The sequence below is a fragment of the Peromyscus californicus genome, unplaced genomic scaffold (assembly GCF_007827085.1).
Source record: "Peromyscus californicus insignis strain IS unplaced genomic scaffold, ASM782708v3 Scaffold_4__1_contigs__length_199733344, whole genome shotgun sequence".
NCBI lineage: Eukaryota > Metazoa > Chordata > Mammalia > Rodentia > Cricetidae > Peromyscus > Peromyscus californicus.
The window spans coordinates 54875276-55013174 of record NW_026294562.1 but is presented as its reverse complement, the minus strand read 5'-3'; the positions used below and the strand labels follow the sequence as shown (position 1 = coordinate 55013174).

The following is a 137899-nucleotide window of genomic DNA, read 5'->3' as shown; positions in this document are numbered from 1 at the left end:
GCAGAGCCAGGCGGATCTCTGTGAGTTCGAGGCCAGCCTGGACTACCAAGTGAGTTCCAGGAAAGGCGCAAAGCTACACAGAGAAACCCTGTCTCGAAAAACCAAAAAAAAAAAAAATAAAATAAATAAAAAAATTAAAAAATTAAAAATTTTAAAAAAGAACCAGTTAGGAACAAGCCTAAACTAGGGGCTTAGGCTTTTGAACTTTCATAATTAATAATAAATCTCCCTGTCATATTTTTGTGAGGTGGTAGCCCAAAGAAAAAAATCTGTCTACATATGGCACCCAACGTGGGACTCAAATATCCAAACATAGAGCCTGAGAAAGCTAAGAAAAGTTCTGGACAAAGGAGCCAGATGTAGCTTCCTAGTCCTGCAGTCTCTAAGGTGGGCTGGTGCTCAGCAGCACACAGAGGTGCAGCTACTGGCTGCTGCCTGCAGTCTGGAACCAGCTGCCAGAGCTATGGGCCAGTGCCATGCGCTAAGCTGAGCCACGCGGTGGCTAACATGGCAGCTTAAGATTTGTCTCACATGGTCAGAGAACGATGTAGGTGCACAGCAAAGCCAGGTCCAGACACAGAAAACCTCTGAAAAGGTACAGTATGTACCTTTAAAAATGTGCTTAGGGCCGGGCGGTGGTGGCGCACGCCTTTAATCCCAGCACTCGGGAGGCAGAGCCAGGCGGATCTCTGTGAGTTCGAGGCCAGCCTGGGCTACAAAGTGAGTCCCAGGAAAGGCGCAAAGCTACACAGAGAAACCCTGTCTCGAAAAACCAAAAAAAAAAAAAAAATGTGCTTAGATGCTAAAGAAAAAAAAAGAAACTGGGTATAGATAATCATAAAAAAAATAGTTTAAAAATAATAGTGAGGGTTGGGGATTTAGCTCAGTGGTAGATTGCTTGCCTAGCAAGTGCAAGGCCCTGGGTTCGATCCTCAGCTCCAAAAAAAATAATAATAGTGAAGTTTTTAAAGCGAGAATAAAGTAATATAACAAAAAGCCATGTAAAGATGGGAAATACATAGGGAGTTTGGATCCTGTATGGTGCTTTGTTAACTTTGAATTTTTAAGGGCTAATATACAAAAACAATAGCTGCTGAGAAACATTGAGTTATGGAAACTGCTAAATTAAACCAACCCATATATTTTAAAAATGTCTTAACTTCAAAATGGAAATAAAAAAATACGTTGCATTGGGGGAGATGTTATGCCTTTGTTTCCAGAGGAAACAAAAAGTTATTGTTCTCTTCAAAATTAATGAAGATCAGATTTGATTCAGGGAAGACTCCCTGAGGATCTTGGCTACAGACATGAAGAAAAAAACCAAGAAAGACTACAGGACAGGTGACGTATATGCTGATCCCTCTACTATGGAACAGCTCTGAGACTGGATGAGACATGATAAATCGTGTTGGCTACAGAATCCTCGTGACTTGTTATTACATGCCATCCTTTCATATGGCATGGATTGAGGTTTGGTTATACAGTCAAAACAAACATAAAGTTAACAGATGCCTTTTACCTGCTCAAACATAGAACAAAAAATTATCTTTAAGTGACTTGTGCACACCACACATTCTATACTTGTGTTAATGCAGATATATACATTACCTTTAAAAGTTTATGTGTTTTCAGAACAAAAGAACCAGACACCAATAAAGACAAGTAGCCCAGGCGATCCAGCCTCTCAGAGTGCCTCTGTTGCAGTTTCCTCAAAATTCTGCGTTCAGAACAACTTCAAAGTTACTAGCTGAGATGATCCAACCTCACAGACTATCCAGCCAGGACTTCAGATAAGCTCTACAATTTCCCATCACACAGAGACTAAACACAAAATATATACAGCTAGCTTTCCCAGGACTTGACCATTATCCCAATTTTCTTAGGGTCCCTCAAAGATGCCATCACTCCCAGACAACAGGAAGCAGTTTAAAGTATACGACACCCACATTCCCAAGATATGGGATGGGTGGTGTTTGGTCATTCAATAGATTATAGATTTTTATCATCATTTAGGGGGTTGGTTACAAGTTGTTATTGACCATGGTCAGGAAAAAAGCTGAACAGAGGAGATTATATTCAGGAATCTCTTTCTGAAGGGAAAAAGGGGAATATAGTATAAAAATTATGGGATAAAAGGGTGGATTGTTGAGTCTACTTTTGAACTAAAAAACAACTACTAGTCTCAAATAATTTACATTGGTATGGATTTTTATATATTGATACAAATTTAAGGTTATTTTTGTTGTACTGTATATATGTTTCTATTCTTGTTCAAGGTATTGCACCTATGCAGCTCATTTAACAATATAATGTAAATTTCTAGTCTTTGAAAGCTATTTAGGATAATAAAGAAATGCAGGTTAGTAGTTAATCATCTATAACAATCAAACTTATAGCCATGTTAGGTATGTTTTCAAGGTCATACAGAAATATATTTTAGATAAATCCTCTTCAAATACTTCAGAGACCTACAGAATATGGCATTCAAGATGTTTTAATAACATAAGGCTTTTCATGACAGTGCTCCTGGCAGCACCAATTTACTTCAGAAGGGATGATGGGCATCGAAGAACCTCCATATAGAGTTTTCTTTTATTGTGGCAAAGTTAGCCATTTGGGCAAAGCTCTGCCCTTGCCTCAACTACTGATAGAATGCCGTCCAAACTGGACAAACAGGACACAAAAGAAGGTGACTGCTGAACTTTGCCAAGACAAGGTAGGACAGTCCTTCAAATTTCCTGCTTCACAGAAAAGTCTGTCAGATATTTTAGACCTGTAGGCTGAAGATGGATGCCCCAACATTGCAAAGGAACCTTGGGATGACTGTCCAGGCAGCCAGCTCTTTCTGTCATTACTATAGTTTTGGAAGTTGCTTGCTCTATACTTCCTATTTAATCAGGTAATATTATATCCTTCTTGGATCTCTCATGGGGTTGAAGTTTAGATAGTAATAGTTACAGTTTTCTGTAGTTTTGATAGAAAGTAAGCCGGGTGGTGGTGACACACATCTTTAGAATCCCAGCACTCGGGAGGCAGAGCCAAGCGGATCTCTGTGAGTTCAAGGCCAGCCTGGACTACCAAGTGAGTTCCAGGAAAGGCGCAAAGCTACACAGAGAAACCCTGTCTCAAGAAAAAAAAAAGTAAATCAGGGGGCTGGAGAGATGGCTCAGTGGTTAAAAGCACTGGCTGTTCTTCCAGAGGCCCTGAGTTCAATGCCCAGCAACCACATGGTGGCTCACAACCATCTATAATGAGATCTGGTGTCCTCTTCTAGTGTGCAGACATACATGCAGATGGAACACTGTATACATAATAAATAAATCTTTTTTAAAAATCTAAAAAAAAAAAGAAAGAAAGTAAATCAGATACAAAACTTTGGACTCACTAAGATAGAATAGGTAATGGAATATTTTCTCTGAATTTGCCAACTACTAATGGACTGGACATTGTGAATGCATTTCTTACTTGATAATTTGTTCTTATTGTATATAGTTTTACTGTGTTAGAGTTAAAACCTTCTGTTTTTATTTAGACAAAAATGGGGAAATGTTGTGGTATATTTGTATACTGTGAAGATGTATGTGCTGTGATTGGTGTAATAAAAAGCTGAATGGGGGCTGGAGAGATGGCTCATAGGTTAAGAGCACAGGCTGCTCTTCCAGAGGTCCTGAGTTCAATTCCCAGCACCCACATGGTGGCTCACAACCATCTGTAATGAGATCTGATAACCTCTTCTGGCATGCAGGAATACATGCAGGCAGAGAACACTGTATGCATAATAAATAAATAAATCTTTAAAAAAAATAATAATTAAATAAATAAAGCTGACTGGCCAATAGCTAGGCAGGAGAGATAGGTGGGACTTCCAGGCAGAGAGAGAACCTGGGGAGAAGAAGACAGAGTCCCCAGCCGGATGTTGAGGAAGCAGGATGGGCAGTACAGAGTAAAAGTAACCAAGCCACGTCCGGTGGTGGCGGTGGCGGCGGCGGCGGCGGCGGCGGCGGCGGCGGCGGCGGCGGCGGCGGCGGCGGCGGCGGCGGCAGCGGCGCACGCCTTTAATCCCAGCACTCGGGAGGCAGAGGCAGGCGGATCTCTGTGAGTTCCAGGCCAGCCTGGTCTCCAAAGAGCAAAGCTACACAGAGAAACCCTGTCTCGAAAAAACAAAAAACAAAAAACAAAAAGTAACCAAGCCACATAAAAGAACATAGATGAAAAGATACGGGTTAATTTAAGTTATAAGAACTAGTTAGGAACCAGCCTAAGCTAAGGCCCAGCTTTCATAATAGTAAGTCTCCCTATCATTTTTTGTGAGCTGGTTGCTCAAAAGAAAATCTGTCTACGGATTTCAGTTACATTTCACTGCAGTTACTCAGTTATCTGCAGTGAAAGCCTCATGCAGGGAAAGCCCCTGCCTCCATCTTTTCTCCTCAGGAGTCACCCTCAGCAACAGCACCAGAAATGAGCAGAGGCACCATTTTCTTCTTCCAAAGCGGCCCCTCCAACAGTTTCATGCGCAGTGATGTCCAGCTCCTCCTTGCCCACCGCTCCCTCCTCCACTCCACCTCTCTCCTGGCAGGACTGCCCTGCAGAGACAAGCTGTGGGCTCAGCCCAGTGTGCCCTCAATTCCATTCCTTTCAGATTGTGTTGGATTTGATAAGCAATGTACTTTTGCCTGAAAACAATGTCAAAACATCATATATTAGCAGCAAATTCATCCTGTGTTTCTTGGTTTAAAAAAGACACATAATGTGTCAAACCATTTTTGCAACCTGTTTCCTAAGTTCAAACCCATTCTTTTCTTTCCTTTTAAATGTTTCTATTTGGCAGTCTTGGTGATAAAGGCCTTTAATCCCAGCACTGTGGAGGTAGAGGCAGGTAGATCTCTATGAACCTGAGGTCAGCCTGAGGTCAGCCTGGGCTACATAGTGAAACTCTGTTTCAAAAAAAGAAAAATAAAAATTATGCTTGGTTTTCTCCCTCTCTCCCCTCCCCCTCCTTCTCCCCCGCACCCCCTCACCCATCACCCCATCCCCACCTTTGGCTTGTTCTGTGTGGAAGAGGCCAGTGCTGGCAGCCGCTTGGACACCATACGCCCTCTGGTGGACTTCAGTGGTAATGACCACAATTGGCTGCACAGGACTTCTGTTCTTGGCTCCCCAAGGCTGCGGCGTTCCTCCAGTCTGTACTCCAAACCCAACTTCAGGGAACCCGGCTGTTGGGAGGAGGCCCTGAACCCCTGACTCTCATATTCACCCGGGTTGAACGCCCACATGTTCTGCTGAGCCTTCATCTACTTCAGACGGTCCTTGTCCACTTCCTGCTTGGTAAGGACGAAGAAGGATACCACAGGGGAAGCCGATGGCCCAGGCTAGTCCCACAGCCTTCACCGGGTTCATGACCCTCTTTCTGGGATGTACTCCATATCAATGGACAGGGGCTCAGGCTCCTGCTTGCACTGGGGTGAGCGGCTCTTCTGTGCTCTGGTTCTGTTCTGGGAAGTTTTGTCAGCCATGGCTCCTAAGATCCCCTGAGGGAGGATGTGGGCAATGTTTGATCCCTTGGCCCATCAGTGCCATAGCAGCTACCACCACTGCGGAGTTTGATTTGCTCATTTGTATGTTACCTGTATGGATGTGTTGCCTGCATGTATGTCTGTGCACCATGTGCACACAGTGCTAGCCCAAAGAGGGTATCAGATCCCCAGTTATGAATTCTTAGGAGCTGACTTGTGGATCTGAACCTGGGTCCTCTGCAAGAGCAACAAGTGCTGTTAACCAATGAGCTATTTCTCCCCCTCCCCTCAAAAATACATTCTACCATCAGGCCTGCGGGACCCTGATTCCTAGCTGGCCTTGGTGTTCTGGTTTGCTTTCTACTACTGCGATAAACACCAGGACCAAAAGCAAACTGGGGAAGAAAAGTTATTTGCACTTCCAGGTCACAGTCCATCGTGGAGGAACTCAGGCAGGAACCTGGAGGCAGGAGCTGGAGCAGAGATGGAGGGTGCTGACCGGCTTGCTCTCAATGGCTTGCTCACTTGGGTTTTAATGCAATGCATATTTTTTATATAAGGCACAACCTCCCACATCAATCATTAATCAACGAAATGGCCTCGCAGAGTCGCCTAGAAGCCAATCTGATGGAGGCATTGTCTCCTTTGAAGTTTACTCTTCACCGATGACCATAGCATGTGTCAAATTGGCAAAAACAAACAACTAACCAGCACAGTAAGCTAGATAGTGAGCTCTACCAGCCTCCCCCTCAAAACAAACAAACAAATAAATCCATTCTAAGCCAGGCATAGGCACCTGCTGCAATCCCAGCTACTGAGGAAGCTGAGCTGAGGTCCAAGGCTCCCTTGAGCCCAAGAATTTCAGACCAGTCTGAGCAACATAGTGATACCAAGTATCAAATAAATAGGACAGGGCTTAGGGGAGGGGGCTCAGCTGATACAGGGCTTGTCTTGCAAACTCAAGGACCTGAGTTAGATATCCAGAGTCTACACACGTGCAATCTCAATGGTGGGGAAGCAGAGAGGCAGATCTTTGTGCCTCCCTAGCCAGCCAGCCAAGCATACTTGGTGAACTCCAGACCAGTCCAGGCCTATCTCAGAAATTAAGATTTTTTTTTAATGATTTATTTGCTTTTATGTGCATTGGTGTTTTGCCTGCATGTATGTCTGTGTGAGGTGTCAGATCTTGGAGTTACAGACAGTTGTGAGGTGCCATGTGGGTGCTGGGCATTGAACCCGATCCTTTGGAAGAGCAGCCAGTGCTCTTAACCTCTGAGCTATCTCTCTAGCCCCAAGATTATTTTTAAAGCAGGTTTTTCTGTGTAGCCCTGGCTCACCTGGAACTAACTATGTAGAACAGATTGATCTCAAATTCATAGAGATCTGTGTGCATCTACTCCTAAATGCTGGGATTAAAGGAGTACACTGTCAATCGTGGGCCATATATAGGATCTTGGTGGAGTTTAAAGTTACTCTCTTATCACTGAGTGGTTCCCAAGGGACAGTGACAGCACTACAACCCCAAATGTGAAAGTCTAGCCCGTAGACACAGGAAGACAGGCCCTTTACTGTAAACAGTCTTGAGAGTCTCGGGCATGGCTGTGGGAAGCAATGAGGCCCTATCCAGGTCACAGCTGCGGCGGTTTGACTAGAAGGCCCCGACAGGCTCATATGATTGAATGCTTGATCTCTAGTTGGTGAACTGTTTGGGAAAGATTAGAAGATGTGACCTTATTGGAGAAGGTGTGTCACTGGGGCTGGGCCTTGAGGTGTCAAAATCTCATGCTGGGTACCACCATGTCTTTCTCTCTGCCTGCTGCCTTTGGAACAAGCTGTAACTCTCAACTTCTTTGCCAACACCACGCCTGCCTCCTGCCACACTCCCCACTACGATCATAAAGGGTTAAACCTTTGTAAGTGAGTCCCCAATCAAATCTTTTCTTCTATAAGTTGCCTTGGTCACGGTGTCCCTTCACAGCAATCGCGAAGTGACCAAGACAAATACGTTCAGGCTTGAGTTATTGATATTTTAACAAAGTTTTTTGGGTTTTGTTTTGTTTGCTTTGGTTTTGGTTTTTTGAGACAGGGTTTCCCTGTGTATCCTTGGCTGTCTTGGAACTCTCTGTAGCCCAAGCTGGCTTCAAATTCAGAGATTCACCTGCCTCTGCCTCCTTGTGCTGGAACTAAAGGGAAGCGTCACCATAAAGTATCTTATATGAAAGGATATTAACTCTGCCAGCAGCCTTACAGCAAATGAATTTTTTTGTTGTTGAGACAGGGTCTCACTATTGTAGCTCAGGTTGGCCTTGAACTCAGAGATCTGCCTGTGTTGCCTTCCAAATGCTGGGATTAAAGGCATGAGCCACCAAATGTTTTATTTGTAGTCAAATTGACAGTAACAGCTGAATGAATTAAAAAAAATATGGACTAGGGGTTGTAGAAATGACTCAGTAGTTAAGAACTTTTCCTGAGGACCTGGGTGATTTCCAGCACCCACAAGAGAGGTTACAACAAGCTATAACTCATTGGTTCCAGGGAGCCAATGTCCTCTTCTAGCCTCCTTTGGAGCCAGGCACGAATGTGATACACAAACATTCATACGCATAAAAGTAATTTTTAAAATGTGGGATATCTATATACTAGAACGCTATTTGTCTTAGTCACTGTTCTACTGCTTTGAAGAACACCATGACGGAGGCAGCTTATAAAAGAAAGCATTTAACTGGGGGTTTGCTTACAGTTTCAGAGGGCGAGTCCATAACCATCATGGTGGGAAGTATGGTGGCACACAGGCAGGCATGGTGCTGGAGCAGTAGCTGAGAGCTCACATCTTATCTATAAGCTAGAGGCAAAGAAAGAACAAGATTCCTGGCATGAGCTTTGGAAACCTCCAAGCCCACCCCCAGTGATATACCTCCTCCAACAAGGCCACACCTCTTAATCCTTCTCAAATAGTTCCATTAACTTAGGGCCCAACATTCGAATATAATAGCCTATGGGAGTCATTCTCATTCAAACCACATTACTAAGGAATAAAAAGATAGGCTGCAGCTAGGCATGGCACACACCTTTAATTCCAGCACAGAAGAGGCTGAGGCAGGCAGGTCTCTGTGTTTGAGGCCAGCCTAGTCCAATAATGAGATTCTGTGTTTAAAAAGTAGGAAGGGGTTGGGGCTGGAGAGCACTGGTTGCTCTTCCAGAGGATCTGGGTTTGATTCCCAGCATCCACATGGTGGCTCACAACCATCTAATTTCAGTTCTAGGGGATCCAAGCCCCTTCTTCTGACGTCCACAGGTACTGCATGTGTTGCATATACATAAATACAGGCAAGACACTCATACATGTAAAATAAAAATAAACCTTTGTTAAAATTTATTTGTCTGAGACAAGGTTTTTTGTGTTTTTTTTTTTTTTGTGTTTTTTTTTTTTGGTTTTTCGAGACAGGGTTTCTCTGTGTAGCTTTGCGCCTTTCCTGGATCTCGCGCTGTAGACCAGGCTGGCCTAGAACTCACAGAGATCCGCCTGCCTCTGCCTCCCGAGTGCTGGGATTAAAGGCGTGCGCCACCACCACCCGGCGAGACAAGGTTTTAATATGTAAACTCTAGCTGCTCTAGAACTCACTCTGCAGACAAGGGCACTCACAGAGATCCACCTGCCTCTGCCTCCTGAGTGAAGTACTGGGATTAAAGGCATGTGCCACCACATCCAGCTAAAAATAAATCTTTTTAAAATTTTTAGCTGGTCATAGAGATATAGGCTGGCAAGATTTGCTGAAGAGGCAAAGGCAAGAGGAAGAATCTCTGTGAGTTCAAGCCCAGCCTAGTCTACACAGCAAATTCCAGGACAGCCAGAATTTCATAGAGACCCTACAAAAAAAATTATAAAAATTAAAAAAAAAGGCCGGGCAGTGGTGGCGCACGCCTTTAATCCCAGCACTCAGGAGGTAGAGGCAGGCGGATCTCTGTGAGTTCGAGGCCAGCCTGGGCTACCAAGTGAGTCCCAGCAAAGGCGCAAAACTACACAGAGAAGCCCTGTCTCGAAACCCCCCCGAAAAAAAGAAAAACCAAAATAAACAAATAGATGACTGATAGATAGATAGATAGATAGATAGATAGATAGATAGATAGATAGATAGATAGATAGATAGATAGATAGGTAGGTAGGTAGGTAGGTAGGTAGGTAGGTAGGTAGGTAGATAGATAGATAGATAGATAGATAGATAGATAGATAGATAGATAGATAAATTAACCTAACAGTTCAAGGACATTGCATGCAATCCCATGTTTGTACACTAGGTGGCAGCAAAATTCAGTCACTTCTGAATTGCCCAGCTACCCTGGTCTCTCACCCAGTGCTGAGAAAGCACTGTATCCATTTAAAGAGTAGCATTGTAGAGGTTGGGCAATTCTCAAGTTTGTCAACTGATCAAAGGCAGGAGAAAAGACCCGAGTTTCAGAGCCAGAAATCCAGGCAGCCAGGCATACTGGTGCACCTGTGTAATCCCACTCAGGAGACTGAGTCATGACTTCAAATTGACCACCCTGGGCCACATAGGTAGAATCCCCCTGTGATACTATGACCCTACCTAAAGAATAAAAATCACAGCACATCTTCCCAGATCCCTCCCCTAAACCCTTCCTCTCCTAACTTCATGCCTTAGCAGAGGGATGCTGTACTGCTGGGCCTGTACCAACCAGCTTTTAGGCCTGTGGCTGGGGATAGACATCAAAAATCTGGTTGGGGAAATGGTGTTTCAGGATGATGAAACCTGAGTACCCTTTGTACAATTGGAGCATGTGGACAGCACACCTGGGTACAGAACAGTGCTTCATCCCTGGAACACTAGCAGGCACTCCACAAGTTGAGGCCCAAGGATCCAAGTTCAGTCACCATGGGAGGCTAGTGAAACCTTACGTGAAGCCTCTGGACCCCAACTTGACCTTTGGGGAAACTTCCAGGCCTGCTTTCTGTTCCTTTTGCTCCCAATCCTGGCCCCAATCAGGAAGAGTGAGCTCCATGTCTAGCCCCCTCCCTGGCTCTTATCACTTGCTCTCCAATGTCGTCTTTGTGCCTCAGCAAAGCCTTCAGCTCTGGAAACATTTCTCCATGAGACAGACCTATGGTCTAATCCAGAATGGGTCCTTACTGGGGCTCGTGGTAGGGTCTAGTTCAGCCTTACAACTACCAGGGGAGCTGCTATGCTGCGTCAAGCACGAGCTGGCTTGGTCAGCCACCTGATCGGGCTACTTCCCCAGCTGTGAAGCGGCCCTGCACTGGAGGAACACTGTGGAGTACTGGAGGAACGCTGGAGTACTGGGAGACTGACAAGGACTGCCTTGCAGAGACCCAGTTAGAGCGCACACCAGTTTTGCTAACCTGAGGACTTGGTCAGTTTGATCAGCTGAGGCCCTTCCAATTGTGCTAGGTACAGCCTGCCACCACAGGTTCCCAGCTGTGTGCAGGACCTTTATCCATCCAGGATATTTTGTCTGAGCAGGAGGACTTATGGACGGACAGCCTAGACGCAGCCCCATCCTTACAGCAGCCAGAACTAGTAATCTGCCAGAGGAAAAACATGCAGTCCTCCCAGCTTGAGAAACCAGAGCTGTTGCTGTTGAGTTCTCAGGAGGAATGGGAAGTCTTCTCCCCACAGCCTTCAATGGCAAAGAGCGCACACGTTCCCATCTTGGGCCATGGCCTTAGGACTAGTGTGATCTGAAACCTCCGGAGCACTGTGTGCACATCCCCACACACGGTGTCACATGCACCCAAGTTCCCGTTCTTCCCCCTGGGAACGCCACTGGGACTTATTAGATCATTTACACACCCTACAGTTCCTTGACCTACTTGAAAACGACTGTCATCCACAGTACTACTTCACATACACAGGAGCAGAGTAGAGCACCTTTAGCATCTATCTTTGCCAGTGCACTCATGGGCAATCCAGGATGGTTCTTCTCTCAGGGAGTAAGGCCTGAACAGCAAGCAAGGGCAGCTCAGGGATCCATGGCCAAGAGTGACTCCATCCATAAGGGAGGGGCCACACAGGACCTAGGCCTGTCCTATACTATAGCTAGTAATCTGTATGAAAGAACCATGCTGTGGCCATCATTGAGCAGCGACTTTTAATCCTAGCACTAGGGCTGGAGAGATGGCTCAGAGGTTAAGAGCACTGACTGCTCTTCCAGAGGTCCTGAGTTCAATTCCCAGCAACCACATGGTGGCTCACAGCCATCTGTAACGAGATCTGGTGCCTTCTTCTGGCCTGCAGTCATACATGCTGTATACGTAATAAATAAATAAATAAATAAATAATCTTTAATCCTAGCACTAAGGAGGCAGAAGTAGGCAGAGGAGTTTGAGGCCAGCCCAGGGATACACTTTTTTGGGGTTTTTTTTTTTGTTTTTTTTTGAGACAGGGTTTCTCTGTGTAGCTTTGGTGCCTGTCCTGGATCTCACTCTGTAGACCAGGCTAGCCTTGAACTCACAGAGATCTGCCTGGCTCTGCCTCCTGAGTGCTGGGATTAAAGGCGTGTACCACCGCCACCCATAAACCATATCTTGATGCCACCCCAAACAAAAAAACCCACCAAGCCCTAGGGAAGTGGAGGCAGGATTGTAATTCAGTATAACCTGGGAAGCCGAGTGAGGCAGATCAAAAATTGGGAGTCCAGCAGGCTTAGAATAAGCCCATCTCTTATACAGTCAAAGAACCACACCAATGAAGGTTTTCAGTTTTTATTTTGTAAAATGAAAAGTATCCAATAATGGAGCTATGTCAACACTAGATGAATTAGACATAACCTGAAAAAGACAAAGCAGCTAGCAGTTACTGAGAAGTTCAACACTGAGGCTGGGCAGAGATCCACAATGTGTCTGCTCCCATCTCCTGAGCCTTCACCCCACCCCCAAGGAAATGCCAAGGCCTTATAATATTGAGAATCAAGCAAAGACACCGCAGGGATTTGAACCCCATCCTGGAAACCAGGAGTGCCAACCACCGGCATCTTTTGCTTTTTTTTTTTTTTAAGCTAGGGAAAGGCCAAAAAGCAAAACCTGAGAAAACAAGAATTTGTTTTCTCAGGAAAAGAAAAACCTTTATAGCCCTACTGAAGAATCTCCTTCCGCTAAGATGCTAGCTTGGTCAAGTCTGTAATGTCCACCTGAAAAAGTCTTAGCAGAGAATTTTGGCAATCCCACCCAGCAGCTTCCTAACCAAAGCTTGCCTTGCTCAGCTGACTTCTGTATTCCCACCCAGCAGTCAAATTATCAAACATTACTATTCCCCTGACAGGTTTAAGTTTGTTTAGTCACTGAATAGGTGCTATATACTTAAAAACATCTTAGCTACTTAGCTGTAGTTTTAATGTTCTGTTAATTTACAGGCAGGACAAAAATGGCCTTTTCTAGTGCAACCCACCGGACCTTGGCACCGTGGTTACCTTGAAACCGATTACGCATCATGCCCTCAAGGATCCAGCTACTGGCTGCATCAAGGTGAGGGGTGAAGGGTCTGTGATTAAGCCAAAGGCACAGGGTGGCGATGTGGCAGAGAAGTCACTTGTGGGGAGACCTTGTAACAGGCTTCTGGAAAAGCTAGGGAAAACTGGTTGCCCACTTTCCCCCTTTCCCTCCCCTTCAAGCACAATGAGGTATGGGCTGCTGCTAACAGCTGCTATAAAAACAGCTTTTTTTTTTGACATTAAAACAAGCCCAGGGACACTCCAGTATTCTCTTTCGATGCTTCACTCCAAGCAGGGTGTTGAGGCAGTCCTCATTGCTAACCAAAACCAGACCATTACACCACTTTGACCTTGGTATAATAATGCTTGGTTGTCTCTTGCCACAGGAAGGTTCGCTCCGCTGTCCTACATTAAGCCTTTGGTGCCTTTAGTGAGGGGTACCTGAAAAATCTTAAGAAAAGGCTTAGCGCCCACCTCACCCCTCCACCCCAAGGCGAACAACATACCACTTGTTCATCACATGCTAACTGCTCCAGCATGAAGCTGAAGAGGATCCAACACTAATTCGTTTACCAGTCACTAATCTTAAACAAGAAAAGGCTTGTTCACCTGGTGTCCTCATCTTGTCCACTGTTGAGTTCAATTGGAAGCTCCTCTACAGTCTGAAGAGCACATCTGAAAGAACTAGTGCTTCCCAATCCCCAGAGAAAGCAATGCTTGGTTCACTTATTGATTTAAAGTAAAGGGCTATTGTTTTCCTTACTGGGTCTGGCTTCTCTGGCCCCTCGAAAACTTGTCTGCTGTTCTCAATGTTCCTGCATGTAAGAATTAAGACCAAGGGAGGGGAGAGAGACACCCACACAGACAACGCACTAAAGACCACTGAACTGTTAAAACATTTCCACTTGCCAGTTAAAATTTCTTCAAGAATGTTGCTTGTCTGAATTTATTTCTTGTCAAGATTTTAGGTTGAATCTGGAAAAGACTAAAGGCTTCAGTGCCCCCATCCCCCCTCACCAAAAATGAACAAAAACATTTACCTAAAGCAGCACGCAAAAGAACTTGGCTTCAATCACAAACACGTGTTACTTAAAGCTGCAGAGCCATTTCCTCAACACTCAGCCTGTATCACTCATGGTTTTCCTCCACAATCACTACTCCAAACATTTGGGAAAACACAACTTTTAACCATATCCAGTCGGTCACAATGCATTCTAATAGCAGCAGATTCGAACAGTACTGCATATTACTTGCCAAAGAACAGACAAGACCTGAAGTCAAGACACCTGCATTCTCTGTGTAGTCTGTAAAAAAAAAGCTAAAACAAGTAAGCCCCCCCCCTCCCTTCCCTCCGGATTCCATGGAAAAACTCACTGCAAGGTCCCACACACTCACTAGCAGAACAGAAGACAGAGCCAAGCACTCATATGCAAGTCAAAATCCTGAGCAGCTTCATGAAGGATGAAATGAAGCCTCTGCAAAGGAAAAATTTTAAAAAACCCACATGCCCACCCCAACTCCTGGCTCAAGTGAGGTGAGAAAAGGCTAACAGTGGATGAGATGGTTGTAAGCATTTAAACTTAACATGCAAATTTGGAAATGTGGAAAAGTTACCTTACCCTAGATGTTTAGCCATTGTCAAATAGACCCCTGACTTTCTGGAAACAAAATATGTAGTTACCTTTTACTCTGACCATTACCTCCCACCTGTCTAAGGCACTTATTCCTTATTTAGAGGGCCTCTATGTCACGCCTGGAATTATTAAATGCTCATTCATCACTGTATGGAGAATAAAATTTGTCTTTCCTGCCTTAAAGTAAAATTCGGTCTTCTGCTCAAGTCCTGATCTTGTCCGTTTAAGTGTTCGAAGACAAAATTTCTGAAAGATTAGAAAAGAACATCCCCCCCAAGATTGCCCAACACTAACTACAGACAAACAATACTTTATTTAAATAAGGAGACAGCTTTCTAAATACATACATTCTCTAGTCAAGTATTTTATTAATTTGTATAATTTAATGGTTTAAGCACAAGTACATTTAGCACATTTAAATTTTAGCAAGATGAACATATCTGACTTCAGCACATAATGCTACATCCCTTTCATAGGCTCTTCAGAGAATCAAGTGAAAGATTCCTTAGTTTTGTAAGCAATGTGATTTAAGCAGTCACTAATCAAGTATACAAGGCTTTTGTGATGAAATTATTTAGGATGCAAAAGCCTTTTACCGACTATCCCATCATGGAAGCCCATTGGCACAAGGCCTAGAATTTCTAAAAGGCTGGATGGGAAAACTGCTCACTATCCTGAAATCCCCGAAGGAAGGGGTCAGGCAAGGACAAATATTCACTACCTCCACAGCTCTTACAAAAATAAGCACTTATCCCTAACATGCAATACTGCAGATTCAAGTTAAACTTATCTGTTTTAACAGCAGTCTGCTGTTTCCTGCTCCGAGATGAAATGAAGCAACTCTTCTGATTATGAAGAGAAACCTGTCTGAGGCAAAGGAAAGATTGGCACACTGCACAGCCTCCTCTCAATCCACTTGATCCCACTCATATCAATAATTTCAGCTTCTTTTTACTCCAGGATTAATGTAGCATTTTCATTTCATTTCATTTCATTTTTTTATTCTGCTTTTGTAAAAGCAGTTTTTTGAGATGGACATTTGATCTTCATTGTTTTTCATCAATTCTTTACTTGATAAGCCATTATTTTTTTAAACATGGTAGATTCCATAACTTTATACTGGTTGTTTTCATTTGCTTAATTTTTTGCATATGGAGACATGGTTTTCATCAGCAGTAAGAATCTCGGGCTCATGCTCATTCCCCAATGGAGATATGACATTATCTTTTCTGCCTTTACTTATCATTCACCAACGAGCTGTTCCCTCTGCAGCTAGGTCACCATACTGCCAGGCTGGTTATGATTCAGATGATGTTATCTGAAAAAAGTCTACAGAAAAAAAAAGGTTTCCCTCCCCATCAACAGAAGCCCACCCTCTAAGACATTCAGGCTGAACTATCACATTCTTAAATTACAAAGTACAAATAAATACAAAGTATACAATGCACACATACAAAAGAGGCATACCTTCACATCTTGTCACAAAGGAAAAGCATTTCTCCTACACTAGGAAAAAGACTTGCTTATACACACTGAGATGGAATCTCTTACTTGATAATATAAAAAGCTATCACCAGGAGAATTCCCTGCAGGGTCATTAAGCCACTTCCTCTGCTCTGAAGCTCCTACAGTAGTTATTAAGATACATTAAGTCACCTGGAAAAAATTTCAAGAGAACCACACACTACAATCTATATCCAATAACTTTAAAAAATAAAATGAATCCCAACACTGTAGTTTTCATATCACTCCAGTGGACCAGACCAACCCCCAAGCCCTACACACGTTTCAGAAAACAACTGTTTTGGTTTACTCTCCTTGCCCAAATTACTGGTAGGTATTCCCAGAGCAATCTTCCTCAGCTGCCCAACTCAAAAAGAACAAAAAAAGAAACAAAAACTGGAAGATTGGGAGTTACTTGCCAACTTGAAAGCTGAGATTTCCTCAGTTTTTCCATCCTAAGTATTTAAGTTCTCTGGTATGATTATCTGAAATCATAAACTAAACAATTACCTAACCCCCCACCACCACCCAAACACAACAGGCCACAGTCAACTAAGTTTTGCCCCTCCCCTTTAATTGAAACATTGTAAGTCATGGTGCTTGAAAACTTAACTTCAACATCTGGCCTAGTCAAGTTCCTGAGGGTCTCCTGAGGTGACTGAACCAAAGCTGCACTGTGCTGTACTTCAGCCGCAACTGGGAAAACTCTTCCAAGGATAAAGGGCAGCTCCAGTCCCTGAAGGTGATGCCAACAGCACAGCAGCACACGCCTTCTCTAACCCAGCGTGCCAACAGAACTAGCATCTGTGGAAAATCTTAGAAAAAAACATCTCCCCCACCCGATCCTCCCTGTTAAGACCATTCCCAAATATTTCAAGTAAAAATGCAGTTTAAAAGATGAGGAATTTTACAAGTCTCATTAAGGGAGGGGGGAAAAGAATAAACTACCAGCCATTTCTCCAATGGACAGCTCCTCCAGACTCAAAGTGAAAGCTATTATCCATCCTCTAATTCCTAGAAACTGTAAACCTGTTGAGTTCAGATTATCCTGATACTGGATTTTCTTTTCTGGTTCCCTTGAGTCATCTGCCTTTAGGATTCTAGAAAGACCTAAGGGGAAAAGAACTCAAAACACATTTTGCCCCCATCCCCACAGAAACACTTTGCCCAGTTACCTCCCAACTACATAGTAGGAGACTTGCAGGAGACTGCAGTAGGTCATCTGTTCACAAAAACTAAAACTTCTCACAAACTGGTGGGATTGTGTTGGCTCTACCATTCATTTTCCCTCCAATCGGTTAAGACAACTTGCCATCTACCATTCTTCTGGGCCTTTGGCAGTCTGCCCTCAAAAGCTTCAGACAAGATGAGAGAAGACATAAGCCTGAAAAAGAAAAACCTACGACACCCGGAACCGGCCTACAGCCCCAAAGAAATCCCTTTACACAGAAGCTTACAACTCCCCCATTACCATTAAGGCAAAATAAACAAGTTACCATCCTCAAGTTACAGAAAAACACCGCGTTGCCGACCTCACGGAATTTTACCGCACCACATGCTCTCCCTGCAGCCTTTCTTGCACTTTGGCATGCTGGTCTAGGAGCCGCTATCTATCCTCTCCACAATGCCTGCTCGCCTCCTCTGCGCAGTTGCCAAGCCGCCAGCTAGCTTCTCATCACCAACTCCACTGGCTCCACCTTCCTGGAATCCTTTCCTAGCTTCACCACAGCGTTAGGGCTCCTTCTTCCTAGCTTCCTCCACCGAACCGCACTGTTTCCTGGACTATCTTCACCAAACTGGCCTCGGGACTCCTGTCTTCCTAGGTTCACTGAATCCACTTCTGTGCAGACCTGGGTCAGCTGCCAACGCTAAGTCCTTAGGATTTTTAAAAGCACCTCAAGCTCAGAGTCCAACACAAAATGCTGATAATCTTGAAACTGTTAGCAAAAGTCCTTTGTTTTTCAAACAAAATTACGCTAAAGTTAAGGCTTTTAAAATTCTTCTAACTCTTCAAACACATTCTGCCTTAACTTTTCAATTCCTTCAGTCCTAGTAGGTTTGATTTCTAGCTTCACTCTGGTACAGTGGCCGTCTACATCACTCAAACTGCTCCGTCAGAAATTTGAATTTATGAAATTAAAAATAACTTCCTTATTCTTGAGAATTTACATTTTAGCCAACCTTTCGGTCAATCTTATCTTCTTTGCCTATCTTGAATGCTTGAATCCAAAGTTGTCTTAACTTGCTTTTCTATCTTGCTTCTTCTAGTTTTCTTCTAAGTTTGACATTTTCCTAGGTTTTTCTTCTGCTTCCTACCATTACGTTTAAATACCTTTCTGTCTTCTAAGATGCTTCGTCTTCTATTTTCCTATCTTCTCTTTCCTGTACTTCTGTCTTCGTTTTCCACTTCAATTCCTAATCTTCTTTCTCCAATACTAAGCTACCAATTCCAATTATACTTCCGTTTCCACCTCAAATGCCTTGGAACATGAATATGCTTCAAATGACGCAATCTTTCCTGCGCCATCAACCGAAGGTCTTTCATAACCGCCTTCGACTTAACCTATTTTTCAATCTTTTTAAGCTTTACCTCATTTTAAAACTATTATCTACGATTTTACTGTTTTTAAATGGCATTTGGATTGTTTTAAGCAACCTTCGTTTTAGTCTACAAGGCTGACCTTCAAATTAAATGCTTTTAAAGGCTCTGTATTCCCTCCCTTTACAATCTTTTAAACTACTCCATAAAACCTTCGTTCTCAGCCTCCACCATATCTTATAAATATTTTTCTTCTCTTTTCCTGTTTTAAACTCCTTAAATAAGGCTTCATATTTCCTCTTAAAAAGCTTTTTATGCTAGAAGTTACTTTAAGAATTTAACGCTAAGCGTCATCTCCACAAGCTGTTCTATTTAACAATTTAAGTTTAGAGTTCTAATTTTTTTAATCTCAATCTTTTTAAGTAGAAACTTATCTGCGATTTCCTCAAGCTGCGCCTCGCCCTCACCGGCCTCCTGCGCCCTCGCTGCCTGAATGCCTGACGCAGGGCCGGGAGGACCCGTATTTATTGGGCAAGGACAGCTCGCACAACCGGAACCTCGTAACCTTCCACCACCTTGGTGAAGGAAGAAAAATAGTTCCTCTGGAAAGTTAAAAATAGAGCCTGACTTCCAAGTTTCTAGATTTTTCTCAAGTGTATTAAGTCCTTGCTAATGCAGGGAAATATTTAAGACGTACCAGGAAGTGCAAATAAGTTTGAAATTTTAGGTCACAAGATGAAAACCATACTTAGACTGTGGAATAAATAATAGCTCATAAAAAATGGGAGCCCTGAAGTTTTTCCAGCCCTGAAGTTTCTTCAGACAGATACTAGAACACCTTTTGTGCTTTTCTGAGAGTGTTACTGTGGTCACTGCTCTTTTCAGTGTTAAATGGGCTTGCTGGCCGCTTTCATTTTCTTTTTGTAACAGGGTGTGAGCGGCCGCCATTTCAGGAATGACAAAATGGAGGCTTCTCCCCAAACTGACTCGGGGCTTGCGAGTCGGCTGAGAAGACCCCGTTTGCCCGGTACTGGTTTTCACTCGGGACCCCGAGGGCACCACCTTGAGGCCCGGTCCGCGGCCCCAGCGGCCGCCCACGCGAGCCTGCTTACAGGGGCGCTGGGGCGCTTGCACACGTCAGCCATTTTAGGCTTCCAGCTCCTTCCACGTTGTTAGCAAAGCCCAACAAACGGCCGCAGACGCGAGGCTGAGTCGAGCACGCCGGGGGCCCGGCTCGTGAAGACACGGAGCCCTTGGGGGCCGCCGAGCACACCCCGGCGGAGGCCCGTCCGTGCCCCACCCGCCCGCCGGCGCCAGGGGGTGCACGGCCTTGGGGGTTTTGTTTTTTTGGTTTGTAATTGCGACTGAAGGGGAGGGCGGCTCTACGGTTGCGGCTGTCCCCGTATCCGGAGGACCGCGGAGAAACGGCGGCCCGTTTGCAGAGGACCCCGCCGGCGGGGGAGGGAAGGCGAGCGCGCCCCGGGGACAAAGGCCGGGGGAGGGGCGCGGAGCGAGCTCGGCGCCGCGCAGGGATACGCAGGGCGTGAGCCGCCCCCGCCCTTTGTGAGGCGCCGAGTCGCGGGCGGGCGGGCGGGCGCGGCTGGTTCTAACCGGTTCCAGCCGGTCCCGGCGAAGGCTGGTTGCCGCAGCGTCTCTCTGCGCAGGCGCGTCTCTCCCCGCCCCCCCGCGCCTGGGCCTAGCTCGGGGAGGACCGGCGTGGGGGCAGGGCGGCTGCGGGGTCTGTGCGGCCCGCTTCCTGCTCGCCCCTAGTGCCCGGGGGACGCCCTGGCTTTGGTTGGCCCCTGTGCCGCCCGTTCGTTAGAAGTCATCACGCTGCCCCCCGTGTGTTTGTAGGGACATCCCCTGAATGCTTGTACTTTAGACTCCAGGAGTTTCCAAGGGAAGCGAGTCTCGGGCTGACCCAGTAGGTTGCAGGCCGCCTGGGCTGGTAGAAAAATGGAGTCCTGTGAAACTGAGCGCTCCGGGGCACGAAGAAGTGCAGAGTTGGACCCCGGACGGGCTGGTTTCCCCCTCTCTCTCTCCAGATCTGTCCCCTAGGACCCGCGCACGGGCTGGTTTCCCCCTCTCTCTCCCCAGATCTGTCCTCTAGGACCCGCGCACGGGCTGGTTTCCCCATCTCTCTCCAGATCTGTCCCCTAGGACCCGCGCACGGGCTGGTTTCCCCATCTCTCCCCAGATCTGTGCTCTAGGACCCGCACACGGGCTGGTTTCCCCATCTCACCCCAGATCTGTCCCCTAGGACCCGCGCACGGGCTGGTTTCCCCATCTCTCCCCAGATCTGTGCTCTAGGACCCGCGCACGGGCTGGTTTCCCCATCTCACCCCAGATCTGTGCTCTAGGACCCGCGCACGGGCTGGTTTCCCCATCTCTCCCCAGATCTGTGCTCTAGGACCCGCGCACGGGCTGGTTTCCCCATCTCTCTCCCCAGATCTGTGCTCTAGGACCCGCGCACGGCCTGGTTTCCCCATCTCTCCCCAGATCTGTGCTCTAGGACCCGCGCACGGGCTGGTTTCCCCATCTCTCTCCCCAGATCTGTGCTCTAGGACCTCTGAATAGGCAGGTGTGGGCCGTAGCTTCACGGGCTGAGATGGCCACGGAAGCTGAAGGAGTGAGCCGCTCTAGATGGGGCGAGGGCGGCGGTCAGCACAGCCGGGCTCTGGCCACCCTCCAGGCCCTTTACCTCCCATCCCAAAGCCATGGCCGGTTTATGCTTTTTGTTTGTTGTTTGTTTTGTTGAGACAAGGTTGCTCTGTAGCCTTGGCTGTCCTGGAACTGCCTGCCTCTACCTCGGAAGTGCTGGGATTAAAGATAGGGGCCACCACGCCTGCCTGGCTTCTTCAAGCAGCGGTCACCTGACCCTCGGGAAACTGCCCTGGTTTCCTTTCTCTGTCTTCTAGAGAGACCTAAAGAATGGAATGTTACTGAGATGAACATTTGATGGATGCTCTCGGGACTGGAAATTTTTAAGTAGAAATTTAGTTCTGAGAGGACGAACACTTGAGTCACCTGAATTTACAGGCGGTGATTTGAGAGTCTAGGGAATTTGTGATTCGTCTAAAATTAGGCAAAGTTAAGTAGCAGAAGGTGTTCTTCATCGCTCATTTTCAACTCGCTCCCCCTTCCTCCCCCGACCTTCTGTTTCTGTCAGCAGCTGCTGGTTTTCTTGGGCTGCCAGGAGGGCCTAAAACATGCTCTGGAGCCCAGGAAAATGTTTAAAACTCCAGTGCGGTATTTCTGCAGGTTCGAGGCCAGCTTGGTCTTCATAGAGACCAGGTCAGCCAGGACAACGTTGAAGACTGTACATTTAAAAACAAAACAAAAGACTGTACAGTGTGGTGTGTTTTGAGACGGCCCAAGCTGGCCTGACACTCACTCTGTAGCCCTAGATGGCCTCAGAACTCAAAGATCTGTCAGCATCTGCTTCCTGAGTGCTAGGATTAAAGGCGTGACTCACCTGTGGCAAAAACTAGAGGTGTTGTTGTTTTTTGAATCACTGCAGATAGGACCCTGGGCCTCAGGTAAACTAGACCTTCACAGAACTCTCCCTGAGCTCCTAAAGAGCTTGTTCATAAACCCATCGTTTCCAGTCCTTCACAGAGTGCTGTTAGAAAGGTTGTGTAGCACTGGGTTAACTCCCTGGGTTTGGAGAGAGAGATGAAGGTAACAGAGCCTCTCAGGAAATGGGGCTGAAAGACACGGATTGGCAGAGAGAAAATTCAATGCTCAGTCCGTGAGAATACTCCTAGAGAACATTCTAGACAGTGACCGCCTTTCCTACTGCTAGGGCCCAGATGTCTGCTGTCTTCCCCATCCTAGGTTCTGCTTCGAAAACAGACTCTGGTAGTTTCCACTTGGATTCTTGCCTTTTTTTTTTAAGTGGATCTTTTCTGGAATTTTCTTTTTTCAATATTGAGGATTGAACCCAGGACCTCAAGCTTGCTAGGTAGACATTCCATCGATGAGCTCCATGCCTAACCCTCTTTTACTTTTTATTTTTTTATACGGGGTCTCACTGTGTCGCCCTAGTTGGCCCAAAGGCCAGCACCAATCAGAAGGAGAACAGGACCATTTCAGCCCGTCATCTGCTGCCCCTCAAGGCCCAAAATAGAAGCCCCGAGTTCTTGTTTCTGGCAAGTGTATCACTGATGAGCATCCCTGTGACCTTGGACAAGAATCCAATAGCTTCTGAGTGGTAATTTCCTAATGTGTAAAAAGAGAAGGTGAGAGAGTCGATGGATGATGCTGATTCTGTAAAATGTAGTAAACAAAGGGGTGGGCAGAGAGCATGGAAGATTTTAGCTCTCCTGGCTGTGGCCTGAGTTGTCATGACCCTGAAAATCCCTGGAGCAGCACAAATTCGGAACCAGGATATGGCCTGCTGTGGGGAAGGTGCCACCCACAACCCAGACAGAAGCCCCTTGGAGGTGACAAAGGCCATCAGCCCTGGTCAAGAGAGTGGCTGCTGGGGTCTTTTAGTTTAACCCCAGGGGTCCAGAGACCAGGCTGGGCAAGGCCACCTGCATTCCTCGCAGGCCTGTGGAACTACAGGCAGTCCTGTGGTTTTGATCTGCAAGGCAAGGGGGCAGGGGGCGGCACTTGCCCAAGGAAACTACTTGTTTTCTGAAGACTGAATTTACAGTTCCCATCACCCACCCAGCTGCCCGCCTTCCCAGAACTGATTTTTGGAAAGGGCTTCAGAACACTGTGAGCCTCTAAATCTGCTGCACAAACTTGGGCTCCTCCCACTGCAGGAAAAAACCCACGGAGATGATGAAGAAGCAGAGCTTTGTCATGAGGGAGAGAGCGTTGTTTCCTAGGGAGCTTTGGACAGCTAATGTGTACCCTGGAGAGAAGGTAAAAACCAGTCGTTGAGGCCCAGACATACCCACCTCCCAGAGAACCCAGGTCCAGCAGAACAAGTTACAGGAACTAAAGTGGCTGTGTCACTGTGGGTCCCCAAGATGAGGTGGGGAAACAGAGGCCTGGCGCTCTGTCCCAAAACCAAAGTCACCAGGGCAGGAGAGGAAAAAAAGGGCAGTTGATCCTGTGAACACAAGGAACTGTCTTCTACATTTACCTCCTGCGGCGTTTTAGGAAGGGGGCCGACAGGGAATGGGGGGTGGGGAGCAGGTGGAAGGTCCTGTGGCTAAGCCTGAGCCTCCCTTTGATCCTAGCCCCCCACATGGAGAGAGAAGAGAACAGACTCTTCTTGCAGGATGCCGGGCCTCTGACCTCCCAACACACACAATAAACATGTTAAAAAGCCAGTTTTTCAAATTTAGGAAAGGTTTTGAATTAAATAGAACCCTCCCTGGGGATGAGAAAGCCAATTGTGCCCCGCCCCCCTCGCCCTGAGAGCCTCCGCTGCTGCTGCTGCCGCCGCCGCCGCTGCATTGCAGATCTTTCCAGAAGGCCTGCTGGCGATGGTGACTGACCGAGCCAGATGGAATTCTCCAGAGCTATGGCTCTGGCCCTGCAAGGCCCTACTGGCTCTGTGCCAACATTTCTGGTTCCTAGGTGTCTCCCTCTAGTCTCCCCTCCTTTGGGGCCAGTTGGTCTTGGATGGAGGAGTGACTAGCCTTCTCTCCCCCAGCTGAAGGCTGCCTGGCTCCTCTTGACATTTACCCAGCGTGTTCTGTCCCTAAGACATGGGAGTCCTATGTGAGTGCTTCCAGCCCTCACGGCAACCCTGTGAAAGAGAGGGTGCTGGTACCCCTTAGGCCAGGACCCTGAGGCCCAGAGCCATCTCTTTGTGGCAGCAAGACCTAGCACATAGTAGGGGCTCCGTATGCACCGAGGAATGGCTACATGAATAAGCTCTGGGGGACCGGGGGGGGGGGGGGGGGTTAGGCAGGTGTATGTAGTTGGTAGAACACTTGCCTAGTATGTAGGAAACCCCAGCACCACATAAGTGGGCATGGTGGCCCAGGCCTATAATCCCAGCTCTTGGAAGGTGAAATGGAGAGGTTCAGTGTCATCCTCCCCTACTTATGAGGTTCAAGGTCAGCCTGAGCTAAAGGTTCTGTCTCAAAACAAAGTAAACTGGAATGGTAGCTCTTTTGAGATTTACGACATACAACAAGGGCTTTTTCTTTCTTTCTTTTTTTTTTTTTTTTTTTTTTTTTTTTTTCAAGACAGGGTTTCTCTGTGTAGTTTTGAAGCCTGTCCTGGATCTCACTCTGTAGACCAGGCTGGCCTCGAACTCACAGAGATCCGCCTGACTCTGCCTCCTGAGTGCTGGGATTAAAGGCCTGTTTCACCGCTGCCCAGCTCAGGGCTTTTTCTATACATCTCTAACTTCCAGCCATTGCAGAAGCTGAGGCAGAAGGGTCCCATGAGCCCAGGAATTCGAGACCAGTCTGCATGAGCCCAGGAATTCGAGACCAGTCTGGACAACATAGTGAACTCCCACCTCAGCAATAATAACACCAACATATAAATAAACAAAACACAGACACACCCGGAACAGTAGCTGAAAGAGTGCACGTTCCAGACGGGTGCTGTGCTCGTAACCCCATGCTGGTCTGTGGGGGGGGGGGGGGGGGTCCCTGTCCTGAAGTGTCTCACAGTAATGGAAAGTAAGCTCAGTCATAGTGTGTGTACCTATGGAGGGTCTTCAAAGTTCATTGCTATTGCTGAGTTTGGGGGGTGGGTGGGTGTTCGGGAGAGCAACCCACTCCACAGGAAGCAGCAGGGCAGAAAATGGATACTCCAGCAGGACACGCTGAAATGGTACTGAGCTGCCCAGTGTCTGAAGCTAAGAACTCTCCCCTCCTCTGAGGACTTCTGGGAGGCCTGTGAGCTACAGAGGCTGGGTGCTGGGGAGGGTGAAGCTCCGGGTCAGCTTTCATTCTCCAGAGCTGGCTCAGCCCTTGTTGTCCTTCCACTGGCTATGAGTCACCGTGGGAGGCATGTGGCCAGCTGTCACCTGTGCTGGGGCCTCTGTGGCTGCTCAGTGGACCTTCTGGAATGGCCTAAAGTGATAGCAAGGCTTCTGATGTGGTAACTCCCACATTCTTATGTCCCTGATGTGTTCAGTCACCTGCTTGAGATCTCTGGAGGATGTTTATGTTGGTCCAGACTGCCCAGCACCGGCGTGACTGACGCTCATTAAACACTGCACACTCACATGCTTGTGTGAACACACACCCCCCTCTTCCTTTTTCATATAACCACATCCCATGCCACAGAAGCAAGTCTGTGGAGGGAAGCTTCTGGGATCTTTGCCAGATGTGTTTCACAACATTGCCAGGTAAAAAATCAGTCTGGACTACATGATGGAGCATCTCCTGGATGAATGTTGATGTGGAGTGGGTCTGTGATGCTCACAACATCTTCCTGCTCCTGCGGAAGCAAGCAGGGGCCCAGTGACTCAAGTCTGAAGATTTCCTGCATTGCAGCAGAATTCCATAAGGAAGTTTGACATTTTTCTCCCTGTCTTGAAATTCTTTAATTCTAATCCATGCCTTCATTTACAATGGATATATCTGCCGCTCAAAAAGTCACATTTTCAGCTGGACAGTGGTGGCACGCACCTCAATTCCAGTGCTCGGGAGGCAGAGCCAGGTGGATCTCTGCAAGTTCGAGGCCAGCCTGGTCTACAGAATGAGATCCAGGACAGCCACCAAAACTACACAGAGAAACCCTGTCTTGGAAAAAAAAAAGTCACATTTTCAAGGCCAGCTAGATGACTCAGCAGGTAAGGGCACTGCCCACTGGCCCAATGACCCTAGTTCAGCTCCTCATATCACCGTGTGCAAGGAGAGAATTGGTCCCTACAAGTTTTCAGGTGACCTCCTCATGGGCTATGTCTCAAAAACAAAGTAAGCAGGACTCACCAGGGGTCAGTGGGGGCCTTGGTGGAAAGTGACCTGAACAGAACAAGTGAGCAGAGGCCCCATACCCTCACAATCAGCAAGACTGGTTTGGTGAGGTGGGGGAGGGGGGCGTCCAGGTGTTGAGGTCAAGAAGAGAAGGGACTAGGGCCTGGAGCGCTGGAGTGAGGGCTTAAGGCACCTACACAGAGAGTGTGGACGCTGTCACCTACACAGAAGGATGACATTTCTCTGGGAAGGCCCTGGCTTTTGGACAGCACTGGAATCCAAGGCCAGAAAACACTGAGGCCTGGACTGAGGAGGGCGTAGGTTATGGGACAGGGAGAAAATAGGACATGGAAGCTGCCTGTGTCCTCATGCTGGCCCCACCCAGACTCAACAAGACACATCTGCTTGGAATGTCCCCCCATCTCCCAGCTTCAACTGGAAAAGTCATTCTTGTCACATGCCCAACATCACTCCTCAGAAATGACCCTTGACTAGCACCTCCAGGCATCCCTCAGCACCACCCACATGACTGGGTCTCTGGGATGATCACATGTTTGTAACATGGCTTCCGTGTTCCCCTAAGGGTCAAAGGTGACGTCTTGGTTTGCTTTTTTACTGTGGAGAGGAAGTTGTGCTGGGAAGACTCAGGTTCCTGTACAGACATAAAAGAAAGGGAAGTCTGTGCTAATGGAGACCTTAGCTCTCCCTGTGGACTAGGGGTAGGGACCCCGCCCCCCACAGTCATGTCATGGACTCTGCTTGGAGACTCAGCTGCGTTGCCCTGAGGCCAGAGCTCATTCCAGCCTAGACTTCTGGCTGCTGTGGTCAGGTAGCTCCTGACAGCAAGGCCAGAGCAGCTGTGTCTTCCCCCAGAAGTCACTCTTCCACTAGAAGCTTCTAGAGAGATAGAAATTCCCAAGGAATGAGACCAAAGGGTTTCTGGGGCTGGCTCATTCCAGCCCAGCACCTCATGCCTGGAAAAAGTCAGCCATGGGCAGCTGCTGGTAGGAGGCAGGAAGAGAGAGACAGCTGTCCCCCCCAACTCCCTGGGCCCTTTCAGCCCACACTAAGAACTCTAGATCCAGCAGGGCTGAGAAGAAGGTGGGGCTGAGAACTGAAAGCTGGTGGAAATTTCCATGACTGTTCTAACTATTCCTAGCCTTCAGCTGAGGACTAGGTGTTAACAGAGACGCAGGCTAGACAGCCCAGGTCACAAAGGTCACCCTTCCTCAGGTCATTTCATCCTCCTTACCTAGCACCCCACCATGGAGACAGGGCCAAACCCTCCCTCAGCTGTGCCTTCTTAGGGCTCCTCCACCCAGCTCCACTCTCTCAGAGTGCTAGTTACCGAGGTGACATGTCCGTTCTGCTCTCCCCAACCGTGGGAGGCCCCCCCTGACAGGGCAGCCATCCCCACCAAGTTCATCTTGAGCTATGACCTGTGGTTTTTTTTGTTTGTTTGTTTTATATCACTGCTTGTTACCTAACAGATAAAAATACTCCCTGTCTCCCTGGAGTCAGGTCTCAGCTTGATGAGGTAATTCTGCACGAGGCTCCTGTGACATCCACACAGCCACTGCTGGCGTGGCCTTGACTTGATGCTGGGGACTTTCAAAGACTCCTAGGTTCTAGCCAGCATCCACAGATTCCCCTAGTGCAAGCCAGCACCGTGGCCCGCAGAAGTCAGACAGGAATGTTTACAGACAGCGTTATTCCAGTGTGGCCAGTTCTTCAGGCAGAATGGTGGGTACTGAGCCCTAGATTGGCCTGGGGACTTGGGTGTCCTGGAGCCAGTAGGAAGATCAACTCTTTCTTCTACTCGACCTGAATGTCACCGTCCTCCACACTTGTACTTTTCCATTTGTCCATCCTCTCCTGGCTGTCACAGGGGGTTCCATGCAGCCCCCCAGGAGTCCCACACACATGACCCCAGGCTGGTTGTTCATTCCTCACCAAAATGGGGTGAAGGCTTGAGGCTGTGAGCTGCTTAGTACAGACCCTGGCTGGAGATGTGCTGCTGTGAGTGGTGGCTGTCTCTCCTGTCTCCTGCCACCTGCCCACCCACCTGCAGCCCTAAGCAGTGTGGGGCACCCTGCTGATTACAGCAGAAGGTGCTGAGTTGGCTGAAACCACTAGACGCCAGTCCCTCCTAGGTCCCCAGAGCTGACTGGAGCCAGGCACACCTCAAGAAAGGGTTAAACATCTCAAGTTACTTTATTTGTCTTGAAGCAGGAGGTGGCTGAGATGTAAGGTGAAAATTCAGGCTAGACTCTGGGTGGAATTTTCCTGAGTTCACAAACAGGACCAGTTAGGGTTGCTAAGGGAGAACTCCATGGAAACAGTCACGTGTGCCTGACATCTGATCAGTCCAGCCTGGTTCAGGGACCATTACAGAGGCTGCTGGCTCTTTCATTGGCTGTCACTGCTCTCGCCACCAAGAGCTGACCGAAGATTGGTCCAGGGCTGGGGCATACTGGAAGCTGTTATTCTGAGCCGAAGAAATAGCTATGCTGCCAAAGATGTTGCCATAGCAACTGCTTTCCTTTCTGACTCCCTTGGGAGTTGGGAGTTGCCTTCTTTGATGTTGAAGTACTTTTCCTAGCCTGAAGACTCTGACTAGTTTCCACTGGTCTGCCATAACCTCAAAGACTAACTTTTCCATCTTCCACAGTAGGCAAGGAAAGCCCTAGCTTTGGTTACCTACACACCTCTTGGGAGCTTTGGTATCCTTCTGTCAAAAGAGATAGTCATTCCAAGACTCACAGCCTTTAGGACTGAGTCTACTGGTCTACATGGACCAAGCTTTACAAATCCAAGTTTGCCAGTTTATAAACTATTAGGCTTGTTCTTCAGCAAACAGCATTGGTGTTAGATTAAGGCAGAATGGCCCTGTGAGGTGGAGGGTGGGAGTAACTGACATTTTCAACAAAGTGCAGAGCCCTACGATCTGGGAGCGCTTTAGGAGTCTCAGCCACCAAATGCTCCTGGGACAATCAACAGCCTCCACAGCCAGCCGGGGGCTCATTTTTTTTCCTGGGCTAAATGATTCCTCTTTAGATATCTTTGGAAGTCCATTCCAGCTGACATTCCATAATCCTAACCAAGGCTGGGTGTGGTGGTGGACATCTGTAGTCCTAGATGCAGAGAACAAGCAGGAGGCTCACAGAGAGTTAGAGGGCACCCTCTTCCAACTCTCAAATAACAGGCCAGGCATGGGGGTACACACTTTTAACCCTAGCACTCAGGAGGCACAGGCAGGCAGGTTTCTGAGTTTAAGAGCAGCCTAGTTTACATAGCAAGTTTCAGGACATAGAGAAACCCTGTCTCAAAGAACAAAACAAATCACATTCAGATCTTCAGTTAGTAGGTTGATTGATTGAACAACTGATTGATTTTTATTGGTTTGGTTTTTCGAGACAGGGTTTCTCTGTGTAGTCATAGCTGTCCTGGAACTTACTCTGCAGACCAAGCTGGCCTCGAACTCAGAGATTAACCTATTTCTGCTTCCTGATTGCTGGGATTAAGGCATGTACCTCCAGGCCCAGACCCAGCATGACTGATTGATTTTTTTTTTTCTTTTTGGTTTTTCGAGACAGGGTTTCTCTGTATAGCTTTGCGCCTCTCCTGGAACTCACTTGGTAGCCCAGGCTGGCCTCGAACTCACAGAGATCCGCCTGGCTCTGCCTCCCGAGTGCACCACCACCACCCGGCTACTGATTGATTTTTGAAACAGGGTCTCACTGTGTAAAAAGCTGGCCTCCTGTGTACACAGATTTAAAATTTGAATTTTTTTTTCTTCCCAATTGTTATGCTGGAGATGAAACCCAAGAATGCTAGGCGGGTCTCTATTCATAAACTGCACCTTTAGCTCATGAGCCTAACTTAAACACTTGCCTGCCATCTATAATGAATCTGTATAGAGCACAAACCTACAGGCATCCATGGTGTACCAAGTGCTTCCCACGCACAGGCGTCCTCACGTCAGCTCTCTGTACACAGCTCTAGGGGAACAGCTTCCCACTCCATAGGTAAGAAAGCCTCAGAGGAATAAGGAAACTTGCCCAAGCTTGCACAACCAGTGAGTAGCAAGGTCGAGATTTAAAGCCTGATGGTCAGGGCCAGGTGTCGGGGCACAGAGCCAGGTGTGCCAGTGCATGCCTTTAATCCCAGCACTCAGGAGGCAGAGGCAGGGGGATCTCTGTGAGTTCGAGCCTGGTCTACATAGAGAGTTTCAGGCTGGTCAAGGTTACATAGTGAGACCCTGCCTCAAAACAAAAACAAACAAACAAAAAACCCAATAAATAAATAAATGCAAGCTGGTGTGGCATCAGGCCTTAGTAGGTATCTTGCTAGGCACAGTGGAAATTAAAAACTTCACAGGTGAGTTCACGGTGGTGAAATGCTGTTCAGAGCAGGCTTTGGAGTAAGCGCCACCGTCCAGTCTCACCACTGTGCCTCAGGAGATCGCTGTTCCCCTCTGGACCTCAGTTCCCCCCTCAGTAGAAGAGGTTAACACAGGCCTCCAAGTGGGGTGATGTCAGCATTTACTTCAAACTAGGGCCTTTCTAGAAAAACCGGAGACTGTAGGCTGAACCCTCTTATCCTAGCAAGAAACGAGCCCTGAGCCAAGCACCAGCCTAGCCAAGGCCCAGACAAGTGCATTTCAGTTAGAGTGGCTATACCAGCTTTGATCACAGCTTTTCAAAAGGAAGACTTGGGAAGAGCTGTGGGAAACCGGGGCCACAGCCCAGGACCAGCCTATGCGAACATGAGCAATCGAAGACTGTCCCTGTTCCAAACAGACTAAGCTCTCTTGCTTGTGTGGAGTCAGAAATTCTGTGTGTGTGTGTGTGTGTGTGTGTGTGTGTGTGTGTGTGTGCGTGTGCGCGCGCACGCATATTGTAGCCCTGACTGGTCTAGAACTGATATGTAGACCAGTTTGACCTTGAACTCTCAGAGATCTACCTGCCTCTGCTTCCTAAATGCTGGGATTAAAGTTAAATGCCATTAGTGGGGAGTGGTGGTGCATGCTGTTAGTCCCAGCACGCGGGAGGCAGAGGCAGGTGGATCTCTGTGAGCTGGAGGCCAGCCTGGTCTACAAAGCAAGTTCCAGGATAGCTAAGGCTACACAGAGAAACCCTGTCTCAAAAAAAAAAGAAGCCCGGCTTCGTTTATTTTTATTTTTTTAATTCGTGTGCATGTGTATAGTGGGAACAGAACCTGGATTTTTGTTTGTTTGTGTGTTTTTCGAGACAGGGTTTCTCTGTGTAGCTTTGCACCTTTCCTGGAACTTACTATGTAGCCCAGGCTGGCCTCAAACTCACAGAGATGCGCCTGCCTCTGCCTCCCAAGTGCTGGGATGAAAGGTGTGTGCACTACCCAGCAAGAACCTGGATTCTTAACCACTGAGTCATGTATTCAGACACAACAACATTTTTTTTTTTTTTTTAGCTGAGGATTGAACCCAGGGCCTTGCGCTTGCTAGGCAAGTGCTCTACCACTGAGCTAAATCCCCAACCCACAACATATGTTTTTAAAGATTTATTTGTATTATTTTTAGTAGTGTGGGGGTGGTGGTGTATGTGTGTAGGTAGGGGCACATGAGTGCCAGTACCCACAGAGGTCAAACACATTGTTGGATAGCTCTGAAGCCGGAGTTACTGATGCCTGTGAATTGTCTGATGTTGGTGCTGGGAACTGAACTTGAGTCCCCTGCGAGAACAGTACTAGCTCTTAAACACTGAGCCATCTCACCAGTTCCCAACGATATTTTTTAAACATGAATCTTCAAATACATTATTAGTCAAAAGCGCTGATAGCGACGCTGTCTCATCAGAATGTGAAGAGCACCCACTCAGCTCTCTGACTGACTGATGCCTCTGTCTGGGATCTCGTTGAAGAACTGGGTTGTTTGATCCTGGAATTTTCCATGTTACAGAATATCTTGCTGATACATGCTCCTTCTGTACCTCTTGTAAACAAGTGACTGTAGCAGGAACTTGGATCTTATTCAAGTACCCTTCTTTGAACAATTAATATCTTAAAGCCAGGCATGGCAGGTCATGCTTGCAGTCCCAACACTCAGGAGACTGAGGCTGGAGGATCAGGAGTTCAAGGTCCTCAGCTACATAACCAGTTCCAGGTTAGCCTGGGCTATAGAAGACCCTTTCTCAGACACACAAAAACATCCTTAAAAATAGAAATGATAGACCCAGGCTGGGCATGGAGTGTGAGCCTTTAATCCCAGCACTTGAGAAGCAGATTCGAGTGAATCACAGTGAGTTCCAGGCCAGTCTGGTCTACAGAGTGAGTTCCAGGCCAGCCAAGGCTACCATAATGAGAACTTCTCTCAAAAATAAATACAAATGATGGGGTTTAACTCAACTGTGCTTACTTAGCATAGGTGAAGAGGTGTTCCAGCCCTGTAATTGCAAAAACAATAAAAGTAGTCACCAGCCCTGTAAACCAAAAGCCAAGACCACACCCTCCTGACAGGCCCCTGTGCAGCCTTCCTCCAGCTGAGCAGGTGCATTGGACAGCAGCTCCGCAGCCCTGAGTCATGCTCTGCACTGACTCATCCCCTGGCTTCCTGCTCAGTGCTGATCTGCTGATGTCAACAAGCTCCAGGCTTCCTTAGGAAAGCCGATGTCAATGATGGACAACCATGGCACCCCTATGTGAAGACATGCTCCAGGGTTTCTAATTCAAACCTGCCAGACCAAAGCTGCCTCCCATGATGCTTTTTCCTTCAAGATGGGGAGAGTCATGCCTCAAGGCCTGCTTTCTCTGCCTGCCCGTGTTTATATGTACCATATGCATGCAATGCCTGAGAAAGTCAGAAGCAGGTATTTAAAAGTAGGTTCATTAATCTACCCCTTCATCTTATCATATCTATACTGAGTCTGTATTAAAGGCTCCTGTCACCACGCTTGGTTGTGGCCTTGACCACACAGAGACTCTGCCTGCCATGAGATCGGATTAAGGGCGTGTCCGCCTGACTCCTGTTTATGGCTATATGACCTCTGATCTCCAGGCAGACTTTATTTGTTAACATACAAATAAAATCACACTTCAGCACAATTAAAGTATCACCACACAGGTATCCTTGGGAACTGATGTTATAGATGTTTGTGAACCACCATCTGGTGCTGGGAACAGAACCCAGATCCTCTGCAAGAGCAAGAACTGCTCTTCCCTGCCGAGCATCTCTCCAGCCCTCGATTCAGCTCTTTGGGTGGGTTAGATGAACTGGGACAGAGCTTCATGGAGCATGACTGCTAATACTAGGGCAGGAGAAGCTGAGGCTGCTGCTTCTCTGGAGCTTAGACTCTCACAGAGGAGCCAAACAGCAGTCCCGGGTAGAGACCAGCATGGAAAGTTTGTGAAAAAAAATTGGAAGAGGACTGGGGAGAATAAGGGTGCTTTCCTCCAGGTCTAAGAGCCTGGATTCAATTCCCAGGCCCCACATGGTAGAAAGAGAAAATGGATCTTTCCAAGTTGTCCTAGGACTGACTTGCTCCACACATGTGCTGTAGTTCAGAAAGCCAGATGGAGCAAAGCCTTAAGCCTTTCCCAAGGCAACAAGTGACGCTAAAAAGGGTGTGCCCTTCTGCCACTAGGAACCACACTGTGGAGGAGCAGGGGGCGTCGAGCGCCCCTACTGGGCAGCCTGGGAAGGGTTCGCAAAGGATCAGGGAGGAGGGGATCATTGGCGGCAAACAGCGAATCCCAAGGAGAGCCCCCTGCTCTGGACAAGAAATAATAAGGGACGGGGCTGGGGGGATGGCTCAACGGTTAAGAGCACTGGCTGCTCCTCCGGAGGACCCGGGTTCAATTCCCAGCACCCAGCATGCCAGCTCACAGCTACCTATAACTCCAGTTATAGCCCAACTCCCAATTCCAAATCCAACTCCCTCACACAGACATGCATACAGGCCAATACATGTAAAAATAAGTATATTTTTAAAAAAGAAAGAAAGAGATATTGAGAGAGAGAGAGCTGGACGTGGAGGGAGAGCTGGGAGCCGGCTGGAGGCACTGAGACCCCACTTAAAGTACCACAAGGGTGCAAGACGGGTGCTGTCTGGGAGGCAGAGCAGAGAGGGACTCAGCAGTCACATCTAACCTGTAGTTCAGTGGTCACATGTGTCCCAGGATAACTACGAAAGCAGCAAAACGCAATTGTAGATGACAACCTCATGTCACAGCATCTAACGGTTGGACACCACCGCCTGGGTTACTCTTAAGCTGAGCCTTGCATCCCATGCCCATGGGAAACCCCTCTCACTCTGGGCTTGGAGACACCTCTGGGCATCAGTTTTCTCCAGTGCTTGGTGAGTCTGGTCTGGGGACCCCAGGGTCACCCCTCCTTCTAGAGCCTCTTTCTGCACTGAGGTCTCCCCTCCCCGGCCTGGAACTCTATGTGCCGCAAAGGCAGAAGCCTGCCTGCGGGTAGGAGCGCTAAGAGCCACCTATTCCCCCTGCGCTGAGACCCGGAAGACTGGCCCTGTCATCGGCTGGATCTCAACAGGATCCGATCGGGGCTGAGAGTCAGGGGGAAGCAGTGCTGTGAAGAAGCCTGTGAAGGCTGGACCTGTATGGCGGTGAGCACTTGGGAGGCAGAGGCAGGTGGATCTCTGTGAGTTCGAGCCCAGTCTGGTCTACAGAGTGAGTTCCAGGCCAGCCGGGGCTACACAGTGATATAAGACTGTCTCAAAAAACAAACAAACGAACAAAAGAATCCTGTGAAGATGACATTCCTGGGGACTCAGGGAAAAGAAGTAGGATCTCCTTCCCATCCTCATCCATTGATCCTCCATGGCTCAGCTCCTGCTGACTGTGCCATTATTCCTCTGCTTCTTCCCTGGGAAAGCCCTCCTCCCAGATGAAGCCCACTTCCCCAGGTGACACGATCCATCCTAGGTGACGCCCTCTTCCCCAGCCTTGGGCCTCCTAATTCTGTCTCCACTATACCCACTACTTTTTTCCTTGAGCCTCACACTGTCTGCCTCCAGGATGCCTCCACAAGACAACGTACATCCTGCTCCTTCCATGGCCTTCTGAATAAACTTAGGATTCCCTTGGGCTCCCCAGGCCTCTAAGGATCTGGCTGTCCAGTTCACACCACTGCCACCAACGATGTGGCCAGCCTAGAATTGACCCTTCTCTGACCAGGAACTCTGAGAGCCCAAGATACCAAGAGCAATCAGAAAGGGCAGAAAAGCTTTAGAGATTAAATACTTCTTCACTAAGTGAAATATCACAACCAAAATATGAAAATACAGAACCAGGCATGGCCGGGCGGTGGTGGCGCATGCCTTTAATCCCAGCACTCAGGAGGCAGAAGCAGGTGGATCTCTGTGAGTTCAAGGTCTGCTTGGTCTACAGAGTGAGTTCCAGGACAGCCAGGACTACATAGAGAAACCCTGAGGGGGGAAAAAAAAAAGGCATAAAGATGAGTGCCAATCTCAAGGCCGGCTAAAGGAAGCTCTTTGGGACTTCGGGGAAGATCTCTCAACGATTCATTTACCACTGAGGAAGGAGTCCAGATCACAACAAGGGGGCTGATGGAATGTTAACAGTCCTATCGATCCAAAAAGGTGACCAAGGTTATGGGTTTATCAGGAGGTGACAGTAGCTATTTTTGTATGTAATTTAGCTATCTTATTCTAGCACTTAAAAAAAAATCTTACTTTTATTTGTGCGTAGGCATTTGTGTCTGTGTGTGGGAGGCCAGAAGAGGCTGGTGGATCACCCGTGTCTGGAGTTACATGACTGTGAGCTTGCTTCACAGGGATGCTGGGAGCTGAACGGTCCTCTTGAAGAGCAGCAAGTTCTCTTGACTGCTGGGCCATCCCTCCAGCCCCCAGCACTGTTTGTACTGCCTCTAAGTGCTTCTCTCTAGTTCTGTTAACATCAGCATTCACTGCAGGTACCTTCTGATGTGTGAAGTAATCTTTGACACATCTTTGTCCGTGTAAACATGAAGAGGTTTTTGTTGGTGGTGGTGGTTGTGTGTGCGTGTGTGTGTGTGTGTGTGTGTGTGTGTGTGTGTGTGTGTGCGCTGAGACAGGGTCTCACTATGTAACTCTGGCTGTCCTGGAACTCCCTCTGTAGACCAGGTTGGCCTCAAACTCACAGAGATTTGCCTGCCTCTGCCTCCTGAGTGCTGGGATTAAAGATGTGCGCCACCGTGCCCAGCTTTGTTTTGAAACAGGGTCTCATAGTCCAGGATGACCTGGAACTGACTGTTTGCCAGGGATGACCACATATCTGATCTTCAGTCTCATCTTCCTGAGTCCTGGGATGACAGGGCTCCAACACCAAACCTAGCTGAGAGTTGTGTGTTCAGTTTGGAAATTGCATCAGAACACATTTGGATCTCAAGTGCTCAGCTGCCACTGCCAATTAGTTTTGCGGCCTGAGATTGGATGCATGGGCTTCTCAAAAACTCTACCTCTCCAACCTCCAGGTTCCATACCATGATCTATTATTGTCTTGTTTACTTAGAATTGCCAAAGTAGGAAGCTAGTGTATACCAGTAATCCCTTCACTCTAGGGGGTGAGGCAGGAGGATTGCTTCAAATTCTAAGTGAGCCTAGGCTTATATTGTGAGATAAGACCCAGTGGAGGAAAAAAAAAATCAAAAGAACTGGACAGTGGTGGTGCATGCCTTTGATCCCAGCACTTGAGAGGCAGAGACAGGCAGATCTCTGAGTTCGATGCCAGCCTGGTCAACAGAGCTAGTTCCAAGACAACCAGGGCTCTTACACAAAGAAACCTGGTCTCAAAAAAACCAACAACAACAAAAATAATATCCGAGTCTCCTAAGTGCTGGGATTAAAGTTCATACACATAAATTAGATAAATCTAAAAAGAAATGAAATTCCTCTTTGAGCTAGCAGAGCAAACAGGACTTGCTCTATAAAAAAATGAATGACCTATGGGAGCTGGGGAAATGGCTGTTATTAAAGTGCTTGCCATGTTAAAAAAAAAAAAAAAAAAAAAAAACAAAGGCCAGGCGGTGGTGGCACACGCCTTTAATCCCTGCACTCAGGAGGCAGAGCCAGGTGGATCTTTCTGAGTTCGAAGCCAGCCTGGTCTACAGAGCGAGATCCAGGAAAGGAGCAAAGCTACACAGAGAAACCCTGTCTCGAAAAACAAAAACAAAACAACAACAACCAAAAAAACACTTGTTGCTTCTGCAAACAACTTAGATTCAGTTCCCAGCACCCACATGAGGGCTCATGATCTTCTGTTAACTCCATTCCCAGGAAATCCGAAGCCCTCTTCTGACCTTTTCAGGCACCAGGCACACACATGATGCACATATTTACATGTAGACAAAACACAAATACACATTAATAAAGTCTTTATTAGCCGGTTGGGAACTGTACTGGGTATTTGGGATCCCAGTGTAGCTCAAGCCTTTCTCAGGGTGAAGTTTTAAGCACAAAACCATACTTTGGGTTGACATGCTTCAATTAACAAGAACAGTTAACCAGAATTGAACTACAGAAGCCAAAAGGCAAGGTTAGCACATTTAGAGACTTTCCCAGAACTATGGCTTTGATGAATTAGGTCTTTGTTTTCGTTTTGGCTGGTGGTACTGTCTACGTTCTGAGTTTTATGACCTGAATGGTATTCCCGTCATGGCCTCCCTTGTGCTAAGGTCTGGGGGCTGTTACAATGTCTACATGAATACTAGGCAAGCATGTACCACTCACACATACAAATGATAAATCTATGATAAATCTATGTTAGACAAATAGATAAATAAAAAAACGGTAGTCTCCTCGGATCACCGCCTTCTTCTCTACAGGTATAAAAAAGCTATGGCTTTATCGAGACCTACCAATGAGTGGTGCGGAGGACTTGAAGTCAAATTTGGGATTCAACAGAACCAAGAGACTCATGGCTGCTCAGGAGCCCTGCTCTGAAGCTTTTCTTTCAAGAGAGTTCAGGGTTCATAGTCGGGGGTGGGGTGGGGGGGGGTGGTTGGGGGGAGCCGAGGAGGGCGGGGCTGGGGGAGCAGGGAAGCAATGATAAACACAGAGAGAGTAGTCATCACTTTCTTCTGGTACTCTCAGGGGTAGAAAGTCTCACTACTCAGGAGTAGAAAGTCTCCCAGCTCAATGGGCATTGACTGGCTATCCTAGGGAAAGGAAACACTGTTGCATTCCTTAGGCAGGCGGAGGCACTCCTCCCTGCAGGGTAAACAAAGACCTAAGGGAGCAGAGTTCACATGGCAAGATAATGTAGCGAAGTCTATACTCTATGCAAGCAAGCTACAGTTGTCCTAACACACACTCGAAATGATGTTTATATACACATCATGTGTCTTAGTCAGGGTTTCTTTTGCTGCGACCAAACACCATGACTCAAAAGCAAGGTGGGGAAAAGGGTTTATTAGGCTTACACTTCAGCATTGCTGTTCATCACTGAAGGAAGTCAGGGCAGGAACTCAAACAGGGCAGGTTCCCAGACTCAGGACGCAGAGGCCATGGAAGGGTGGTGCTTACTGGCTTGCTCCCCCTCCCCTGACTTACTCAGCCTGCTTTCTTTTTTTTTTTTTTGGTTTTTCGAGACAGGGTCTCTCTGTGTAGCTTTGCGCCTTTTCCTGGAACTCACTTGGTAGCCCAGGCTGGCCTCGAACTCACAGAGATCCGCCTGGCTCTGCCTCCCGAGTGCTGGGATTAAAGGCGTGCACCACCACCGCCCACCTGAGCCTGCTTTCTTATAGAACCCAGGACCACCAGCTCAGGGATGGCACCACCCACAATGGGCTGGGCCCTCCCACATTGATCACTAATTGAGAAAATGTCTCACAGCTGGATCTCAAGGAAGTATTTCCTCAACTGAGGCTCCATCCTCTCTGATGACTGTAGCTTGTGTCAAGTTGACACAAAAACCAGTCAGTAAATCGTGCATATGTTGAAAACTATGCCTGTGTGTATGTACATACAACACACTCAAATATATTAACATTTAATATGCACAAAATAAAAATGTATTTAGTTTCTTTAATAAAAGGGTTTTTTGTTTGTTTTGCTTTTGTTTTTGAAGACAGGGTTTTCTCTTTGTAACAGCTCTGGTTGTCCTGGAACTCGCTCTATAGACTAGGCTGACCTCAAACTCAGCGATCCACTTGCCTCTGCCTCCCAAATGCTGGGATTAAAGGCGTTGGACACTGCACCTGTCTTAGGATAATTGTTTGCAACTTGCCTTTTTTTTTTCCTTGCCAGAGCCTTCCTGTATACCCCAGCCTAGTTTCAGACTCCTGATCTTCCTGCCTCATCTGACTGCTTTTTTTTTTTTTTTTTACATAAAAGAAAAGGATCAGAAATCTGTTTTAGTAATGAAACTTACCTTAGATTTTCTTTCTTTCTTTTTTTTTTAAATAAATCTTTTTTAAATTTTTTTAACTTTATTTTATGTGCATTGGTGTGAGGGTGTCAGATCCCCTGGAACTGGAGTTACAGACAGTTGTGAGCTGCCACGTGGGTGCTGGGAATTGAACCCGGGTCCTCTGGAAGACCAGCCAGTGCTCTTAACCTCTGAGCCATCTCTCCAGCTCTACCTTAAACCACTAACATTGAAACACAAACTATAAAAGAAGCACAAATTGGGGCTGTGCCTCAGTTGGAGCCTCAGTAGGAGGCTGGGCCTCCAGATGGCTCAGAGGAGACAGGCCTTTGTGCCCAAGCTGGATGACCTAAGTTTGATCCCTGGAACCCACAAGTGGAAGGAGAGGACCAGCTCTAGCAAGTTGTCCCCTGACCCCCACAGATGTCTTGTGTCATTCGTGTATGTATACAGGCACATACACACACAATAAATTATTATTATTCATTTTTAACCAGGCATGGTAATGCTGCCCTTAATCCTAGCACTCAGCAGGCAGAGACAGGTCCTGTTTCTGTGAAATCACAGCCAGCCTGGTCTATCTACCCAGCCAGAGTGACATAGTGAGACCTTGATAGTTCAGGGGTCAAGAGCACGGGCAGAGCCAGGTGCGGTGGTGGCGCACGCCTTTGATCCCAGCCCTTGGGAGGCAGAGGCAGGCGGATCTCTAAATTCAAGGCCAGCCTGAGCTACACAGAGCACTGGCTGCGCTTTCAGAGGATCCAGGTTCAATTCCCAGCACCCACATAGTAGCTCACAACTGTCTGTAACTTCAGTTCCAGGGGATCTGATGTCTCTGTCTGCTCCTCAGGATCCTGCATGCATGTGGGGCACATAAGCTTACAAAATGGAATACACACAAAAATAAAAGATAAATAATTTAAAAAAAGAAGATTTAAGAACTATGTCTTGATGTAGAAAGTTATTTTTTTTAACTTTATTTTATGTGCATTGGTGTAATGCAAAGGTGTCAGACCCCCTGGAACTGGAGTTACAGACAGTTGTGAGCTGCCACGTGGGTGCTGGGAATTGAACCCAGGTCCTCTGGAAGAGCAGCCAGTGCTCTTATCCACTGAGCCATCCCTCCAGCCCCAGAAAGTTCTTAAGAAATTTGATATTTTAAACATGCTTGTAATAAAGGGGCATGGTGGTACCAGCTTATCATCCCAGCTACACAAGAAACTGAGGCAGGAGGATTGCAAATTCAAGATCTGTCTGGACTATGGAGTGTGCTCAAAGTCAGGCAAACTAGTAGGCCCATCCCAAGGCAGTAAAAGCTGGCTGGGGAATATAACTCAGCGGTAGAGTACTTGCCTAACATATATAAGGCCTTGGGTTGAATTCCCAGTACAACAAAATATAAATGATGAGCCAAATAGGCTTGAATTGAAAACATTGTGACAAGGGCAGGTGTGGTGGTGCATGCCTTTTATATCAGCACTCAGGTGGATCTCAGTGAATTTGAGGCCCGCCTGGTCTGCAAAGCGAGTTCCAGAACAGCCAGGGCTGCTACACAGAGAAATCCTGTTATGGGAAAAAAAAACCTCAAAAAACAAAAAACAAAACAAAACAAAAATCAGTTGTGACAACTGATAAATTTTAAACAATGAAAAGGGGGGTCATTCACAGTACAAACATAACTTGCTCAAGCAGCATGTTTTTCCAGGATCTTGCCTTTACCAGCATAGTTCTGGAATATGCTTTCTGGGGGCAGAAAGAAGCGCTTCTTTTTCTGGAGTTAAGTACAACTATAAATATCTGTGACGCAGCATGACAGGACTGTGGCTGAGGCTCCCACACCTGCGTCAGGGATTGTCACCAGCTGGGGGTGGCTTCTGAGAGTGATAAAGTGTGTGGGACTCTAAGTCCGGAAGGATGCTGGGTAAGTTGGACAGGACATTGCTGGCAGGGGATTCTGCCTGGAAGTAGGACAGTCATATGGGAATTTTGCCTGTATGTATGTATGTGCATCACATGTGTGCCAGGTGCCTGTGGAGGTCAGAAGAAGGCATTAAATCCCCTGGAACTGGAGTTATATATGGTTGTGAGCCATCCTGTGGTTGCTGGGAATTGAACCTGGACCCTCTGGAAGAGCAGTCAGTGCTCTTAAGCACTGAGCCATTTCTCCAGCTCCTAGGAGAGTTATTTCTGATTGGCAGGATCTTGATGAGGATTAGTTTGGGGGCTCACCCTGTAGAGAGGTGCCCAAAGCTAGAAGCCACGGTCAGCGCTAGCCCCGTGGCTGTGCTCCGGCAGTAGAAGAAGTCCAGGCTGTGGACCTTGCACTCCCTCCGGATGGGGACCAGGAAGCTGCTCTTTGTTACTTGGAGACGTGTTACAGCGACCTGACTAGGTCTTTCCAGAAGGCTGGAGCTGGAATCCCACAGGTGCAGGAGGTCAAGGCTGGCACTGTGCCCGTTCTGCCCTGGGGACTCCCACCACTGCTCAGAGTGACACCACCCCAGCATCTCTCCCTTCTCATTAATTGGCAACTGGATGTCCACAGCCAAGGTATCCTGAGTGCTGCAGGTCCAAGTTGTGATCCTAGAGTTCCTTGGGGAGTGCCCCTACAAGAGTCTGTGGGGAAGCACACTGGCCCTAAAGAGTCAGTGGGGGCCGGGCGTGGCGCACGCCTTTAATCCCAGCATTCGGGAGGCAGAGCCAAGTGAATCTCTGTGAGTTCGAGTCCAGCCTGGTCGACCAAGTGAGATCCAGGACAGGCTCCAAAGCTATACAGAGAAATACTGTCTTGGGGGGTGGGAAAAAGAGTCCGTGGGGAGCTGAGGCATCCACCGGCGCCCTCTGCAGAGCCAAGCTGGTAGTGCTGCTTGCCCAGAGGGAAAGAGGCCAGGGAAGCTGGGCCTGGCTGAAGATCCTCAAAGACCAGGGAAGAGCAGGACTGCGATTCCCTTTCTGCCCCTCTTGCCAGGTCTTCTGCTTCTGTTTTTCATTTCCTCTCAAAAGACAGTTAGGGGTTCGGCTCTGCCTGAGACTTGCCCAGCGTGGTAAGCCGTGGGCTGAGCCTGAAGACCTTTGTCCTTTGCTCTGTCACAGTGAAATGTCAGCACTGAACAATGTAACACTATGTCACATCAAGCATTCATGTGAAACCAGTACCCCCAAAGGACGTGGGCCAAAAGAGGGTCCTTTCAGCTTTTGAGACAGAACCCCTGTCTTGGCGTGACTATTGCTGTGACCAAACACCATGACCAAAAGCAGCTTGGGAAGGAAAGGGTTAATTTGGCTTATACATTCTGAGTCAAAGCCCATTCAGGAAACCCAAGGTAGGAATTCAAACTGGGTGGGAACCTGGGGCAGGAGCTGAAGCAGAAGCCATGGAGGGAGCTGCTTACCGGCTTGGTCTCCACGGCTTGCTCAGCCTGCTTTCTTTCTTTTCTTTTCTCTCTTTTTTTTTTTTTTTTTTGGTTTTTCGAGACAGGGTTTCTCTGTGTAGCTTTGCGCCTTTCCTGGATCTCACTCTGTAGACCAGGCTGGCCTTGAACTCACAGAGACCCACCTGGCTCTGCCTCCCGAGTGCTGGGATTAAAGGCGTGCGCCACGACTGCCCGGCTCAGCCTGCTTTTTTATTTTATTATTATTATTTTTTAATCCCCCAGCATTTATTTTTTTTACACTCATGATATTAATTACATTTGTGGTATTCACTGACTACATTCGCCGTATTCATTTAGTAACTATATTTATGATCTTCATTAATTACATTAATTATATTGATTTATTACATTCATGATATTATGTCCTGATACTATCCATTTGTGGGGCTTTTCCATCACACAAAACAGAAATTCTGTATTTAGGAAATCATTGCTCTATATTCCTTTCTTCTCCATCTTGAGATAACGTCTAATCTTTCTGTCTCTATGAATTTGTATATTCTATATATTTCATGTAGTACAATTCTATAGTACTTGTCCCTTTTTTTAATGTAAAAACATCTTATGTACAGCTGCAGGAGAAATAACACACAGATAGCTTGAACATAAAAACAGGTTATAATTCAAAAGTCCAGGGTTATTTGAAACTGGAAAATATTTTCTCTGTAGAAAATAGTGAAAATGATAACATTTCCCAATAAGCCCTTTGAAGCCACATAGTAGCAGAATTATAAATATAAATATTGATTGATTCTGGGATACAGAAGAGACCTGTCTGCATCGTTCAGAGAGCTATGTTTTACTTAAGTTGTGTAAGTGAAGGCATCTCAAGGATTCCAAATGCTGTATCGGTTAAGCACTAACCAGCCTGGAGGGAAGAGCCAGAGTCAAGGACCCAGCAGAACAGTCAGGCCAGGAGATATATGAAGAGGAATGTGACCAGCAAGGAATCAGAGGACTAGAGAGAAACCAGAGCTAGGATGATGCCAGGTGCTGAAGGTCACTGGGAGCTCGGGGAATTGGTGACCTGCTGGGGCTGAGGAGGGAGAGAAGGACAGAGTAGATTTTGGCCTACTTCAGCTCTAAGGCCAAGGCGAGGGAAGCCATGACCTTGGTTTGTCACTCTGGACTGGAAGGCTGGAATTACAAGCCATCACACGGCTCATAGTGGCCTCCTGCTTTTCCCAGGTCCCTTCGTCTCTTGTGTCTACATGGTGTCTGTCTATGTCTACGCTTCTCATTCTTCGACTAAGCCCTGTAGACCTTTTCTGTAATCTGTCCTGATATCCATTTCTTTCTTTCTTTCTTTCTTTCTTTCTTTCTTTCTTTCTTTCTTTCTTTCTTTCTTTCTTTCTTTTTTTTCGTTTTTCAAGACAGGGTTTCTCTGTGTAGCTTTGTGCCTTTCCTGGATCTCGCTCTGTAGCCCAGGCTGGCTTCGAACTCAGAAAGATCAGCCTGGCTCTGCCTCTCGAGTGCTGGGATTAAAGGTGTGCGCCACCACCACCTGGCAGCCAGTGATTCTTTGAGAGACAGAGTTACCAAATGGCAAGAGTGACATGGCTTGACATTTTCTTCTAGCTCAGCCTGGCACGTGCTAGGTCGGTCATCTGCCACTAAGCCACACCGCTGGTACAAATACTGACTGGAACCGCATCACAAAAATAAGTAACTACCCACAGATACAGAAGTAAACTTGGGGTCACCAGAGGATGGGGGTTCTAGGAAGTGGAACCTGCAACGATTAGAGCCCAGGCTCGGCTCCAGGAGGAAAGGGACAGAGGGGGAGCAGGAGTGCCTGGCAGAGCGCCCTGGGCATCTGCCAACACCTTTCAAGTAGGAATTGCTAAGTCCTTTGGGGGACAGGGAAGAGGCCTGGAGCCGGAGCAGAAAGGAAGCAGGTACCGCGGGGACTCGAACCCCGGCCCAGGAGCATGGGCGTGCCACCACCAGTGCCTTTTGCTTTTTCCTGCTCACATTCTCACAGAGAAAGGTGAAAAGCAAAACCTGAGCGCGGCCGTGAGCCGCGGTCAGGAAAAGAAACACCTGCGGCGACTCCATGCCCTCCCAGGCTCGCTCCTGCCTGTCCTGATGCCCTGCTATCGGCTCGGGGGACTCAAGTCCCCCTGCCTCCCATACGCGTTCCCCACCCTGCATGAGAAGAGAAGGAAATCAGACCCGAAAGGTGAGCCACAGGTCACAGCCTGTTTGCCCAGAGTCAGCGTGAGTGTGACCAGTTTGGCATGAGTCTCCAGAAAGGTTCTACGTCACCTGAGGGATGCCTCGGGATGCTACTTTCATTTTACGTTCTTCCCACAGCTTCCAACTTGATGCCGATAACACAATTAAGCAGATCTAAGAACTAAGGGAGCTTTCAAGACTTGCTTTAGCTCAAGTGCAGCGGGTCCTCCAAGTTTGCTGGGTCCCAGCCACCTAAGTCATGCGGACGGCCCACCTGCCTTCCACTCTCTGAGCTTGTGGTCAGCAGCAGTCCTTCCAGGGAGGGCACTGCCACGGTTTGGAAAAGAAGTCAGGCTGGAAGCAGTGTCCCCACCAGCCTTCTTGTTGTGACCTCTAGCATGCCATCCAGGTTCCAGTGAGGGTGTCACTAAGGTCCCAGAGCCACAAGGTGAACAGAGCACCCCTGTAAATCCTGCAGTCCTCTTCATGTCATTTGGAGAGACTCAGGAAACCATGTCCTCAGCAAGGTCCAGGTGAGAAACTGAGGGCTGAGGGTTGTAACAGGATCCTCTTAACTCATGCCCAGGTATCTGAGCAGTCAGCTCCACTTCATAACTACGCCTACACCACAGGTTCACATGCACACACATGCAAACACACAGTAGGGCTCACACACACACATATGCACACATACAATAGGTTCACACACACACAAACATAAACCACACGTTCACATGCACACACATGCAAACACACAGTAGGGCTCTCACACACACACATATGGACACACAGTAGGTTCACACACGCACAAACCACAGGTTCACAAGCACACACACATATATGCAAACACACAGTAGGCTCAGATGCACACACAAACATACACCACAGATTCACATGCATACATATACAAACACAAAGTAGATACACACACACACACAGAGGTGCATGGAGCACCACGTAGGCCGACCCTTGCAGACCCCACCATCTCCATCCCCTCCCCCTTCTCCCCAGCCCTCTGGCTGGTACCCCTTTTCTCTCCCAGCCTCCCTTCAGCTCCCCACTTGGCAAAGAGCAGATGTACTCACTGCAGCAGCAGAAGACACTGGTCATCTAAGTCCCAACCTGACTCACAGAGCTTGGGGCTTACGAGCCCATGGAAATGGGGGAGTCAGAGCACACCCTGTAAGATGAGCAAAGCATTAATTCAACATGGTGGTAACAAGACCCTCAGGTGCGCCTGCAGGAACCCCAAGAGTTGATCCACATGGGGAACAAGACCGCTGGTTAATAGGTGAGGGTAAAAATGGCTTCCAGGAGCTCTGGCGCTGTCAGCCAATGAGCAGAAGAGAAAGAGTTTTGAAAAGGGTGAAAACAAAACAGTTTTCCTGATGGCCTGAGAGAACCATCCAGAACACAGAGCAGGAAGGCCTAAGGAACTGCTGCTCCCTTTGGCCAGTGGGGAAGAAAGGCCAGGGCACAATGTCTCTACACCATTAGGAGTGATAAATGCTGGCACCTGCTCATGTGGCTCAGGTGGCGGGGACAAGGCTGCTTCCTGGAACGTACTCAGTCCAAAGGCACACCATCGCAAATAAGCACCAACCACACAGGGCAAAGTTCACTGCGGTCAAGACTGTGCATGCAGGTGTGTGCGTGTAGATGGGGGGCTGTAGCTGATGAGTTGGCACCTCAGCAGCTAATGCAGCACTGATAGAATGCAGTTCAGACCTTTTATTCCACAGGAATACAACCATGGATTTGTCCCCAGAACACAGGGAGAGGTTCATCCACTGTGACAAAGAATACCTCTGGCCAGCCATGGAGCATTTATAACCTTTAGTGGCTGGGTATGATGGCATATGTCTGTGCTGCAAGCCCAGCACTTGAAAGGCCAGGGTCTCAAGTTCAAAGCTGGCCTGGGCTACATAAAAAAAAAAAAAAAAACACATAACAAACAATAACAAGAAAAATAGGGAGCCAGGTGTAGTGGCCCCCACCTTTGATCCCAGTGCCTGGGAGGTAGAGGTAGGCAGGCAGATCTCTGAGTTCGAGGCTAGTTTTGAGATCCTGTCTCAAAACAAACAAACAAAAACAAAAAAACAAAACTAAAATAGAAAGGGAGCCATATGTTCTACAATGCAGAAACTGCATTCCTACTTTCTCAGGCCACTACACATTACATCACACACGGACTTCAGGAACTGAGAAATAAAACTGCCAAGCACTTGGAAGCTGGAGGGCTAAGTTTAAATCACACAGCAAAATTAAAACCACACAAAAAAAAAAAAAAAAAAAAACACAAACAGAGCAGAGATAGCAAATCTATTTCTTAATATAGAGGAGAAACCCTTAGGAGCCTGGGGTCACAGGCAGTCCTGCCCACCTGTCATGGCTGAGGCTCTGGCAGGCACTCCTAAGCCCGAGAAGGCCTCTATTCTCACTCCTGGCTGTCCTACATTCTTTTGTACCTAGAGGGCAACTGTCACCTTTACTCCGTCATTTCACTCCTGGCTTGTGCCATCACCGTCTGAGGCCTGGTCCTGTGACAATCAGGGCAGGCTCAGTCACCTTGCTTGTCCACAGGTCTGCTCACAGGTCTTCCTCGCTGAGGAAGGCACCGATGAAATCTGAAGCATGGCCAACAGAGCACTATTTTCTTTGCTGGAAGCCCCAAGCACCTGCTCCCTGGTGGTTTCAAGTGGCCTCCTCAGAGATGCTCCAGCATCAGCAACTGAGGAAGGGCCTTAGCAAAGGCCGGAACCAGAGCAAGACTCCACTACTGCTACCTCCCCTTTCTGACGACAGAAGTGTGTGTGACCTGGATGGGCATCAATAGGTTAAGCGTAGAATACAATCCAAGGAGACCAGAAGAGAAGAATCAATGAAACCCAAGTGAACTAACTCTCCACATTAGCAGAGGTCTGGGGACAGAGCTGAGCAGCGGCCTTGTGTGTGCAAGGCCTTGGGTTTCATCCCCAGCACCAAAAACAAAACAAAAACCAGACAGAGCTGCTTGCTTCCTCTAAAGCTTCTTGGAAAAGGCCAAACTGGATGTCTTCAAAGTCTATTCAAGAGAAAGAAAAACCAGGAATTAAACCAGGAGAAAGGCCATTCTTAAGGAGGGTGTCAAATTAAATATTTATAAAAAACAAAAGCAAACCGCTACACTAGCATGCATGAAATGGCAATTTTCTTGAAAGAAAAATGTTTTAAAGATGACTTACAATGAGACAGAAATACTGAGTAGTCCAATAACCCTAGAACAATGACTTCCAGAGAGCCTGAGCCTCCCGAGGAGCGCCAGGTACCTTGGTGTCGCATGACACCGTATGCCGTGCATCTGTGGGTGCAGAGAAGGCGGCTGTGTCCTACAGGTATTTCTCCTCCCCTGGCCCAGCACTGTGCTCCTCAACCTCACACTGAAGTTGTCCCCACTTCATTGTTGAGAAGAGGCCTCCGAGAATTTAAGAAATGTAGCCTGGGGGTGGCGATGGTGAAGTAGCTTGGCTGTTAAGAGCATTAACTACTCAGCCAGAGGACCCAGGTTCAAATCCTAGCACCTACAGGGCAGCTCACTTCCATTTGTAACTCCAGGCTCAGGAGATCTGATGCCCTCTCTGGCCTCCATGACCGCTGCATGAATGTGATGCACAGACATACAAACACCTATGTACATACATACATACCAAAAAATAAATAAATGAAAAGAAATGTAGACGGGCCAGCGGCATCCTGTAGTCCCAGATACTTGGAGACTAAAGTAACAAGATCGCTTGAGACCAGTTGGGTAACAGTGAGATTTTTGTCCCTTAGAAACCAGACAAAACTAAAATACCAACAACCTGAGAAACACCTATGGGCTGTGCCAAACCAGACTTCCCAACTGTCTCTAATAACATCCAAACCCCAACCTTCTGTCAGTGTCCTGAAGTCCACGTCGCCTTCAATGTCAGCAAAATAAAACTCCAGGTTTGGTGGGGCATGGTGGCACATACCTTTAGCTCTGGCACTGAGGGAGCAGAGAAGGCCAGCTGGGGCTGACTAGTGGGACCCTGTCTCAAACAAACAAAACCATAGGCCTGGGAATGGCTTAGGTTTAGCAATCATAGATGAGCTATTACTAATATTAACGAAACCGTTAATGTGATGATGCAGAGACTGGCTGGTACATATACCCCACATCCCCATGCAGCTGTGCCTCTAAGGAGACAGCCCTGTACTTACAGCCTTATGCTCCAACTCAACAGCTGCTCAGAAGACAAAGCATTTGAAGTATTGGACATTAACTCAGCATCCTATCTACAGGGTCAAGGTGCATGTTTGACTATGAAAAGATGCCAAGTTGCTCTTTTTGGAACATTGGTTAAGCTCAGGAAGCTGAGAAGCTCATTTGCAGAAAGACAGACTCATCCTACAGCGGCAGCGGTCCGGTGCTCCAGCATCTCACAACCACCCCGAGGCACTCTCACCTACCTCCCGGAGTGAGCACAGGGTACCCTGATGATGGTCCAGCTCAGTCTTAAGGGCCCTGCAGGCTACGGAAATTCTCCAGCATTCAGAGGATTAGAATAACACACTTTTTCAGGGACCCAGGGTCTCATGTGGAGCCCAGATGACTAGAGAAGGGATGTCTGAAGAGAGAATGAGAGGCACGTAAACGGAGCCAACTCTTCCATCAAGGCAGGACTTGATCCTTCCACAACCCAGCAGCTCATAATAGCATACAATTATCTCGATTTTCCTAATAAAGCTGTTCTTAACTTTCAAAAAATAAAAGTACAAGACTGAATAAATAAATCCACCATCATGGTTTTTAAAAATGAAGATTTTTGATCAATCAAGTAAACAAGTGGATGTCTTCCCAGGACCGCCATGTCACACGGCACAGGAGGCTGCAGCTGGTTCACCTTGCGGGGACCCATCAGTCACACAGGTGCTACCTTTCCTCCACCTAAAATCTGTGGTCTCTGGGACACGGCAGCATGAACTCTGAGCAAGCCACGTGTCTGCTTCCTCTACAATCGGGTTACTTTTTAACTCTTGCAGTAGTGGAGAGAAAGCCTTAGGTAAGCTCTCTACTATGTGAGCTACATTCCTAGCTTCCAGATGACTTGTAGAACATAGATTTGGGCCAGCAATGTGGCTCAGTAGGTAAACACTTGACCACCTGAGTTTGGTCCCTGGACTCTTGTGGTAGAGGACAAAAACTGGTCCCCACACATCTATACACACAATATATACATTAATTATGTTAAAAGACACTATCTGGGGATATGGTTCATTAGCAGATGCTTGCCCAGCACACAAGAGGCCTTGGGTTCAGCCAGGTAGTGGCGGCAGCTGTGGCGGCTCACACTTTTTTTTTTTTTTTTTTTTTTTTTTTGGTTTTTCGAGACAGGGTTTCTCTGTGTAGCTTTGCGCCTGTCCTGGAACTCACTTGGTAGCCCAGGCTGGCCTCGAACTCACAGAGATGGCTCACACTTTTAAAACAAAACCAAAAAAGAAGTCCTGGGTTTAATGCACACACACACACACACACACACACACACACACACACACACACACACACACCTACTTGAAAAACAAAGGACTAGTACCACAGGCAGGGCCTCAAGGCAGCCATGCTCCTGGCTGACAGAGCATGGAAAGGTGCTTGCCGACACCTCTGCTGCCTCTTCACATCCACCAGGACGGCCGGCTGGTCAGACAGTGACCAGGGCTCCTGAGAATACGGAGAGCCGGGACCCTTGGACATTAGTAATGACATGGAAACTGGAACAGCACTGGACACAGTTGGCAGCTCCTCAGAACAATTACGAACCAGCAACTGCATCATCTGGAAGAATCTCCTCCGAAGCACACAAACCACAGAAGCACTCACATAAAGACTTGAACACGGGCTGGAGAGATGGCTCAGAGGTTAAGAGCACTGCTTGCTCTTCCAAAGGTCCTGAGTTCAACTCTCAACAACCACATGGAGGCTCACAACCATCTGTAATGAGATCTGGCACCCTCTTCTGACCTGCAGGGATACACGCAGGCAGAATACTGTATACATAATAAATAAATCTTTAAAAAAAAAAAAGACTTGAACACAAATGTTCATAGCAGTATTGTTTACAACAGGCAATAAGCAGAAACACTCCAAACCTCCAACGGAATGGATAAACAAAATGTGGTAGGTCAATAGAGTGGAATATTATTCAGCCACAATGAGGAATAACATTTTATCATACATATCATCTGCAATACCTTGAAGAACTTATGCCATGTGAGGAAGGCAGACATGAGGAGATAAATGGTGCATTATGCTTCCATGAGGTACCAAGAACAGGCAGATTCACAGGGTGGGAAACACAAAGGCTATGGAGACCAGAGGGAGGAATGGCTAGGCGGCTGTGAGGGCGGAGTCTCCATCTGTGCTAAAACCAAGTCAACAGCTGCGCAAAATTGAATATACCCAACCACAGAACTACTACCTCACAGTGCCAGATTTTGAGTTATATTTTATGAGTTATAACTCAATTTTCCAAAAAATCAATGTTTTAAAAGAAAGCTTCACAACTTTAATCCCAGCACTTGGGAGGCAGAGGCAGGCTGATCTCTGTGAGTTCAAGACCAGCCTGGGCTACAGAGTGAGTTCCCAGACAGCCAGGGCTGTTATAGAGAAACCTTATCTCAGAAAAAAAAAAAAAAAGCTTTATAATTTTTTCACCAAAAATAAAAAAGGAATATTGAAATACATACATGAATATTTAAACTGTAAAACAAGCCATTCATCCTGTGGACCAAGCAGAACAAGGGCCTCTCAAAGCATCATGAAGTGGGCGCTGATATGCAGCTCCTAGGGCCAGTGTGGATCCCACTAGTGAGCTGTGTGGGATGTAACTGTGACATTCACTGCCTCTTAGTTATTATATATAGTGAATTTGAACAAAACAGGAGGAGAGAGATGCGTGGAAGATGGACAGGTCCCATGGCTGACATAACCAGACTGGAAAACCCATGAGGACAGGGTCTTCCCGTGTCAAGAGTGCCTCCTAACTCACATCTGAGGTAATGATCATAACCTCACAGATGGAGAAGCTCTGGCTGGAGAGGGTCATGAAGTGACAGAGACAGGTCCAGGGTGAGAGCTGGTGTCCTGACTCAGAGTTCCTGTGTCTTTAGCCAATACGCTGTTTGCCTCCCCAGTGGCCCTCGTGATGAAGCCAGTGTCTGCCCCAGTCAGTGTCTGCACTTCCAGGGCGAGTATGTGTGGAACGTGTCTTTTCACGGGCTACCATCAGTCACTTTAACAGAAATCCACACCCAGCCACACACCAAAACATTTTGCTTCAAGAAACAAATCGCATGAATGCACAAAACTTAGGTGAGGAGGCCTTGGTTCTACCTTATTAATAATGGCTTTGTCTGCATGAGGTGTACCCAGGTTTACCAAGAGATCTGGGTAGCAATGGGGTGTCGACTGACCTTTGTATTTGTTGAAGCAGGAGTGCTGATAGAGAACTCCGAGGCTCCCGTCCTGTGCCTGCTCTTTGGCATCAGGAACCAGGAACCCTGAACGCACGAGGAGTCATCAGCTGCCTGTGAACTGAACAAGCTGTGTGGTAACAGATCACTGCACACCAGCATCAGCACCATTTCTGTGTAGCAGGAACAGTATCTGTGAGATGCACACACAAGAAGGTACGTGTATCATGATGTAGAAACAGCCTGAAGTCAAGAAAGGCACTGGGATAGCCTCAGGAAAGGCAGCTCCAGTCAACTACACCAAAGAAACCCATTATTTAGCTAATAATTCATGGTGCTGAGGAAATCAGCCATCTTGAAACAATCAAATTAGATTCTTACCTGACGTCGTATACCAAAAAACTTCTGGAAGCTTAAATTAGGGCTGAATGTCAAAACGGATCCAGAAGAAAGTGTGGTGTATATGATACGCTGACAGCAATGACTGCCAGGCCTGTTTCAAAATTAAAAACTATTGCGTGAGGTCTTCAAAAACAAACTGCCAACCTGAAAAACGTGAGCGTCCACAGAGCACCGGTTGGCCGAACTCCCACATGCTTCCAGAAATTATAGCTGGCACGTGAGTCCTGGCTCCATCCGCAGCACCAAACCAAGAGCAAACCCAGAGATTGTGCTCATTCTTAAAACCAGGGAAGAGCAAAATCAAAGACGGAGCTGCCAGACTGAGGAGCTCTTTCCCTGTCATCTGCTGGAAACGGCTGACCTTATCCACAGGGGACACCAGACAACTGCAGTTCCAGGTTTTCCAACAGTTCCTAACTCTGGGCCAGCAATTTCAGTCCTGAGAAAGAACTTCTCCCTGCCCTTTCCCAACAGTAAGCCAGAAAACATTCCACGAAGAAAGAGAAGAAGGCCCACGTAGATAGGTATTTAGTATTTAGTAATATGAACTCAATGTTCACCAAAACAGCCCAGTTGTTCTGCAGAGTGGGAGTGGGCTGTTCAAATGTGGCTACAGTTCTGTTAGTCCAAAAGGCTGGAATGCAAGACAAGATGTGGTGACCCTGCACCCCTATTGCACCATGTACCCACAGAATTCTCTGGAAAGCAAGAGGCCACTGTGTCACCAACTCATTTGCAGTTTTAACATGAACAGTATCACTTTAGCAAAAACTGGAGGAAACTTGCTGAGATGGGTCAGAACAGCAGCGGAGAGTAAGGCAAGGCCTCACTGTGACACGCAGTGGAGTCACACACAGCAGAGGGGACAGCGGGGTCACACACAGCAGAGGGGACAGCGGGGTCACACACAGCAGAGGGGACAGTGGTCCCCAGAGTGAAGGGAGGGGCCCAGCATGGCTTTCTGGAAGGGAAGAGGCTGCCAGGCAGAAGCTGGCTCCACTGTCTGGTGTCCAATGCTCTGGGACCTTGAGAGGCAAGGAAGAGCCAGAGGGAGCCTGCTCTCCTGGCACTTGGTGGCCTTAGAGGACAGAGTACCTTAATCTAGAAAGTGGAACGGGTGTATTGGAGGACACAGCAGCTCAGATACAAGCAAGACTGAATGCAGCTTTTCACAAGTGTCATGGCCACCTTCCTAGTACAGTTTGTTTCTTCAGGGAAGATTTTCTACAGCCCAGCTGCAGAGGCTGGCCTTAAACACCTAGTCCCCCTGCTTCCGCTGTCCCCGCGCTGGGATGACAGATGTGCATTATCATGCCTGGTTTGACTTTAGTTTTCAATCTACTTGAGGTAAGAACCAGGAAGCTGCCTGAGATTCGAAATCCATTATCATTCCAACACAACCTGGTGGTAAATTCTGGCAGAAACAAGCAGTGTTAGGCACTCACCAGCCCCAACAGAACTCCATGGCTAGTAGGAGACCAAACACTAACCATTGAACAAAACCGAGAGTTCCAGACTCCAGAGCAGGTGTGAAAGCGCGGAGCTGCCAGCTGGGAGCCCTCAGCCTCCCTCAGGCCTGGCTCTGACACCCAAACCAGTGTCCCAAGGAATAAAAACTCACTGATCACTGCTTGTGATGAGCTGAAAACCCTGGAAATAGCCTGAAGGCATCAGTAGGAAAAGGGTCAAAATTACTGTGCCTACACGACAAGATTAAATATTACAGAGCTATAAATAGAGTACACATTACATGATTCCATTTAAAAGCAGTAATATTAGATAAATTCATGAAGGGGAGATGTCTTAGGAATGTAAGCCCTGGCAGCTATCATGAGAGAGGGACATGGAGATGACATGTTGGGCTTTTTAAGTATTACTTCTAAGTTCATGACTAGTAATTTCTAAAAGTTGCCACAATTGTCCTAATAACCCCGCTCATTACAACAGTACCTACAGAAACATTGCTCCAGGTTTACCCAAATCTGCAAAATTTTTGGTCCCCTTAGAAAAGTTGCTCTGATGGAAGGAGAAGCCGAGGATGAGCCAGTGTGATGCGGACACCGAGCTAGGCTGGGTGTGCTCAGCTGTCTGTCTCAGGACAGACTAACTTCAACAACTATACTTTGGCAAAATCACATTTTTTGTGTCTTGGACCGTGGAGTCCCTATGGTAACTAAGTCACGGCCATTAAATTTCCACACAGATGACAAGAATCTAACATACCAGGTAGTCTCCATGGGCCACTGTGCATTTGTGACATAGCTAAGAAAGCAACTGGCAGAAATGTGAAGTTTCAACATAAACACGTGACTCTTACACTCAGGCACGCAGGCCTGCTACCATTGGAGGGCAGCAGAGTGGAACATGGCAGTCTCTGACGCACAACTGCCATCCATCCAGACGCTGAGGCACGGGGTTGCCTGTGAAGATGGTCTCACAGTACAACTGTCAACTCCATAACATTAGAGAGGCCACTTCTGTCAGTGGCAGGACAGCCAGGGTATATTCACAGGACTAAGCAAAACTGTGTCATCACGAGATGGTGAGCAAGACTATCCTATCATTAGACACAAGAAAATGACGCAACCTATCTCCCATAAAGACATACGAATCAGAGATCAGCAGGACACAGCATATGGGTAACAACGGTCACCTCCGGGTTGTGAGAATGCTCAACCCGAGTTCTGTTCGAGTTGCTTCTCTAATGATGCTGTAGAAGAAGCAACCCAGTCATCCTCATGAGGACTCAATGAATTCTGTACACAGCAAGAAAGAGATGAATTCTATCTAATTAAAAAAGTTCCAGAAGATTACAGCCATTTTAATTCTTCTACAAAGTTACAGATAACCAAATATATGCTTTGAAAAATTCGTTTGGATATGGCTTTTTTAGGTCTGCTGTTGGCCTGCGAGGGCCCTGGGGTGCATTGTGACAGGTACAGAGGGAGAAAGTGACTTCACCCACTGCCTCGGTTTTCATATTGATAGAAGAGTCAGACATGTTGGCCAATTATTAAAAAATAAGGAAGCAAATGAAAGAGCCACACTATGAGCCAAAGATTAGGATTAGCCTAGTCTGTGCATTCAAGTTTCAGCAAGGGACAGAGGGTACAGGGAGCGTCAGCCCCAGTCAGTGCCTTCCTACCAGCTTTTAAAACAGTGCAAGTTGTTAAGATGGTTGCTTCATTTGTAAAGACAAAAACTAGAGCCTAAAATCCCCAATGCTTCAGACATGATTACGAGAGACTGGTATTGGGAAAGCTGGAGCAATAGCTTACCACCACACCTGCAGCAGAAGGAACTCACTGCACGAAAAGGAAGGCCTTCTGTGCCCACAGATCGAGCCCAGGCATGCGCAGCTGAAGAAAACTGAGAAGCGACTCCAAGTAACTTATCAGTTATGGTCAAACTTCCACGGCTTAAGTCCTTGTACATCACATAGATCTTGGTTTGATACTTAAGAGGACAATAAGGAGACAAGATGTGACAGAACCAGTCAAAACCAGCCCTCTCAACTACACAAACACTGCAGGGTCCTCAAGGCCAGAGACGAGAATCCGGAGAGTGGGGTAAGCAATTAAACCCTCTCAGCCTAGCCAGTCATTACGGAAACGGAGACTAAGACAAAGCACTTTTGAGGTCTGAGGATGTAACTCAGTGGTAAAGAGTACCTGCCCAGGGTTTGTTTGTTTTTTGTTTAAAATAACAATATAGACTTTACAATGTTAAATTTGGCAATGATTTCTTAGATATGACACCAAAAGTGCATACAAAGGCAAACACACATTACGAATTTCAAAACTTAAATCTGCGGCTGGGAAGATGGCTCACTGGGTAAAGGCACTTGCTGCCACGCCTGGCGGACAACTGAGTTCAACCCCTCAGGTCCACAGGGTGGAGGAAAGAATCGACTCCCACAAGTAGGGCACGGGCATGTCTAGATGAGCGAAATCAGGCACAAAACAATACGTGTAACTATTACAAAAAAGGAAAACTGAACAGAACGGGACAGAAGGCAACTTTATGGAATGGGGAAACGCCAGCTAAACCGTATAAGAGTTAATGTTCAGAATACAGACGACTCCTACAGGTCAACAATGGGAAGAAATCCACAACCTTTTAAACATGAAAAGGACCTGAATGGGCATTTTCCAAGAAGTTTACACGATCAATACGTACATGGAATGGAAGACCACAATGAAATGTCACCTAACATCCACCAGGATGGTTGTGCTGTACCCTAAATAACTGAAAATGAGTCTCAGGGAGATGTATCTGTGCACCATCCCCACCACAGTGAAGTCCTAACAGCAACTGGCCAAGGGTAGGAGCAACACCAGTGTGCTCATCAGCACACCAATACCAAAAAATATACAAAACATCAATTATCTAGCTTGTATGAAAGCAAAGAAAATCACACACCAAGAGGAACTGTAAAGATACTTTGTAAGCAAATCAACCAGTCAAGATAAATACTGGGTTGCAGTGGATAAAGTTGCTGATAGTGCAAGCCTGATCACTTGAGGGGGATCCCTGGGAGGAAGGAGAGAACCAACTCCGGACGATTGTCTTTTGACTTCCATACGCATGCCCACACACCAAAACAAATGTAATAAAAGACAAACACTGTATGAATCTACGTACATGTGGAACTTAGAGCACTCATAGAAACATAAAGCAGGAAAGGGCTGACGTTTCAGTCGCCAAGGGGGTAGTTTCAGGTTTTGCAAGGTCATGAGGTCACTTGATCAACTCAATCTGCTTAACAGCACTAAACTGTACACTTAGAAATGGCTAAAGCTTCTGAGTGCATCTTATCACAAAGATGTTAAAGTAGCAACCAGTCAAACAGTACATTGAAAGAACCTGCTAATGATAACTATGAGAGCAAATGATAAACACACAAGAAGTTGGAATCACAAAACCACCCATGCACACTGGCCAGGCACACCACTGGGAGTATACATACACACCAGCTTCACAGAACTATCCACAGAACAGTAACTCAAAAAAATCCCTTCTGGACAGCAACTGAGCAACATGAACCTAAAGTTAAGATTGACAGTCATTTCCTTCTAGAAACTGACTTGGATATCTCAAAGGAATAACAAAATATGATAAAGCTTGAGCTACAAGTCAAACCATAATTTCCTACAAGGAAAACAATACTCAAGGCAGGTGGGTGAGGCAAGCGCCTGCCGCATGAGCCTGGTGATTTCATCCCTACAACCAACTCTCGAAAGTCATCCTCTGGCCTCCCCACATTTGTCAATATTTAAATGAGATTGTTGAAATCAACAGTCATGGAATAGAGCATTTGGTACCACCAAAAAAATGCTTTGGCTCTCAGACAAGGTTTTCACTATGCATCATGGAAAATAAGTCGCAGGACAGAATTTAAGCACAACCCCACTTTCTGTGTAAAGGTCACATACAGCAGATGCCCAGAAAAGAAAAATCTGAAACAAATATGCCAATAACACTTGTTAATGGAACATAAATGAATTTTTCCCCATTTGCTTTTTTGCAGAATCTACAGTAAATCCTCTTCACGCTTGAGAACTCATTAAAAGTATTGCGAGAGGTGTGGGAAGGGAAGAGTTGTGAGTGCATCCTGTCCAAGGGCGGGTCCAGGATTCCACTAGTTCTCTTTTCCTTGACAACCCATTTGCAACCATCCTTTGAGATGAATATACAAATATTAACCTGTTGGAAGTACCCACATTTCTCTTCAGTACCAGCAGTTAAGACATGGATACCACCCAGGGTTAATGCTTCTGCAGCCCTTGGCAATGCCAATAGGTTGGCCCACATTAGAGATCCTTTTGGTCTCTTAACATCATAAGACAAACCACGGGCAGGTGTCGGAGTTGAAGTGCGCCACCACTGCCAGGCCCTGTTTATCTTTTTAAATAAAAAAACCAGCCACCTCTTCTCTCTGCTCCATTGCTTTCCATCCAGGCAGGATCAGCGTCAGCAATACCGAACGCCAGCTCAACTGTTGCCTCTGGAGTTCTAAGAATGAGCCCACACCCACTGAGGTAATATGGCCATCAATAACTCAGGACCCCAGGGCAAAGACCAGTCCTTGCAGGACATTGTGGCTCACGTCTCATCTCCAACACTTGGGAGGCTGAGGGAGGACTGCTGTGAGTCCCATACCAACCTGGGCTGTCTCAAAACAAGTAACAAAATCCAAACCAACAGCCCTCTAAATCTGCACACAGGATTGCTCAGCCTCCGGTTATCCTGTCTCTAGACCACTTTTAACGTAGCTTGGGACAACAAACTCCTTACCAGTCTGCCACAGAACATAGAAAACCTTTTAACAGTATAAAACCAAGGGTTCTGGAAAGGGAATGGAGGTGCAGAAACCAGGTAAGAAGCCAGAAGAGGTTAGGATAGACCAGACTGGAAAGGGCCGGTAGATGGGGCGTGGTGGTGCACACCTCTAATCCCAGCACTTGGGAGGTAGCTGCTAGTGGATCTTTGAGTTCTAGGCCAGTCTAGGCTACATAGTAAGACCTTGTCTCAGAGTACGAAAACTAGTAAAAACAAAGTGTGGGTAGAGAGACCAAGTCTAGACACGAAGCTCCTGAGACACCCCCATTCTGGCTTCTCATTACAAAGGGAGAGGTCACTGAGGAGCTGGCACAGCAGAGCCCCACCTCCCCCACTGCTCTCGTGGAAGACAGAAGACCACCACTCCTCACCCTTTGCTTGGTCCCTACCCAACCCCAGTTCAAGACTCATCCTTCCCAAGACAATGGTTCACTGCAGTCACAGGCTGCCCTCTGCTTACAGCTAGCCGCTTCTAGTCTAAGCTCAAAAATCTAAGCAGCAACATTTTCCAGTTGTAATGAGACACCAAAACCCAATTCATGTACAGGTTGGCTCCCATGATGAATCAGTTACATTCCTACTTGAGACTAAAAATGTGTTTACAGGCATGATACACTAACTTTAGTCATGTACCAAAAGATAAATGAAGCCCAACTCCTCAGGCAGATGAGAATTACAAGTTCACACCCAATTCTCAAGCCCGCACCAGCTTCCAAAAGAGTGAAGATATAAAAGACTCATACCTTGTTAAGGCTGTTTTCCCCAAACAAAAAAACATACCGTTTGAAATACAAACTGGGAATGTTCTGTATTATTAAGTTCCAAGTACTTCCTTACCTGGACACTCAGCATCAGATCTGCAACCCTTACCAGCTCCCAACAGTGAGCAGCCCCTGTCCCTGCTAGTTGACAGCTGCTCAGACCAGTTCTACCAGGGTGAAGGTCACCTATTCTAACTGCTTCGGTGACAGAGCTGGGACAGTGAGTCTAGGCCTGACCGTGTATGAAGTGACAGGGGGCGAGAATGTAACAGCCATACAACAATTCTAAGGAGTTTCGATCTCAAACCTTTATTTTGCTGTAAAGGAGAAAATGGTTAGTGGCTGTGCACACTTCAGAACACTTTAGTACCAACAAGGGGGTGCTGTGACCCGCTGTTACAGCTCTCTCCACAATTCCCCATTCCAACGTGACCAACACTCTGCTGTTCCAATGACAGTGATCATTCCTGGTCACAGCACATTTTAAACCACACACATCAACACAACATAAAACAGACAAAATCCCCGAGGTAACAGTACTGGGGACCTGATTTTAAGGGAAAGACAACACGAAAAGCCATTGACTGCAACTTTAGCACTCAGACACCCAGGGTTTCCAGAGTTAATTTTTACAGAGCATTATCTTAGTAAGATGTCCCCGGCAGCCCCGTTTGACTTTATTTCCCAAACTCATTTGACAATTACAGCTTCCTCTCTGCTCCGGGATGGTTTGAAAGCACCATTCAAGCTAAAAACACAATGTATTCATAGCAGCCTTAGCAAGGGTACAAACAAGGATCAGGTTTTCTACCAAACGTTACAGTAATGTCATAGCAAGTGCAAGGCCTTGTTCCCTGTCACAATGACTCATCTGTTAGTCAAGTAAGCAACCCCTGTTGTCTCCTGGTCAATCCCAGAAAGTCAGTATGTGTTTCATAAGGCATGACTCGCATATTAAATTCCTGTAGGTGTTGTATAAGGCATGACTCGCATATTAAATTCCCGTAGGTGTTGTATAAGGCATGACTTGCATATTAAATTCCTGTAGGTGTTGTATAAGGCATGACTTGCATATTAAATTCCTGTAGGTGTTGTATAAGGCATGACTCGCATATTAAATTCCTGTAGGTGTTGTATAAGGCACGACTTGCAAATTCAATTCCTTTAGATATAACAGCATTAGAATTTTCAACCACACAGTATCTGATAGGATTTGAATTATAAACCCAGCAGTCTGTCAACCTCAACAGCGGAGGCCAATGCTCTAAGAGCCCACATGTAGGCATTTACAAGCCCTTCCCCAGCACTCCTCTCTACCCCATCCCCATAGGCTGGCATGTGCTTGGGCATTCTTGATTTGAGTTTGACATCATCTTTCAAGCAACTAAAACAGTTCAGATACAACTTCAGTATTGCTCATTTAACAGCAAAGCAAAACAATTTTGCTTTTCCCCCTGTCTTAGGATTGGTATGTTCCAAGCAACTGTTACAGCACCTCAAGTATTCATTCACCCACATGAGGATTTACCATCAACTTTGACATTTTCTTTATGAGGTATTTAGTTCCCAAATTGTTATTCCCATCAATCCACATCCCTTGCTGCCCCCCCCCCCCCCCAATCCCTCATCAAACCTCTGGCCAAGACACCAATGCCAAGCTGAGCCCTGCTCTCTCCGGCAATCCCACCTCCGGTGCAAAAGTATTCTGAAGCCTGACCCAGCAAAACTCCAGGTTAAGCTGGACAGTGAAGTTTTAGATGACACCTGTGATCCCAGCAGGGTTGAGAGCAGAGGCCAGCCTAGTATACACAGCCAGGCCCCAAGTCGGAATCCCTCAGTGGGGTAACACCTGCCTACCACCCAGTACCAAAACCAAAGCCACAGAACAAGATTCCCAGGGACCACTGCAGGCCCACCATTCCCTTCTAGGTACCAGATGCTATCCCAATGCCCAAATTAGATATGCCATCTACAAAATCCCCAAAAACCTTGCAGCCAGCTTGTACCCTCCCGTACTTTTAAAAACGCAACACCCCACCCGTGTAGCGATTGGCTCCATCTAACTAATACTCTTCCACTTCAGTCATTTTACATTGAACAGCGTTCCCCAACACCCAAAAGTTTTATCACACTTAGGAATGCCTCTGACCAGTGCAGAGGCAGGCAGGCTGCAGAAGCAGGGAAGGTGTCGAGGTCACTGGGCTCCTCTGCAAACACCATCTACAAGGCATCATGCTGTGTTGAGTGTTCTACACCTTAAGCAATCTTCTCGAGGCCAAGTTCACAGCACAGACCTAAAGACTGGAGGCTTGATTTAGAAGATGCAGCAGCTGAATGCCTCTACCTCCAGGAAGGGGGCTGCTGGCTGGCATTCATGCATCCGGAGAATGGTGCTCCCAGAACAAGACATTCATCCGGAACATTCACAGCCGACAGCCACTCCGGCAGGAAGCGTCAGCCCGTCCCCACCCCCAGAAGCTGGTCTGGACCACTTAAAACGATGGCTTTCTGAACACAGGGCTTCCCGAGTAAGGCCTGGACACATGGCAGTGCAGAACTTTCTAAGCCTCTGGAATTCACTGTGTAGGCATCAACTTAGGTCGCTGTTTCCTCCAGGGTCTACCCTCTTGCACTGTTAGGACTCACTGGCAGGGGGTCCATTTCTCCTGGTGCCATCTGCTTGCCATGATGAACACTACAGTAATAAACCACGTCCATGAGGCATTTGGGTGACTGGAACCATGGCTGTGAGCCCACCCGGGGGTCCACATTCGAGCCCCACCCTCTGCAAATCAACACCAACCCTCCCCACTCAGTCAGGGTGTCCTCCACTTTTACCAGCAATACCAAGAAACCGAGTTCAAGACTCCAACACCAACTCTCTACCTTACCCAGGCTTACCAGATGACCCAGAGGCAAGGTTTTAAGTGAACCCATAACCTCAGAGTTAGAGGGAAGAGAAGGGGAAGAGAGATCACAGAAGAGGGAACCACGGAACCTAGGGAAAGTCCAGAGGGGGGTACTGCCACCTGAAAAATAAAGCTGTGATCAATGTGGCCCCAAGACGCGCGCCTTCAATCTCGGTGGTCCCCGCCAAGCAGACCTGTCAGGTGAAGACAACTCCTTGCCTCTACAACCACTCCTCGGCCACCCCTCACACCCAAGACTGGGTGCTATCAGGCCAAGCCCAAATTACGTACCACCCGGGGCCAGAGGTGTCAGCCCCGTGAAACTTAGTCCTTTCCATAAGACCAGGCCTCATCCCCAGGCGGGTTCACAACCCCTATCTGGAAAAAAAGGGTCTGCTGGTATTGTCAAGTTCAAAGTTGATCCCCACTGCCCACCTAGCCCTGGGCCCACTGCCTGTCCTTCTTCATGACATCCAGGGCCTCAAGGGCCCGGGTCTACCCGATTCACCACCTGCTCTGCCACTCAAGCTGGAACACTGGGCCCATGTGGGCCCGTGAGACCTGTGCCCTCCTGGAGGTCAAGTGCCCCCACTCCTACAGACCGCAGGGCCAGCCTGGCCTTGAAGGCTGCTGCCCCTGGGTGGACTGTTGAAGGCGCTTTGGAAGCTGCCGTCCACACGACCACTGTCCCCAAACCTAGCCTCATTTTTAGTTAACCGCCCTTCTCCCTCCCCCATGCTAGCGGCTGCCTCTGCCAGCTCTGTCCTCTGAGCCCTGAACTAGCCACTTCCTCCCCACCACTAAGACCAGACGGCAGCCCTCCTTGCCACTAACTCCTGCTGGTGGTGGGGGGGACACAACTTTTGCTTTTATAGCCCTGCGTCGCGTCACCCAGGCATTGCTCAACGGGACGATTCCTCCACGGGCACTTCAAAAAAAAAAGTTCCTCCCCGACCTAGCCAAAGGGGCCCACGAGGGGCGTTGACGGCTTCCGTCGACGGCCCCTCCCTCTGATTGCTCCGTGGTCCTTTTTTGCCCCTCACTCAGCAGGGCGTCCCGGGATGGAGGGCACATCTGACTGCTTCCAGAGGGTCGGGTGGGGGGTGGCGGGGGCCACACTGACTGGCAGGGCAGAAGGAAAAGGACAGGTCACCTCGGGTCACCACGCCCCGCAGAGGCCCGAAAGAAGGGCCGGCAGAAAGAGCGCCTGGAAAATTCCACCGGGTGGCGGAGGGATCTCTGCGGAGGCGCCGGCGGCGGCGGGGGGCGGGGCGGGCGGGCCTGCGCGTGACTCTTCGGGCGTTGTCGCCTGCTGGGCGGTGACGTCAGCGCGGGCGCCCGCAGGGCGGGGGTGGGGAAGAGCTGGCCCCGCAGTTAGGGTAGGACGCTGCGTTTGCGTCGGTTCGTGTATGGGGGGGGAAAGGGGGAAGGGGAAAGGGGGTTGCGAGCTGCGGGAAAGCAAGGTTTTTGTACGAAACACACACAGAGTGAGTGTGCGTGTATAAAGGTGAATGATTGCAGGGCGGCTTGCACAGATAAAGTGTTTTTCCAAAGCATCTTCCTTGGGGGTGTGGGAGGGTGAGAAAATGATTTTTTTTTTTTTTAAGCTGCGTTTCTCTGCGACAGTTTATGGCCTGTAGTGGGGTCCAGGGAGTGGGGTTGAAGACCTCTGGGGTGCAGGCTGGTTGTGCACTTGGGGTGGGGCCCAGCCCAGGTTCAGAAGCCGACCTTTCCCAAAGCTGAGCAGGGAGAGACAGGGTGGGGTTGGGGGGTTAGTGAGGTTTTTGAAAAGGGGAATTGTCACCGCCCGTGCCAACGAGGGGCCCCGGACAGCCTGAGACATCTCGGCTCTGGTGCCGCCTGCCCCCCCCCCAAAAAAAAACACAAAACTGTAAGGACAGTTGAAGAAAACCGAATTAGAAAGGCAGCTGGCAGGCTAACTGCCGGAAGTCTCCCAGGCTCGCCACCCACACTACAAACAAACCCACCCTGGGACAACAGGCTCCCTTGACAACCAGGAGGGGAAAACCAGGGGGGAGGACGTTCTGCCTCTGGCAGATGGAATCTGCAGGCGTGGCCGGGCCGAGTCTGCACCCTGTTCCCGGAAAACTGGTGACTCTCATGTGACCAGCAGTACAGAGGGTGATTATGTGGCAAGCGCTGGCCTGTTCACTGGTGCATGCTTAGCCTGGTTCTTATGCCATGTACATTCCTCCCCAGGACTGTCCTATCGGTCGTTTACTGGTTTATTTTCCTGCTTTTTGTTTCTTAATTCCAGACATTGTTGTTCATACTGCCCTGGAAATCACGGCAATCCTCCTGCCTCAACCTTTCCAGTGCTGGGACTCCAGGCATTTACCATTCTGTCCGCCTTTGTCCCCTCTGCTTCATCCTGGCAACATTTCCAGGCGTGGGTGATGGGGGTGGTGACCGCCGTAGAGAACAGGGAGTTGCCTGTCAAAATGTTCTAGAAAGCCAGGAGGCGTCTATGAAACCAAGCCGGAGAGGCTTCCCTGCGGCTTTGCATGCCCAGGCTGTGGAGTCAGCCCTTTCTTTCTGTTTTTGAGGTGCTTAGGCATTGTGCGACCACCTCCAGAGCCCATGGTGTTCTCTTTACTTCTGGTCTCAAAATGCCCCTCCCACACCATTCCGCGTCCCAGGAACAGCCGTTAAGACTTATTTTTGGAATGACTAGGCTAGGGCTAATATGTGCCACACAAAACTAGGGTTATAGAAAGCCTGTTGCTTGGTCACAAATAAATAGGGTACTTGTGTGCCTCACACCTGCAGCTGCTCAGTGACTGTCCCCAGTCCCCAAGGGCGATATGGCAGGTTCAGAGGTTCCTGATCTTCAAGGACAGTTTTCCTTGAGAAGAGAATGTATTTAAGGGGAGAGGTTTGGAGGCCTTGGGGGCCAGGTCTGTGACCATGGCCTTTCTTGGTGGACAGACACACAGCCTGGGTTCTGCTTGCTTCCTCTTCAGAGATGACCTTCACCGTGCTGAAGGACAAGGGTTGGGCAGCCACCGCCCAGCCAGTTTCCCCAGATCAAAACAAGCTGTCCTGGAGACTGTTGTAAACAGGGCTTTGGGTGGGGCTGAGTGGTGCCTGGCCTGATTCTACCGGGAACCTTACCATGGGCCTTCCCAACCAGCTATGGGGTTCTGGGTTGGGGGGGGGAAGGGGTCCTTTTTGTGACATCTGACACCAGGTGGGAGCCCACTCTCCAAGCCCTTTCTCAAGGACATGGCAGTCCCCATTGGCCTCGCCATCTTCTTTGGAAGTCAGCTCAACCCTGTTGATTCCAAACACAGGCACAACTCAGGGAAGGACCTCAGGATTTCCTACAAAAATTCTTGGACTAATGGGAAAAAAGTGATGATGCTCCAGGCGTGCCCTAAAGGCACGGCCACGCCAGCATTGCTGTTACCACTAGAGAATATTCTGGAACTCTAGCTACCCGCCCCATGGATCCAGTTCCTGGACTGTAGCCTCTTGGGTTCCCTTGGGCTTTTCCTGGTGCCAGAGACCACCTTAGCCTGGGCTTGTTCACACTGAGCCCTGAAACGTGGATCAGGAAACTGCCCAGTCACTGTGTGCTGGCAGGAAGCCTGCCTCTCCCAATCTGCTGGCCTTGCGTCAGCCAGAGCAGAGAAAGAGCCTGGGCCCTGCCCAAGCCTGCTAGGCTCTTCCTGTGTGGGGGGGAGGGGGAGGAGGGGCGGGGATGAGGGTGGGGGAGGGGAGGGGGCTGCACGGCTCCACCTTGCTTTCCCCATCTCTTCCAGAAGCATACTGTTTTTATGGAAACAGGTCTTACCCAGTGGCTCCACTCCTGTAGGCCAGGGCCACAGTCACCTCTCAGTGAGACTCTGGGCCCTAGCTACAAATCTGTACCCCCCCCCCCCGAACTTGATCAGTGGGGAGTGGGGTTTCTGGGCCCACAGGAGCTCTGGCAGGAGGTAGGCCCCCATGTGGGTGACTTCACAGTTTAGGTTTTCTAAAAGGTCACTCTGAATCCTGTGAGGCTCTTGGTAAATATTTGTGGACTGACTCAAACAAGGACTTCAGGTCAGTGGCACCCCATGATGTGGTGGCGGGCCCTGGTCCTGAGTACCCAAGGCTCAAGGACTAGGGTGGCCAGGGAGAAGGTGCTTTGAGAACTCAATGTAAGCAGAAGGGACTTGCGGAGAGGTCCCTGGAGGTGGAGGGCTCGGGTTCTGTTGTCCAGGTTTGCAAGGCCAAGGAGACCTGCCTGCTTCGCTCCTGTTTTCCTGGCCCTCTCAGGTCTAAAGGCAGGAAGGAGGGAAGGGGTTCTCAGACAGCAGGAGACTGCTCAGGTGTGGCACCCTGCCTTTCTTGGGCATGTGGGGTCTGTGGGCTCCTCATCTCAGAAGCCCTTTGCCAGCCTCCGAGGGTTGGCAACCCCTCAGCTAGGCCTCCTACCGTGACTTGCAGAATGTAACTTGGATGATGTCAGCCCCAGGCACTCAGAGCTCTTGGGACTGTGTTCCTGGCAGGCCCCACATACGTTCCCACATTCCGGAGCACTTAGCCTGACCTTGCCCTGGGTTCTTGAGCTCCAGGCTCCTTGGTACTCCCCTTCCTGAACCTTCTCCATGCTCACCTTTCTGTCACCATGTCCTCCAGATGGAATTGTGGGACCCAGCCCACAGGCTTTTTACCCTGGGTCCCCAATAAACCCCCATGACCCCTCTGGTGCTTACCTACTGACAAAGCCTGGCTTTCCTAGGTTCCTCAGCTTGCCCTGTGTGCCCTTTCCCAGCCTCCTTCCCAGTCCACACACTGCTAATCCTGGCAGCGGGTTCCTCTGGGGCCCTCTGCTGACACCCTGTCATATCTCTCTGCACCCTCCATAAAGCCCTTCCTCCTTCTCCAGGACCAGCTGTGTGCACACAGGGCACCCTTAAAAGGACATGTCCTCAGCCCAGGACTACTTGCCACTCTAGGGACCACACACCCTGGTACACTAGACTGTCCTTGAGCCTTCTACAACCTGCTGTGGTCTCAGTGCCATCCATGGACAATCAGAGCCGGGGCTTCTGCCAGTGCACAGTAGCAGAGCTCTGTGACCCTCTGCTGACCTCGACATCAGGCCTGTATTCAAGGCTGAGGGTGTCAGTGGTCCGTACTGACACCACCACCCAAATGCCAGGGGCAGGTGGCAGGAGACAGAAGTCCTAGAGAGGAGTTGGGACTTTAGTCTATTGTAAATCCTATTTATATAAAATAATTTAAATCTGGGATCAAGGGAGTTCCTCAGTAGTAGAGTGCTTCCCAGGATTCACAAGGCCATAGGTTTGATCCCTGGCATTATTAGAAATGAAATAGCTGGAGGGTTCAGTAGGTGGGGCGTGGAGAGGCCTGACTTAAAGAGGGCTGACAGCTGGGAAACCTGAAGGTGTGGGGTGGGTGGGCTTGAGACAGCTGCTCCTGTGGGAACTGGGTGAAACACAAGGGGGGGTCTTATGCCCACGGTCTGCCCACCTCTGGAGTTCCCCAAACAGTCCTGCTGGCTTTAAATATTTTGACAGAGTTGTTATTTACAGAAAAACAGGTTCCAAGGCAGAATCCATTTCAAGGTCCTGGATCCTGGGGTTCTTGGATACCTGGGTTCTAGAACCCAGAGGCAGGAGGAAGGTCCTGGCCATCAAGAGTCAGAGAGTGTGCTCCAGTAAGGGTTCTGTACCTGGTGGCACACCTCTGTTTCCCGAGGCTTGGACAGGCCTAGGCCAGAAATGCTGGCTCATGCTGCCTGAGGCCCAGCAGAAAGAAAGGGAGAACTCAGCTGCCCCCTGCTGGTCACAGCTGAGCCGGCTGCTTCTCTCAGGGCACAAGAAAGAGGGTTCATCCATCCCTTGGCACTGGACTTTGTGCTGAAAACTGAACCTGTGAGACCCGGCTCAGCCCTGTATCTTAGCTCTGGATGCAGTTGGGTAACCCATCTGTGTTCTCTGAAATGGGGGGTGGGTTGGGACAGGGTGGAAGCATCAGGGACGAGGATGGGCAGTGAGAATATGTCCTGAAATCTACTCTTCCTTGGGTCCAGGCTGCTCATGTCTGCCAGGCTCCAGGTCAAAGCCAGGCCTCCTTCGTGAGCTCTCTGTTCCATTTACCTTGAAGCTGAGCTGGGAGGTGGGGTGGGGAGGGCAGATGTCCTTCCGGAAGTCGTGTTGGTCACCGATCCTTTTCTGGTACCTCTTCCTATGTGTCCCCATGTTGGATGCGGCTACCTCATTTGCCAACAATGTCTTGTGTCTTCCTGGTGATCTGTGTCCCACCTCTACCCACTTCCCCTAAAAGTTAACTGATACACGCCCCCCCTGGACAACTTGGTTTAGACTGACTTTTCTTCAAGGCACTGGGGTCACCTCTGCTCTCCTCTTTCCAACATTTTTTTTTTTTTTTTTTTGCTTTTTGAGACAGGGTTTCACTGTGTAGCTCTGGCTGTCCTGGAATTCTGTAGACAAAGCTGGCTTCGAACTCCCAAGTGCTAGGCTTACAGGCATTTGCCACCATGCCCAGTGAACTGCACCCTCCTTGAAAAGTATTTAGAAGCCTGAAGTCAGGCATGGTAGCATATGCCTATCATCCCAGGAGGCTAACAGAACCAAGAGTTCAAGGCCAAGCCGAGTGGTGGTGCCTTTAATCCCATTAAAAAAAAAAAGTTCAAGGTCAGTCTGGGCAACTTATTGAGACCCTGTCTCAAAAATAAAAAAGGGCTGGGGCTGAAGAGATGGCTTAGCAGTAAAGAGCACTGGCTGCTCTTACAGAGGCTTCTGGCTCTGATCTCAGAACTCACATGGCAGCTCACAACCATTTGTAACTAGAGTTGCAAGGATCCAGTGCCCAATTCTTGGACACTTGGCATGCACTGTAAATACACGCAGGCAGAGCACCCATACAGGTAAAATAAATCTAAAATAAGGGTGAGTTTCCAGCTCAGTGATAGGCACTTGCCTAGCTTAGTCACTTCCCTTTCACTGAGGCTCCATGCCTGACAGAGGCAACCAAGAGTTTATTCTGGTTGGGTTTGAGGGTGCAGTCCACTGTGGTAAACGTGGGGGCAGGAAGGAGACAGTTGGTCATACTTGTGTCCAAAGTCATAAATTAGAGATGAACCAGGCTTAGCTTGCTTTCTCTCTCTGTTTTTTTCGAGACAAGGTTTATTTGTGTAGCCTTGGCTTTCCTGGAACTCATTGTGTAGCCCAGGCTGGCCTCGAACTCACAGAGATCCGCTTGCCTCTGCTTCCAGAGTGCTGGGATTAAAGATGTGTGCCGCCGCCGTGCCCCCCCCCCCCCCCCCCCCCCCCCGCCCCAACTGCTTTCTCCTTCTTATCGGACAACCTGTTAGGCAGCAGTGTGTGAAGCGGTGGCCAGGGTCTGAAAACTCCTGAGGGAACTGGCCACCACTGGAATAATTCCCCATGCAGGGTCCTCCCCAAGTCCTCTTTGGCTATCTCAAGGATGCCTGGAATTGATCTGGGCTCCAGACCCTCAAGTTAAGCCACCTTTAGCATTCAGCCTCTCATTTGTGGAGTCCTATCTCCAGTGCTCTGTCAAGGCAGAGCTGGTACAGGACAGGGTGGGGTACAACGCTCTCAACCCTGTCATCAAGTAGTTGGGCGAAGCTCGCTTCAAGGTCTTGTGTGGTGCCTGTGTGTATGGGAGACATATTTTGCATTTATACCATGCAACAACAGGAGACCTGGATTAGGTCCTTGGGCAGACACTGAACTGGGCTGGAGTCACGCTCTGCCAAGGTTTTCAGACGACCATGGGCCAGAAACTCCACATGGCCAGATTCCTCTCACCTGATCACTGGCCCCTTTGCAAGGCAGCCAGTCCAGCCAGCCCAGTGCAGGGAGTGTGGCAGAGCCTGGTCACAGACAGTTAGAGTGAACTGTTACTGGGTATGGTGGCATACACTTCTAACCCCAGCACAGGGAGGTAGATACAGGCTGATCGGAGTTTGAGGGTAGCCTGATCTACATAGTGATTCCAGGCCAGCCAGGACTGCATAGTAAGACCCTGTGTTATGAATCCTTTTGTACACTGTGAAGATGTGTCACTCTGGTTGGTTTAATAAAAAGCTGAATGGCCAATAGCGAGGCAGGATTTCCAGGTACACAGGATGCTGGGAAGGTCAGAGTTGCAAGGAGACATGGAGGAAGCATGACATGTAGGAGATGAGGTAGCAAGCCACGAGCCAAGTGGCAGCACATAAATTAATAGAAATGGGTTAAGTTATAAGAGCTAGTAAGCTGGGTGAGCTGCGGTGGCACATGCCTTTAATCCCAGCACTCTGGATGCAGAGGCAGGCGGATCTCTGTGAGTTCGAGGCCAGCCTGGTCTACAGAGGGAGATCCAGGGCAGGCACCAAAACTACACAGAGAAACCCTGTCTTGAAAAACCAAAACCAAACCAAACCAAAACCAAAAAACAAAACAAAACAAACAAACAAAAAACCAGGGGTTGGGGATTTAGCTCAGTGGTAGAGTGCTTGCCTAGAAGGCCCTGGGTTCAATCCTCAGCTCAAAACAAACAAACAAACAAAAACCACCAAAAAACAAACAAACAAACAAAAAAAACAAAACCCAGCTACTAAGCCTGAGCTATCAGTGGAGTTTTCATAATTAATACAAAGTCTCTATGTGGTTATTTGGGAGCTGTCTGGTAGGACAGAGACTTGCCACAACCCTGTCTCAAAACAAAGGGAAGGGGACTTTGTAGACTATCCAGGCAGTATAGAGGATGGATGAGAGACAGGGTGGGCACAGTGATGCCCTCCAAGAAAAGAAGTCTCTGAATCCTGGAGCCTCTAGTTCTTCCAGGTTACCTGGCTCTAGTATTGTCAACCTGACAAACCTCTGAGCATGCTGGTGAACGAGGCAGTTTCTAGATTCGCCTAGGTGAGGCGGGTGGGCAGCATCATCCTATGGACTAGGGTCCCAGAGAGAATAAAGGGAGAAAGCAAGCTGAGCACTAGTGTTCATCTGCTTCCTGACTGGGTGTGATGGACCACTGCTCCAGCTCCTGCTGCCGAGTTCCCTCCATGGCCGGCTGGACCCTCCAACTGTGAGCCGAACAAGCCCTTCCTTCCCTAACTGTATTCTCAGGTATTTTGTCCCAGCAACAAGTAACCAATCAAATGGCCAAAGGCAACTGAAGCTACCCAGCTGCTGACTACAGGGACAGCACCCTGTCCCAGCATCATCACAAGGCCCCAAATCAGAAAGGTTGGCGAATGGAAGAAGGTCAGAGTATGTGATGTCAGGACCGTCTGTCAGCACTAAGTCTAAGAATGGAGGGGCCAAGAGCAAAGGCATGCGGTGTCTCAGACACTGGAGTTAACTAACAGTGCCCTAGAGCCTCAGGAAGACGTGCTCCCTGCCACACCTTCAGTCAGCTCATCAAGACTCTGCTTTCCAACCTGCACAATTATGAGGTAATGACAGGCTGGACTGAGCCACTGTGGTAATGGTGATGTCACAGCGGCAACAGGAAATTGACTCTGGTGGCAGGGAACTGTTGTGGAACATTAGTTTAAGATGTTACATTCATTTACGCTGTGGAACATTTGTTTAATGCTGCAAAGATGTGTTGCATTCTTTTATGTTGCATTTGTTTAGCTGCATTCTGTGAAGTCGTGTTACTTTGCCTGCCTAAAACACCTGACTGGTCTAATAAGGAGCTGATTGGCCAATAGTGAGGCAGGAGAAAGGATAGGTGGGGCTGGCAGGCAGAGTATGAATAGGAGGAGGAATCTAGAGAAGAGGGAGGAGTGAGAAGAGGAGAGGACACCAGGGGTCAGCCACCCTGCCACCCAGCCAGCCTTGGAGTAAGAAGGAAAGAAAGATATAAAAAACATAAAGGAAAAAAGCCCAGAGGCAAAATGTAGTTAAAGAGAAACAGGATAAGTTAGAAAAGCTGACTAGAAACAAGCCAAGCTAAGGCCAGGCATTCATAAGTAAGAATAAGTCTCCATGTATTTATTTGGGAGCTGGGTGGTGGGCTCCCAAAGAGTGAAAATAAAAAATGAACCCAGGAAATAGTGTGTCCGGGTAGGAGGAAGGGGTACCAGGCACCCTGCCATGCTGGTCCAGGTCACTAGTGTGGCCCTGCCCCTCCTCCCCCCAGGTCCCTAGATACAGAGGTCTGGTCTAAGGTGCTAAGGAAGTATTGCTAACAGCTCCCAGCACATGGAGCAGACACTGAAGCACCCAGAATCTTCAAGGTCATTGTTGTCAATCAACCTGCCCGAAAGACCAAGAAACAGAGCCCTAAGTGTGTGTCATAGTAGCACCGTTAGTCACAGCAGCCCGGCAGAGGGTCACTCAGAGGACAGGGCATCGCTCTGTTAGGCATGACAGGCAACATGCCCCAGTTGTAAGATCACAGTGCCTCAGGGACACATGGCTAAGTTGAACCCAGTTTCTGGTGTCAGGGCCAAAGCTCACATCCTGCTGCCTCCGTAGCTTGCTGTGGGAAACAGCCCGGTAACCAGAAGGACCTCGGAGGCCAAGGAAGGGCAAAGGATCCGCAGAGCTCCTCCTGGACCCACCTGAGCCCAGGTCTCCCCAAACCACCTCTTCCCAGACCGAGAAGGGTGTCCGTCCAGGATCCACCAGATGAGACTTTCTTGGGGTGAAGTCCTGAGACTATATTCTAGGCACACAGGCTACGTGTAGTTAGGACACCCTGGCTATCCCATATTACAAACCATGCCAAAGTATGGTAGGCACTGATTTTATTAATTAGTCAAATGACAGGAAAGACTGAGGACACTTGCGACATCTAGTCACAGTGCTCTGTCCCGGGGGGTTAAGGCACAAGTGATGCTTAATGGAAATACATAGTTCATGTATGCACGTGCACACACACACACACACACACACACACACACACACACACGCACACACACATTCTGGAGCCATCAACAGCAGTCAGGAAGACCACGCTGTCGCCAAGAGAGTAGGCTGGCAGCTCTGGGAAGGCATATGACTCCAAGAGGACTGACTACAAGTGCAGGTGACATCACCCTACAGACAGACACTCCAAAAGTGAAGTCAGCCTTTTCTTTCTCTCTGCTGCCAAGACCTCTGGAGACCTCTGGAGCCCACTGGGCAGGTAAGCTGCTCTCACTTAGAGAAATGTGAGGGTTTGCACTCCTGTGGTTTTCCACTGAGAAGACAAAGCTGAGCTCTGTGTCTCTGGGACCCTGTGGGGATTCCCAGGAAGTACTAAGAGCTGCACACTCACCACAGTGGGGCCCAAGGGCCTGGAGAGCATCCCTCCCTGGACCAGCTCCTCTCTAGAGCAGTCGCTGCTGCCGGGGGGCAGAGCCAGGCCCCCTTTACAATATCCTTAGGAGAGAAGGCTTGGGTTAGTGTGGCTGGCCTCAGGGAAGCCCACAGTGCAGTTCTGAGGCTAGCATGGGGATCGCTTGAGTTACCAGGTCATCTCATCAAAGCAGATGAGACACGACGAAATCGAACACCCCGAGACCCAGATGACAGGAAAAGAACGGGCCTGGCAGGTGTGGCAGAGCCATTCAAGCTCAGGGAGGTGGAAAGGGTTTGCCAGGGCTTTCCTTGTGTGGAGTGTGGAGCCAGTCCCTAGGGCAGAGACCAGACACATAGGCCTCCACCTGCAGAGCGGACCTCCAGTCCCACACACCCCAGGAGAGAAGGCAGAGCCTGTCCTGGCAGTGTGGGTGGAATGTCAGAAGAAGGAATACAAGATAAGGTCACTGCGGTCCTGGAGACCAAGGGCAAACACTGAACTTGCAGGCCCTGAGCTCTGACCAGTCACCTGCCATCGGAACTGCCAGCAGTCCCTTCAGAGAGAAGACACAGTCTACGTGGAGATGAGCAGGAGGGGCAGCTGCTGGGCCTGGAGTTCAGGAAGAGGCAGGTTGTAGAGAGGGCTGCAGGCCAGCTCCTCCCAGTCAGGTTCAGGGCAGGCTCGGACATCACTTTTCCAAAGCAGACCCTGCACAGCCCAGCCCAGGCCCACAGGCTCTGGGACTGAGGTGGCTTGGTCCTGCCTAGGGCAGTGCCTGTTCCGGTCTGGGGCATCCAGATGTCAGGCACGGCTTCCCTCAGCTCTGCTCCAGGCTGTCATCAGCGGGCTGTACCACAGTGTAGCTGCCCTGGCTGGTGGAGAGCTGTCGGCTGAAGAAGGATGTGGTGCGCTTTGGTTTCACTCGCTTGATCCCCCTGCCTGTGAGGGTGAGAGAGACAGGCTGAGAAGGGGGCTGGGAGGAGGCGGGGCTCACTTCCACTGGGGCAGCTTCTTCTGGAGTCTGAACTGTGCTTCCCCTCAGAGGTGTTGTCCTTCTGAGCCCGTCTCCACCTCGGAGTCTCCACCCCGGATCCCATCATCAGTGGTAGGACCACGGTCACCCTCGCCAATCCCAGACAGAGGGATGACTCCAGACTGGCTCCGCCGAGTGACTCTCACTAAGTACAGCTGACAGTGGGAAGCCAAACAGGTGACGGAGGGCAGTGGCTGTGGTCAGGGCGCCATGACAGTGACGCCTTGGTCTGCCTGCTCACATCCCTAAACCCATCAACACACGAGGGAAACATTCAGTTCCAACAACAGGCCTTTTACCAAATGCTCAGCGGGAACCCCTCAAACATTCAGGCCAGACAAAGGCGTGACAAGTACGCACGATACAGGCCAGGGTGTCTGAGGACCATTTCACGTTCCAGGTCAGCACGAGCCACAGTGAAGACAGTGCGCGATATACTAAAACTAAAAGAAGTAAATGTCGGGACTGGGGAGATGGCGCAGCTGCTAAGCGCTCTGGCTGCTCTTCCAGAGGACCTAAGTTCAATTCCCAGGACTGACATGGCAGCTGACAACCATCTGTAACTCCAGTTCCAGGGGTCTGATACCCTCCTCTGGGCACCAGACACCCAAGCAGTACACACGACACACATGCAGACAAACACCTAGAGATGTAAAATCATTAAAAATTAAGGCGGGCGGTGGTGTCACACGCCTTTAATCCCAGCACTGGGAGGCAGAGCCAGGCGGATCTCTGGGAGTTCGAGGCCAGCCTGAGCTACAGTGTGAGATCCAGGACAGGCTCCAAAGCTAGGCAGAGAAACCCTGTCTCAAAAAACCAAATAAATAAATAAATAAATAAACTAAGCTGGGCGGTGGCAGTGAACACATTTAATTCCAGCACTCAGGAGGCAGAGGCAAGCAGATCTCTACAAGTTCGAGGCCAGCCTGGTTTACAGATTAAGTTCCAGGACAGCCAAGGCTACATAGAGAAATCCTGTCTCAAAACAAACAAACAAACAAACAAAAACCAAAAAAATTAACTAGGGGCTGGAGAGATGGCTCAGAGGTTAAGAGCACTGACTGTTTTTCCAGAGGTCCTGAGTTCAATTCCCAGCACCCACATGGTGGCTCACAACCATCTGTAATGAGATCTGGCGCCCTCTTCTGTGTACATAATAAATAAATAAATCTTTAAAAAAGAAAAAAAAATTAACTAAAAAAATTAAAAACCTAAGAATCAGTTTTACTTTGAAGGTAGAAGTTCAGTTTAAAGTAATCTGAGTAGGGCATGGTGGAACACAACTTTAATCTCAGAGAGGCAGGGGCAAGCACTTCTCTGTGAGTTCAAGGCCAGCCTGGTCTACACAGCAAGTTCCAGGGCAGCCCTGTTTCAAAAACATAAGTAAAATAAAGTCATCTTTGGTTATATATGGAGTTGGAGGCCAGCCTGGGATACATGAGACCCTGTTTCAAAAGGACAAAATACGAATGTGGTATCCTGCCTCAGTTGCTGAAATTAGGACAAATGTATACACTCAGAGAACCAGAAGACAGTGCGTGTGTGTGTGTGTGTGTGTGTGTGTGTGTGTGTGTGTGTGTGTGTGAGAGAGAGAGAGAGAGAGAGAGAGAGAGACAGAAAAAAACAAACAAACAAAAACCCAAAACAAAACCCAGAACAGGGTGTCACCGTGTAGTTCTTTGATGGACTAGACCCTGATTGTACAGACCAGTCTGCCTTTAAACTCCCAAGTGCTGAGATCAAAGGTGTGTGTCACCACACCTGGCTAATTTCTTTTTTCTTTTTAGTTTGTCAAGACAGGGTTTCTCTGTACAACCCTGGCTGTCCTGGAACTTGCTCTGTAGACCAGGCTGGCCTCGAACTCACAGAGATCCATCTGCCTGTCACTGCCTCCTGAGTTCTGGGATTAAAGGTGTACACCACCATACCTGGCTAATTTCTTTTTAATTACATGGTTTTTCTTTGTGTGTGCCTGGCTATAGGGTGTGCCCGACATGACATACATGTGGAGGTCAGGGTCCGTTCTGTTTCCCACCCTGTGGGCCCAAGGGATTGGACCCAGCTGTCAGGTCATGGCAGGCACCTAACCACTGAACCATCTCACACTGGCCCTAGTACTACACTAAAAAAAAAAAAAAAAAAAAAAAAAAGACATGAAGTGGGGCTAGAGAGATGGCTCAGAGGTTAGGAGCACTGACTGCTCTTTCAGGTCCTGAGTTCAATTCCCAGCAACCACATGGTGGCTCACAACCACCTGTAATGAGATCTGGCGCCCTCTTCTGGCCTGAAGGGGCACATGCAGGTAGAACACTGCATACATAATAAATATTTTTTAAAAAAAATTATTAAAAAAAAAAGAAATAGCATGAAGAATTTCTTTCCTGTTTTCCATGTTCTAGAAGATGCTACAATGGACATGTCTGTCAGTGCAGCCATAAGATGGGACAGACAGGAAATGTCCCTGAGGGCTGAGGCCCCCCCCCCCTTCTCCCACCCTCTGTGGCAGGAGTCCCCGTGGCATGTGTGCATGTGTGTGCTGTGTTCACACTGTGTGTGCGACACCACGCACACCACCGGAGGCTTACCGTCTTCCACATAGTCAATGGTGGAGAGATGCTGAATCCGGCTACACACCACGCTACCCTGTCTCCGCAGCTTGGGGCGCTGAATGGGAGGTGGAGAGGGGCTGGGAGCTTCTTGGGGACCAGATGCACTCTCCTGGGGCAGAGTGGGCTCAGCGGCCTGGCTCAGCTCAATGCAATACTCAATGAGGCCACTCATCAGCTCAGCCTGGGGAGGGGAGAGGGGCTGGTGTGAGGCCACAGAGCAGCAACTGTTGAGGGACATCATGCAGACCCAACAGCCCTAAAGCCTTTGCTTCCTGGTGGGGGCAGGTGGCAGGGTGGGGGTGGGTGGGGGTGGGGTGGGGAATAGGTCAGCTTTCTAGGGACTAGAGGGCAGGGAAGATGTCTCTGATGTGACTTCAGAGGTAAGGTCTAGAGGGAGGGACATGCTAGTCAGAAGGCACAGCTCAGGAGGCTGTGTGGATGTGCTAGTCAGAAGGCATGCAGACTGGGAGGTGAGAAACCAGGCTGCCACCATTCAGACAACATAACCAGCTACACAGAAAACCCTCAAGAGCTGGCAGGAAGCTACCAGAACTGCAGGCTGTGGGGTGTATGAGTAACAAATCCATTGCATTTCTTTCCTTCCTCCCTTTGGAGGTAGGAATCACTAGGGAGCCCATACTGGCCTTGACCTCATTATCTTCATGCCTCAGCTACCAGTGCTGGATACAGACAGGCATGTGCCACCTGGCTTCAAATGGCCTGTTAAGTATTTCAGAATTCCAACTAAGGAGTGCTCAACTGATAAAGCATATGTAAACACTGAAAAGACCAAGAAACTCTGACATCGGTCACATTCTCTATTTAAAAAGGTTTATTTTTACTTCCTGAGTGTTTTGCCTATAGCACATGTGTGCCTGGTAAATAAGGAGACCAGAAGCATGTCGGGTCCCCTGGAACTGGAGTTAAAGGCAGCTATGAGGCACCATAAGGGTGGGTGCAAATAGACCCCAGTCCTCTCTAAGTCTTAACCCTGAGCTGATTCTCCAGCCACTGTCTCATTCTTTGTTTCGTTTTTAAAAAAGTATAGTTGTGTGTGTGAGTGTGTGCTTGTGTGTGTGTGCATGTGGAAGAGTGTGTGTACAATGTTTGGGAGTTACTTCTTCTCTTCCACCTCACTTGAGGAAGAACCTCCCGTTTCTTTAGCTAAGTACCCCATGCTAGCTGGCCCATGGGTTTCTAGGAGATTCTCCTGTCTCTATGTCCCATCTCACCACAGGAGTGGTGGATTACAGATGCCATGTCACAGTTGGCCTTTTATGGGGGATCCGGGGATGTAGACTCAGGTCAGTCTTGTGCCTCCTGCCTGGGTCCAGTGTATACCACTGTGCCTGGTACCAAGAAGTACATAGTGAGAACTTGTCTTAAAAGACAAAAACCAGGTCTGGAGATGAGGCTCAACTCATAGAGTGCTTTCCCACCATGCATGAAGCCCGGACTCCTTCCTTAGCACCACAGAAATGGGGTCACGTCTGCAATCCAAGCACAAGGCAGAGGCAGGAGGATCAGAAGTTCAAGGTCGTGCTCATCTACATAGCAAGTCTGAGGTTGGCTTGGGTTACAGGAGACTACCTACGAATGTGAGTGAGTGTGAGTGTGTGTGTGTGTGTGTGTGTCTGTGTGTGTGTGTGTATGAAAGAAATTTCATTAGAATTAAAATATCTCACTGGGTGGTGGTGGCAGCACTCAGGAGGCAGAGATAGGAGGATCTCTGCGAGTTCGAGGCCAGCCTGGTCTACAGAGCAAGTTCCAGGACAGCCAGGGCTACATGGAGAAACTCTGTCTCAAAACAAAACAAAACAACAAAAAACAAAAAAACAAAAAAACAAAAAAAAAAAAGAAAAGAAAAGAAAGAAAATGAAAAGCCAGCCAGGCTTAGTGCCACATTTCTTTAATCCAGCACTTGGAGGCAGAGGCAGAGGCAGACCCATTTCTTGAGTTTGAGGCCTGCCTGGTCTACAGAGGGAGTTCCAGGACAGCCAGGGCTACATAGAGCAACCTTGTCTCAATTAAAAAGAACACAAAGTGGGGTGTAGGGGTGTGGGGGTGGCTGAAGAGATGGCTCAGCGGTTAAGAGCACTGGCTGCTCTTCCAAAGGACCCAAGTTCAATTCCCAGCACCCACATGACAGTTCACAACTGTAACTCCTGTTCCAGGGCATCTGACATCCTCAAACAGATACACATGCAGGCAAACCCCTAATGTACGCTAAACAAACAAACAAACAAATCTTAAAAAGAAAGGGAAAATGAAAGGCGAGGTATGTACTGAAAAAAGACATTCTGCTAACATCTGGCAAGGGAGCCAGTGTGTGGAAGGCAGAGTGAACTCTCACCATCTGTGATGAACATCTGCTAACATCTGGCAAGGGAGCCAGTGTGTGGAAGGCAGAGTGAACTCTCACCATTTGTAATGAACATCTGCTAACATCTGGCAAGGGAGCCAGTGTGTGAAGGCAGAGTGAACTCTCACCATCTGTGATGAAGGCCACGTGACAACAGAAGAGGACAAAGCTGGGCACAGGGGCTCCTGCGTCAGTCCCAGTACACACACGCGCGCGCACACACACGCACACGCACACGCACATACACGCACGCCCCATAAATGATCTGAGCTGACCTGACGCTGCCCAGGTCTGTAGGCAGCAATTAACCGGTATGGAAGGATCACATCATTAGTCACTAACTGGGAAAGTACAAATTAACCCTGCAGTGCCCCATCCCACTACTGAGCTGTTACAAGAGCAAACAAATAAAACTGACACTAGCCAGTGCTTGCCACAGTGGGGAGCAACCATAGAAACATGAACGGGAAGCAGGAGAGCTCTGGAAAGCAGGCTGGCTGTTTAAAAAAAGAGGGTTGGGGGCTGGAGAGATGGCTCAGCAGTTGGGAGCACTGGCTGCTCTTCCAGAGGACCTGGGTTTAATCCCCAGCACCCACATGGCAGCTCACACCTGTCTGTAACTCCAGTTCCAGGGGATCCGACACTGCCACACAGACATACATACAGGCAAAACACCAATGCACATAAAAATTTAAAAAAGAGGGCCTGTATCCACAAAAATGCTATGCACAAATGTTCAGTGCTGCTTACTGGGCAGAGTCAAAGTGGGAACAGCTTAGATGTTCTTCAATGGGTAAGTGAGCTGTGTACCTGTGCAGCGGACCACTGAGCAATAACAAGGGATGAACGGGACCCGGGGGTGGGGGTCACTCAATGACAGAGGACTTGCCTAATGTGTATGGCCTTGGGTTTGATCCCCAGCAGCGGAAAGCAAGAGAGAAAAAAGAAAGAAAAGAGACTGAACAGACACACCACACAACATGGATGAATCTAAAAGCATGTTTAGTGAAAGGCAGCTACCCTCGGCGGCTGCCACATTACACATGTGTTTCTATTTGCTGCTCAGCAGGTATCTGGGCATTCAAGTTTTTGGAAGACCAGAGGGAGAAGACAGGTGTTTTTAATGACAGGAGTCCTGGAATTTGTCTATGTGCTAAAAGAAGAAAGAGGGGGCAAGAACAGTCCCCAGAAAGGCTCACAGCAGGAACAGCTCTGACGTGGCTGAGCAGGAAGAGAAGAATGGATGGTGGGCGGAGAGAATGAATGTCCTTAACACAGGCCCTCAGGGCCTCTGCACCTGCTCCTCAGCTGTCCTAGGCTTCTGCAACAGGGATGGTACGGCTGTGCAGACAGCGTGGGCTGGCCCTCAAGGGACAGCCTGCAGGCCCCCCCCCCCCCCATGTGATTCCAGAGCAGCTGCAGAGCTCACCAGGGCTGCTCAGGCCAACTGAAGCCAGACACTCTTCCCAGGCCCTGGGCAGCATTCCAACCTCCTCCCCGGGCACCTGGGAGCTCCAGGGTTTGGGATTCACTGGAGACCTGGTCCCAGCCTCTCTGTCCAAGTGTGTGACCACGTCACTACCTGCTTGGAGTAGATCCTCAGGAGCTTGTTGACAGGTGTGCCCTCACTGTCACCATCGAACTCCAGCCACAGGACAGGCTCCTCCTCCTCGGGGGATGTGTGGTCCCATGACAGCTCCTGAAAGCGCAGACCCAGCAGCACATGCTGGGCAGCGGGGAAACAAAGGACAGGCTTAACCTTCTACTCCCCATCGGGTCCCCATCAGCCTCCTGAAGGGGACACTTCCCCAGTGTGCTTGTCCCTCCGTACTGATTTATTTTCCTGAGAGAGGGTCTCACTATGTAGCCCAGGCTAGCCTCAGGCTCACAGGGATCTGCCTGCCTCTTCCTCCATCTGCTGGGATTAAGGGATATTTATCGTGCCTGTTTGTTTGTGACACTGAGCACTGAACTCAGAGCCGTATGTATCCAAGGCAAGAATCCTACCACTGATTAGAGCCCCAAACCTCCACGCTAAGTCTGCAGCCCTTCCTGTATGAGGACAGGAATCCATACTCTTCAGTGCGTCCCTCCAGCAGGTCAGGCCCCTGAGGTCTGGGAATCAGCCACGTCAAGGGTTTTGCCCTGAGAAGAGCAGCTAGGATGGGCATGCCAGGGACAGGTGCAGGCATCTGCTGTACAAGGAGGGCCGAGACACCACTGTTTACATGGTGAGCCGGAGGTAAGGCAGATACCAAATCAGGGAGCTCTTGGCCAGCCCAGGGAGCTCCCAGCAGGAGTCTGTGGAAAATGGCCAGCCAGTCTCCACCACTGGCCAGGAGCAGCAGCAAGGTGCTGCCAGATACTACCCACTCAGAGTCAGAACCCCAGTTGCCACCCCTCTGCATAGCTCAGAACAAACTCAAAGAAGGTCCCAGAATGCATGAGCATGACTTCAGGGACATCAAGGGAGGCAGAGTTCCCTACACAATCTACTCAATACTGTTCTGAGGATGCCTGCAGTCCTAGGGGAGCCAAGAAGACATGGACAAGACCCCCACTCCAAGGGCAGTTTAGTCCCACCCCAAGGAGCTGGACAGAGGTGGTACCTTCTCCTTGCTGTCGATGACATGCACACCCTCCAGACTGATGGCCACAGTAACTGGTTTGCGCCCGCCCCGATGCAAAAAGCCCTGGGCCGGCTTGTCGATCTCACCATGGAAGAAGGCACACCTGGAGAGGGCACCAGAGTCAGCTGCCCCTCCAGCACCCAGCACACCCGGGAGGACTACGCTGGGACCCAGACGCTTAAGCTGGTTGGGTGACTGAACGGTAAACAGAAGTCTGTCTTGGTGGTGGGGGACAGAAACAGGAAGTAATAGGGAGGTATCGGAGGTGCTAACACCTGACTGGCTATGTAGGACTGGACTGAGCAGGAAGGAGGGCACTGTGGGCTGAAAGATGCCCACAGTGCCCACCCAGCGCCATGTTACCCAGGTCCTCCTTCCTGAGTGCGCGCACACACACGCGCACGCGCGCGCGCGCGCGCGCACACACACACACAGTCACCTCATCCATTATAAAAACCAGTAAGTCCTTTGTCCTTGCTATGCCCACATCTCCTGCTCCAATGTCCAGTAAAACTCCATAAAAGCTAGGCACACTTGCTGTTTCTGGTTTTGTTTTGTTTTTTTCTTCCTTTCAGTTTTTTGAGACAGGGTTTCTCTGTGTAGCCCAGGCTGTCCTGGAACTCACTCTGTAGACCAGGCTGGCCTTGAACTCACAGAGATCTGCCTGCCTTGCCTCCCAAGTGCTGGGGTTAAAGGTGTGCGCCACCACCACCCAGCTCATGCTCAATGTTTCTAACCCTCTTCGCACACTGCTCTACTCTCCCACTTCTAGCAGGCTGAGGCCAAGCCACAGCACAAAGATGAGCTCAGTGGGCACAATGAACAAGACCTTGAAGATGCAGGATGGGCATGTGGCACCTGGTGTGAAGAGACAGGGACTCCTGCTGGGACGTCTCCTCCACACTGTTCCTCTCCTCAACCTGTCTGTCTCCCTGGCCATTTCTTTTTCTTTTTGTTTTTTTTTTCAAGACAGAGTTTCTCTGTTTAGCTTTGGAGCCTATCCTGGAACTCGCTCTGTAGCCCAGGCTGGCCTCAAACTCACAGAGATCTGCCTGCCTCTGCCTCCCGAGTGCTGGGATTAAAGGTGGGCGCCACCACCAACTGGGTCCCTGGTCATTTCTCAGGGCTCCAGACTTGAAACAATTCACCAATTTTTTTTTTTAGCCCCAGACCAGGAACCCAAATGCCTGTATGGAATCACCACACAGGCGTCTAATCGGCATCTTTCAGCCGGCATACCCAAAACCGAGTTCCCGCCTTAAGGAACCTGCTTCACTCAAGCTGGCATCCCAGCAAATGACAACTGGTCAACACAACAGGCTAGTCGGGAAAACCACGTGTCTAGATTACTGTTCCCACCTCCTCGGCTCTCCCGGCTGCTATTTACAGTGGTTCCCTTCCTCTGTTGTCCCACAGAGCAGCTTCTTCACTGTGTGGGGCGTGCCCAGCAAGAGAGAACGATTTGTCACACACTGTGGGAACAAGAGCACTAGCTGCAAGGCCATCAGCCAGGCCAGTAAGGGGCTGTGGCGGGTAGGGGAGGACCGAGGAAGGAGTGAGGGCTGGGGATGGGAAGAAGAGAGGAGAGTCCACTTGACCAGTGTCCAGCCAGCTCTTCAAGAGCAGGATGGTGCCACTGGAGCACGGTGTGTGTGTGTGTGTGTGTGTGTGTGTGTGTGTGTGTGTGTGTGTGTGTGTGTGTGTCTCTCCTGCCACACCGTCCAGCCTCGGGGCGGTCTGCAGGGTACTGAAAGAGGGGGCAGGAGCTCCCGAGATGCACCACTTACCCGTAGAAGGGCAGCTCGTGGCACTTGAGGAGGTAGGCGCGATAGTGGGAGCCCAAGGTGGTCTCAGGCTCACCGTCACTGCCTGCTCCTTCCTTCACTTGGCGGTAGGCATTCAGCAGGCCTTGCTCGCCTGGCCCAGTCTTGGCCCCGCGGCCCCGGAAGGCAGCAAAGAGGCCATGGCCTCGTTTGCAGAGGTGGGCAGGAAGGAAGGAGTCCAACTTCTCCCTGCAGGGGAAGAAAAATAGGGAAGAAATGGTCCTTCCAGGGGTGGTGAGGTCTTCAGGGTGTGAGGATCATGCTCACAGGGTGGGCAAGGCTTGGCAGGTGGCAGGGCTGTGAACCTTTAAGGCATGGCTACACCAAGGCACTCTGCTGTGCGGCAGTGTAGCCCAGTCTTTCTCTGTACCACCTCCTCCCAAATAACAACAGAGACTTCTTGTTTGTTTGTTTTTCTCGAGACAGGGTTTCTCTGTGCAGCTTTGGAGCTTGTCCTGGATCTTGCTCTGTAGACCAGGCTGGCCTCGAACTCACAGATATCCGCCTGGCTCTGCCTCCCAAGTGCTAGGATTAAAGGCGTGCGCCACCACTGCCTGGACAGAGACTTCTTATAAATATGGAAGCTCAGCCTTAGCTTAGGCTTGTCCCACTAGCTCTTATAACTTAAATTAACCTGCTTCTACTAATCTGTTTTACCATGTGGCTTTTTACCCTTCTTTCACTTTGTAGGTCCGACTCCCTCTATGTCTCCTTGGCATCTGACTCATGCCTAGATTCACTTCCTCTCTCTCTGCCCAGAAGTCCCGCCTGTATCTCCTGCCTAGCTATTGGCCGTTCAAATATTAAACCAATCACAGTAATATTATCTTCACACAGTGAAGTATCCCACAACACATTAGGGGTGATAGGGGTCCTGAACTGCACAGAGATTCCCCACTGTCCCCACCCAGCAGTGGCCTGCTCAGCCTGGCTCCAGGCCAACCCTGCCTGCTATGCAAGGCCCACTGTTGAGTCAGGGTGGGGGTGGGGATGGATGCTCTTCCTCTCTCAGAGAGCAATGGGTTCCCAGAAGAAGGGAACTCGTAACAACTTCTAAGCCATGGAGAGGATAAGAGACCCAGAGTATGCATGGGAGAGCCCAGAGCAGCAGGCACAGGTGTGGTCAGATCGGACCTGCACAGGACAGGCTCTGAAGCACCGTGAGACCAGCAGGGGCACCTGCCTATCTGCAGGGTGAGGACAGCGCTGCCACCCTATTCCTGTAAAGACTAAAACACGAAAATTCTGCAAGCCTAGGCCCAGGACTTGGGAGGGGGTCCCCCAAGGACAGGCTAGGGTTACCATCTGCGGCCACGCTCTGATCCTGCTCTCTCCTGCTCAAGAGAACACCCTAGGCTGGCAGAGACAGACAGGGTGTCACCAGACCAGTCTTCACCTGAGAGGGAAGGAGGCAAACATTCTAACACCCTCTGCATGCTGGGTACTGTGGAGAACCCCTTTCCCATCAAATGAGGTTTGGTGACACTAAGGGCCAGAGGAGAGCAGGAAGGCTTGGGAGGTGCTCAGGTCAGGATGGGAAGCCAGAAAAGGGCAGAGGAGCAGTCTGACTGGAGCAGGTATCTGAGCAACGTCTGTGTTCTGAAGCTAGACAACTGAGTTTTCTGAGTGAATGGGACTTTTTCCACCCCAAAATGACACAGATGCTGTGATACTCTGTGCTGGCTAGATTTATGTCAACCTGACACAAACTAGAATCACCTGAGAGGAGGGAGCCTGAGGGAGAAAATGCCTCTGTAAGATCCAGCTGTGGGTCAGCTGCAGGGCATTTTCTTGTAGGGCATCGACTGATAGGGAGAGCCAGGCCCCTTGCGCTGGTAGTCCTGGGTTCTATAAGAAAGCAGACTGAAGCCAGGTGTGGCGCAGGCCTTTAATCCCAGCACTCAGGAGGCAGAGGCAGGCGGATCTCTGTGAGCTTGAGACCAGCCTGGTGTACAGAATTCCATTCCAGGACAGCCAGGACTGTTACACAGAGAGACCCTGCCTTGAAAAACCAAGAGAAAGCAGACTGAGAAAGCCATGAGGAAGAAGCCAGTAAGCAGCACCCCTCCGTGGCCTCTGCACATGCTACTACCTTCAAGTTCCCACCTGGTCTGAGTTCCCGCCTTGGCTTTCCCCAGTGGGCAGTGATTCAGGATGTGTAAGCCAAGCAGACCCTTTCCTCCCTGGCTGCTTTTGGTCATGATGTTTTATCACAGCAGTAGGAACCCCAACCAAGACAGCCTCTCAAGTGTCCTGTTCAGCAAGAGAAGAATGGCTGAATACCAACCAGAGCATCATAGATTCACGGAAAGTAGAGCATCCTCCTTACACAGCTAGAGCCCCAGGCTCACTCTGGTGGCCCACAGCTTGGTCCTAGGTCCACTCTACAGGCTTGCCTACAGCCCAATCTGGAGGCATTTTCTCTCTTGAGGTTCTCTCCTTGCAGATGATTATAGCTTGTGTCAAGTTGACAAAAAACTAGAAAGCACTGAGTACCACACCATCCATGTCACTTTTTTTTGGTGGAAAAAGTCCCATTGACTCAGAAAACAGGAACACAAGGCAGGGAGGCTCTCGACCATTTTCTACCTCAGGCCACCTGAGCTCCCGCTGGCAGAGAACTGACATTCTAACAGACCACATTCAGAGTTCTGGGTCTGGGGCCTCAAAGTCAGCATCTACATACAGGCCTGTCTACAACAGAACCCAACATGGACCCCAGCTTCAAGTTAACTTGGTAAACTACCATGGTATCACCTTTTCCAGAGGGGAGTCCTGCTGGGGCTTTTGGAATCAAAATGCCCAGGCCATGGGGAGGGACAGCTGCTCTAAGGGAAGAGAAGGGAAAGGCCAGGAGGGAACTTGTTAACCCGAGTCACTGGGTGCATGAGGGGACTCCAGCTGTGGCCATCACCATCTCTGTCCCACCCCCTACCCAAGTCATTTTTTTTTTTAAAGATTTATTTATTAATTATGTATACAATGTTCTGCCTGCGTGTACACCTGCAGGCCAGAAGAGGGCACCAGATCTCATTACAGATGGTTGTGAGCCACCATGTGGTTGCTGGGAATTGAACTCAGGACCTCTGGAAGAACAGCCAGTGCTCTTAACCGCTGAGCCATCTCTCCAGCCCCCCCAAGTCATTTTTTTAACGACAGCTCCCACATGTCACGGAAAAGCCTGTTCTCAGCTCTCAGGTGTGTGCAGGCTCACAGTGGGGCCCATGGAAGACACAGCTGCAGCCCGTCAGTGGTCTAACCACTGTACTTCCTTCCTCTGGGTAGGCCTAGCATAAGCTATGTGCCATGAGAGTGAGCCTGGGGGCTCTAGCTGTGAAAGGAAAGTGGCACCCCTCCTCTGCAACAGACAGTTGCTACAGCCACCAGGCCACAAGGGAATAACGTGTCTGAGCCAAGACAAGAGCTGAATGGCGAGGAGCAGAGGGTCTGGGACACAGCTGAGCTCAGCCCAGGACACCCGACTGTCCAGACTTGCATGAGTGAACAAAGGAACTGTGCAATGTGTTGAGCTGGGCTTCTTTATCTATTTATGTGGTTTTTTTGTGTAAGTGCTCTGCATGTACACCTGCATGCCAGAAGAGGGTATCAGACCCCATTATAAGTGGTTGTGAGCCACCATGTGGTTGCTAGGAATTGAACTCAGGACATCTGAAAGAGCAGTCAATGCTCTTAACTACTGAGCCATCTCTCCAGCCCCAGAGCCGGGCTTCTTGTCAGGCACAAGAAAAACAGACTTGTCCATCTTGAGGTTCAGGATGCCATGGCCACCAGCCTTAGACAGCTCAGCTGTAAGCCTTCAGGGGACTTTGAACCCAGGTAGTCCTGCCAGGCTCCAAACAGTCATCAGCACAGGGTCCCTCTTTACTGACTTATCCACTCATTGCAGGATTGGGGAAACAAGGAACCCTGATAAGAAATAGGTTGGAATGCAAGTATACTAGTCACCAGAATTTGTCACATTCTTTGTTTGCAACAGGGTTTCATGTAACCCAGGCTGGCCTCAAACGTACTATGTAGTTAAGAATGACCTTGAACTCCTGATCTCCCTGCTTCTACTCCCTGAATGTTTATGGTAATTACGAGCATGAGGAATCATGCCTGGCTCACAGCTCTTTAGCTCAGGCTAGCTTAGAGCCCATGGTAATCCTGTCTCAGTCTTCCAAATGCTAGGATTACAGGTATGGACCAGACCTTGTCCCTGGAACTACTTCTAAACCTCTATGGAGGCGGAGACCAACATGCTCTGCTATTATGGCAGACTCAACTTCCATCTTTCTAGACAGGAACCAGAAGCAGGCAGCGACCTGGTGAGTGTCTGGGAACAGGATTTTATTCTTGGGGGTTGGAGTTTATGCTGAACTGTTAGTGGTTACTGGTGTGTGTGTGTGTGTGTGTGTGTGTGTGTGTGTGTGTGTCATACAGTCACTTCCTGGCTGTGACTCTAAAGAATAAAAGCACAATTCCTGTGCTGGAGAGTTGGCTCAGAGGTTAAGAGCACTGGTTGCTCTTCCAGAGGACCTGGGTTCAGTACCCACATGGCAGCTCACAACTGTCTATATAACTCCAGCTCCAGGGGATCTGGAACCCTTACATAGACATACATGTAGGCAAAACACCAATGAACATAAAGTAAAAATAAACCATTTAAAAAACCAAAGTACGCCGGGTGGTGGTGGTGGCAGAGGCAGGAGGCAGAGGCAGGCGGATCTCTGTGAGTTCAAGGCCAGCCTGGTCTCCAAAGCGAGTTCCAGGAAAGGCGCAAAGCTACACAGAGAAACCCTGTCTCAAAAAACAAACAAACAAAACAAAAGTACAACTCCCTCCAGACTAGAGCTGGAGGTGGGGCTCCATCTACATGTGCACATCCCTTGTGCTGAGGATGCCCCTTAGATGTCACTTCATGTGTGTATCCACTGCCCACAGATTGAGGAAAAGGGAGCTCAGGAAAGCGGAGAACTCACCAAGGCCACCCAGCCAGCCTGTGTGCATCCGAGGCCTGGCTTCAGGACTGCCCCACCTTGCAGGACCTAGAACCACTTGTAAGTAGAATCTTGCACAGCAACTTTCCCACTGCATGCCTATCTCAAGTCTCACGGTCCTTACCTCAGAGTGCAGGCAGCAGCCTGGCCAGGCTGGTAGGGCCCAAGCTGCACACGGCATATGAGGGCCCCCAGCACCTCGCAGTCCTCCAGGTCACAAGGGTACCGAGCAGTCAGCACGTTGCCCTTGGCTTCCTCATAGAACAGCCGCAGGACCTCCTCGTCATGGATCTGCAGGCCAGTGTGGCATGAAGACAACGGCACAGAGGAGCTGGGCAAGGCACGACTGCCTGGGTATCTATCCAGGGGTGGGGGGACTGGGCACCGGCGCACGCCTTACCTGGAGCTCTCGGTGCTTTGGGAAGAACACATTCCTTCGGAACTGAAGGGAAGGCTCATCTGGGGAGAGGGGCTAGAGTCAGTGCCTGGTCCCCTTGCATTACACAGCCCTGCCCTGCCCTAAATGGCCGGCCCCAGCTCCAACCTCATTCTTCTCCCTGGAGAGCCCTCCTGAATGGGGGGTGCTGACCAGACAGTGAGCACACAGGGCATCTCTGTTCACAGCCTCTCCCAGCCTAGCCTCCCCAAGGCTCCCTTCAGATGCCCTCTAAGTTCTTCTGTCGGGGTGGCTGACAAACTGCTGAGGAGACAGAGCCCCTGCCCCAGCAACACTGACCCATGGCCACGTCTTCATCTGAGGCATCGGTGAATCGCAGCAGCAGCTCCGGCCACTGGCGGCCCAGCTTGTAGGGCTGGTGCTTGGGTTTCAACTGCACCTCTGCAGGGTAAAAGAGGAGATGGCCATGCAGCTGCCTGCTGACCAGACCAATGGTGCCTAACCACCGTCATACTGTCCACCAACAATGAGGACAGTCACAACCAACAGTAACTGAGCAGGCCCACAGCCACGTCAAATGATTGAAGTGTATTCGCCCTGAACAACCCTGACCTCCATTCTAACTTGGAGAGTACCAGGCTCAGAGGGGTGAGTCACCTGCCTCAAGCCCCAGCAAGTGACAGATTCAGCTTGTACAGTATGGCCCCGTGAACTAGGTGACAGTGGTCCCCTGAGACGTTGCTTGAGAGGTGAGGTGGTATTGGGCTCCCCAGGGATGTGCTGAGATATACGGTGAGGATGCCGGCACATCCTTGCCAGACGCGAATGTTCTCCCTCTGGCTGTCCCCTTCCCCACTAATGCCTGAGCACTTTGTCCTGCCAGCCAGATGCCAATGGTTCTTTGGATCACTCGGACCTTCCTTCTGGACCCTGATCTTGACCAGATAGCAGGCCCAGCCTCCAAGTGGCCTTCTTGCCTCTAGCCTCCTCCATCCAACCTCTGTATCCAGCTCCAGACCTTTCTTGTCCTGTTTCTGACCCAGTTTTCTCAGAGAGGGTTCACAGCCTTCATTTCTTCCACCTCCCCTGTCCTCCCACTATCCACAGGCTCACAAGATGGGGCTATGGGATGCCAAGATGACTCACTTCACCTGAAGCCCACAAGGGATGGCCACTTCCCAGGGCTACACACAGTTAACGGCCACACAGGACCAGAGCTTAGCGTCCCAAGCCTCCCTTCGGTGCACATCTGACTCAGGAGTCATGCTCTTTGAGTTCTCCGACGGAGGATGCCATGCGTCAGACTCCCTGTCTGTCTCAGCACTGAGAAAATCCAGAGTGGGACGGCAGACCTGGGCACGGGGTGTGTTCCTCCCGCCTTCACTTCCAAGTCCCAGAGCTCCCGCCATCAGAATAGGGCTATCCCAACACCACAGCCTCAGACTTCTGGGTGGGACCTTCCTCCCTGGCGGCCATCATCCAAGTAAGACTATCAGTTCCTGGAGCTAGTTCCACACAGGCAATAATGAGGAGCATGACAGCCTCTGCCTCACAGGCACTCACAGCTGGGGAGGCAGGTCACTGCCCTGCTGAGTGTGTGTGTGTGTGTGTGTGTGTGTGTGTGTGTGTGTGTGTGTGTGTGGAGGGGGTCTGAAGGAACTGTTCAGCCTCCCACCCCAGCCTGGGAAGAACGTGGGTGTTGACTGTACTGCAGCCTCAGGCACTCTCATCCTGGACAGGCAAAGCATTCAGTTCTTGCCACTGGCAGGCAGGCTAGGGAATGTGAGGGAGCGGGCATGAATGACGTGGAGGAGGAGCAGGCTGCCCAGCAGCAGCACTGGGAGCCTCTCGTGACCGACGAGGGGCCACCCACTAGGACTTGCTATCCCCAGCTTTCCACATAGCCAAGGGGCCCACAGCCCTGACCAGCAAGCAGCTCAGGGGGCAAAGGAGGGGCTGGGACAGCGGAAGAGGTGGGTGTGAGCCTGGGAACAGCAACTGCAGGAAGACAGGGGGCAGGGAGGAGAAAGGGTGGGGGCTGGAGTTCCTCCCACAGAATAGAGGCAGAAACCCAGGGGCCTCGGGAGAGGGAGGTACCAGTTCTGATCCCTAGGGCCTGACCCAGCTGTCCTGCTCAAATTCTTGAGACCAAGTGGCCCTTCCTCCACAACAAGGGCACAGTTACTCTCTTTTGGTTTTGTCAACACTAGGGACTAATCCAGGGCCGTGCACAGGCTAGGGAAGTACTCTACTACTGAGCTGTGTTCCTAACCCACAAAGGGATTTTTTAAAAAACATACTTTGGGCTGGCAGTGGTGGCGCACGCCTTTAATCCCAGCACTCGGGAGGCAGAGCCAGGCGGATCTCTGTGAGTTCGAGGCCAGCCTGGGCTACCCAGTGAGTTCCAGGAAAGGCGCAAAGCTACACAGAGAAACCCTGTCTCGAAACAACAACAACAAAAACCCAAAAAGCCCATACTTTGGTATATGCTCAACTTAAAAATTATTATTATTATTATTATTAATTTATTGTGTGTGCACGTGCGGTCATGAATGGGAAGTCAGAGTAGGACTTGCAGGAACTTGTTCTCTCCTTCCACTACACAGGTTCCGAGGGTCACACTAGGGTGACAGGCTTAGCGGCAAGTGCCGTCACTCACTGAGCCATCTTGCCAGCCCTCAAAGGAAAATCTAAGCTCAGAGAACACGCCTGGCGCCAGCCCTGATTTATTTCCCAAAGTGATGACAATGACCCTCCTTCAGTCTCTTTCCTTCCATGTCAACAGGCTCAGGGGCCATAATGAGGGACTTTATTCACTGGCCTCAGTCTATAAAACCCCGTCTTCCATTCCCATCCCACTTTGGGGCCCCAGCCTACAGGGCAGGAAGTGCGTGGTCACAGGGCCAGAAACCAGGTAGGGCGGAGGCGCCATGCAGAAAGCCATGTTCCTCTTCTCCCTGCAGCCCCACACCTAAGCAAAGGTGTCCCCATTTCCTGAGCCACGTCTACACTCCTCCCTCCTGCCAGCGATGCAGAGGCTGGCCGCTGGGGGCTTTCTGGTCCTGACACCCACTAACCCACTGCTCCAGATCTCAGGACTTCACACTGCAGGGCAGACCTGAGCCCTCCTTCACACACAGGGGAAACACTGAAGTTACACTCCCAGGGAATGGCTCAGATTGCACCCTCTGCATGCAGGGGGCCTTCTGCTCTTCTGGAGGTCAGGGATCCAGCAGTACTGCATCAGCACAAGAAAAAGGCAGCGACAAGGGATCCGGAAACCTCCTGGGGGCTCCGGGACACACCAGGTCCCATCTTTCCGACCGGTAGTGGCCACAGGTTCTCATAGCTAAGCCCTCTCTCTGCTCCAGTTAGTGTCCTTCTCACCCTCCCCTCTCATTGCCAGACCTTACCCAGAAGAGGGGAGACAAGCCAGAGTGCAAAGGCCTCCAGGGCCACATCTGGGAGCTGCAGGACTTCCTGGACTGCACGGTGCAGCTCATGGGCACTGACGGAGGACAGGTTCTCCACAGCCAGGGGCACTACTGTATCATCAGCCAGGTACACCAGCACGTCTGCTGCTGGAAGATAAGTTGGACTCGTCATCTGAGGCCCACCACCAGGCCAATAAGGCCAATAGGGCCTTCTCCACCACCCTTTGCTCCCTATCATAACCCAGGCTACACTGACATACCCCCTCAAGACCCCGTTAACAGTGATGCTTATGGCCAGGTATGGGGGCACACACCTGTGGTCCCAGGACTCAGGAGGCTAAAGGTGGAGGATTTCAAGTTTTAGGCCAGCCTGGGCTACACAGCAAGACCAGTATTTTAAAAATAAATAAATAAAAGTTCTGCCTTTTTGAGACCTCAAATTACCCAGAAACCATGACCCAGGTACCAGGCCCATTTCACCCCCTAAGTTCATGAAAACCGCCTCCCTTCTTCCTCTGCAGTATCAAATACTGATGAATTTCCAATAATATTCCTCAGGTGGGGAAGTAGGACAGGGGTCACTTATCCTGAGGTCACACTTCCATATCAGGCTGGGAGCAAGGCCAATTAGTGACCTTCTGACTGGGTCAGACTAAGAGGGCAATGGTGTTTTCTAAGGCCACTCCAGGTTACAGCAGGCTCCAAGTCTCAGCTTCATTGGGACTCTTCAAAACTCTAAGGATCAGTATTGTGGCTTTTGCGAATAGCTTTAAGTAGACTAGGAAAAAACAAACAATTCATATATCCAAGTGTTCCCTTGTAACAAGCTGGATTCCCATTTGGAATCCACAGCCAGCAGCAGATGCTTGGCAGGGTGGCCAGGTTCAAGTCCCCATTCCTGAACCATAGGCCCAGTAAAGGAACACTGAGCTTGGGGGCTTCATTCCTCAACTTGCAACCCTTGCTGCTCTCTGCTTATTGGCTGACTCCAGCGGGACTCTGAGTCAGCTGTAACTCTGTAAAAACAGTTAATAACCGTTCCTCAAAGGGTTGCCACCAATCCTACAAAGTCTGTAAATGTGCTGGGCATGGCATAGAGCTAACACGCTGAAGGGACTTTTTAGATTCTGGTCTCTTCTGCTCCCACAGCTACTTTGAGAGATCAAACAGTCTCCTCCAGGAGACTGAGGTTCAGATCCATTTTATAGGCAGGAAAACAGGGCCCTGAAGGCTCAAGTTCATGATCACTTTGGCCCGCTCCGGTAGTTTGGGACCTAACAACCTCTCTGGGGCCGAATTGCCTTCCAATAAAACGAAGAAGAGAATCCCTGCTCTCAAAAGGCTGTTTGTTTGTAAGAAAGAAATGGAACCAAAGAAGTGGTGTCACTTTCCATTTACGTGTCCTCATGTGAAGACATGAAGATTCAAGAAGTGCATGGCTTGGTCACTACGACTGACACAGCCCAGCTTAGGTCCTTTGACTTCTATGGGTTTGCCATACGTCAACACATCTTACTTCTTATAACACTAACTCACTGAAAACGAAGGCAAACCGGAGCCACGTCCCCAGGGTTGGGACCAAAAAGGATACAGAAGAGATGAAAAAAAGCGTAGAGACCTACCTCGGGCTCCCACGGAGGAAACGCTGCTTCGGTGGGACCGCTCCGCAGGGCCGGGCTGCCCCGTGTTGCCTTCTGCGCCATCCATCTGCAACAGGAACGACAGAGAGCATTTAATGGGGATCCTGGGCTGATGGTCTCCTCAAACTTTCAGCCAAGAAGCAAAGGGGTCCCGGGCTCGGTCTACAAGTCTTAATCTATGTACAGGGGTCAACTGTGCAGGCGGAAAGTGGGGAGTGACCCTCGACCGAATGCAGGTAAGGGTGGTGCTGGGTCAGGGCGGTGACCGTCAGGTGCATGGGGTCGCAGGTCGCCCAGGCAAGTCAAGGCGCGCCCCCGTCCAGGGCGGGGACCCGGGCAGGGAGTGGCCGCGCTCTCACCTCGCAGGGTCGCAGAGCTCGCTGCCTCACGCCAGAATGCCACCGGATTCAGGCCTCCCGCTCTGGACCCACCGCCACGCCCGCCTGCGGGGTCTCAGACCCCCGCTGAGGGTGGGTACGCAGGCTAGGCGCCGCCGAAGCTACCGTGGGAGGAAGTTCGGATCCCAGACCTCGCCCCTTCGACCGTGGGAGCCAATCGGAGTCCGGAGCCTCGGCGCACGCGCGCTCACTCGTTCCGTCCTTCGGCCCCGCCCGCCCGCCCGCCCGCCCCCCAGCTCGGTGGGTCGCGCGCATCCGAAAGCCCCTGGCGCGAGCCCGGCCTAGCCACGCCCCTTGTTGTGTCTGTCACCGCCGCATACTTGAATGCCCGGTGTTGCTCCGTGGACGAGACCCTTGATCTGTAATAGGATGTGGCCAAGATTCATGAAAACCAAGCATGAGCGCGCGAGCTGTGCCGCTACCTCTCCTCGCGACTTGACTGGACCCCTCTCTGAAATGGAGATGCTTCCTTGGGACCAACGCTGGGCTGGGCAGTAGTGGAAGCTCCTGGCTGGTCTTCAGTGCTGTTTTTGTTTTGTTGAGCTTTTCTTTTCTTTTTGTTTTGTTTTTGAGACAGGGTGTTTCTGTCCTGGCTGTCCTGGAACTCACCTTGTAGACCAGGCTGGCCTTGAACTCACAGACATCCGCCTTTCTTTGCCTCCAGAGTGCTGGGATTAAAGGTGTGTGCCACTATGCCTTGCTGAGTTTTTCAATTTAATTCATTTCGGTCCAAACTGAATGGCACACAAGCCTGTAATTCCAGCAGAGGGAAACAGAGGAAGGCAGATCTCGGATTTCCAGGACAGAGCAACACAGTGAAAAAACAACCAAACAAAACCACAGTAGGTGGGCCAACCATGACGGCAAATGCTAACCCCAGCACTTGGATGATGGAGTCAGGAGGATCGGCAGGAGTTGAGGCCATACTTGGCCACATAGGACAGAGTCAGCCTGGGCCATATGAGACTGTCTCAAAAACAAAAAAAACAAAAAACCAAAGCAACAACAATAAATATTACAGAAGGCCACAGTACTGCTATAGGAGATACAAAACTCTACAGGCAGAGAGGGAAGGTCTTCAGCTCCTGCTTACCTACTGAGTGCTGGACATAGGCCAAGCCCTCCCCCATGTGTCTCATGAACATGTCTTATGGGCTCTGTGAATGGAACCTAGAGGATTAGTAGCCACCATGTATGTGCTGGATACTTTAAAAAGGTGTGTGTGTGTGTGTGTGTGTGTGTGTGTGTGTGTGTGTGTGTGTTGATGTGGGTTTAACCCAAGGCCTCCTGGTGTGAATGAAGCAAGCACTCTAATCCTGAGCTACACCTGAGAGAAAATGTGGACCTCTTCGCCTTTCTTCCCTGCTCCATTACCGCCTCTTGTTCCCCCACGTTTTGGACTTTCCCTTCCCCACATAGTGTCCCTTCTTCCTATTTTTATGTCCTCTGTGTGTGTGTGTATGTGCATGTGTGGTGTGTGTGCATGTGTGCACATGTGTGATGTGTATACACATTTATTCTAGATTCTGGAGCTGGGGAGATGGGACGGTGAGTGAAAGTGCTCACTGCACTCCAGAGACCCACGTTGATAGGATGTCAGGCATCTAGTCAAATCACTTCTACGGCCAAATGGACGGCGGAGACAAGAGGATCACCTGGAAGCGGGCAGACCAGGCTGTGCAGCATCAGAAACAAGAGAGACCTGCTTTAACAAAGTGGAAGGTGGGAACTACTCCCCAAAGTTGTCCTTTGGTTTCTATGAGTGCTGTGGTACAGGCGTGCACACTCCCGCTCTTTGAAACACACAATTAATTCCTTTTTTCTTGTTTTGTTCTTTTGAGACAGGGTTTCTCCTTGTCGTTTTTGGTGACTGTCCTGGATCTTGCTCTGTAGACCAGGCTGGCAATTAATTCTTTTTTTTTTTTTTTTTTGGTTTTTCGAGACAGGGTTTCTCTGTGTAGCTTTGCGCCTTTCCTGGGACTCACGTGGTAGCCCAGGCTGGCCTCGAACTCACAGAGATCCGCCTGGCTCTGCCTCCCGAGTGCTGGGAATTAATTCTTTTTTTAAAAAATGGGTCTGGCCGGGCGGTGGTGGCGCACGCCTTTAATCCCAGCACTCGGGAGGCAGAGCCAGGCGGATCTCTGTGAGTTCGAGGCCAGCCTGGGCTACCAAGTGAGTTCCAGGACAGGCGCAAAGCTACACAGAGAAACCCTGTCTCGAAAAACCAAAAAAAAAAAAAATAAATAAAAAAATAAATAAAAAATGGGTCTGGAGGGCTGACACTGGTTAATAGCACTGAGGGACCCGGGTTCTGTTCCCAGCACAGGTGTGGTAGCTTACAACCTCCTACAACTGCATTTCTAAAAGATCTGACACCCTCTTCTGACCTCTGAGGGCTCATGCACACAAACGTACATACGTACATTCAGGCACACAAACATACACACATAAAAATAAATAAATGAATATTGGGGCTGGAGAAATGGAACAATTAAAAACATTTACTGCTTTTTTTTTTTTTCCCTTGAGACAGGGTTTCTCTGTGTAGCCCTGGCTGTCCTGGAACTCACTCTGTAGACCAGGCTGGCTCCAAACTCAGAGATCTGCCTGCCTCTGCCTCCCAGTGCTGGAATTAAAGCCACCACCACCACCACCACCCAGTTTGCTTGGTTTATTTTTAATTTTAGATTCTACACATGAAAGAAAACGTGATAATGGCCATTCTGATGTCAGCTGATTTTGTTTAGCATGACGATGATGTCACTTTGTTGTTCTTTACACCTTAAAACTCCATTGTGTGCAGGTACCACAGCCTTTGTCCACCTCTGTTGATGGACTTTCGCATTCTCTGGCCCCCATTCATCCATTCATCATTCATCAGCATTCATTATGTTTGCCTTGTGTAAGTGGATAAAGCAGCCACAGGTCCCTGACTGCAGACAACCAATTAGTTGCATATAACAGGTCGGTGACAAGTGACAAGAGAAAGGAGAGGGAGACCTGGGAGGGAGGGGTGCAGACTTCGGGGGGGGGATTTCAACTGTCCATGAGATGATTTGGGGGGCTCACTGAGAAGGTGATGTTTCAGCCCCAGCTTGAAGGAGTTCACAGAGAGTATGCTCAGGAAGGGGAGGCCAAGCCGGCTTTAGGGCCTCCAGGCTGAGAGCCTGCTTTCAGCGGAGCAGGAAGCAGGACATGAGGTCAGAGAAGGGCGGTACTGTGAGCCCTCACACGGCAGAGAAGAGATTTAGCCTTGCTTTTTAATTTTTAAAGAAAGGAAATTTGTTTGTTGCCGTTTAGAGACAAGGAAGTAAAAAATCTAGGCTCTGGCATCTGGTGAGGGCCTCCGTGCCCCATCCTCTGGAGGCAGAGGCAGAGGCCCAGAGAGCAGAATTTTGGTTTTGATGCAGGAGTAGCTCAGGCCTTTGTGCAGTCAACAGCCCATTGTTCCTTCCCCTGGGGAAGAAGAGGCTGCGGTTCTGACTCGTGGCTGTAAACAACTCTGGAGAAAGCGGACAAACAGGCTTCAGGGCCTGGTGAGTCACTTCTGGGGGTAGGGGCCTCACTTTCGGGTTGTTCCACCCTGCCCTAGGCTCTGGTGGCTGCTGCAGGGCACTGTGGCCCGGGCCTGCCGCCTGGTGGCCACATTCTAACTTCACCTAGCCTCACGGTTGTCAGGGTAAGGGAAGCTTGAGCTCCTAGTGAATGAATGGGAATTTGCTCTGGACTGGCTGGTCAGGTAGGATCTTGCTTCTTGCTCAATGAGGCAGCCTTGGAGAGGCTCACCAAGCTAGCACTCAGTTGTCATCCTCTGTCACACAGATGGTTGTCACTGTCCAGGGATAGGACTCAGGCTAGCTGTGTCTGTCAACTTGCCCCTAGAGATTCCATACTTCACGGGCCTCTTCCAGACTCAGGGTCACTGAAGTTGGCTCACTCTTGCTAATGGTTGCTTGAGGTCTGGGCACTGGGCCACTTCTCAACCTCCAGCCAGGGTTAAACATTAGTGGGAGGTTATCTGGTTTGGAAAGGGGGTGGGGATTTCACTTGCAACAGTCTTCTCTGCGGCCCTGCCTGGAGCACCAGTTCCCACCGGAGCCCCTACAATGCCTGTGGAGGAGTTTGTGGCTGGCTGGATCTCTGGTGAGACATTTTTCTTCTTTCTGTCTATCACCCCAAAGCGTGGATTGCTTCCCGGGGAGGCTGGGTTGTCAAGAGGAGTTGTTCCCTCTGGAGCACCCAGCAGCTAGCTGTTCCCAGAGCCTTCTGGGAATGGCCAAGAAGGCCGAGGGGAAAGAAGGAAGGAGAGACTACTTCTGCATCCCAAGGCCTTGCTGCCAGAGAACACTAAGGGCCTGTCAAGGAACCTCACCGAAGCCCCTTCTCCCAGACCAGAGCGAGTGCCCGAACCACATTCACCTTTGATCTCACCGGCTGTCCTGACTTCCCCTTTGGAAATCTGCCTTACATGGCGATGGGTGGCACTCCTGGGCCTTGAGAAAGGACACCATGAATGTACCCCTGGTGATGCACCCTGCCCCCCAGGCTCCAGAAGCAGCATTTTCTGTGGAGAATAAGACTAGATAGTGGGTGGCTTTCTCCCCTGGGGCCCGGCAGGACTTGAAGAAGGGCTCCCAGCTCTGCACTGATAATTGTGATAGGCAGAAGGCAGGAAGAAGGGGCCAGCAGGGCCTGTTCTCAGTCAAGGCCGAGAACTCTGAAAGGAAGGCAGCAGTGCAGTTGATACGGTAGGGTCGTAGCCACCCACTCCTTCTAGAGCCGCGCTTCTCAACCTCCCCGGTGCTTTCCACCCTTTGATACAGGCCTCGTGCTGTGGTGACCCCCCAACCTTAAATTACTTTCGTTGCTACTTCATAACAGTAATTTTGTTACTGTTATGAATTGTAATGTAAATATCTGATATGCTACCCCAAGGGGGGTCACGACCCAGAGGTCGAGAACCACTGTTTTAGAGCCTCATCTTCCATAGTCAGGGTTGGGGACAGTATTATATCACAGGTGGCTCTTCCCTGTTGTGTGGGTGTGTCCTCAGGTGAGGCCATGCATCTGCCTCCATTTTCCTAGCACCTTTGTGGCCCAGTACCAGGTGTGGTGGGGTAGGGCAGCTGGAATCCCTGTGGAGCCCCAAGAATGTGGGTTGTGGGTGTCTGAGTATACCCAGCCTTCCTGCTCCTACCTGAATCCCTCTTTGCTCTACCAGAGACTTGCTTCTTAGATCTGGCACCGTCCTTATTCATAGCACCTTCTTGTCACCACAGGAGCCGTGGGTTTGGTCCTGGGGCACCCCTTTGACACTATAAAGGTGAGTAGAGCCGAGCTACCAGAGGAGCAGATGGTCTGGCTGGAACCTGGGTATGAGACCAGCTAATGGGGCTGGCTCACTCGTGTGCCTGCCAGCGTCTGCTGCGTGGGTGGCCTGGCCGCCATTGTGGGAGCAGCCCTGGCTTGCTCATTTGCCTTACATGCCCAGTACTTTCCATCCAGGTGCGGTTACAGACCCAGAACACGTACCAGGGCATTGTGGACTGCATACTTAAGACTTACCGCCATGAGTCGGTAGGTAGCCCACTTCTTTGGGGTAGAAGGCATCTGAAGTATGTGGTGCCTGTTTCCTGTCTGGCAGTCACTTGGCACCCCAAAAGTGGAGTGAGGTCCTCACAGCTTCCTCCACCTGCTTTGTCTGCCTGGACAGGGCTTGGGCAGCAGTGATGTACAGATAGCAGAAGCCTGGCCAGAGCTGGAAGTGGGATGGGGAGGCCCCCATGCCTCTCACGGTCCCACCATGTTGTTCTGCAGGTCCTGGGCTTCTTCAAGGGAATGAGCTTCCCCATTGCCAGTGTGGCCCTGGTCAACTCCGTCCTGTTTGGCGTGTACAGCAACACCCTGCTGGCACTCACAGCCACCTCCCACCAGGAGCGACGGGCCCAGCCACCCAGCTACACAAACATCTTCATAGCAGGTTGTACTGGGGGCCTCCTGGAGGTGAGAGGGTCATGTGTGAACACATGTTCAGGTGTCACAGTGATAGATCTGAACCTTACACACACACACACACACACACACACACACACACACACACACACACACCCTGGGACTTCCAGCAGTACATGATAAGGCCTTCCTAAGGGGTACTCCTAACCATTGCTCTAATTGACCAAGCCATGTTGCGTCTTGTCAGGCTGCAGGCCTGGAGGTGGAAGGCCATGGAGACCAGGGGGACAAAAAGCAGAGCTGGGGGGCAGTATGAAGAAGATACTAGGTACAAGCAGCCAGTGCCTCTTCAGAAGGCTCTACTAGCCCCAGAGTTGTGGGAAGACTATGCAGCATGATGACCTTTGACCCTGAGGAACTGTCATCCCTAGCAGAGCTGGGTTTGACCCTGAAGTAATCCTGAGGTGGTCCTAGTCCATTCTACCTGCTCAGCCAGGCCTTTGCCTGCAGTATATGGGTAACCAGAGTCTCTGAGCCTTGTCTGAGGCAACAGGCCACAGACCTCAGGGTCAGCCAGTCACTGAGTCACTCCCATCATTTGTTCTGGTCTTTGTTCCTAGCACTGTAGTGGCCAGGCTCCATGGGGTGTGGTGATTAGAAGAGAGCTTCCAGGCCTAGGGAGTGTCTGAGCAGAAAGGGACAAAGGGAAAGGTGCCAGTTCAACCCTACACTCCAGATGGGCTCCCAGCTGACCCTCTAATGGGTACCTGCCCTGATGCCACTGATACTTCATGGGGCAGAGAGCAAGATCAGAGGACAGAGTCAGGGTGTACACTCCAGTGGTTAATGATTAAAGAGACCCCAGAGAGTCCTGGCTTTCTTCTCTTCTCCTCTTCCTCCTTCCCCCACCCCAGTTTTTACTTATTTATTTGTTGATTTGTGGGTTTGTTTGTTTGAGACAAGGTCTCACTGTGTAGTCCTGGCTGTCCTGGAACTCACTTTGTAGACCAGGCTGGTCTCAAACTCAGAGATCCACCTGCCTCTGCCTCCCAAGTGCTGGGACTAAAGGTGTGCACCACTACCCCCTAGCTTCATCCTTTTATTTTTTAAATGATTTCTTATTTATTTTATTTTATGTGTATGAGTGCTTTGCCTACATATATGTATGAGCACCATGTGTGAGCAGTGCCTGCAGAGGCCTGAAGAAGGTGCTAGATCTCCTGGAACAAAAGTTAACTACAGATGGTTTTGAACTACCATGTGGGTACTGGGAACGGAACGCCAGTCCTTTGCAAGAGCAGTGAGTTTTCTTAACCACTGAACCATCTCTCCAACGCCCTTCCCTTAAGTGTTTTTTTTTTTTTTTTTTGGTTTTTCGAGACAGGGTTTCTCTGTGTAGCTTTGTGCCTTTCCTGGAACTCACTCTGTAGTCCAGGCTGGTCTCAAACTCACAGAGATCTGCCTGCCTCTGCCCCTGAGTGCTGGGACTAAAGGCGTGCGTCACCACCGCCCGGCCACCCTTTAGTGTTTTTGAAACAGGGTCTTGCTATGGAGCCCTAGTGGGCCTGCAATTCACTATATAGATCAGGCTAACCTTGTTTATCACAATCCTCTTGACTTTCCCCAAGTTCTGAAATTATAGTCATATGCCACCAAACCAAGCTTTATGTTCCTTATTATATAGATATATGCCCACATATTTCTTAAACCTGGAGGCCTGTACCCCTCAAAAATAGTAAGAGACCTAAGACCCTTGGTAAAGTGGCCTGACTTAGGCCCTGCCAGGCTCTATTTCTGAATTACTTTCTCCTCGTCTCTCTGAAAGCAGAACCAGGGACTTTTAGGATCACAAGTGGTGACTTGGTCCAGGAACCTGCTAGAAGCCAGGGTCTCCTGGGACATCTGTCAACAGGGTTTTGAAGTCACTTATGTACCGATGAGGAAGTGGAAGAGGCAGGAGCTTCTGACATTGCTTGTGGCCTGGCTGAAGTTGCCCTGGTTAGTAACCCTTTAGGTTCCATGGTTCCCATCCCACAAGATCCCCTGCTTCAGCGCTGGAGCTCCAGGTCAAGAGCCCACCCCACTGAAAATCTCAGCTCAGCCCAGTTGGCAGGCTCTGGGAGGAGCATCAGCCCCGTCTTACAAAGGGGCTCCACCTTTCACCGAGGCAGAAGCATGCAGTGTGGCCTGTACCTGCTAAAGTCAACCACCAGCCCCTCCACTACCAACCAGGTCTAGAGCCGAACATCAGAGCTCATATGCTTCTAGCCAGACACACCAGTGACAAGTCATCTTCAACCAGGACCCTGCCTCCACCTCCTAAGTACTCAGATGATATAGTATGTGACACTGTGAACAGTTTTCTTTGATTTTTACAAAAAAGATTTTAATTCTAAAATTAAATTTAAATTCTCCCATGGAAGCTAGAAGAAGGTATATGATCCCCTGGAGATGGAGTTACAGGCAGCTGTGAGCTACCCCATATGGGTGCTGGGATCCAGACTCAGGTCCTTTGGGCAAGCAGTATTCACTCTTACACACTAAGTCACCTCTCCAGCCCTGGTCATTTGTTTTTTTAATTTTTTTTTTTTTTTTTTTTTTTTTTTTGGAGCTGAGGATCGAACCCAGGCCCTTGTGCTTGCTAGGCAAGCGCTCTACCACTGAGCTAAATCCCCAACCCCTTAATAAATGTTTTGTTTTGTTTTTTTTAAAGATTTATTTATTTATTATGTATACAGCATGTTTGCCTGCAGGCCAGAAGAGGGCACCAGATCTCATTATAGGTGGTTGTGAGCCACTATGTGGTTGCTGGGAATTGAACTCAGGACCTCTGGAAGGGCAGCCAGTGCTCTTAACCTCTGAGCCATCTCTCCAGCCCCTAATAAATGTTTTTAAATGTATTTATTTATTATGTTCTGTATATGGATGTTTTCACCTGCATGCATGTCTGTGCACCATGTGCTTGCCTGGTGCCCACAGAGCAGTGTTACAGACGGCCACACAGAGCCACCATGTGGATGCTGGGGATTGAATCTAGGTCCTCTGGAGGAATAATCAGTGCTTTTAACTACTGAGCCATCTTTCTAGCCCCATGACTGGTTTATTGAGACAGAGTTTCACTCTGCTGTAGCCCCCACTGGCCTGGAACTCACTATGTAGCTCTGGCTAGCCTTGAACTCTTTGTAGTCCTCTCATCGAAGCCTCTGGGGTCACAGGCATGAGCCCAGCACACCCAGCTAGAACCTCACCTGAGCTTCAGTAGCTTTTCTCGATTTTTCTGAAGACAGAGTCTTACTATGTAGCTCTGGCTGGCCTGGAACTCACTCTGTAGACCAGGCTGGCCTTTAACTCACAGAGATCTGCCTGCCTCTGCCTCTGCCTCCTGAGATTAAAGATGTGTGTCAGTCACCCTGGCCAGCTAGCTTGACATAGCTACATCCCTGACACCTCACCAGTGCGGTGACCTCCTCTTCTCCACATCCTCCCAGCCCTGCCCAATCCACCCTAGATCTGCGTCCGGCTGCCTAAGGGCTCTAGGGCCTACCAAATCCCACCTTACTGACCACCTCACCCTTAATAGCATTTTCGGTCAGAGGCAGGGAGGGCTGCCCTGGGGCCTCAGAAAGATATGATGGGGAAAGGAGGGAGGGAGACCCTATGATGTTGGGTCTGTTTTAGAACAATGCCAATGAGGTGGCCTTCACCTGCAGCATCAGCTCCTTACTGTTTCTACTTACAGACTGAACCCTTATTGAGCCCCAGCCACTGCACACATGTCCTGCTCCCTGGAATCAGGAAGCCCAAGAGCCCACTCCCACTTGTCCTTGAGAGCCTGTGCCTGCTATCTCACGAGGAGGGGCCAGCGCTGAGCCTATCAGGCCTGATAATAAGGGAGGCAGTTGTTCTCAACTGCACCCAGAGACTTGGCCAAACCAGCCATGTATGTGGGAGGCTAGGAGCTGGCGGCAGGAGCCTCTCTGCCCTATTGTGATTATAAGCAGATTTTCCCAAGCCTAAGCTCCACCCAGTCCCCTCCATGTCTTTCTCCACAGGCCTACTGCCTGGCTCCTTTTGACCTCATCAAAGTCCGTCTACAAAACCAGACAGAGCCAAGGATGCAGATAGGGGGCTCTGAACCCCGGTACCGGGGGCCTGTGCACTGTGCAGTCTCCATCTTGAGAGAAGAAGGACCCCAGGGACTGTTCAGAGGATCCTGGGCCCTGGTGCTGAGGGACACCCCTACGTTGGGAATGTACTTTGTCACCTATGAAGGGCTATGTCGCCAGTACACACCAGAAGGCCAGAATCCCAGTAAGTGGGGTGGGGTGGGGTGGGGGTACAGCAGAGGCTGGGGAGATGCTCTGGTCTAGTCTGACTCCACCCTGGCTTCCTCTGCCCCAGGCTCAGCCACAGTACTGGTGGCAGGGGGCTTTGCAGGCATAGCCTCCTGGATTACAGCCACGCCTTTTGATGTGATCAAGTCCCGGATGCAGATGGACGGGCTGAAAGGGAGAAAGTACCGGGGGATGCTGGACTGTATGGCAAGCAGCTTCCGGCAGGAGGGAATAGGGGTCTTTTTCAAGGGCATGACCCTCAATAGTGCCCGTGCGTTTCCTGTCAATGCTGCCACCTTCCTTAGCTATGAGTACCTGCTGCGCTTGTGGAGATGAGCCTGACCCGGCCATGCCAGCAACTCCACAACAGGATCCTGGCTGACAGCCACTTGGGAAACCAAGCCAGAGAACCCAGCTTGCGGGAACAAAAGCAAGAGGTGCCATGCACCACCCAGAGAGTCAAGGAGCCAACTCGAAAGAAACAATGAACCAGGCCCTGTACAGACACCAAGACACACCACCTCCAGCCGACCTCTTTCCAGGAAGCAAGGGCACAAGACACATACGAATCAGCCAGGCCACCATGTCACAGCTGCCCCTCTGAAAGAGCTCTCAGGGACCATCATTGCCCTGGCACCACCCAGCCATGGGGTTCAAATCATTCCCCTGGACAAGAGAGTGACTTTTGTCTCCTTCCTGTCCAGTCCAGAATCCCTCAGGGGTTTCCAGTACCTTCAGGGAAACCCAGAACCCTAGCTCCTGCTGTCCTGCCTCCCCTCTCTTGGTCACTTCCTGCTGTGGTGCCTCAAGTCCCAAGAGTGCCCACTGGGGTATAGTTGTCCCTCCAGTGGCCTACTCTCCTCCAAGACCCAGGCAGAGCTCTGTCTCTAGGGTCTCCAAGAACCCCAACCCTCCTGCCTACCTCAGCCATAGCCCTTGTATACAGGGCTTTATGGTTGACTGTTCCACTCCTCTGAGTCATTAATCTGAGAGTCTTGTGGTAAGGCTGTACTTCTGTCTCTTGAACAGATAGATACATGTAATAAAGTTTCATTTGATGAAGTACTGATGATCCCCTCCTGTCTCTGCTCACGCCACACACATCTGCTGAACCTGCCAACCCCATGTCCATGCACTGGCTCCTCTCTAGGTTCTCTCTGCCTTGCCCACATCCTTCCTTATATTTGTCTTATTATCCATCTCAGTTGCTAAATTAGATTTTAAAACTGCCTGAGGGGATGGAGAGATGGCTCAGTGATTAAGATCACTGGCTGCTCTTTGAGAGGACCCAGGTTCAAATCCCGGTACCCACAGGGCAGCTCACAACTGTCTGTTAACACCAGGTATGCAGAATCTGGTGCCCTCTTCTGGCTTCTGTGGGCATTGCATGTACATGGTACATACCCATACTTGGGAGCAAAACACCCATACACATGAAATAATAATGAAAATATTAAAAAACAAAACAAAACTGGATGAGAGCTGGGCAATGGTGGCACATGCCTTTAATTCTCAGCCCTCAGGAGGCAGAGGCAGGCAGATCTCTGTGAGTTCAAGGTCAGCCTGGTCTACAAAATGAGTTCCAGAACAGCCAGGGCTACAGAGTAACCCTGTCTCACAAACCATAAACAAATAAATAAAAGTCACTTTGCTATTTCATGACTTCTCATTCCTCAGAGTTCCTTCCCCAGCAGGGAAGGCCCTTAGACATTTGCTCTTGATGAGTGTGGTAACCTACTTTTGTAAACACACCTGGCTCTCTCCCACCACAAGACATTTGCATATGCTCTTCTCACTGAGGGTGTACCTCCCTTTCATCCTTCAGCTCTAGGCCCTTTGAGACATCTTTCAGTTTCCTTGGGCTGTGCCCATGGTTCAGAAGCGCCTGGAGGGTTTGCTCAAGTACAGCTTGCCGGGTCCAACTTCAGTAGGTTTTTGGAGGGTAAGAGGATGTGTATTTCACTACGTTCACAGATGCAGCTGCAGGTGTGGGCCACACACTGAGAACCACTGGACATCCATTTTCCTCAGTCTGTAATTACATGCTCACCTCTGAGTGTCTTTTCTGTGTGATTCTGTCTGTTTCTGTAAACCATGAGCTCCATGGAGCAGAGACTCCACTCCTAACTGCTTGTCATCAAAGCTAGAGCTGCATAGGGGGTTGTCCAAGAAATGGTTTTGAGAGTCTGGGGGTGCGGCTCAGTTGGTAGCGTGCTTTCGTGCATGTAAAAGGCCTGGATTGATTGCCACTGTCCCAGACATGGGGCATGGTGACTTCATACCTGGGATCCCAGCACTAGGCAGGTAGAGGCAAGATTAGAAGTTCAAGGTTGTCCTTGGCTAGATAAGGCCACACCTTGAGTTCTCAGGTTGTGGGGAAGCTGCGTCCAAGACTCAGAAACTGAGTCAAGATCTTCAAGGGGCTCCACCAGTAAAAGGGCCAACTGGAAAAGCAGCCAGCAGCAAAAGGAAAAGAAAATTGCTTCTCTCCCACAGACAGTTAGGTCTGGCTCCCTCAGAGAACTGGGAACCATACTCCTGTTCCCTGGAGCCTGCCTCTGAAAAGCTAACATTGAGTCCTCTTTGTGCCCCCTTGTGTCCAAAAGAAGCAATTACACATTTTTCTAGAGGTAAGCTGCCACACATGATACAGTGTTCCACAGGTTTAATCGGAAAGGTGATGATTTCCTCAATACAAACATAATAAATATGATGAAAATATGCAGAGTACCTAAATAAATAACTGTCTCTCTCCTTTCTTCCTTTGAGACAGAGTGTCACACCCACCTCTGAGTAGACATTTTCCCCAAAAAAGACAGCCAGCCAGAGCTGGACAAGAAGCTGGGCCAGGTGTTGCACGCCTTTAATCCCAGCACTCCGGAGGCAGAGGCAGGAGGATCTGTGTGAGTTTGAGGCCAGCCTGGTCTACAGAGTGAGTCCCAGGCCAACCAGGCCTACATGGTGAGACCCTGTCTCAAACAACAACAAAAACTAAAAGGGGACAGCCAGACAAACAAAAGAGCTGGGCAGAGTGGGGCACACCCGTAAGCCACCCTTCTGGACACTAGCAGGATTGAAAGCTCTAGGCTAACCTGGTTCAAACACAAGGATGCAGGGATTTTAAAAGGTCTTCAATATTATTAATTAGAAGAGAAATGAAATGAACACTATAATGAGATGTAGTAGGAATCTAGTAGTCATTGGATCTGGGTAAACATTAGAATGTAATAGTTGTTTCTCGCTGTATCTAGGGGAACAGTAGAATGTGTGAGTGTTTGCTGACCATACCTAGACCATGAAGAAATCATAAGTATAGGACAGTGTTTGTTTTTTTATGATTTATAGTTATTTTTCTGAGGAAGTTTTCCACCCATTGCATAATGACTATCCAGGCACACTTGGAGGTCTTGAATTATTGGGTACTGTTTGCAGTACCCAATGTAAAAATAAATAAATCTAAAAATTTAACAAAACCTCCAAATTTTTTTGTTTTTGTTTTTTTTAAAGATTTACTTATTTATTTACTATATATTCAGTATTCTGCCTGCATGCCAGAAGAGGGCACCAGATCTCACTACAGATGGTTGTGAGCCACCACATGGTTGCTGGGAATTGAACTCAGGACCTCTGGAAGAGCAGCCAGTGCTCTTAACCTCTAAGCCATCTCTCCAGCCCTGTTTTTGTTTTTCAGGGCAGGGTTTCTTTGTGTAACAGTTCTGGCTGTCCTGCAACTCACTTTGTAAACCAGGCTGGCTCACAACAATCTACCTGCCTCTGCCTCCTGAGTGCTGGGATTAAAGGCCCTGTGTCAGGCAACCTCCCAAATGTTAAAAAGACAAAAGCAAAAGGACTTGGTGAATGACTCCTAATACTGAATGAATGAATGAATGAATGAACTGATCTACACTGTTCTCTTACATGTCACGCTAGGGTATTGTCCTTCCCAGGCTGCCCTCTCTACTCACAGGGGGAGCACGGTCCAGCTCCTAGTGCCGTAGTAGTGACTGATAAACTAGATAAGAGCCACAGGGTGTCTGCCAATATAAACAAGTTTCCAGTGTAAAGAATGACCTGGTCAGAGTGCTAGACCTCAAATGGCCCTCAGTAAGTGACCTGTTAGAGGGGCCACTGTAAACACCCGCCGCCAGCCACTGTTAAGACGGGGCTACTGGCTGTTCAGTTTGCTGGGGCTCTCAGAACATCTCACCCCCATACATTCCATACTCGGGGTCCCCCCTCACCCCCAGTCGGCCGACTCTTGTCCTTCCGGCCTGCCATCCTTCCCACTTTTCTCTGTCCAGCGGTGTACATATCAAAAATCACCACTGGGTGGGTGAGATGACGCAGTAGGTAAAAGCACTGGCCACAAAAGCCAGAGTCTCATTCCCAGAACCCACAGAAGGGGAAAGGAGAGAACCAGCTCTACAAAGTTGTCCTCTGGCCTCCATACACGCGTGGCAGCGTGTGTGTGTGTGTGTGTGTGTGTGTGTGTGTGCGTGCGCGCGCGCGCGTACCCATACATAATAAAATTTTAAAACAAGGTTAGGCATGGTGGTACATGTCTTTAGTCCTAAAACTCCAAAGGCAGAGGCAGGTAGATCTCCGGGATTTTAAGGCCAGCCTGGTCTACAGAGTGAGATCCTGTCTCAAAAACAAAAACAACATCCACACACAAATAAGAAAAACAGCTCACCTCTACTGGGTTTCACTCAGCTTTGGAGCCAAAGTACTCTGCACAAATCTGTCATTGCCTCTCTGGTCCTGCTCAGCAAAGATGTCACCTTTGCGATCCTGTCACATAGGAGGCCTTGATGAAAGGAACTGTGGTGAAATGAAGAAATGGATGAAAAATTGTAGTGAATGAATGAATGACTATTCCAGATCTTATTTCCCTGGCCTGCCTCCGGCACTGAATGGTAAGAGCTGACAAATGTCTGGGTCAACTTTCCTTCTCGTAAGCATGGCCCACAAGGAGGGTCCATGCGTGAGGGACTCTCCTGATAGTGAGACCTCATGCTTTCCTCACGTAAACCATGAGGAACTGGGGGTGACTCGGTTGGTACAGTACTGGCTCAGTATGCACAAAGCCCCGGGTTGGCCTCAATCCCCAGTACCATCACACCAGTCAGGCTGTGGTGGCAAATCCCTATCATCCTGGTACCTGGGAGTTCTAAGCAAGCAGATCAAGACATTCAAAATCACCTTCATTATGCAGCAAGCTCAAGGCCAGCCCAGACTACAGGAGACCCCATTTCAAAAAGAAAGAAAGAAAAAAGAAAACCCACACCCCGACCTTCTTTCTGGTTAAAAACTTTATTTCCAGAAGCAGATTTGGTTTTGACACAAAATTTAAGGGATGGAGCCACCTGTCAGAAGTCCACTTTTCTAGGTTCCAGCCTCTCTAGACTAACTCCCCCCAGAGTGCTCCGAGAAGCTACACAGCCCAGATTCCCCTCGAGAGGCCCCATCTGGAGACTCCAGGGTCTGGGCTTGAACAACTTTTACTCTGACTTTAGACTTCGAGTCCCAACTCCCTTCCCTTCTACACCCTCCACATGGTATTTCCACAGGAAAGAGCCAGTCTGCCTCTGGAGAGGCGTTTCCATGGGAAACAGGAGAGGGCGATTCTGCAGGCTGCCATGCTTCCTCACAGACAGCAGAGCTGCTCCACCTCCACCTCACAATCGTAGAATTTTTCAAAGAGCTCTGGAGAGGCGCTGTTACATTCAAGCCACCTCCTCAAGGTGCACAGTGCCCTCAGGGCATCAGCTTTGGTGGGCAGGGACTCAAAGCCATCCTCTTCCCTCCCGTTATCTTCAGTACCAGCTTCCTCTTTGCATACTCTAGGCCCAGGGTCCTCATCCTCCAGGTCCACAAAGCGGGAAAACTCCTCCTGACCCAGCCCACTGGGGACTGGAGACGTCTCTGTGTCTTTGTCCAGAGACAGCTGTGTTTCGCCTGGAGCGAGCCCTTCCTGAACGAAGCTGCTCGAAATGAGCTGAGGAGGCACCTTGGCCCAAGCTGCTGCCACCATATGCAGAGCATCTAACACCGTGATGCTGGCCCTGGCTTCAGCCACTGAGGTGCCCTCTCCCCCACTCTGCATGGCAGACAGTTTGCTCAGCAGACGGTGACGGTAATGGGCCTTAAAGGCCAAAACCACAGAGCCAGGCAGGGAAGGTGTGGTGCTGGAGGCCGAGAGAGGCAGGAGTCGCACGTGGTGGAGTCCAGGAAGGCTGGCCCATTCCTCCGCCACTCCAGCAGCCAGCAGCAAGGCTACCTGTCGGCCCTGCTGTCCCATGTCCTGGTCAAACTGTGCCAACCACTCTGACCAGGGGATGGCTAGATCAGGGTGATAAGAGGCAGGTAGTGCTTCACTGTTGACCCCAAAGAAGCATCTCGGGGCAGCCTTGAGCCCACCCACAAATACCCTTCGCTTTTCTGTGCCTCTGCTGTTGGCACACAGCAGTACCTGCAACCGATCGCATGCAAACACTCTGCCAGGCACTGCCCGATACAACAAGGGCACTTCGGCACAGCCAAAAACGTCTTCTGGTGAGAAGTCTTTAAGGGAAAGAGGTGGCTGGGCCTGGGATGGAAGCCCAGGGGGAGGTGGTTCAGGAGGGAACAGAGGGACAAGGACCTGGCGAGCCCCAAAGCCCACATTGTTTCGGCGTTTCCAGCGGACCAGCCAGCCAATGCTGGGCACAAAATCCTGGCCCATAATATCGGCCAGCTCCTTGGCCTTGTGGAGCAGCATGGGCCCTGTTACGTCCCAGGCCTTGGCTCGGGCAATGTGGTACCAGCAGAGTAGAGCCTCGTCGATGCCACTGTATTTGGATTCGCGCTTGCGCTTGCGCTCGTGGTTGGCTGTGCCACTACACCAGTCTGCCAGCAGCTTCTCCTTATTCTTGCAGATCCGTGAGATCTGGGGCTGGGAGACCTGGAAGCGCCGGGCCACCTCTGACTGGGACATTTTGGACTCATCCAGGAGTTCCAGCACCTGGATTTTCTCAGCCAGGGACAGGGCGTGAAGCTTCTTTTTTGTGCTCAGCTCCATGACTCTGCCAGGGCACCTGCTGAGGAAGAAAAGGTGGAGAGGGTGCCATAGGCTGAGGGTAGGCGGGGTAGAAGAGCACAGGGCATAAGAGAACAGGGTAATTCGCTGGAATGCAGAAGGCTAGGGGAGACCAGACCCGCTGGATGAGAAAGGAGATGGCCAGGCTGAGGGAGAAGGCTAGGCCCCATCCTAAAGACTGCCAGAACAGAGCTGGAAGGGTGTCTCTGGTCAGAGGCAGAGGGAATTCTGGGCTAGGGTTTGGCACTGATGGGGTAGAAGGCTGACTGGAAGTCAGGGGACAGCTGTACAGGCAACAAAGGAGCCATGACAGAGAGGTCTGGGGCTAAGGCTGAGTGAGGCAGGAGTAGAGGACATTCAGGGTGGCCAGGGAGGAAACCCCTGAGAGGAGACGGGGAGGAGGGCCTGGGTTGAATTTCGATGAGGATGTTGAATGGAGGCGGGTGGTTGCCTGAATGGACAGAGTTGAGGTGAACAGGTGAGATGGTCCAGACGACAAAGCCAGACGGATGGGGTCTGAAGGCGCTAGTCTAATTTGGTGCTGGCGAGGTAAGGCTAGTCCATAGTCCAGCCTGAAGGGAAGTGGAGGGCAGGGTCGAGAGTGAAGGGGCCAAGGCGACAAAGGGCGACAGGGTGAGGAGGCTACAGGCAGCAAAAGGGGAGGAGTGTCCCCCGCCGGATGGTAGGTAGTCTGGAGGGATATCAGAGAGCAGGGAGCAGCGGTGGGGAGCAGACAGCCCCAGAGACGGCCTCTGCGCCCGGGCTCGCCCCGCCTTGACCCCGGGTCAGTCGGATAGACCGACCCAGCCCACCCGCCCGCCAGCCCGGCCTCCCGCTCCGCACCCACCTCCAGGCGCTGTCCCTCGGCTCCCGTCCCTGCCCCAACCCGGCTCCCGGGCCCCGGTGTGCTAGGCTACAGCAGAACCAGAGAGGTACGGGCGCCGCGACCCCGAGGGCAGAGCGCTCCGAGGAGCTGCACGGGCGGCGGGCGCGCGCACAACAGGGACCTGCGCCGGGCTCTCTCAAGGCTGGGAAAACCGCGGCCCGGCCCCTCAGCAGCCCCGCCTTGGCAATCTTGATTGGCCACCATCTCCACTTGTCCCGCCCCTGGCTGCATGTCATTGGACGCCGAGGAAGTGGCGGTTCGCCGGCCTTCTGGGGGAGGAGCTTCCGCGTCGAGGGGCGGGAGCCTGAGCAAGGGTCTGGCTGGAGGACTCGGCCTTAGTGCCTGATTATCTGTCGGCGGCGACCGGCGTCCCAAGACCCAGGTGGCTTCGACCCCATCCCCACGGGGTACCAAGCAGGGAAACCGGCCCTCCCGGAGTTGTTTTGGAAAGAAGACGAAATGAGAAAACGAACTGATGTAAGCTTTAAGCCACAAAAACTAGTTACCATGGACAGCGCTGGCCTTGGGTCTCACCTACCGGCTACAAAACACAGGCCGCCAGGCCTGAGGGAGCGAGAAAGGAAGCATTTTTACCAGTTTTGGTGCCTTATGGCAAGATCGAAGTTCCTATGCTAGTCATTTCCCTCCTTCCTAACATTTGGTCTTGAATTAGGTGTAGAAGATATCTTAGCCTCCCTGCCCCTTAAACAGCCGGGACCCACTTTTCTGTATTTTCAAAGTCTCTCCAAGTGTCTCTTGTGAAGCAAACATTTCCTCTTAAGTCTATTTCAGTGGTCTCATTTGCACATTTCTTTCTTGGCCCTCAAGACTACTCAGTTGCCAAGGATAGCTGCCTGACTCCCTCTACTCCTGTCCTACTTAGCAGGACAGGCAGGGCCACAGCACCCTGACGATTTACTGAATGCAGTAGCAGCCCAGGGCTCAGCTTTTCAATAGGCAACAATGACCTTAGGATGTATCAGAAATACCTGAGGACATTTCTGGTGACACATAAGTATTTAACTGAATCTTAAAAAAAAAAAAAAAAAAAATAAGGCATGACGTTCATGCTTGTAATCCCAGCACTCAAGGAGGGTGAGGCAGGACCACACGTTTGAGGCCATCCTAGGCTACATGGCAAAAATCCAAAACCAAAAATCAGTATCAAATATGTGTGTGTGGAAATAAGAGGACTTTTGGGAGAGGTTTCTTCCTTGTTGAGATAGGGTTTTGCAGTGAGGCATACTCCATCCAACCCAGTTGGATGTTAAGCTTCCAGCAGATTCTGTCTCCACCTCCCATGCCCCTCTAGGAGTACTGGACTAACACAACACAGCATCCAGCTTCTTATCCGGGATGCCAGGACAGAATTCAGGTTGTCAGGATCACACAGCAAGTACTTTTACTGGCTGAGCTATCTCCCAGTTATATAGGCTCTCAAAATCAGGTTGGTAACATACCTCAGCAGTTTAAGAGTGTGTACTACTCTTATAGGAGACCTGAATTCAGGAGCTGAAGGGCTGGCTCTTCTGAATGACTTGGATTTGATTCTGAGCACCCATATGGTGGCTCAAAACCATATTTAACTCCAGTGCCAGGCTATCTTGTGTACTTGGTACAGACATACATGTAGGCATAACAAAAAGCCCACAAAGGCCAGAGTTCAGGTCCCAGCATCCACTTCAGTGGCTCAAAACTGCTTTAATTCCAGCTCCAGGGGATCTGATCATCATGACCTCTGCAGACATGCACATACCCATACATTTTTCTTAAAACAGAGTCACCCTATGTAGCCTGGCTGTCCTAAAACTCTCTCTGTAGCCCAGTGTGGCCTTGAGCTCAGCGATCCACCTGCCTCTGCCTGAGTGCTGAGACTAAAAGCCACACCACCACCACCGCCAGCTCACATATAATTTTTAAAGTCAATATATACTCATGAGCTAGACAAGATCCATCATGTATTATCAAACTGGACTGGAGGAACCTGACAAGATTCGAGGTTACTCTCCCTGGCTGCCCTCATGTGTCCAAAAGCTTTCCTTCTCTCATGATGACATCACTGGTTTGTACATGGAGCTGGGTGGGTGGGCACTATGCACACTGAATACAGGTGACCAACCCAGCCGGAGGAATCAGGTCCCCCTGGAACTGGAGTTATGGGTGATTGTAAGCCATCTGATTTGAGTGCTGGGAATTGAACTTGGTCCTCTGCAAAAGCAGTAAGCTCTCCTCTTCCCTGCTGAGCTACCTCTCCAGGCCCTGCTTTATCCTTTGAATTTATACCACAAACAAGCTTCTGGGCCCATTTTAAACACATGACATAACAATGCCATACCACCATCTACATATCTGTCTTCCCAACCAAAGCATATAAATAAATGGGTGCTAAACTTGATTTTAATTCAGCTTTTGTATTAATCAAAAGAGCTTCATTTTTCTTTATAACATTAAATTGTTATAAACTTGAATGTATTCCAAAACTAACAAAAAATTTTATATGGTGGAGCTCAGCAAGAATTTTGATTTTGTTTCAATTTTTCAAAAAAAACATTGCCCCAAGAAAGTAAGTTTAAAATGAAATGGCTTTTCAACAAGCAGTCAGGAGACAAACCATCCATCAGAGGGCTCTGTGTAAAAATGTTTATTTTTACTAATGTTTTGAATACAGGAACTAGAGATGGGAGGAGGGGGCCTCAACTTTGCATAAAACAATAGTTAGGGCCTGCCCACAGCCAAGAAGGCCATTCCAGAGTGTCCTGGCATGGACTGTCCCCTCCTACTTAATGTCAGTGTCACTAAGCAGGAAACAGAAAAATCAGGGTGTGAACACCTTACCAGCTGCTAGCTAGCGTGCAAGGAAAGGGGACCTCCCTGTGCCCGAGAGCCAGGATACACAGGCAGGAGGCAGAGGCTCCTGACTCAGTTAAGGGCAGGTGGCTGAATGCCCAGGTCCAGGAAGAACGAAAAGGGGATTTTGGAGGTAGGCTTTATCGAGTTAAAAAACAGGCACATTATCCAACTTCTCCTTGTGGCCCCCAAGCTGCTGGCACAGGCCCCGACATTGTCCCTCTCCCCACAAAACCAAAAGGAATAAGGAAGGAGGCAGAAGACGTTAAGTTCTGAGGATAGGAAATGCCTGGATTGCCAGAGACCACCTGTGAGTGAACCAGCCAAGCACAGAAGGACAGGTGAAGCTGCTTGTCTCTGTGGGACTGGGCAGGGCAGGGCAGGACAGGACACGGCCAGGAGGTGCCTGAGACCATCCCAGTTCAAGCACAGGACCCCATGTAGCATGACAGAGGACATAGGACTGCTTTGGCAGAGGCAAAGTGAAGCAGAACAAGGGGTATGAAAAGGTCCTAGTAAGTGCCATCTCAGCCTGATCACTCCAGCTGCTCCCAGCAAAGGCTGGGCCTGGCTTACCCCTGGGGCTTTTGGAAACCGGAAGGGGGACTAGGCCAGCTTGAAATAAGTGAGCTGCCCTCATATTCCTTCTCAGAGGACCCCATTTGAACCCTGTGATTACCAGGGACTTGGGCCCAAGGCAAGCAGAGTGAATGCACTTCTTGGAGAGCAGAGAGAAGTTGGGCCCACAGGTCAGCCCTGGGGCAGCGTGCTGCTCCTTACTCCCTGAGGGCTCGGGGCCAGAGGCAGCCAGAGTTGCCACCTCCCTGTGCTGTTGCCAAAGGCAGGTCGGCAGGACTACCAGAGTGAAAGAAGAAGAGGGGTATGAAAACCAAGGTAGAGGAGAGCAACAGCCTTAGATGTGTGGGGAGCTGGGCGGCACATCAGGAGTTGTTCTGGTTCTGGTAGATGGATGCTTTCTCCTTCAGCAGATCCAGACACAGGTGGCAGCTCCAACTTCCTACAGAGAAGTAGAGTGGTCAGGGTGGATCCCATAAGATCCCCATCTGCTGTCTTCCCACTCTCCCCATCTCTCCCCAGGCAGAACAGGGCAAGTTCTGTAGCAGCAGCTTCATGGTTATCCTGAGCTGAAGGAACCGCTTAGTCTTCAAAGCTATGAAAGCTGAACTGGAGAGATGGCTCAGCAGTTAAGAGGACCTGGGTTCAGTTCCCGGCACACGCGTGGAGACTCACAACCATCCCTAACTCCAGTTATCAGGGACCTCCAAGGGCACCAATCCTTCATCTAGTGCAGTGACATACATGCAGACAAAATACTCACACATACACTAAAAATAAAAACATCTAAACAATAAACACACAAAAATCATTCTCAGCCCAGCGGTGGTGGCACACACCTTTAATCCCAGCACTTGGGAGGCAGAGGCAGGCGGATCTCAGTGAGTTCGAGAACAGCCTGGGCTACAGAGCGAGTTCCAGGACGGCCAGGGCTGTTATACAGAGAAACCCCGTCTCAAAAAAATCAAAAATACAAAAACAAAAATCATTCTTCATGGAGATAAAGGCAACTGTGAGTGAGAGAACAGTGCCCAAACAGATGTTCAGACTATCTTGTCACATCAATGACCCTGGGACTCACAGGACAGTCTGGGCAGACACATGTTCTTTTTTTTTGTAACTCACTAAGTTTATTTATTTATGGGGAGGGCATGTGCCATACATAGCATGCATTATGAAAGTCAGTTCTGTCGTTCTTCCAAAAGTTTTGGGTTGAACTTAGATTGTCCAGGCTTGGTGGCAAGTGCCTTTACCTGCTGAGCCATCTTGCCAGCCTAGACACAAGTTTTGTTTTTTTTCGGAACAGGGTTTCTCTGTGTACAGCTCTGGCTGTCCTGGAACTCACTCTGTAGACTAGGCTGGCCTTAAACTCACAGAGATCTAACTGCTTCTGCCTCCTGAGTGCTGGGATTAAAGGTGTGCGCCACCACCACCCAGGGCAAAACTAGTTTTTCATTTGTTTTGTTTTTTTTTGGGGGGGGGGTTTCGAGACAGGGTTTCTCTGTGTAGTTTTGATGCCTGTCCTGGATCTTGCTCTGTAGACCAGGCTGGCCTCGAACTCACTGAGATCTGCCTGGCTCTGCCTTCCAGTGCTGGGGTTAAAGGCGTGCGCCCCCACTACCCGGCAAAATTAGTTCTTAATGATTAAAATTTATAAGCATAATTTTATGTATGTGGTTTGGACAGTACTCCATGGGAAATATCGTTTATTAGCTCCCCAAAGACACATGGTTCTACCAAGACTAACCCAGCTGCTCTAGAGGCTAAAGCAGGAGGGTTATAAGTTCAAGGTACCTGTACCTGGGCTACAGAGCTAGCTCAAGGCTAGCTTAGGCAACTTAGTGAGACCCTAACAAGTGTGGGGACAGTGAGATGGCTCAGAGCCTGGGGATTTGAGTTTGATTCCAAGAACCCATGATGAAAGCAGACCTGACTTCTTTGTTTTCCAAGACAGGGTTTCTCTGTGTAATAGCCCTGGCTGTCCTGGAACTCACTTTGTAGACCAGGCTGGCCTCGAACTCACTGAGATCGACCTGCCTCTGCCTCCCAAGTGCCACCACCGCCCGGCTCCAGACCTGACTTCTAAATGTTGTCCTCTGACCTCCACACAAGTGCTGTGGCTCAACTGCAACAGACTCTTGATGATTTTCTGTTTAAGAGTTGGAGATAGAAGGATATAGCTCAGTGGGAGGGGATCTGGCCAGCACGAACTAGGCCCTGAGTTCTAGCTCTACTACTACTACTATAAAAATAAATAAATAAATAAAATAAAAGAGCCGGGCGGTGGTGGCGCACGCCTTTAATCCCAGCACTGGGAGGCAGAGACAGGCGGATCTCTGTGAGTTCCAGGCCAGCCTGGGCTACAGAGTGAGTTCCAGGACAGGCTCCAAAGCTACACAGAGAAACCCTGTCTCACAAAAAAAAAAAAAAAGGCAAATGAAAGAAAACAAGCAAAACAAAACAATAACCCAAAAGTGTAAGGCCAATATGCTAGGATTGGTAAGGGTTCCAACAAAGAGACAAACAGAATGTTATATATTTAAGCTTTATGAGCCACATAGTCTTCTATCTTCATGTTCCTTTAAAAACTCCCTTTAAAATGTAAAAAAGTCACTGTTGGCTTGCAAGCTATGTAAACTGACATAGATGTGACACAGCTAGATGTGGCCCATAATGCACATCCTGCCAATCATGACCCACAGAAGGCCTCTGGTGCTCCGGGGAGGAAAGTGCTTGACCTGCAGCTCTCCACTCCCCCAGGGTCTCACAGAACGTCAACAGGAAAGCCCGTGCGCCATCGGTGCAAGTTTTGTCTATAAGGTGTATTTGATGGTTAAACAAAAGTGAGACACTCCTTCTTTCAAAGCTGATTTGGAAATGGGGCAGTCGGTATAGCAGTGTGCACCCCTGCAGCTGTTAAAGTACTCACCAGCTTTGCTAGTGGCCCCGTTCCCTGCAGTCTGACCTACAAGTCAGCTGCTGCAAACAGTAAACTACTTCTCTACCTGAAGGCGGGCTCTTATCTGTGCACAGTAGAGCTACTGCGTACTTGGGCCCTCCTAGACAAGCTGAGTTCCCTTGCAGTGGTTCACACCCTTCCTAATGTTGAGAGCCTTTAATACAGTTCCTCACGTTGTAGTGACCTCCACAACCCTAAAATTATTCCATCGCTACTTTATAACTGTAATTTTGCTACTGTTATCAGTTGTAACATAAATATCTGACACTCAGGATATCCAATATGTGACAAATGTGGAGTTGAGACCCACAGGTTGAGAACCACTGCCGTAGAGGCAGGAGCTAGGCAAAGCAACACAGTTTGAGGGACTTGTGGGAAAGAACCACTCCTTGATGCCACCACTGGTGTTGGTGTAGCGCTTCTATGCTGTGGAACTAACTTGGTACACTGTAAATATGTACTGCTCTCATTGTTAATAAAAGCTGATTGGTCAATAGCTGGGCAGGAGAAGACATTGGCTGAGACAGAGAGAATGCTGGAAGAAGGGCGGATTCTGGAGTCTCAACAGACTCAGAGGAAGCAGGAGATAAACATGTCATGCTAATAAAGGTACCGCCATGTGACAGAATGAAAATAAGGAATATGGGTTAATTTAAAATGGAGAAATTACCTAGTAATAAGCCTGAGCTATCGACTGAACGTAAGTAATCTTAAGTCTTTGTGTTAGTGATTTGGGAGCAGGTGGTTGGGACAGGGAAACTCCACCTATACTTCCATGAACTTGGAGCATTACTAAAGTAAACCACTAACGATGAGAAAGATAATCCAGGCTCCAGGGTCAACCCCCTTCCAAAGGAGGAAGAGAGGAAAGAAACACTCCATCCGAGTGGGAGAGCAACAACGGAAATGTCATGTCAGATGAGCTGTCAACTGCATTTCTGGACTATCTGAAGGAAGACAGCTTCTCCTGGTGACTGTTCTCTGCTCAGCATACATAGTTCATGCTCATGTTGGTAATTTTCTGTATCTTTAAGTATCACTAATGACAAAGTGCAAACATTAAGTTCTTTAAACTAAAATGCTAGGCCGGACAGTGGTGATGCACATCTTTAATCCCAGCGCCTGGGAGGTGGAGGCACGCATATCTCTGTGAGTTCAAGGCCAGCCTGGGCTACAGAACAAGTTCCAGAACAGCCAGGGCTACACAGAGAAACCCTGTCTCAAAAAAACAAAAACAAAACAAACAAACAAAAAAACCACAAAATAAACAAAAACAACAACAAACAAATAAAATAAAACACTAGGGAAGTGTACTGAACTGAGCCAAAGCAAAGACCTTGCTTTCAGTGTTGTCAGAGACCCTCAGTATTTACAGTTCAGGAGTTACTATTTTTTTTTTTAATTCCACAACACTTTATTATGAAATCTATGCTGTTGGGTATAAGAATGCTGAGACCCAGACAATTACAGATCTATAACAAGTCACAAATTTCACTGTCAATGTTTTATATGGGTGTTATGGATCTTTCTGAGATAAAATATTTTGAAGTAGATCTGGGCCACTTACCTTCAGGAGGCTCAGACATGGATGGGGTGAGACAGTACATGTGGTAGCCACGGTCACAGTCATCACAGAAAAGCAGCTGGTCCTGCAGAAGGCAAGGAGAAAGAACAGGGGTCCAACAGCTTATGTACCTAAGTTATGATACTGCTGCTACTTCCAGGAGGGACTGGTAGCTACTAAGAACAGATGTAGGATCTGTCCATCTCAACCTATCCGGATTCTAACTGGTCACAAAGCCTACTATTTCCCTACAATCTCTTCTCTACAAAGCTGCTTGAAAATATAAGACAGAACATATCAACCCCCTGATAAAGGTGTGATAACATCTCCAAGGTCTAAGCACAGGGGTGGAGCTCAGCAGCAAGCTCATGCTTATTGTGCACCAGGATTCCTCACTGCCCACAAAAGGACCCAAGACCCCACAGATCAAACAATGCCCACCTCTCTGATCCACCTCCCCAACACAGGAAGGATCTAGTGGGTAGCAATGGCCTCGTTACAGCCAACTTGCCTACCTTAAGGTCTCTGCACTGGCTATACCTTCTTGGAAATACACTCACTCCATACCTTCTTGGACTGGCTCTTTGTATTATCAAAACTCCAACACCAACTCATTTCCTCCAAAAGCAAATCTAACTAGAAACCTCCCTCAGTCTCCAGTTAACTTTTGGCTCATTCATCATTAGTTTCATTTTCTTCAAGACATATCATACAAAACTCTGTTACCCCAAGTACACAGTTCTATGACAGCATGGTCCTCTCTGTCTTATTTAGGGACTCGAGAGCCAAAGACACTGACGGTTGGTGCTCAAGAAAGAGATTTTTTTTAAACAAGTGTGAAGTTCCCAGGGAGAGGTTAGGGAGGCGTATGTGGGGAGGCCCTTGCTCGCTCTGAGAGAAAGCCTGCTGTGGAGGGGCTGAGAGGGCGCGGCACGCACATCATTCTCCGAGGTGCCGCAGAGGTTGCAGCACTTGCACTCGATGCACTGCCAGCGGTAGGTCTTCACAGCTGCCATCATCACAGGGGTGAACTGCAGGCAGGACGGATGCCCTGTGGAGGAGGGGAGTCACACAGGTGGCTGGACGCCGGGTGGGGAGTGGGTAAGGGAGGCTGCCTGCCTGACAGCACTGAAGCAAGCAGGCCAAGAGTTGTTTCCTGGGCACTGAACGCAGCCCGCTCTTTGAGACTGGAGGTACCTGAGCGGCCACAGTCAGAACAGGACACCAGCTCCTCAGGCTGCCCTGTCTTCTTGTTGATTTTTGAGTCCCCCAGGCAGAAGTCACAGTAGTTGTTGGGCAGGGCTAATCCATCAGGTCCTTTCTTGGCTACAGCGGAAAAAGAAAGGAATTACCCACATTCCCTACAAGGACGGTTTTTATAACCAAGTTGGCTCCTCTCCAGTTCGCCCACCCTGACACCCCAGCTTACATTTCTGTTCCTCAGACCTCTGGGAAACAGGAGTGGGTGGTTGAGAGTCTTCTTTGTCCTCTCCTTCCTCCTCAGCCAGGTGGGAATGGGCATAGTGGTAACTGAGGCCAGGTCGGTTCTTGTAGCGTTTTCCACAAACTGGGTGGAAGAAGATTGTAGAGAAATGTTAGGACACGAAGGTGCTACTTCCCCAACTCTGACAAGCCACAAAGCACGCTCTAAGGCCCATGGAAAACACCTCTGTCCCTAGTATCTCTAATCTGGGACAAGCCTTAGTGATGGCCCCTTCCCCTTAGCCGAGAGCATCAGGCCCTAGACTTTTCCAGTTTCTAGGATTCTCCTCCCTCCCTAAAACACAACCTCACGGCTACTAATATTTTTCTACGTTGGCTTTTGGAAGGACTCAGCCCATGCTGTAACAACTTGCCCTCGAAATAGCAACTGTCTGGGAGCTCCAGGTCAGGAAAGTTCTATGGTCTTGCCTTATGGCAAAAGGGGGAAAGGTAACAAGGAGACATCAGACTCTTTTTTTATGTAAATGTGGCACGCTCATGCCACCCCATGTATACCATGAAGCCAATCCAAAATGAACAGACAAAGGGCTGAGAGTGGGTCTCTTGGGGAACACCTACCAACTGAGCAGCCAGGATTAACTGTCCCCCAAAAATCTGAAATACATTCCCATACTAGTGTCCTGCCCAGCCCCTGCCAAGCAGCAAGGAAAGAAAGATTCATGGCATCTTATCTTGAGTGATGACACCAAGAGGGGCAAGGGGGCCAGCAGGAAGGAATGAGGAGGATGGGAGGAGGTGGTGGTATGATGGTGGCAACATTAGCTGACCACCCGGTGTCTGTTCTGGGGAGCATCAGATGAATCTACTCATAATGGGTTCTGTTAAGACTCTGGAGCTACCCCACACACTAGGCCATGTGGCTATAGGAGTAAGTCTATGGGAGACAAGCAATGGTAAAGACAGCCGCTAGGACTCTGAGAGTGGAATGCAATAGGGGTTCCACAGTACTACCGTCATACCGTTGCAGAGATTCCAAAGCTAGCATCACAGGAGTGAGAAAGGCAGGAGGAACAAGGGGAGAGGGAAAGGGACAGGAAAACCACAAGTCTGAAAAGTTGAGAGAGCTACCTCTCTGGGGCGCTTTCGAGGTATGCTTTTGTTTGAAACTATCTGAAAGACAGAAAGAAAAGTCATGAGAAGAAGGCCTTGGTACAATTTAGACAGGGCAGCAGCAGCAAGAAAACAGAGCGAGTGAGAGAGAACCCCAGCAGCGGCACTACAGGCTGGAGGCACGGAAGTCGGGTGAGCCAAAGCAAAGGGAAAGAGGACAGACACTGACCCCCTGGGCTGGCCCCCTGTGCCCTGCCTTGATGGGTCAGCAGATCTGGATGCTGCCCACTGTGAGGCCAACCCTGTCTGCTGGTGAGTTCCCTCAGCCCCCCACCCCAGGAGCCACAGAAATCTCTCCCATAGCATGCAGGTCCCACCCACTGTGAAGCAAAAGCCAGGGCTTCTCAGAGGTTGGCAGGCAGGACAAGAACCCAGGCTTATTTTTACCATTCAGTGCAAGAACATGACCCCCTTACTCTCACATCCAGAGCAGTAGCTGGGTCCAAGGCAAGAACTACCCACCCCTCAGGAGGCACTCACTGTCACAGGCATAGGGCTTATCCCGGTCCTCCAGGATGGAAGCATCCAGTTTCTTCCGGGCACTGCTCACACCCTTACTCTGCCAAGAACAGCAAAAAGATGATGCCATTACTAAGGTGTCTAGGCCAGAAGAGAAAGGCAACCACAAGAAATAAAGCCTGACCTCCCTGGAGCGGCCTGCTACATGCTTCAGGCAGCGCACGCTCCTCACCTTGGATTTCCCCTTTCCCCGACGCTTTGGAGTGTCTTCTTCATAGTCCTCATCATCAAGGTCATCTAGGAAGTCATCGGGTTCAAGGATCCGCTGAGTGGACCACAAGATAGGAATGAGCAGAAGTCAAATGCACCCAAAAGCTCCCTCATGACGTAGAATTAGCCAGCTGGAATTACCCAGAAGCCTCTCCAGGGTTCAACCCCACCCATGATCTCTCTTCACCTTACAATCCCACTCCTGACCCTGCAGTGCCTTCTTTCCTGAGCCTCTTCAAGTCACTTTCCCCATCTCTGTCTCCATAAAGCTGCCCTAGTACCCCAGGCAGTCATGCTCTGTCTTGCCTGCTCTGCTTCCAATACTCATGTCCTAGTTTAAATGAGTTTTGCTGCTTACTTGTGTGACCTTGAGGGAAGTTTTAACTGCTTTGCTTCTGCCTCCCTGTCCGTGAAATGGGAACCATAGGACCTACCTCATAAGGCTGTACAGGAGGAAGCATATGGAAAAACTTAGCACAGTACCTGCCTTATCTGTAACTCTTCTCATCTTTAAACTTAGCATTAACCTTCCAGTTGACAGGTGTGAACCAGGTGTGCTTCCCCTATGTAACACCAGGCACTACATTCTCTAACAAAACCCTTGTTTGAAAGAGAATGAGTGAGCGAGCCTGTCCTGAGAAGAGGGAAGGAGTGTAAAAGACCAGACAGCAGCAGGGCCGGTGGCTGGGAGAGCCACAGGACTGCAGGGCAGTCCCAGCTTCTGGTTCAGCTGTTTTTATTTTTTGTGCTGGTGCTTACACACCAACAAGTGTTCTACTATGGATCTTCATCAGTTTTGCTAACTGGGTGCACCCTCTCACCCATAAAGAAGAGGCTGGTCCTTATCAAAATCCTCTGGCCATTGGGATAATATACCTTCCGTGCTCGACTGTTGGTAACAGGAAACTCGCCCAGGCTGTCATCATCAACACGGGGATCTGGAGCACCTCGTTTCTCCAGGGGGTCAGTACGCAACAGAGCCTCTAAACTGCTACCATCCTGAGAAATAAGCCCCTCTTTCTTCAGGGTCTGGTCTGTGTCTGCAACAAACCAGGATGAAGCAAACTCAGAAGGGCTGAAGCTGAGCCTACACCATGTGGGGCCAAGTCTACGTCAGTCACTAATGTCTGTTCTACAGGAACCAAGGGGTCTTGGCTCCGCCAGCACTGGAGTTCAGCTATTTACCTCTCTTCCTAACACAGTGAGTTCTTTGAAGATGACATCATACCTCATTTACTTTAGGATGTGCGAGAGCTGACACAGCCTAGGAATAGCAGGTGATCAGCAAGCCTCTTGTTGTGAAACAGACCATGGCCCTGCTTAGGAAGTGGGCCCCTTACTTGGTTTATTTATTTACTCTTGATTATTTTCTTTGGTTTTGTGCAGATGTGTGGTATATGTCTATATGGTGTATGAACACGTATGGGTACACGTTTGAGGTTACTGGGTGTCCTGCTCTATCACACTCCGCCTTATTCTCTTGGAGTTTCTCACTGAACCTTGAATTAGGCTGGCAGCTAGCAAGCCCCAGCTCTGTACTCTATAGTTCTGGGATTACAGGAACTTGTTGACCACAACAGCTTTTTATATGAATGCTAGATTAGAATTTAGGGTCTGGTATTCACACGGGAAGCACTGGGACATCTCTCAAGCCTCTATTATTTTGAGATAATTTCATGTTTGTTTTTTTGAGACAGGGTTTCTCTGTGTAGCCCTGGCTGTCCTGAACTCTCTGTGGAACAGGCTGGCCTTGAACTTACAGAGATCTGACTGCCTCTGCCTCCCGAGTGTTAATTTCATGTTTCTTATTTTGAGGCTGTCATGTAGCCCAGGCTGGCCTCAAACTCCATCCGTATGTGGCAGAGAATGACCTTGAATTTCTGATCCTCCTGCCTCAACCTCTTTAATGCTGTGACTATGTAGGGACACACAACCACGTTCAGTTTATGCAAAGCTGGAGATCAAACCCAGGGTCCTGTGCATGGTGGGTGAGCGCTCTAGCAACGGAGCTACAACATCTTCAGCCCCTACCTGGTTTAATAGACGGAAAGGAAAGCCTAGGATCCTCAGGTGGGTGGGCTCGACGCTTTTTCCGCCAGCGCCGGGCAGGGTAGGAGTACAACTGTCCAGAGGCCAATCCTGTGGAAGGAAAAAAAAAAGCAATCAAACCCTAATCCAGCCCTAGAAAATGACAGCTACTATTCTGTGGATGAGAACTCTGTTGAGCTCTAGAGCAAGGGAATGATACAGTGCAGAGCCTGGGTTGGGAGTGATACTCCACGGAAAAGAAAGACAGATGTGAACTTTAGTGTATAGCTAATACTTAGTTTTCTGGAAGACACACCTGTTTCAGTGCTGTGGAATATTCCTTTACACTGTGTGAAGATGTGACACTGTGACTGGTTTAATAAAGAGCTAAACAGCCAATAGGGAGGAGGTATAGGCAGGACTTATGGACAGAGAGAGGATTTGGAGAAGAAGAAAGCAGTCACTAGCCAGATGGACAGGAAGCAGGATAAGCAGTACAGAGTAAAGGTAACCAAGACACGTAAAAGAACATAGATTAAAAGATGGGGTTAAGCCAGGCGGTGGTGGCGAATGCCTTTAATCCCAGCACTCAGGAGGCAGAGCCAGGCAGATCTCTGTGAGTTCGAAGCCAGCCTAGTCTACAGAGCGAGTTCCAGGGCAGGCTCCAAAGCTACACAGAGAAACCCTGTCTCGAAAAACCAAAAAGAAAAAAAAAAAGATGGGGTTAATTTAAGTTATAAGAACTAGTTAGGAACAAGCCTAAGCTAAGGTCAAGCTTTCATAATTGTCTGTGTTGTTTTTGAAAAATCCACCTACATATGGCGCCTAACGTCTGGCCACTCAAGGCTTGAAAAAACTTAAATTAAAAAAAAAAAAAAAAAAGCTTACAACACGGAATCAAATGCAGCTTCCTGGCAAGGCTTCATGGTGATCAAGGTGTCTTGGGTAGGCTTGGTGTACACAGACCACCTGAGCAGCCAGTGCCATGAGCCAGCTCCATGCACTACGCTGAGCCATGCCAATGGCTGACATAGCAGTTTAAGATTTGTCTCTGGCAACCAGAGAATGCTGCAGATGCTGTGTTTAAAAATGTGCACAGGCTTAAAAAAGAAAATGGGTGTAGACAGACACAGAAAAAAATAGCTATAAATAAGATAAAGTCTTTAAAGAGAGAATAAAATAATATAAAAAAGATAAGTCATGTAAAGATAGAAAATACACAGAGTCTGGATCCTATAAGATGTCTGGTTGACTTTAAATTTTTTGATTGCTGATGAGTGAACAACAGCTGCTGAGAGACATTAGATTATGAAAACTGCTAAGTTAAACCAACCTACATATTTTAAAAATGTTTTAACTGGCCAGGCAGTGGTGGCACATGCCTTTAACCCCAGCACTCGGGAGGTAGAGGCAGGCAGATCTCTTGTGAGTTCAAGGCCAGCCTGGGCTACAAAGGGAGTTCCAGGACAGGCACTAAAACTACACAGAGAAACCCTGTCTCAAAAAAACAAAACAAACAAAAAAGTTTTAACTTCAAAATGGAAGTCAAAAAATGTTTGGTTGAGGACAAGGTTATGCTTTTGTTTCCACAGAAAATGAAAGGGTATGGATTCATTAAAGGTTAAAGAGGATCAGGTTTGATCATGGGAGAACACCCCCACCCCCACCCCCGGCTACATACATAAAGAAATAAACCTAGAAAAATTATACGTGACGTATATTTTACCTGCTCAAACATAAAACAAAAAATCATCTTTAGCTGGCTTGTGTATAACACACAGTCCATACTTGTATTAATAGAGATATGAAAACAGGTGGCCCAGGAGACCCAGCCTCTCAGAGCGCCTCTGTTACAGTTTCCTCAGAATTCTGCATCCAGAACAGCTTCAAGGATGCTGGCTGAGATGGTCCAGCCTCACAGACTACTCCAGCCAGATATCAGATAGGCTCTTAATTTTCCCATTACACCGAGACTAGACAACAGCTAGCTCTCCCAGGACTTAACCATTATCTCAATTATCTCAGGTTCCCTAAACATGTCATCACTCCCAAACAACAGGAAGCAGTCTAGAAAACATGACGTCCACATTCCCAAGAGGTGAGGTGGGTGGTTTTGGGTCATTCAGTGTAAGGTTAGAGATGTTTGTCATCATTTGCGGGGTCAGTTACAAGTTGTTACTGGTCATGGTCAAAAAGAAAGCTAAACAAAGGAGATTAGATTCAAGAATCTCTCTCTCTCTCTCTCTTTTTTGGTTTTTCGAGACAGGGTTTCTCTGTGTAGCTTTGCGCCTTTCCTGGAACTCACTCTGTAGTCCAGGCTGGCCTCGAACTCACAGAGATCCACCTGCCTCTGCCTCCCAAGTGCTGGGATTAAAGGCGTGTGCCACCATCACTGGCTGCTGCTGCTTCTTCTTTTTTTTTTTTTTAAGATTTATTTATTATGTATACAGTGTTCTGCTTGCATGTATGCCTGTAGGCCAGAAGAGGGCACCAGATCTTATTACAGATGGTTGTGAGCCACCATGTGGTTGCTGGGAATTAAACTCAGGACCTCTGGAAGAGCAGCCAGTGTCCTTAACCTCTGAGCCATCTCTCCAGCCCCCTCAAGGATCTTTTTCTAAAAGAAAAAAGGGGAGATATAGTACAGAAATGATGGTATAAAAGGGTGGATTGTTGAGTCTACTTTTAAAAAACCACTAGTCAAATATTTTACATTAGTATGGATTTTCATATATTGATCCAAATTTAAGGTTATTTTTGTTATACTGTATATATGTTTCTACTCTGTTTAAGGTATTTTACCTATGCAGCTCATTTTTTTTTTTTTTTTAAAGATTTATTTATTTATTATGTATACAGGAGAGGGTGCCAGATCTCATTACAGATGGTTGTGAGCCACCATGTGGGTGCTGGGAATTGAACTCAGGACCTCTGGAAGAGCAGTCGGTGCTCTTAACCTCTGAGCCATCTCTCCAGCCCCAATGCAGCTCATTTTAAAAGGTTATGCAAAGTTTTAGCCTTTGAAAGCTATTTAGGATATTAAAGAAATACAGGTTAGTAGTTAGTCATCTATAACAGTCAATTATAGTCATGACAAATATAGTCATGTTAGGTATATTTTCAAGGTCAAACAGAAATATATTTTAGATAGGTGATCTTTTTTTTTTTTTTTTTTAAGAAATCATTTTTTTTATTTGCTTTTACATTATGTGCTTTGGTGTTTTGCCTGCGTGTATGTCTGTGTGAAGGTTCCATATTCCCTAGGACTGGGGACACAGTTTACAACTGGCATGTGGATGCTGGGAATTGAACCTGGGTCCACTGGAAGAACAGAACAATGCTCTTGACCACTGAGCCATCTCTCCCGCTTAGATAGGTGATCTTTAAACACTTCAAAGACCTACAGAATATGGCAATTAAACTGTTTTTATAACATAAGGCTTTTCATGAAGTGAGACACATATTGGCAGTAATTTACTTCAATAAAGGATGATGGGCATCGAAGAACCTCCACATGGAGTTTGCTTTCTTTGTGGCAAAAGCTAGGCATTTTGGCAAGAAACTGCCCTTGCCTCAAACTGCTGACAGAATGTTGTCCAAACTGGACAAGCAGGACATAAAAGAAGCTAACTAACAAACTTTGCCAAGACAAGGTATGACAGTCCTTCAAAATTTCTGCTTCACAAAAAAAAGTCTGTCAGACATTCTAGTCCCATAGGCCAAAGATGGATGCCCTAATGTTAGAGAGGAACATTGGAGAGACAGTCCAGGCAGCCAGATGTCTCTGTCACATCTTAGTTTTGGAAGTTGCTTGCTCTGTACTTCCTGTTTACTCAAGTAATATTTTATCCTTCTTGAGTCTCTGATGGGGATTGAAGACTAGATAAAGTTTTACAGTTTTCCTTGTTACCAAATTCAGAAAAGAAACATAAAAGATGTAAAATTTTTAAGGTTGAAAAACATAAAACCTTAAGGTTTTTTTTATCTAAAAAGATGTTCTAAGGTCTGAAAGGATATTGTTAGGATGGTAATACAAGTTATGACAAAAAACGGTTTAGGTATAAAACTCTGGACTAAGATAGGATAGATAATGGAGTATTTTCTCTAAATTTGCCAAATGCAAATGGACTGGACATTGTAAATGTAATTCTTACCTGATAATTGTTCTTATTGTATATAGTTTTACATGGTTAGAGTTAAAACTTTTCCTTTTTATTTAGACAAAAAAGTGGAAATGTGGAATATTCCTTTATACTGTGTGAACGAGTGTCACTGTGATTGGCTCAATAGAATGCTAAACAGCCAATAGCTAGGCAAGATGTATAGGTGGGACTTCTGAACAGAGACAGGACTCAGAGAAGAAAGCAGAGTCAGCAGCCAGATGGAGAGGAGGCAGGATGGGCAGTACAAAGCAAAGTAACCGAGCCACGTAAAAGAATGTAGATTAAACCGGGCGGTAGTGGAGCATGCCTTTAATCCCAGCACTCGGGAGGCAGAGCCAGGTGGATCTCTGTGAGTTCCAGGACAGCCAGGGCTGTTACACGGAGAAACCCTGTCTTGTAAGTAAACAAACAAACAAATACTAGTTAGGAACAAGCCTAAGCTAAGGCTGAGTTTTCATAATTAATAAGTCTCTGTGTTGTTTTTTGTGAGATGGTGGCCCGAAGAAAAATCTACCTACACCTGAGAGGCCTGAAGACAAAGGTGCTGCTGCTTCATCCTCCCCACTTCTCACAAGACCCATCCATCTCCCAGAGTGAGCAGCAGAGGACCTCACGCTCCCCCACCTCCTAAGTGAAAAGGAGACTTCCTCGTGCTCCTGCGCCACTTTCCTGAAGCTGCAACCTTACCTGGTCCCCGGTGTCGCTTTTCCATCCAGATATAACAATTGCTCTGGGCTACTCCAGTCTGTGAGTCCAAGAAAGGCAGGCGCACACTGCGCTCAGCACAGAGGCGGGCGTTGTAATTGTGGCACTGTTCCATGGCATCTTTGTAGTACTGCTCCCCAAGGCTGCAGGAAGACAAGACATACAAGTGTGGGGTGTCAAGTCATCCCTCTTCCCTGTCAACTACTTCTCTAGAAGGCTCAGGAGTCTGGGAGACTCTCTCTTCTGATATTCATCTCCTTTTCTGCCTCAGGAGGCATAAAGAACCTTCACTATGCCATTACATGAGGAAAGACAAGTTACCATGAGCTGGGCCACAGCCCTGCATAATAAATAATAAACAATCACTGTAACACATGATTTATGATGTATATAATCAGACATAAGCCTTTTTAAATATTTTTGTTCTGTTTTGAGACAAGGTCTCTCATTCTGCAGCCCAGGTACTAAACTCATGGAAATCCCTCTACCTCAGCCTCCCAAGTCAAACTTAAATTTTAATCCACAGAGTGAAAAAGGATCAAGGAAATAGCTCTGTGGTAAAGTGCTTGCTCGCCCACACAAGGCTCTGGATTCAATCCCCAGTATCAGGGGAGGGAAGAATAGGGAAGAAATGAATTGTTCTTTCTGTGGTTTCCACGTGTCCAACTCATGCTAGTTAATATGTTGCTTCTCTTAACCTCAGTATCCTGAGCTGCAGACATTACTGTAGATATTAACCACCTCTAACAAATATGGAAAACAAGATCTAGAAGACTCACAAGACTTCTAGCAAACTAGATCCATCCCACAAAATGCTATTCAGTTCTAAAAAATGAAGCTTTTACTAGATATGGTGGTACACACCTCTAATAGAAAGACTTATGCAAACATATTACCCTGACTTCAAGGCCAGTTGAGCTGATTAGTGAAACTCTGCCTTAAAACCCAAACTAGCCACCTATGGTGGTACACACCTGTAATTCTAGCATATGGGAGGTGTAAGCAAAAGTCATCCTCAGCTAGACAGCAGCAAGTTCAAGGACAGCCTGAACTAAAACTAAAAAAACTAAAACAAAACAAAACAAAAAAACAATAAAACTATTATTGAGCTGGGCTTAGTAGTACACACCTTAAATCCCAGTGCTCAGTAGGTAGAGGCAGGAGGATCTCTGTGAATTTGAGGCCAGCCTGGTCTACAGAGCAAAAAGTTCTAGGCCAGCCAGAGTTACATGATGCAACAATTTCTATTTAAAAAAAAAAGATGGCTCAGCAGTTAAAAACACTGTTCTTATAGAGGGTCTGGGTTTGGCTCCCAGCATCCATATAGTGGTTCACAACTATCCATTAACTCCAGTTACAGGGAATCTAATTCCATCTTCTGATCCCTGAGGTACCAGGCACACATGCAATACACATGCATAAAGGCTAAACATTCATACAAATAGAATAAATTTAAAAAGTTAAATGTTCTTCATGTATAAACAATCCAAAGGTAATTAGGGGTAAAAGAAGAGCGCTGTGCTGAAAGATGTCACAGGATATGATCATCATGTATCCACAGGTGAGCAAGGATTTGCAGTGTTCCAGGGAGAGAAATTCTCCAAGTCCCTCAAAGCTTCTACAAAGCACCAGTACTAACAGAAAGAAAGCCTGTTTATACTAAAAGGCCCACTTCAGGCCCTTCCTAACTGCCACACAGCTGACACCCCGAATCTTCTGGCCCTGGAAGATCCAATCTGAAATCTGAAGGGGATTCCCTAAGTACTTTAAGAAAATAGGAAACTGCAAGCATGTCCAATGACCCAACATTGTTTTGGTAAAGGAGTGTAAATTAACAGTAAGGACTTGTATTTATAATCAATCAATCAACCTTTTTGTTGTTATTCTGGGGTTCAAACTCAGGACCTCCCAAATGCTAGGTGTAATCTACCACTGAGTTATACCCCAGCCAAATATTCAATTTTCTTTTAAAAGCAAAGGCTTGTGTAGCTCATACCGGACTCAAACCCAGTATGCAGTCAATGATGACCTTGTATTTCTGATCTTCCTGCCTCTTTCTGCCCAGTGCTGAGGTTACAGGCATGCACCACCACATCTGGTTTTATGTGGTGCTAGAGAATCAAATCAGGATCACTTGTATGCTAAGCAAGTACTCTACCAATTGAGTTATATCCCCAGCCTTCAATCAACCTTAAAAAACGGACATACTGAGGGCAGAGGAGACTTCTTTCCCACAGCATCCCCATTACCCATGAAGACTAGAAGTCTAGATCACATCAGGATGGATTTGAGAATAAAAAGACTGGTGTAGCTACAGTTACCACATAGACACAGACACGCAATTAACCTATGTGGACCTCCACTCCTCTCCTACAGATTGGGGCAGTTAGACTAGATGAGCTCTGACCTACCAGGATTCTGATGGAGATAGTAAGGGTAAGGAGACATGAAAAGCAGGAGGGAGTAAGTCTCTGTGGCTAATACCTACAACCAAAGCTATGTCAACAAGCCCTGATGTAGCGTCTGATGGGGACTCTCACTGAGCAGTCACAATAGACCACTGCACAGCTTAGCTTGTTCCCAGCAAACGAAAAGGACACACACCACACACAGCAACACTGCAAGTACAGCCTGACTCAATTCAGTGAGCTGTAATGACTGTAATTAAGGTACGAATGTTGGAGAGCACAGCACAGAGAGTGAGCAGGCTCACATTTGCTCGCCTTTAGGAGGCAGCCACGTCCCGACCACACAGGAAAATTGGATAAACAAGGCTGAGGGCAGCAGCTCCTTTGTTTCTGCTGATGGGAATTGATACTGACACTGGAAGTCAAACGGAAGGAAGGACCAGCCCAGTGGGGCTAAGGCTGTAAAGCCAGAGCAAGGAGGCTGGAGGAGGCTTGGAAGAACGACTGAGATGTCCAGTCAGGGCTCTTGCAGGTTAGGTGGGACTCTAGAAAGTGGAACAAGTGGTCTAGCAGGTAAGATGCCAGAAATAAAACCTGTGTGTGTGTGTTAAGAGAGCAAAAGAGGAGAGTACACTTATATATTCAAGGCTCCTGTGGCAAAAAATTTCAAGCTTCTGTTATTTATGGATCTTATTTTATTTACCTGACTCATAAAGTTTTAAAAGTAGTTAGCAGCCATGGTTATTTGAGACTAGTATTTATCCTAATAAGACCACTATAAAGACTATTTCAAACATGACATCATATTTGAGAAAAAGATCATTAAAATGGAAAAGTCTTCTCACAGGACAAAATGAAAGAAAAGATGAGCTAGTGGTCTTGTCCTCAATGTGTGATGTCAGCTGTCAGAAGACTTAAGCACACTATAAAAAAAAAAAAAAAAAAGCACCAGAAAAACATCTTTCCTGGGTGAGAATGGTGGGGGAATAAAAGCCCCATCTGTAAAGGGAAAGTTCTGAGGAGGCATGTAATAGTGGTGGTCCACAGTCTCCTTCACTTAACTGGGGAGAAGCAAGCTAGTACCTCACTGACACTCAGGAACCAGCGGCTGGTTAAAGAGGAACGGGCAGCCAGCACTTAAAAAACTACACCAATGGGTTGGCAACTCCATTTTCTGGAAGACCAACTTTCAACATGAAGAGCTCCTTTAACATGTAATTCTGAAAACCTAGGCAAGCACATTCCTCTAGAACAGTAAGATTTCCAGGGTAAAAGCTGTGATTCCTTTTTTCACAGGAAACTTGTGTAAACCCCCTCCCACCTTCCACTGGAGTAGGGGAAGTCAACAAAGAAAAAGGCAGGGTAACAAAGAACTAACATCTGAGTCCAGAAGGAGAACTATAAAAATGTTAAATCAACAGCTTCATTTCTAAATTGAGGGAAATGTCATCCTGAAGAGAGCTGGGGAAACTGGAGTGGGCAGATTAGAAAGAAAGATAATAGTGTTGGGAGGAGGGGTGGTTGAAAGAAGCAGCAGGATAAAGCCAAAAGCAAGTAAAAAAAAAAAAAAAAAAGCCACAAGAGAAGGCACTTAGCTTAATGGAAGTGGGAAAGCATTTTCGAAGAAAAGAGCTCCAAGCAGGGGGGGGGGGGGAGGGAGAGCAACTTAACCTTAAAGCGGGGGAGGGCTCTTGGGATGACTGGGACTCAGCCCACGACAAAGACAGAAAGAAGCTATCAAAGTCCCCCCGAATATTTCCCAAACCTTTACTTCGTCGTCCAGAATCCAAAAGCTTTGACTGGACAGCTGAACACTTCAATTTTTCTACCCTTATATCACGCCCAACATGGCCATTAAAGGAAGAGAAGGTCAGTCATTCTTAAGTCTAACGGGCATCACCATGCCATTCCAAAACTCGCTGGGATTCTTCTTCAAGGAGGAAGGAGGATGAGCCGCATCAAAACCCCAAACATCTCTAACTCACGGGAAGCGACTAACAGGCCAGTCCCCATGCCCAGCGTTTCCCAACAACCGTTAACTTCAGCTCTGCTCGAAATCTACCCGCACAATGGCATCTAGGGTACAGAGAACGCCCACCTAGGGGCTCCTGCGGACTAGGAGGCCACCGGGTTCCGGTCCAGTTCCCCACTCCCCGAAGTTCCTTCCTTCTGCATCTACTCTTGGACCAATTCTTTCCAAGAACACTTTCAGTCTCCGGTAACCCGGATTTCCCGGTTAATGTCACCGGACTGCTCAAGTCTTAGGATCCCAGCAGGAGCCGCGGAGCCGGTAGCCCCGGGGAGGGCGGTGGGCGGGGAAGGGACCGCGACCTCCAGGGGCCGTCCGGCCTCCGCTGGCTCCGCGAAACTGACGCGCCTTCGGAGACGGGCCGGGAACCGTGAGCCTCTCGCTCGCAGCCCGCAGCTCCGCTCGGGGCTCGGTCCGCGAGGAGGACGCCCGTCGGGGGCTCCCGTGTGCCCCCCTCCCGGCCTCCACAAGTTTCCAAAAGAAGCCCAGCGTCTTCTCCGGAGTCTTCTGTTGCCCTCCCTACCAGGAGTCGGTACAGCAAGGACTCCCCGGGCATTTCCTCCTCTCTGTCTTGTCTCTCCCCGCACCTCCCTCTCTACTCCTAGGCCCCTTTACAAGACCTCTGGTCCGGGAGAGAGAGAAAAAAAAAAAAAAAAAGACCACTCACAGCTTCACTACATTCTCCACCACAGCCGCCATCTTCCCTGCTCCTCTCCCTCAGGCTGGGAGGCCCGAAGCCTGCAACGCGCAGGCGCTAAGCCTACTCAGGGCACTCGGTCCTCAACACTCTGCGCAGGCGCAACTCCAGGGTGCGCGCGCACGGCCCCACGAGCGCGAGAGCCGGGGAACAAGCGTGAAGGAGCCCAGTGCGCAGGCGCGACTGGGGAGGCAGGCTCCCTCGCCTTCTCGGTGTAGAGGACCCGCCTCCTCCGTTTAGCGGAGCCTGGGAGAGGAGGTCTGGCGTGGCTGGAGAGTGAGAAAGGTCGGTGGAAAGGCTACGGAGATGGGCTAGGAGACCAGTGCCCTGCCTCCCTGTG

At 49.0% G+C, this 137899-nt stretch overlaps 4 protein-coding genes, 2 long non-coding RNA genes, 1 other non-coding gene and 1 pseudogene across 14 annotated transcripts; 2 read left to right on the top strand and 6 right to left on the bottom strand.

Moving 5' to 3' along the window:
* Positions 1 to 4440: 4440 nt before the first annotated feature.
* On the bottom strand, positions 4441 to 6127 carry LOC128123799 (uncharacterized; annotated as a pseudogene).
* A 54614-nt stretch (positions 6128 to 60741) lies between these two features.
* On the bottom strand, positions 60742 to 64588 carry LOC128094033 (uncharacterized). The gene is made up of 2 exons (XR_008212825.1): positions 63482 to 64588; positions 60742 to 63147 (listed from the first exon to the last, which is right to left on the bottom strand). It is a non-coding gene; the product is annotated as an uncharacterized LOC128094033 (long non-coding RNA).
* A 9524-nt stretch (positions 64589 to 74112) lies between these two features.
* On the bottom strand, positions 74113 to 96146 carry Frmd8 (FERM domain containing 8). Of its 2 annotated transcripts, none has more exons than XM_052763134.1 (11): positions 95953 to 96146; positions 95576 to 95660; positions 93933 to 94097; positions 90859 to 90960; positions 90523 to 90581; positions 90247 to 90413; positions 85087 to 85311; positions 83279 to 83402; positions 82252 to 82395; positions 78284 to 78488; positions 74113 to 75604 (listed from the first exon to the last, which is right to left on the bottom strand). In XM_052763134.1, exons 2-11 carry the CDS (start codon positions 95658 to 95660, stop codon positions 75483 to 75485), a joined length of 1398 nt encoding a protein of 465 aa, XP_052619094.1. In that variant the 5' UTR covers positions 95953 to 96146; the 3' UTR covers positions 74113 to 75482. The 2 variants fall into 2 exon arrangements, with proteins under 2 accessions (XP_052619094.1, XP_052619093.1); XM_052763133.1 differs by having other exon boundaries at positions 93933 to 94100; positions 95953 to 96145.
* Positions 96147 to 96287: 141 nt separating this feature from the next.
* On the top strand, positions 96288 to 97908 carry LOC128094950 (uncharacterized). Its single transcript, XR_008213117.1, has 2 exons — positions 96288 to 97207; positions 97515 to 97908. It is a non-coding gene; the product is annotated as an uncharacterized LOC128094950 (long non-coding RNA).
* Positions 97909 to 99059: 1151 nt separating this feature from the next.
* On the top strand, positions 99060 to 107342 carry Slc25a45 (solute carrier family 25 member 45). Of its 5 annotated transcripts, XM_052712817.1 has the most exons (6): positions 99064 to 100134; positions 101271 to 101314; positions 101497 to 101568; positions 101809 to 101994; positions 105996 to 106254; positions 106345 to 107342. In XM_052712817.1, exons 1-6 carry the CDS (start codon positions 100098 to 100100, stop codon positions 106611 to 106613), a joined length of 867 nt encoding a protein of 288 aa, XP_052568777.1. In that variant the 5' UTR covers positions 99064 to 100097; the 3' UTR covers positions 106614 to 107342. The 5 variants fall into 5 exon arrangements, with proteins under 5 accessions (XP_052568778.1, XP_052568777.1, XP_052568779.1 ...); XM_052712818.1 differs by lacking the exon at positions 101497 to 101568 and having other exon boundaries at positions 99060 to 100134; XM_052712820.1 differs by lacking the exon at positions 101271 to 101314 and having other exon boundaries at positions 99965 to 100134.
* Positions 104548 to 104620, bottom strand: Trnaa-agc (transfer RNA alanine (anticodon AGC)). Its single transcript has one exon. It is a non-coding gene; the product is annotated as a tRNA-Ala (tRNA).
* A 4229-nt stretch (positions 107343 to 111571) lies between the features above and the next one.
* Positions 111572 to 114390, bottom strand: Tigd3 (tigger transposable element derived 3). 2 transcript variants are annotated; one of them, XM_052762160.1, is made up of 2 exons: positions 114203 to 114390; positions 111572 to 113356 (listed from the first exon to the last, which is right to left on the bottom strand). In XM_052762160.1, the coding sequence occupies exon 2, from the start codon at positions 113335 to 113337 to the stop codon at positions 111925 to 111927; it is 1413 nt and encodes a 470-aa protein (XP_052618120.1). In that variant the 5' UTR covers positions 113338 to 113356; positions 114203 to 114390; the 3' UTR covers positions 111572 to 111924. The 2 variants fall into 2 exon arrangements, with proteins under 2 accessions (XP_052618120.1, XP_052618121.1); XM_052762161.1 differs by having other exon boundaries at positions 111572 to 113353.
* Positions 114391 to 116867: 2477 nt separating this feature from the next.
* Positions 116868 to 137658, bottom strand: Dpf2 (double PHD fingers 2). 2 transcript variants are annotated; one of them, XM_052763412.1, is made up of 12 exons: positions 137530 to 137657; positions 132408 to 132568; positions 127561 to 127668; positions 126406 to 126569; positions 125492 to 125584; positions 125281 to 125359; positions 124759 to 124800; positions 123617 to 123754; positions 123385 to 123513; positions 123126 to 123238; positions 122191 to 122272; positions 116868 to 118106 (listed from the first exon to the last, which is right to left on the bottom strand). In XM_052763412.1, the coding sequence occupies exons 1-12, from the start codon at positions 137559 to 137561 to the stop codon at positions 118030 to 118032; spliced, it is 1218 nt and encodes a 405-aa protein (XP_052619372.1). In that variant the 5' UTR covers positions 137562 to 137657; the 3' UTR covers positions 116868 to 118029. The 2 variants fall into 2 exon arrangements, with proteins under 2 accessions (XP_052619372.1, XP_052619373.1); XM_052763413.1 differs by lacking the exon at positions 124759 to 124800 and having other exon boundaries at positions 137530 to 137658.
* Positions 137659 to 137899: the final 241 nt, after the last annotated feature.

Excerpts from the sequence above, each read along its gene's own strand:
- Frmd8 (XM_052763133.1), bottom strand. The coding sequence starts at position 95,660 with ATGGATGGCGCAGAAGGCAACACGGGGCAGCCCGGCCCTGCGGAGCGG. Across the intron at positions 83,403-85,086 it reads CACGAGCTGCCCTTCTACGG|GTGTGCCTTCTTCCATGGTG; the intron begins GTAAGTGGTGCA and ends TGCCCTCTCCAG. Across the intron at positions 82,396-83,278 it reads TCATCGACAGCAAGGAGAAG|CATGTGCTGCTGGGTCTGCG; the intron begins GTACCACCTCTG and ends CCCGCTGCCCAG.
- Slc25a45 (XM_052712816.1), top strand. The coding sequence starts at position 101,380 with ATGGGGCTGGCTCACTCGTGTGCCTGCCAGCGTCTGCTGCGTGGGTGG. Across the intron at positions 101,995-105,995 it reads GTACTGGGGGCCTCCTGGAG|GCCTACTGCCTGGCTCCTTT; the intron begins GTGAGAGGGTCA and ends CTTTCTCCACAG. Across the intron at positions 106,255-106,344 it reads ACCAGAAGGCCAGAATCCCA|GCTCAGCCACAGTACTGGTG; the intron begins GTAAGTGGGGTG and ends CCTCTGCCCCAG.
- Tigd3 (XM_052762160.1), bottom strand. The coding sequence starts at position 113,337 with ATGGAGCTGAGCACAAAAAAGAAGCTTCACGCCCTGTCCCTGGCTGAG.
- Dpf2 (XM_052763412.1), bottom strand. The coding sequence starts at position 137,561 with ATGGCGGCTGTGGTGGAGAATGTAGTGAAGCT. Across the intron at positions 132,569-137,529 it reads GTGGAGAATGTAGTGAAGCT|CCTTGGGGAGCAGTACTACA; the intron begins GTGAGTGGTCTT and ends GTCTTCCTGCAG. Across the intron at positions 126,570-127,560 it reads CTTTCCGTCTATTAAACCAG|ACACAGACCAGACCCTGAAG; the intron begins GTAGGGGCTGAA and ends GGTTTGTTGCAG.